We start from the raw sequence: 144,179 nt of genomic DNA on the forward strand, positions 1-144,179 counted from the left end.
GTTGTCAATTCAATTCCAGCTCCTGGTGACCATCTAAAAAGTATTTCTCTGGTAAAATCCTTATATTTGTTTGAGTCATTAGGCCTCTTACTGGCTAAGTAATTATTCTCTTAATTCTGTTCAACTATTTTCTTTCTCTTTAACCTTCAACTCATCCAAGCATACTTGTCTTTTTCAATGAATTGGTTCTTCTCATTTTTGGGGTGGGCTAAACAAAACCTTTACAAAACAATCACAATTATCAGGGTAAACTAAGCAGTTTAAAAAAGATTGTGCAAATGTTTGAAAATAAGAACACATACAGTAGGTTTATGTAACATGAAGGTTACAGGACCTTGAGGATACACAGAATGTTGATGTGAACACAACCAAGTTTTATGGATTTTACTTATTGCTGAAAGTATTATTCAAAATAAGATGCAAGCTAAAAATAGAAAATGAAACCACTAAAATAATAATAAAAAAAATGCTTGTTAATTATTCTGTAGCACAGTAGTCAGTTACATTAAAAATAGAAAAATAGAAAATGAAACCACTAAAATAATAATAAAAAAATGCTTGTTAATTATTCTGTAGCACAGTAGTCAGTTACACTAGCCTACCACTGCTAAAGCTTATACCCAGGTCTCAGGAGTGATGGACTAGTGTGCACCACCCGAGTGCTTAAATGACTGGAATCAAGGATTGAACCCAGGACCTTGGAAACTGGTGAAACTAATAAATATATTTACTTATTTTTCACTCTCAAAAATAGCAGCATACATAACACATACAAGTGTTTAACATAGTTTAGAAATGCGCTTGCTTGAAATGTAGTTCTTAGGACTTATTTGACTAACACTACTTCTGTTTTTGTTGTGTTTTGTTTAGATGTCAAAGAAGAATCACCTAATCTGCAGATAAAATGGATCCCAAGAAAAATAAAGTCTTGGCTAAACTAAAAGAGAAAGCCAAACCCCTGTTTAATGTTAAAAAAGGGAAGAAGGTCAAGAAGACTCCTTTGAAACACAGGAGGAGCATCTCGGTACCGGACCTTCGATGCACAAAGTCTACGTCATCTATAATAGACTCTGCTGTCGACTCCTCAGACAATGACTCTTTGACTGGCCCTGTTTATTCACTTGGCCCTGATGAAGAAAGAAGTGAAACCCACAGTGTGACTTATTCTGACGTTGGCACTGATACACCTTACTCTGCAAAGTCCTACAAACCATTTACTCCCCCAGACACATCAAACTCAGCCCTAGGCAATATTCAGGACAATACTTCATTTTCAGACCCACAATCTGTAAGCATCTTCTCCACATCAGATAGGCCAATGTTTACTGATCCCGTCATCACTAGGGATAGGCCTGATAAACGCATAGCAGAGAGGGATAGAACCACCACATGGTATTTGGAGGACACCGAGTCGACATGTAGCACACCGTTTGAGGAACGCGCCTTCTGGTCTCCTGAGCAGGACCAAACTTTCACGCCAGTTTCCACAGACATGTTCATCATTGGATCAGCTGAGAACATGAATGAAGTCAGTTGGGTTAATACACTTTATAATTATAAGATTTGGCTTTTGCTCATTTAATTTAGCAGGTGACCCTGATTCGTGTTTTTCTTCACAGGGTCCCAATGAGACCAATGACTTTGACACCAGTTCTACAGGAAGGGAGAGTGTAAGTAATGTTAAAAACATAATTGTATTTTGTGTATACACAATGTCTCATTTTAGAGTTTAAGTTCTCCATGGTCAACTGTTCGTATTTGAACTTTTATTCCCCCCCCCCAATTTTCTCCCCTAGTCTAGTCGTATCTGACTGAGGAGCTTCGCAAATGAAACACGCTCCCTCAGGCACGTGTACTGTACCGACTGCATCTTTTCACCTGCAAGGGGCGAGTTCATATGCGGATCAGCTTTGTGCATGGAGAGCCACACCCTCATCACACATTATTCCTTGACTCCTCATAATTGCACCAGTTATGAGAAACCCTGGTCTGGCTTGTCCCACCTGTGAACAACAATCAATCGTTGTTCATGTAGCCGCCCAGCCCAGCCAGATGGCAGAGCCGAGATTCGATACAAAGCTCTGTTGTGCTAGCGTATTTTACCGCTGCACCATCTGAGTGGCCTATAATTACTTTAAAAAAAAAAATTAGTTTAGTCTTTGGACGGCACAATGGTGCAGTGGGTAGGTGTCGCCTCACAGCAAGAAGGGCCTGGGTTTGATTCCCCAGCGTGGCTGCCAGGATCCTTTCTGTGTGTGAGTTTGCATGTTCTCCCAGTATTCGCTTGGGTTTTCTCCAGGTGCAGTCAGAACAATTGAAGCTACTAAAATTGCCCTAGTTGTGAGTGTGTAGCAGTTTTAGCCTAGTGGTACTGGACTAGTAATCAAAAGGTTTCTGGTTCAAGCCCCACCTTTTCCAGGATGCCACTGTTGGGCCCTTGAGCAAGACCCTTAACCCTCAATTGCTTAGACAACATACTGTCACAGTGCTGTAAGTCGCTTTGGATAAAAGCCTCTGCTAAATACCGAAATTGAAAATGTGTGTGTGTCTGCCCTGTGATAAACTGGCAACCTGTCCTGGGTGCTTCCTGCCTTTCGCCCAATAGATCAGACTCTCATAAACCAGACAATGAATGTATGAACATTTTGCCTAAAAAAGATCTACAATTGCATACACTACTTTTTTAACATAATGATATGAGATTGTAGGTGTGGTTTGTAGGAGTGCCCTTTTAAAAGGTAACACAAACAAATACATCGTATCGAATCTCAGCTCTGCCATCCGGCTGGGCTGGGTGCCTACATGAACAACGATTGGCTGTTGTTCAGGGTGGGATGAGCCGGACCAGGGTTCCTCATAACTGATGCAATTACGACCTCTGCTGGCTTATTGATGGCGCCTGCGCAGAGTTGGGGAATAATGCTGATCAGGGTGTGGCTCTCCATGCGCAAGGCTGATCCGCATATGAACTCGCCTCGTGCAGGTGAAAAGAGGCAGTTGGTACTACTCACATGTCGGAGGGGGCGTGTGTCAGTTGCGAAGCTCCTCGGTTAGCAATGGAGGGTTGTATCGGTAGAGGTGAAGTGTAACGCAACCAGGGTAACTGGATACGATATGAAAAATTGGGGGGAAAAATCTGAGAAAAAGAGGGGAAAAAATTGCCCTAACTGTGTGTGGGTGTGTGCCCTGTGATGGACTGGTGACCTGTCCTGGGTGCTTCCTACCTTTCACCCAATGGATTAGAGAACATTTTTGCCTGATACAAACACATTCTGCCTAAAAATACTAACAATTGCATAAACATAACAAAAATTGTCAGGTATTGCACATAATGAGATGAGATTGTAGGTGTAGGTTGTAGAAGTGCCCTTTTCAAAGGTAACACAAAGGTTAAGGCTTTTATCTTTAAAATATCTTTTTTTTGTTATTCAAAAAGAAATTGTTGATATATTTTAAGTCCCCAAATGAAGTAATACATTCATTTTGCTAGTTTAAAAAAACCTAGTGCTAAAATAGTGAAGAGAATAACAAAATTGCTATATTGTAACATAACTTGCTAACATTTATGCTTGTGTGGCCACAATAATAAATAAAGCATAAACAGGCATAAATAGTGTAAATAAAAGGTCACCCTTAAAGACATCCACTGCTTTATAAAAAACACTGAACATCTTACATTTGTAAAAGACCATCTGAATAACCCACAGCTGAACAAAAGTGCAGGTCTTGCAGAAACAGTTTTGCACAAATGCAAGTCAATTTAAAAAGAGGAAGGAAAAATATGCATGTCACACTAACACACTTATTTCAACAGTAAAGCATGGTGTAGGAAGCATCATGGTTTGGGGGTGCTTAGCAGCTGTAGGTCATGAATGGCTTGAAACCACTTAACATTGTATTACATTAAGTTCAATAAAATGTCTGATTACGCAAAAAGACGATGACTAAAACACACTAGTTTATCAAGTATGGTACCTTTAAAAATGTGGTATGGCATGATGGCATTACCTGATGAGAAATGTTCCAGCAGGAAGAAAATGTATGTAAATGCATTTCTTCCTCATAGTTGTGAAGATCTGATTAGCAGCTACCGTAAACTGATCTTAGGCTCTAACAGTTATTAAATATGAATATTCACATCTGTTTTAGTCTAGTAAATACGTTTTTTTTATTTATTTGTTCAATTTATTTTTTGTTAGTATTATTTTGTGAAGATGTGTTTTTTTCTGTTATTGTGATTGGCATAAATCAAATGTCAGACCACATTTGATGTGTAGAAATACAAGTAATACAGGTATTTACAGGTTCAAACGTTTTAAAAAAGGTTTTATTGTAATTATACATAATTACTTTAGCTGCCAAAATGTGATAAATAGAAAAACAATGTCATAGCAAAAAGTTCAATAATGTCTAATCAATCATGAGCCACCAGAACAACTTCAGTGCACCTTTAGGATAAAATAGAATCTAGAATAATCTCTGGAACTGTATTGGAGGGATGGAAAACCATATTTTTAAAGGCATTTTGATGATGATGATGGTGGATTTCTGAATGGGTTGGTTAATTTGGTTATTTTTATTTATTTATTATTTTATATTCATTTTCTTCCCTTTTTCTCCTGATTTTTAACACGTCCAATTTATACCCAATTGCGTTAAACTTCCTCTCTACTGGTGCTAACCCCCGCCACGATTGAGGAGAGCGAACTGACACATCCCCATCCGACACGTGTGCAGTAGCCGACTGCATCTTTTCACCTGCATAAAGCGAGTTCATATGCAGATCAGCTTTGTGTGCAGAGAGCCACATCAATCAGCCAGCAGAGGTCGTAAATTGCATCAGTTATAAGGTCCCTATCCAGCATTTCCCTCTCTGGATAAACAACAGCCAAACGTTGTTCATATAGCCCAACCCAACTCATTAATGTATTTGTTTGTTTGTTTGTTTATTAGGATTTTAACGTCATGTTTTACACTTTTGCTAACATTCATGACAGGAACGGTAGTTTATCTTCACACAAGGTTCATCAGTTCACAAGGTTATATCAAACACAGTCATGGACAATTTAGTATCTCCAATTTACCTCACTTGCATGTTTTTGGACTGTGGGAGGAAACCGGAGCACCCGGAGGAAACCCACGCAGACACGGGGAGAACATGCAAACTTCACACAGAAAGGACCCAGACCGCCCCACCTGGGGATTGAACCCAGGACCTTCTTGCCATTAATTAATTTATTAGGATTTTAACAGCATGTTTTTCACACTTGGTTACATTCATGACAGGATTGGTAGGTACTCGTTACACAAGATTCATCAGTTCAAGTTAAACACAGTCATGGACACTTCACCTCATCTGCATGTCTTTGGACTGTGGGAGGAAACCGGAGCTCCCGGAGGAAACAAACACAGGGAGAACATTTAAACATTCAAACTCCACACAGATAGGACCTAGACCGCTCCACCTGGGAATCGAACACAGGACCTTCATGCTGTGCGGTAACAGTGCTACCCACTGAGCCACTGTATTGTCTGTTAAATCATTTAAAAAATAATATTGTTATTTAAAATATTTTATTAATCTACAGGGTTCAGGAGTGGGTATTGAAGCTCAGGCAGTTCCAGCAGGTCAGAAAGTCCAGTATCTCCTCAACATTACCTTAAAGGAGGGAAGGAATCTGGTCGTCAGAGATCGCAGTGGTAAGTTGGGTTTATAATCACATGCTTTGGTTACAGTTAAAGAATATTCACTGTAAACACTTTTAAAAAATGCGTTTTATTCTGCTTATTTCTGGTTATTTCTGTAAGAGCATGTAATTGCTGTTTAAAGAGTATCACTTTAATTCAACAGCTACCAACATAAACGTAATCTTTTTATTTATTTATTTATTTATTTATTTATATTTTTCTATTGTTCTGTGCAAATTACTTTTCACGAAAGCCTTGGTGTTTCTAGCCGGAATTGTAGACACACCGATCAGCCATAACATCACAGTTTTTCTCAATTGCTAAAACACTAAACCCCATTCTTGGAACACATGTGTCAACTGCCAAAACTTGTCTATTGAATTAATGTTTTCACAAAACCTTAAACAATTTTCTCCTAGTCTGACACCGTTTTCATACCTGATTCAACTTTTTGCAAAACTCATAAACACATTCTCACTGACTAACACACATTTCTCATGGTAGCGCACTTTGATGCAAAATGGCACACACATGTCACAAAGGTTAAACACAACAAATACTATTGTAATCGTTAACACACTACAGGTAAAAACTGTGCACACATGTCATATCAGTAAAAAGGGTTAAAATTAGTAGGTAAACAGGATAAGTCAGTTCAAATGCATGTGACTTTAGCAATGGAGGGCAACGATAGAAGAAGAGGAGGAGAGCGTGTCATAGTGATGGGAATTCCGGCTCTTTTTAGAGAGCCGGTTCTTTTGGCTCGGCTCACTGAAAAGAGCCGGCTCTTTCAGCTCCCAAGTGGCTCCTTAGATTTTTGTTGTTGCTTAAATTAATTTATTACCAAATTACAGGTAAAATGAATGACTAATTACTAATTACTAGACCCATCTCAATTAGACAAAAAGGTCTGATTGTGTATATTATTTGTAAATTTGCATCTAGAGTGAAAGAACACAACATCAACAAAGTATCACTCAACAAAATATAAATGAAAATGTGCAAAAAAAAAAAAAAAAAGCAGCATCCAGGTGACAGTCTTTGTAAGTTTTTAGTGAAGATCCTGTTTCTCCTTTCTGTTTTCATCTGCCTTGTTTTTTGAAAAGATTCTCTCTGAGGGGACATATGTTGCTACATTACAGTCTGTGTCCCATCACATGTATAAGATGTGGGTAGACTAAATACTTGGTCTCCCACCAGCTCAGTGGGTCTGCACTTCTCTGTAAAAGGGGCTCCTCGTGTCCAAACTACCATGTTTCCTCTCACTCATTTTCCTTACCTTTCCAGCATGTAATGTCTGCCTATGTAAAGCGCAATGTAAAACTTCATCAAGTTCTCTCTCTCTCTCTCTCTCTCTCTCTCTCTCTCCCTCCTGTTTGTGTGCACGCTGTCTGTGCACGCCACCACGCATCTTGACCAATCACATGCGGCTTTAACAGAAAAAAACAAAACAGAAAAAAAAAACGAATCGGCTCCCAATCAGGAGCCGGATCCCGTCGTTCACTTTAAAGAGCCGGCTCTTAGAGCCAGATCGTTCACGACCGACCCATCACTAATGTCAGAGGTGGTGACGAGGAGAAAGATGAGGATGACCAAAAACAAGAGCAGTCGTATCACATACTGTATTCTTTGTAAAGCAGCACATGTATACAACGACATGAGGTCTGTCATGATGTGTCACATTTAAACTAAAACCCATAGAGACGCCCCATGAATGTTTATACTATACAAAGCTGGATTTAGTCTCACAAGGAGGTGGAGAAATAGTCTCAACATAACTGGTCAACATGCAATTATAGAAATGCCTGTCCATCGTGGTGGCAATGTGACCATGTAGCCTAGCGGTTAAGGTACTGGACTAGTAAGCAGAAGGTTGCAGGTTCAAACACCACCGCTGCCAGGTTGCCACTGTTGGGCCTTTGAGCAAGACCCTTAACCCTCAGTTTTTTAGACTGTATACTGTAAGTTGCTTTGGATAAAATTTAAAATGTGTGTGCGGCCATCAACAGCAATGGGGTTTTGCATCACCATGGTAGGGCCCTACAACACAAAACATCTAACATTTCTGGATGGTCTACAAGACACTTTACTTGGACTTGAGCGGGGAATCCTGAGCTGAGAGAGCATCCTGTGTATGTTGTCGTTTGGGACAGTGTGAGCTTTCACCGTTGTCAAAACATATGTGAGTGGTTTATCAATAACCTCCGTTTCATAAATCTAAGCCTTCCACCTTACTCTTCCTTTCTAAACCCATGCGAGGAATTCTTCTCAGCATATCCAGGAAAATCTACTCCAGTCAATGGATGCAGCATGTGATGACATTAGAGTGGATTCTTTTCAAGCCTGGATACGGCATGCAAAAGGATTGTTTTTCCCCGTTGTCTTGTTAGGGAGAATATTGCCTGTGATGTAGATGAAGTCCGGTGGCCTGACCCAGCCCAAAGACATGATCATGAGCAGGGGCGGCTCGTTCCTTAGGGCGATCGGGCGATGCACCACCGAAGGGCGAAAGGGAAGACATTTTTCTATCACAGCTGTGACTGTTCTGGACAGTCTGTCTTGCCTCTAATTATCGTAGTCCAATCAGCGTGGAGTTGTGTTCCGTACAGTACCGCCCCTTTTGGGGCGATTTCAGTCTGACTTAAAATCGCCCCAGATTGCTCTCATAGACTCTCATGTTAAGGCTCTTTTTTCGAACTGCAGGCACTGCAATACAATCTGAATGGGTTCCGGGAGGGCACGCACTTACGTGCTTGCATCACATGTAACCTGGTGTAGCGATCTCGTCACCATGACTACCATTACCTCAGTTCGGAGCAACTCCATCGTGTCATTAAGGGAAATGCCATTCATTGCCAGTCGTTGTAGTAATCAGGACAAATTAGCAACTTAAGAATTAGGGCCACCCAGACCAAATTTAAACATCAAGTATCTACAAAGGGGGGAAAATCATATAAGTTACAAGTAAATTACAAGTAAGTAATATAATTTTTAAATTGTAAATTGTGATTGCACTTATTGTATCTCCCCATTTGTTTAATTGTACTTCTTTATTCATTGCACGTCAGCCCCGATGCCAATCTTTATTCTGGATCTGCTGCACCTAAAATAAAATGCTATCTGGTGAAGACTGAATTAAATTGTTAGTGTGAAGGCTTTACTTAATTTTATGATTAATGGTAAAGCTGGTCTCTCTCCATGTTCAAAGTTATTTGTGAGGGCAAACTGACAGATGACTTAAGATGTTAATTATTTAAGCTTTAATTCACCCATTGAACGGGTCACCTTGGCCATCATCGCAATGATGGCCCCCCCCTGAGAGATTTGGCAGGAGCCGCCCTGCTGTAAGCATTTGCATTTTAATAATAATATTTTAATAATATATATTTAATAATAACTATATTTTGTGACTACTGATAATAATAATAGTAGTAATAGCATGTGCATAAAATAAGCCACATAACTAACACCAGTGTGTTTAAACACTTGTTTGTTGAAACATTTAACTTATTACTTAGATTCACGGACTGGAGTAAAGTTGGTTCAGCCAAATCACCTGAGTCAGTGGTGTTTCGGTGAGTCTGCTCACTCGCCTTGTGTACTTAGCGGCAGCCAGTCAGAGGACTCATAGGATCCGGGTTAATTGAGATTTCAGACTCGTGATTCCTGATTCAGTACAAAGATTCGAATCATTAACCCGGGTGATTCAGGAACCACCCAGCTCTAGTTTAGAGGTGCATCAGAGCGATCGAGAGAGAGAGACTGTGAAAATTATGAACTGATTCAGAGTCGAGCGGATAGCCGGAGTGAATCGTTTGATTCGGGTCCGACTCGGTCCTAGTGTACCGACTTTTTTGTTTATTTTTTATTTATTTTTTTCTGTTTGTTTTTCTTTGTATTTCTGAACTGTGAAAAGGCTGATAAAAGCCATATGTATTTTTTGTACAGTTTGTAAATAGTGTAAATAGTTTTTTCACCTTATTGGAGCACTGGATGGGCTAAATAAACACACCTTGCACTTTTGTTCCTTCCCTTGACCCCTATGACCATGCACTTGAACTTGAACAGCAGAGCACTGGTTTGCTTAATAGCAGTGGGGTCACGATTACAGCTCCACTTACCATATAGAAGCACTTTGTAGTTCTACAATTATTGACTGTAGTCCATCTGTTTCTCTACATACTTTGTTAGACCACTTTCATGCTGTTCTTCAATGATCAGGACCCTCCCTGGACCACCACATAGTAGGTATTATTTGGGTGGTGGATCATTCTCAGCACTGCAGTGACACTGACATGGTGGTGGTGGTATGTTAGTGTTTGTTGTGCTGGTATGAGTGGATAAGACACAGCAATGCTGATGGAGTTTTTAAACACCTCACTGTCACTGCTGGACTGAGAATAGTCCGCCAACCAAAAATATATCCAGCCAACAGCACCCTGTGGGCAGCGTCCTTTGACCACTGATGAAGGTCTAGAAGATGACCAACTCAAACAGCAGCAATAGATGAGCGATAGTCTCTGACTTTACATCTACAAGGTGGACCAACTAGGTAGGAGTGTCTAATAGAGTGGACAGTGAGTGGACACAGTATTTAAAAACTCCAGCAGTGCTGCTGTGTCTGATCCACTCATACCAGCACAACACACACTAACACACCACCACCATGTCATTGTCACTGCAGTGCTGAGAATCATCCACCACCCAAATAATACCTGCTCTGTGATGGTCCTGTGGGGGTCTTGACCATTGAAGAACAGGGTGAAAGCAGGCTAAAAAAGTATGTAGAGAAACAGATGGACTACAGTCAGTAATTGTAGAACTACAAAGTGTTTCTATATGGTAAGTGGAGCTGATAAAATGTACACTGAGTGTAGAACAAGGAGGTGGTTTTAATGTTATGGCTGATCAGTGGATATTTTAATCAGTAAAAGAGTAGACAGAGTGGATGCTGCACAGCATTATTATAAGGTCCTAAGCACTGTCTGTGTCTGAGGGGTTTCCCTTGCCTCAAAACCTGAAAAAGATGTATTTCCTGCTCTAAATTGCACATAGTTGTGTCATACTGAGTGAACTTAAGTACCCTGTGACTGATTGGCACCTGTCCAGGATGTGTTTTTGCCTTGTGGCCAATGTTTTTGGGGATGATGTGATTAAACATTAGCAGTCAACATTAGCAGATAAAGTAGGGTTCCATCTTTACGCATTTTGAATGTTTTTGTAAGGTTTTGGTATGTATTGGGTAGAATTTCCGAGCAGATGAATGCAAAATATCTTGCATTGCTACATTCTTTGCATTAACAGTGTGCAGTGTTTTTATGTTGCATGAATTGCTCTCTAAATCCACTGTATGTAGACAGTCCTCCTCATTCAGCTCCCCTCATTGTTAAGTTCACTTGTTTTCATCATGTATATTGCTACCACTATAACATAAATAAGTCCATATAGACATGGTTTAATGCGGAGGAACTCTAGTGGCCTACCCAGTTCAACAACCTTTTGATGAATTAGAGAGTCAGTTGTGAGCCAGGCCTTCTTATATAACTAAGGCCCTAGCTAATTCACAGCCATGAAAAAGCCGTTTGCCATGAAATTTTATAACATTTTATTATATGGGGCGGTCCTAGCAATCATATGGCATCATTATTAAGTTAGTGTAACAGACTTTTATGTGGTGTAGTGTGCTGACAATGTGTGATGTATGTGCTTACATACTGTTTGTTTGTTTATTAGGATTTTAACATCATGTTTTACACCATTTGGTTACATTCATGACAGGACAGGTAGTTACTGGTTACACAAGATTCATCAGTTCAAGTCTTTAATGTCAAACACATGAATTGGAGATACAAAATTGTCCATGATTTGTCAATTGTCTCTCACCTGCATGGACTGTGAGAGGAAACCGGAGCTCCAGGAGGAAACCCACACAAACACAGGGAGAACATGCAAACTCCACACAGAAAGGACCCGGACCGCTCTATATGAGAGTCAAACTCAGGACCTTCTTGCTGTGAGGCAACAGTGCTACCCACTGAGCCACCGTGCCGCCAGTTCACATACTGAGTGTGCTTAAAAGTGAGCTTTTCTACACACGCGATCATCTCTCTTTAGTTTGTGCTCAAAGAACAAGCCAGTAAAGTATTATGCTCCCAATATATATATATATATATATATATATATATATATATATATATATACAGTGTATCACAAAAGTGTTATGATGTGGGAGGAAGGACCCAAGGATGCGGAGGTTTTAACTTAAAAGGGTTTTATTTACAAAATCATAAACGTAATATACAATAAAATAAAGGAATAACAGTAACAAAAAACACTTCGGGGAATCCCAAAGGCAGCCGGTGACGCCAGACTGAAAGGAACAAGGGAAAAAACATAAAAGGGAAAAAGGGAAAGCGCGAGGCGCGAACCCTGGTCGCTCACCTCCAGGCTGGGAGCTTAAGCACGCTGCCACAGCAACGCTGAAAGCAAAACCGCTCCCAGCACTAAAGAGGCGAAGCGACCGGGTTCGCGAGGTGGGAAACCTCGCGCTGTTGGCCGAAGAAGGGGGGATGACACCGCCGGTAGATAAATGGCACGGCGCTCACCAGCAGTTAATGCTGGTCAGCGCCATGCCATCCACCGGGTGTGGTTTACTTGCGGATTTATAAAGTTAAAAGCAAAGGCGCTGTCACCAGCCAGGGTGGCTGGGAAGTGGCCGTTTGCTCCTGCGCTCCAGAGGGCGGGACGTGACGCTGTCACCAGCGATAGCTGGGAGGGGGTCACGTTCCTCTGGGCGCAGTCATGGGGTCTCTAGGTGGCGGCGGCACGGCGGCTCGACGGCTCGGCGGCAGCGGCCCGACAGCGACCTGAGAGCAACCACCAGGCGGCGGCGGCGGCACGACAGCTGCGGCACTCTGGCGGCAGCTTGGCGGCGGCGGCGGCGTGGTGGCGCCCACTAGCGGTGGCCCGGCGGCAGCGGCACGGCGGCGGCGGCACAGTGCGGCGGCACAACCTAAAGATAATAAAAAAAACAATAAACATAAAAGGACACCGCAGTGTCAAACAAACTCAAAGAAAGAAAAAAGAATCAGCCAACATGAGCAGAAGGTGCGACGGCTACAGCTCTGCACCTATCCCTTAAATAAGGGAAGGCACAGGTGTAGCCACTTCGCCCTAACGAGCTGGCCAGGTATTTAAAGGCACAGCTCGTTTCTGCTCTGTAAGGCCTGTGGCATCAGGGAGAGATGGTACATTCCCCTGATGCCACAGAGCCTAACAGTACCCCCTTCTTAAGGAGACCTCTCCTGAGGTCTCCAGCCGGCGGTCCCGTCCCCACCAGTGGCTAAAAGCCACTGGGGGAGTGCCCCCCCAAAAAAATCTTTGGGAGAGGACGGGGTCCTCCGCTGGGTCCAGTAATGGTCGCACCTTACTGTTATGATGTGGGAGGAAGGACCCAAGGATGCGGAGGTTTTAACTTAAAAGGGTTTTATTTACAAAATCATAAACGTAATATACAATAAAATAAAGGAATAACAGTAACAAAAAACACTTCGGGGAATCCCGAAGGCAGCCGGTGACGCCAGACTGAAAGGAACAAGGGAAAAAACATAAAAGGGAAAAAGGGAAAGCGCGAGGCGCGAACCCTGGTCGCTCACCTCCAGGCTGGGAGCTTAAGCACGCTGCCACAGCAACGCTGAAAGCAAAACCGCTCCCAGCACTAAAGAGGCGAAGCGACCGGGTTCGCGAGGTGGGAAACCTCGCGCTGTTGGCCGAAGAAGGGGGGATGACACCGCCGGTAGATAAATGGCACGGCGCTCACCAGCAGTTAATGCTGGTCAGCGCCATGCCATCCACCGGGTGTGGTTTACTTGCGGATTTATAAAGTTAAAAGCAAAGGCGCTGTCACCAGCCAGGGTGGCTGGGAAGTGGCCGTTTGCTCCTGCGCTCCAGAGGGCGGGACGTGACGCTGTCACCAGCGATAGCTGGGAGGGGGTCACGTTCCTCTGGGCGCAGTCATGGGGTCTCTAGGTGGCGGCGGCACGGCGGCTCGACGGCTCGGCGGCAGCGGCCCGACAGCGACCTGAGAGCAACCACCAGGCGGCGGCGGCGGCACGACAGCTGCGGCACTCTGGCGGCAGCTTGGCGGCGGCGGCGGCGTGGTGGCGCCCACTAGCGGTGGCCCGGCGGCAGCGGCACGGCGGCGGCGGCACAGTGCGGCGGCACAACCTAAAGATAATAAAAAAAACAATAAACATAAAAGGACACCGCAGTGTCAAACAAACTCAAAGAAAGAAAAAAGAATCAGCCAACATGAGCAGAAGGTGCGACGGCTACAGCTCTGCACCTATCCCTTAAATAAGGGAAGGCACAGGTGTAGCCACTTCGCCCTAACGAGCTGGCCAGGTATTTAAAGGCACAGCTCGTTTCTGCTCTGTAAGGCCTGTGGCATCAGGGAGAGATGGTACATTCCCCTGATGCCACAGAGCCTAACAAAAAGTGAGTACACCCCTCACATTTCTGCAGATATTTAAGTATATCTTTTCATGGGACAACACTGACAAAATGACACTTTGACACAATGAAAAGTAGTCTGTGTGCAGCTTATATAACAGTGTAAATTTATTCTTCCCTCAAAATAACTCAATGTACAGCCATTAATGTCTAAACCACCGGCAACAAAAGTGAGTACACCCCTAAGAGACTACACCCCTAAATGTCCAAATTGAGCACTGCTTGTCATTTTCCCTCCAAAATGTCATGTGATTTGTTAGTGTTACTAGGTCTCAGGTGTGCATAGGGAGGAGGTGTGTTCAATTTAGTAGTACAGCTCTCACACTCTCTCATACTGGTCACTGAAAGTTCCAACATGGCACCTCATGGCAAAGAACTCTCTGAGGATCTTAAAAGACGAATTGTTGCGCTACATGAAGATGGCCAAGGCTACAAGAAGATTGCCAACACTCTGAAACTGAGCTGCAGCACAGTGGCCAAGATCATCCAGCGTTTTAAAAGAGCAGGGTCCACTCAGAACAGACCTCGCATTGGTCGTCCAAAGAAGCTGAGTGCACGTGCTCAGCGTCACATCCAACTGCTGTCTTTGAAAGATAGGCGCAGGAGTGCTGTCAGCATTGCTGCAGAGATTGAAAAGGTGGGGGGTCAGCCTGTCAGTGCTCAGACCATACGCCGCACACTACATCAAATTGGTCTGCATGGCTGTCACCCCAGAAGGAAGCCTCTTCTGAAGTCTCTACACAAGAAAGCCCACAAACAGTTTGCTGAAGACATGTCAACAAAGGACATGGATTACTGGAACCATGTCCTATGGTCTGATGAGACCAAGATTAATTTGTTTGGTTCAGATGGTCTCAAGCATGTGTGGCGGCAATCAGGTGAGGAGTACAAAGATAAGTGTGTCATGCCTACAGTCAAGCATGGTGGTGGGAATGCCATGGTATGTGGCTGCAAGAGTGCAGCAGGTGTTGGGGAGTTACATTTCATTGAGGGACACATGAACTCCAATATGTACTGTGAAATACTGAGCAGAGCATGATCCCCTACCTCCGGAAACTGGGTCGCAGGGCAGTGTTCCAGCACGATAATGACTCCAAACACACCTCTAAGACGACCACTGCTTTATTGAAGAGGCTGAGGGTAAAGGTGATGGACTGGCCAAGCATGTCTCCAGACCTAAACCCAATAGAACATCTTCGCGCTCCTCCACCTTCCGCTTGAGGATGCCCCAAAGTCTCGAATATCCGCCAGCTCCGTGATGTCGTCATGGAGGAGTGGAAAAGCATTCCAGTGGCAACCTGTGAAGCTCTGGTAAACTCCATGCCCAGGAGAGTTAAGGCAGTTCTGGGAAATAATGGTGGCCACACAAAATATTGACACTTCAGGAACTTTCACTAAGGGGTGTACTCACTTTTGTTGCCGGTGGTTTAGACATTAATGGCTGTATATTGAGTTATTTTGAGGGAAGAATAAATTTACACTGTTATATAAGCTGCACACAGACTACTTTTCATTGTGTCAAAGTGTCATTTTGTCAGTGTTGTCCCATGAAAAGATATACTTAAATATCTGCAGAAATGTGAGGGGTGTACTCACTTTTGTGATACACTGTATATATATATACAGTATTTAAACTCAGCAAACCTCCCAATTGATTCTGTGAACGCAGAGTGGGGTGTGAAAACACGGACGAGAATTTTGGTCTTTGAGAGGGAGCTATCAAGGTAGGCTGTGCTGTGTATTGTAGCTTTCATAGATTCTATCATTCTGTTTGAGTGTTATTTAACAACAGTCGTGAAATATGACACATTTAAAAATCCGTAAAATCTGTGATTTTTGAAAAACGAGGTCCGTAAAATAAAACTTTGTAAGAATGTTAATAATAAAATTTCCCAATGCAAAATTCAATTATTATTATTTATTAATTTTTATTTTTTTTGCATTTTCCCCCTAATTTTCCTCTCAGTGTAGTCTAGTAACCCCCACTCCTGACCAAGGAAAGGACCGTCCCTGCAAACGAGTCTGCCTGCCTGTAGCAGAGCTGAGATTCAAAACGATGAGTTTTAGATGTCAGCTCTGGTGTGCTAGCGTGTTTGCGATTGCAATTTTTTTTTTTTTTACTTTTACCATCTACCATTCATTATATTGTGAAAAATTCTGGGAACCCAGAGAAATCCTAGTCTGTGCAGGGCAAGGCCAAAAACCACTGTTGAATGTGTGTTACCTTTAAGCCCTTCGAGATGGCATAGCATGAACTGTTATGCTACTGTGATAAATATAGTGTTATGGCATTGGAAGTACTTCAGAAAACTGTTGTCACTTAACACATTCCAACACTGCAACAAGAAATACAACACAGAATAAAGGCCATACATCAGTTATATACAGAAACACCTTTGTTTTTGAAGACACGCCACAAGTTATTTGGACCCAAGCTCATCTTAGATAGGCTGAAAGAAAGTGAATCCGTGCTGTGGTCAAATTAATTCATGTTTCATCTTGTTCTGGGAAAAAGTGGGCCAAGGACAAAAAGGACCATCCAGACCATCAATAGGTTTTAAAGCTGTCATAGTAACAGTTTGCATATTTAATAAGAAACCATTAATGCAGAGGCATATATTGGGATTTTAGAGAAACTTGTGTTTCCATCAAGGTAATTTTTTTCCTGGGAAGTTGATAGATATTTTAGTAAGCTTCATTCTGCACACAGTGTGACTTTGTTTATACACTTGACTGACCTGCCTGCCTTCCAGATCTGTCACCTATAGAAAGTGCGTGCTGCTGTATCACGAAAGGAAGAATCAAACAACAGCGGCCATGAAGTGTTGAGCAGATTGTATCAGGCAAGAATGGGCAAAAAGTTTACTTGCCAAAATGTGATTAGTATCCTCAGTTTCCAAAGTTTTTAAAAAATATATTTTTGTTTATGCATTATCTTTCCTTTTTCTCCCTTTTAGCGCGTCCAATTGCCCGATTGCGTCATGCTTCCTCTCCACCAATGCCGATCCCTGCTCTGATTGAAGAGAACAAAGCTAACCCACGCCCCCTCCGACACATGGGCAGCATGCCATATGCATCTTATCACCTGCACTTTGACGAGTGCAGTGCAGCTAAGCATTGTGTACGGAGAGACACACCCTGAGAGCACTCTTTTTTCATCTCTGTGCAGGCGCCATCAATCAGCCAGCAGATGTCGTAATTGCACCAGTCATGGGAGAGAGACCCCACCCGGCTTAGTCCCGCCCATATCTGAACAACAGGCCAATCGTTGTTTATGTGGCGGCTCAGCCTTAGACGGTAGGCAGAGCTGATATTCGATACGATGTATTCGAGATCCCAGCTCTGGTTCCAGCATGTGTTTTTACCGCTGTGCCACCTGAGTGGCCCTAGTTTCCAAAGGTTTAAAAAGTTTAATGAATAGGAAAGGTGATGAAGCACAGTGGTGTAAAAGTCTGTCCCAAATTTTTCAAATGTGTTGCAGGCATCAAATTTTAAAAGCTGGTTGAACAAAATTAAAAACTTTCATACTTCAAGGGTCAAGGGGAATTAACATATTACAGATTGCTATTTTAATGTGCAAAAAGGGGTGGCACAATGGCTTGGTGGGTAGCACTGTCGCCTCACAGCAAGAAGGTCCTGGGTTCGATTTCCAGGTGGAACGGTCTGGGTCCTTTCTGTGTGGAGTTTGCATGTTCTCCCTGTGTCTGCATGGGTTTCCTTCAGGAGCGCCGGTTTCCTCGCACAGTCCAAAGACATGCAAGTCAGGTGAACTGGAGATACAAAATTGTCCATGACTGTTTGACATTAAAGACTTGAACTGATGAATCTTGTGTAACCAGTAACTACCTGTCCTGTCATGAATGTAACCAAAGTGTGTAAAACATGACGTTAAAATCGTAATAAATAAGTATATTCAGCCATAACAAAAGTGTATAATAGTATTTGTCTAAAATGCACATTTTAATGTTGTTTCCTTATTTTATCAAATGGTATTTAAAATGTATTAAGAACAGAAAGATGTGATCTATAGTTGGATATTTGGCCACTTGGCCATCCTCAGTAGGCAAACAGCAATAGAAAAATACTGTATAGCCTCTTGCTCTGTGTGTGTGTGTGTGTGTGTGTGTGTGTTTGTGTGTGTGTTTGTGCATTCGTGTTTGTGGTTAAACAATTAAAAACCTCTCAGGTATCTACTAATTACTTGCTAAGTGAAGTTATGATAATTGAACATAACCACTGTAATTTTCTGTTGTTGAGGATGGTTATATATAGTCAAATTATTTACATAGATGCTAAAACCCTCAATTTAATAAAATGATAAATGTAATGTTTACAGCATGACAATGTTTTTATCTAAAGTTTTGCCCAAAATATAAACTTTTTTTTTAATAGAATCACTAATTTATTTATTTATTAGAATTTTAACGTCATGTTTTACACACTTTGGTTACATTCATGACAGGACAGGTAGTTACTGGTTACACAAGATTCATCAGATCAAGTCTATAATGTCAAACAGTCGTGGACAATTTTGTATCTTCAATTTACCTCACTTAAATGTCTTTGGACTGTGGGAGGAAACCCATGCAGACTCGGGGAGAACATGCAAACTCCACACAGAAAGGACCCGGAGCGCTCCACCTAAATATTGAACCCAGGACCTTCTCGTTGTAAGGCGACAGTGCTACACAATGAGCCACCCAGAAGAATATATCTATATATAATATATACATGTACAGTGATGTAAATGACCATAAATAACCAGCTAAACTAATGCATTTTGTTCATTTTTTTCTTATTCGAAACAAAGTACCCAACATCTGTAGCAAAGTAGCTTTTGCAGCTGTTAAGGCATACACCAATCAGCCATAACATTAAAACCACCTCCTGGTTTCTACACTCACTGTCCATTTTATCAGCTTCACTTACAATATGGAAGCACTTTGTAGTTCTACAATTACTGACTGTAGTCCATCTCTTTCTCTACATACTTTTTAAGCCTGCTTTCACCCTGTTCTTCAATGGTCAGGACCCCCACAGGACCACCACAGAGCAGACATTATTTAGGTGGTGGATGATTCTCAGCACTGCAGTGACACTGACATGGTGGTGGTGTGTTAGTGTGTGTGTTGTGCTGGTATGAGTGGATCAGATACAGCAGCACTGCTGGAGTTTTTAAATACTGTGTCCACTCACTGTCCACTCTATTAGACACACCTACCTAGTTGATCCACCTCGTAGATGTAAAGTCAGAGACGATCGCTCATCTATTGCTGCTGTTTGAGTTGGTCATCTTGTAGACCTTCATCAGTGGTCACAGGATGCTGCCCACGGGGCGCTGTTGGCTGGATATTTTTGGTTGGTGGACTATTCTCAGTCCAGCAGTGACAGTGGCATTTCTGTGTCTGATCCACTCACACCACCACCATGCCAGTGTCACTGCAGTGCTGAGAATGACCCACCACCTAAATAATATGTGGTGGTCCTGTGGGGGTCCTGATGATTGAAGAACAGAGTAAAAGGAGGTTAAAAAAGTGTGTAGAGAAACAGATGGACTACAGTCAGTAATTGTAGGACTACAAAGTGCTTCTATAAATACTAATTTAGTCATGTGCTACAGTCTTATCAGATAGATCAAAAATAGTCATTAGGAACTCTCAGCTGATAATAATTTCAGAACATAATACATTATGTGATTTTTTTTTAAACCTGGTGCAAACAACTATAGGCTCTGTGAAACAGCTCACCAAGGATCTAAAAATAAAGATAATTGATGCCTACAAAGTGAAATTAGGCTTTAAAAATAGTAAAGTGCATTCAGCCATCAATCACCACTTTCTGAAATGTCATTTCAGGTAAGGGGAACTGTAGAAGTCAAATTCTCTGACAGAACTGCTTGTATGGTTGCCAGAAAGGAAAAAATATAAACCCCATATAACAGCAAAGGACATGCTGGAATGTTTAGCTGACACAGAGGTGGTGGTCGAATTAGACATTCAGCAAACTCATGGTCAGGTGTACTTTTGGCTATGACCAGTGTATGGAAAGAAATATACACACTAAATGTTGCTTTTTTTGTGGCTAGGATGGGGTACTGTTATGGTCACATAGTTTGTACCTTTTGTTTATACTTCAATATATACCGATGAGGCATAACATTATGACCACCTCCTTGTTTCTACACTCACTGTCCATTTCATCAGCTGCACTTACCATATAGAAGCACTTTGTAGTTCTACAATTACTGACTGTAGTCCATCTGTTACTCTGCATGCTTTGTTAGCCCCCTTGCATGCTGTTCTTCTATGGTCAGGACCCCTAAAGGACCACCAGAGAGCAGTGACACTGACATGGTGGTGGTGTGTTAGTATGTGTTGTGCTGGTATGAGTGGATCAGACACAGCAGCGCTGCTGGAGTTTTTAAATACCGTGTCCACTCACTGTCCACTCTATTAGACACTCCTACCTAGTTGGTCCACCTTGTAGACGTAAAGTCAGAGACGATCGCTCATCTATTGCTGCTGTTTGAGTTGCTCATCTTTTAGACCCTCATCAGTGGTCACGGGGCGCTATTGGCTGGATATTTTTGGTTGGTGGACTATTCTCAGTCCAGCAGTGACAGTGAGGTGTTAAAAACTCCAGCAGCGCTGCTGTGTCTTATCCACTCATACCAGCACAACACACACTAACACACCACCACCATGTCAGTGTCACTGCAGTGCTGAGAATGATCCACCACCTGACCATTGAAGAACAGGGTGAAAGCAGGCAGCATGCAGAGAAACAGATGGACTACAGTCAGTAATTGGAGAACTAAAAAGTGCTTCTATATGGTAAGTGGAGCTGAGAAAATGGACAGTGATTGTAGAAACAAGGAGGTGGTCATAATGTTATGCCTGATTGGTGTATTTTAACATAGAAAGTACATAACAGTCATCTAGGATAAACTAAGTAAACAGCAATGTTTTACCTTACATTAAAGGAGCTCAAGGTGCAAGCATGTACTTTTTGTACATGGCTGTCATGTGCCTTTTATTAAGGATTGGCTTCCGTCTGGCCACCCTACGATAAAGGCGTGATTTGTGGAGTGCTGCCTGGATGGTTGATCTTCTGATAGGTTCTCCCATCTCCACAAGGATATGCTGGAGCTCTGTCAGAGTGACCCTCGGGTTCCTGCTCACCTCCCTGGCCCAGGCCCGTCTTCCCAGATGGCTCAGTTTGGCCGGGCGGCCAGGTCTAGGAAGATTTTTGGTGGTTACAATCTTCTTCCATTTATGAATGATGGAGGCCACTGTGCTCTTTGGGACGTGTAAAGCTGCAGCGACTTTTCTGTATCCTTCTCCAGATCTATGCCTTGACACAATCCTGTTTCTGAGGTCTGCAGATAATTCCTTTCACCCCATGACTTGGAGTTTACTCTGATATGCACTGTCAACTGTGGGACCTTATATAGGCAGGTGTTGGCAATCCTCAATCATGTCCAATCAATTGAATTTACCACAGGTGGACTCCTATTCAATTGTACTGTAGAAACATCTCATGCAGTATCAGTGAAAACAAAATGCACCTCAGCTCACTTTTGGGTGTCATATCAAAGGCTGTGCAGACTCGTGTACATATGATATTTTACATTTTAATTTTTAATGAATTAGCACAAATGTGTAAAACCTGCTTTTACTATGTCATCGTGGGCTATTTTGTGTAGAATTTTGTGACAAAATTTTTTATTATAGAATGAGTCTGTAATGTAATAAAACATGGAGAAGGTGAAAGGGGTGTGCAGACTTTCTGGCTTGACTGTAAGATGTGACCATAATGGTACCCGGTAAAAATAGGTAATATTTCAGAACTTTCAAGTTTACAACCCTATAGAACAGTGCGGTGACCAAGGTGAAAACAAATGACATCAACCATTAACAGCTCTGTTTTTTTGTTTTTTTTAGCAGTTGCCTTTTAACTACTTCAGGTCTGCAGTAGCGTCTTGTGAGAACAGCAAGGAATGTGGTTAGACCTGAAAGTAGCAATGACTTCAGGCTAATGGTTATAGCGTGAATACAGCATGTGACAAACGTCTTAGCTGTCTGATAGACTGCTATTTTTAGGCTAACAAATAGAACATGTGGTTTTAAGGTGTCACAGGAAGTTTTTTTTGGAGGGGGGAATGCTTGCGTGAAAGATCAAGTGCAGTTGTATTTTTTCTCACAATGCACAATGAATGCAAATGGATCGACCGAGTAAAAAATCAAGCAGAGCTAATACGAGAGCGGACAGGCTGTATAACACGCCACTGGCAGCGGGATTTAGAATCTATTTAGCTGTGTCTCGTCACTTACACTATATTGCCAAAAGTATCACCCATCCAACTCATTGAATTCAGGTGTTCCAATCACTTCCATGGTGACAGGTGTATAAAACCAAGCACCTAGGCATGCACACTGCTTCTGCAAACATTTGTGAAAGAATGGGTCGCTCTCAGGAGCTCAGTGAATTCCAGCATGGTACTGTGATAAGATGCCACCTGTGCAACAAGTCCAGTTGTGAAATTTCCTTGCTACTAAATATTTCACAGTCAACTGTCAGTGGTATTATAACAAAGTGGAAGCGATTGGGAACGACAGCAGCTCAGCCACGAAGTGTTAGGCCACGTAAAATGACAGAGCGGGGTCAGCGGATCCTGAGGTGCATAATGCACAGAGGTCACCAACTTTCTGCAGAGTCAATCGCTACAGACCTCCAAACTTCATGTGGCCTTCAGATTAGCTCAAGAACAGTGTGTAGAGAGCTTCATGGAATGAGTTTCCATGGCCGAGCAGCTGCATCCAAGCCTTACATCACCAAGCGCAATGCAAAGCGTCGGGTGCAGTGGTGTAAAGCACGCCGCCACTTGACTCTAGAGCAGTGAAGACGTGTTCTCTGGAGTGACGAATCACGCTTCTCCGCCTGGCAATCCGATGGACGAGTCTGGGTTTGGCGGTTGCCAGGAGAACGGTACTTGTCTGACTGCATTGTGCCAAGTGTAAAGTTTGGTGGAGGGGGGATTATGGTGTGGGGTTGTTTTTCAGGAGTTGGGCTCGGCCCAAGAAGAAGTAGTTAATGCTTCAGCATACATAAGAGATTTTGGACAATTTCATGCTCCAACCTTGTGAGAACAGTTTGGGGATGCCAGTGCACAAAGCAAGGTCCATAAAGACATGGATGAGCGAGTTTGGTGTGGAAGAACTTGACTGGACTGCACAGAGTCCTGACCTCAACCCGATAGAACACCTTTGGGATGAATTAGAGCAGAGACTGCGAGCCAGACCTTCTCGCCCAACATCAGTGTCTGACCTCACAAATGCGCTTCTGGGAGAATGGTCAAAAATTCCCATAAACGCACTCCTAAACCTTGTGGAAAGCCCTCCCAGAAGAGTTGAAGCTGTTATAGCTGCATAGGGTGGGCCGATGTTCCATTCTTAATCCATAGGGTTTAATATGATGTCACTCAAGTTCATATGCGTGTGAAGGCAGACGAGCGAATACTTTTGGCAATATAGTGTATTTGAGCACACATACTGAGGAATCCTCAAAAGAGCCTTCGGTATGAAATGTGTTTATTTCAGTCTTAGGCACAAATGGAGTGAGTGCAGTTCAATTTGATTTCCTTACATCTGCTGCCAGTTTATGTGGCATGCCTTGCCAAACTGATTGGGCACCCGATTCTCCTGATGAGTGTCACAGGTGTATGCCCAGAGGCTGTTAATTACTATGAACCTCTCATTATTTCTCATAATTGCAAAATTCTCAGCTTTTTTTTTTTTACATGGGCAGTTAAATCTGATAATAATTTGACTCCCAGTATTTGGAAAATGAATAACTGAGTATTATAAATGGAAAACCAGATCATATAATTCAAACTCACCTCAAAAAGATCTTTACGTTTTGTTATTTAGAAATGACATGATGCTGGGTAGTTTTTTGATCCAACACGTAAATGCAATACAGCGCCATCTACTGGTAAAAGCATTAAACAGCAGAGAGTCCCCTTAATTAATTCACACTTCTGGAAGAGCTTTGTGAGAGCATTAATAAGGTCAGGCACTGATGTTGTATGAGGGTCTGACTCTCATTTGATGCTCCCTTTCATCGCAAAAGGGGTTCTAGTGGGGTGGAGGTTATGGTTTTGTGCAGGCCATCAGAGTTTCTCCTCACCAAACTTATTAAACTATCTTTCTGAAATGTCTTTCTGGTATTCACTTTGGGTACATGGACACAAGCATGATGTGACAGGAATAAGCCTTTGATAATATTATTTATTATACAGTGATCAGCCATAACATTAAACTCACTCACTGTCCATTTTATCAGCTCCACTTACCATATGTAGAAGCACTTTGTAGTTCTACGATTACTGACTGTAGTCCATCTATTTAGCCTGCTTTCACCCTGTTCTTCAATGGTCAGGACTCTCCCAGGACCACTACAGAGTAGGTATTATTTAGGTGGTAGATGATTCTCAGCACTGCAGTGACACTGACATGGTGGTGGTGTGTTAGTGTGTGTTGTGCTGGTATGAGTGGATCAGACACAGCAGCGCTGCTGGAGTTTTGAAATACCGTGTCCACTCACTGTCCACTCTATTAGACACTCTTGCCTAGTTGGTCCACCTTGTAGATGTGAAGTCAGAGACGATCACTCATCTATTGCTGTTTGAGTTGGTCATCTTCTAGACCTTCACATGTTTCATTATCCTATAACTGATTCCATCAGCATGTGCACAGTTTAATTAAGGAGGGGTGTCCTCAAAATTTCAACCATACAGGATCATATATGGCCATATATTAAATAATAATATATTAAAATATTGTAATCATATTATAAAAAAAATATATATAAATCTGAATAGACAGTTCAAGCAATTTAGTCATATGGTCTTGGCATGCCTTGCCAAGCTGACTGGGCACCTAATTCTCCTGGTGAGTGTCACAGGTGTATGCCCAGAGGCTTTTAATTACCAGCAACCTCTCATTATTTCTCATAATTGCAATATTATCAGGGTTTTTTACATAGCCAGTTAAATCTGATAATAATTTGACTCTGTTTAGTTTTTCAGACTGCAAGGTAGCATTCTGGTCCAAAGAGTAAATGCAATACAACACCATCTGCTGGTTACAGCAAGGCGTCACAGAGAATCCCCTAAATAACATTTGTCAAATGTTCCTTTGCATATGCAAAGCATTTGACAATAAACAGTACTCATGCGGTACGAAGCTTGAACATGCATTTTCCAGCCTTCACTCCTCTGGCAGAGCATTTAAATGATCGTTAATAAGATCAGGTACTGATGTTGTATGTAGGTCAGGCTCCACTTTATCTCAAAAGAGTTTAGTGGGGTTGAGGTCAGAGTTCTGTGCAGGGCATCGGAGTTCCTCTACGAACAGGGGAACCTTATTTATCCTCAAAGTGATATTCAGGTGTTGCAGTAGCAAACAACACTGACAAGATCTGCTCACATTAAATTCAAGTTTATAATAATAAACGTATTTCTGTACATATATAGTGCCTCTGTGAAATGTTTTGTATGGTTTCTTTCATTCCATTCTTTGGTTCCATTACATTTCTGATTTAATGGCGTGTTGTGTGCATGTGTGTGTGTGTGTGTGTGTGTTGCCCCATGATGTATTAAAGATCAGCCCAGTGTGTATTTCTGCTTTGCAGTCATTGTTTCTGGGTGGTGTTGTGCATGTGTAAAAAAAATAATTATAATAAATAAAATAAAATAAAATAAAATAATAAAATAAAATAAAATAAAATAAAATAAAATAAAATAAAATAAAATAAAATAAAATAAAATAAAATAAAATAAAATAATAAAATAAAATAAAATAAAATAAAATAAAATATAAAAAAAACATAAAATTTTGAACATTCTTTCAAATGTGTGGTAGCAGGTTTGGAAAGGTCATTTTCGGCACGGCACGGCACGGCGGCTCACAGCAAGAAGGTCCTGTGTTTGATCCCCAGGTGGGGCGGTCTGGGTCCTTTCTGTGTGGAGTTTGCATGTTCTCCCTGTGTCTATGTGGATTTCCTCCTGCAACTCCGGTTTCCTCCCACAGTCCAAAGACATGCAAGTGAGGTGAATTGGATACAAAATTGTCCATGACTGTGTGTGACATTAAACTTAAACTGATGAATCGTGTGTAACCAGTAACTACCGTTCTGTCATGAATGTAACCAAAGTGTGTAAAACATGACCTTAAAATCCTAATAAAATAAATAAATTATTAAGATAATTCTGGCATTTTAAAATAAATATTATTAATTTAAAAATATAAGATTAAAATAATTTCTGGTAGAAAAGCAGGACCGTCAGATGCAATGTGGATGCAAATTATGACAGATATTGTGCCTTCTTTACCTTTTACCTAGAAAAGCTAGTAAATATTAATAACCTACAAAAATTCTTCTCATTTATTAAACATGATAAAATTGTAAAATACGTATATCACCATTTACTTTTCAAACTTTGTCAAAGGGAGAAGAATACATCCCAGTACTCAGCGTGGACTTTTCACCTGACAGCTCTCATCAAAATTTCATTTTTGGAATAGCCCGCTCAGTCCCCAAGCTTACACGTCTCCTCGCTAGTTGAGTCCTCACTTTTTCTGACAGGGTGGCAGAATGGCGAGGTAAACCCCTCAACCATGCCTCCATTTGCCTAACAATTAACGCCCGACCCGCTGCCGGCCTGACACCACACACACCGCTGCTGTGTCCTCTTAAAAGCGTCCCCCACGCGCACCTTCCCTCCTTTTTACTGTGACCGTTAATTTTTCCCGTCAGTGTTTTTTTTTTTTTTTTTTTTCAATCCCCCCACAGCTCCTCCTGTCAGGCTGCCTCCTGGAACTGTTCATTTGGAGAGGCGGCGCACTGACAGGCTTGACAGCCCGTCCCCACAGGGCCTTTTGTCATGTGATTCCAGGCTCCCTGCCGCTTTTTCCCTATAGCACCCCCTTTATCTGTCCATATAAACGAAGCCACAGGCTCTTTTTCTGTCCTCTCATATGTTTTTTTTTTCTGTATGCAATACCATGAACAAAAGAACTGTCCACTTGCTTTCTTGGTCCACCTATACAGTGTTTGGAGATTAAACACCAGTTGCTCATGATTGCAGAGGTATTCATGTGCAGAAAGAGTCAGACTGCTAAAAGTTATTTATTTAATTTATTTTTTAAATTAGTTAACCTATTAAAAAGATGTGATGCCCACCTCCCACCGGCTCTGACAAATCTGCCCAAACAATGGCACTGCTGCTTGTGCCAGAAACAGTGTGTGGTCGTATGTGTGTGGTTTTCTGGTTGGGTGGGCCACATCAGTGCTTTTTACACCTCTAGAATTTGATCTGTTTTGTATTGTACTTCATTTGATTTAAAGCTGGCACTATTGCACTCGGACGTACATATAACGTACGTACGTTGCGTACATATAATTTACACTATTTTTTCCATCAAAATTGCCCCATTTTTAAATGTAATACATACCTTTTTGTAAGTATTCATATTTAATTACTATAAATATTAATTAGATCCAAGAGAAAGTTTAATCAGGGAGATACATATACACTTCTGCTAGCTTTAAAAGTGGCATCAAGGACACAAAACCATGGACTAACATTAAGTGTGCTTTGCATTATTTCTCAGCAATATGTTTCAAAATGCTAATACTATTGCAATACATTGAAATGTAAACAATATGCAAGTTACTGAACAAAAAACCCCACTCATGAACACATCGCATTATGGTAATACACACTGGACTGTCCAACTACGAGTATCACTCACTTACTTGCTTACAACTGGGAACAATTTGGAGTAACCAGTCTGCCTACTGTCATGTTTCTGGAAGGAGGAAAAAATCTGACAACCCAGAAAAAAGCTATGCAGACAGGTCAAAACATGCCAAATTGCACACTTACATCAAATCTAGGACCCTTTGAAGTTTTGAGGCACACACACTACATTCTGCAGCAAATATTTATTCATTTATTCATTCATCTTTAGTAACACTGCACGAGCCGGACATTTTGCCTATAGAGGGTTCAATCCATTCAGGGCATTGCATAATTACCCATTCCCTAACACCAAGTAGCCAAGCCAATCCACCTTCTGCATGCTTCGAGTGGTTGATTGTACCAGGAAGGTTTAAAAACACAGACTATCAACTGTTATCCTGTTGTGTGTGCATCCTCACTTTATGGTCAGTGATCCCAGTACAGGCTCTAAATGCACCATGACCCTGACCATGATCTAGAAAAGTATTAAAGATGAAACTGAACACAGTCATCAATGTTAGAAAAAAAAAAATCATAAATTCATGTACAAATTCACAGATGGTCATAAGTCTGTCCTGGAAAGCAGGAATATTGCCTCTCGGTTGCTGGGGATTACACTGATTTACTCACTTTTACTAGCTTGGTTTTGGGACCTGGATAAAACCTACACAGACACTGGAAGTACATGCCAAACTCCACACCGACAGTTACTGGAGAAAGGAATTAAACTCAGGTGCTCGGTGGGTAGCACTGTCACCTCACAGCAAGAAGGTCCTGGGTTTGATTCCCAGGTGGAGCGGTCCAGGTCCTTTTTGTGTGGAGTTTGCATGTTCTCCCTGGGTTTCCTCTGGGAGCTTCTGTTTCCTTCCACAGTCTAAAGACATACAAGTGAGGTGAACTGGAGATACAAAATTGTCCATGACTGTGTTTGATATTAAAGACTTGAACTGATTAATCTTGTGTATAGAGTAACTACCTGTCCTGTCATGAATGTAACCATAAAATTCTAATAAAATAAATGAATTAATTAAACCCAGGTTTTTAGAGTTGTGTAGCATCAGCTCTATCCGTTTCAGAATTGTACTGCCTATAAAAACAAATATCAGAAAACAAAGATGTTACATACAGTGTGTTTTAAGACAAATAATACTTTTGCCATATTGCCAGTAAAGATATAAAGAAATTAACACGTTTATTTATTTGTTCAGCATTTTCTTTTACAGTGGACCTATTCTTAAAGCAACAGATTCTAAGACCAAAAACCCCATATTAAGCAAGCTTCATGTTTCATGAATATGGTTTCAGTGCTTTTTCTAGAATCATGAAGACTGGAGAAATGTCTGTATTTATATAGCACATATGTATTAAGACTGAAGACTGACTTATATAAAGCAGGGGTTCAAACTAAGCATGTTGAAATAAGGTTAAATAACATGATGATTACTTTCATGAGTTAATTAATGAAGTCAGTTCTATTTGAGATTGGACTGAATTGGATTAAAATAATTTAGTGTAATAACATTGCTGTATAAGCCACTATCAGTACTAGTGCTGCCTAATAAGGCAATACAGCGCTTTTAAAGTTGTATTTTTAGCACAGTTGACTTTAATAAGGGCATGTTTATACTCAACAAGGGCATCTTTCCACGCTTTTTAATAAAAATTAGTGGGTCGCCACTGGTACTCCAGTTTCCCTGCTTGTTTTAGGTCGTGTTTGGTCATACTTTGGAGCAAGCCTTTTTAAAAAAAAATGATTTTAATTTTAACTGGTGCAACATTATAATGGCTGTGGAAACATATACGGCAAGTGGTTAGCCTAGTGGTTAAGGTACTGGACTAGTAATCAAAAGATCGTTGGTTCAAACCCCGGATAAAGGCTTTGGATGTAAGTCGCTTTGGATAAAGGCGTCTGCTAAATGCGAAAAATGCCTGTTTGAGCTGTTTAGGCTCTCACTGTGACATAGTAATTCTGGTAGGTTATCAATGAGCTCAGCTGCAGTAGCAGATGTAAAAGCATGCTTAATTTGCTAGCGATGTGGTAGATAAATATTATTAGTTAAACACAGTTTATAGAATTAAAGATAGTGATTCAAGATTAAGACATTTTGTTTTAAAATAACAAGGTTGTCTGTCAAAAACAAGTGTTAACATTAATTCTAGAGTATGTTTACAGTGGTGAGTAGGTCTATACGTTCTGGGTGATATGCATAGATTGTAAAATAGAATTGAATGTAATTTAAAGTGGATCATGCTTTATTTTATATTGAATAATGAAGTCGCCATCATTTTCAGCCTTCATCCAGCCTTGTCAGATGATAGTAATAAAGTGGAAAGAAAATCTGCAAATTCTTGAAGAAACTCAAATTCTTGAAAAGGGACCTGGGGGCCAGTGTATAGTGGAAATACATAGTCGAGTCACATTATTATGACCACTTTCTACTTTCGACAGCGGCAATGCGTATCTAATGAAGGAAGTCATGTTTCGTGAGCTGGCTTGGTGGGTATATAAGGTGTGTGATAGGCTGTCTGCACATATATCCCTCGTTGCTGTCATGGCTAAAAGTACCATGGGAAAAAATATCTTCCCTGGGGCGGATGGGATCTTCCAGCAAGACAATGCGACATGTCACATGGCTAGAAATGTCCAACATTGGTTGGAAGAGCAGGACCAAGACTTCCAAGTACTACCCTGACCCCCTAATTCCCCAGACTTGAACTCAATTGAGCATCTGTGGGACCTTGATTGTCGTGTTTGCTCTGTGGATCCTCCCCCACGTACCCTCCAGCAGCTGTGGGATGCACTGCAGTCAGCATGGCTCCAGATACCTGTGACAACCTACCAGGACATTACTGAGTCACTCCCAGCCCGTGTAGCTGCTGTCCGTCCTGTGCACGGCAGTTACTCTCATAATAATGTTACTCGACTGTGTAATAATAATAACAATAATAATAACAACATTACACTGATCATCAAACTTTTTTTTTTTCAGGATCATTTACATTAATGCTAATGAGGTTATTGAAGCATACTCTTTCAGTACATGAAATGTGTTATTCTGCTTCAACAGGTACCAGTGACCCGTATGTCAAATTCAGAATAGGTGGCAAGACCATCTACAAAAGCAAGGTTGTGTACAAGAACCTCAATCCTGCATGGAACGAGAGTTTCTCCTTTCTGGTCAGGGACCTGGAGCAGAAGGTCTTTGTGAAGGTGGGACAGATATTTGTTTGACTTTTGCATCAGTCGTAACACAAGTTAGTCATTAAAACTGCTTTAATTACTTGTAATCCTTCTGCAGGTTTATGACCGTGACCTAAGATCTCGGGACTTTATGGGCTCGAATGCCATCCACCTAAGTAACCTGGAGCTGGACAAGTATGAAACGTTTACTATGTTTATATTGACTTATGAATAATCAGTTGTAGTGGTGCTAGAACAACTGAACCCAGTGCCATTAAATGAGTGGTTCTTAATTGCTTTGTCGGATAGAAGCTGCGAGCCGTGAATAGCCCAGAGGATGCTGGTTTGAAACCCTTGCATTAGACCTTTAGACCATTCCTTCTTCTTTTCCAGAACAACTGAGATGATTTTAGAATTGGAAGACCCTGGAAGCCTGGAAGATGACATGGGTGTAATTACCTTGGACGCCTGTGTGTCCATCTTTGAGGGACCCACGAAAAAGAATGTATGTACAAAACAAATGAAAATGCAGAAAATATGACCAGCATTATTATAAATTTGTTACTGATGTTAAATATCATTTGTACCTATTTAGTTCTAGTTTATCTTTGTAGTTTGTATGCTTATGCTGTCAATGTTTTTACACATGTAAACTTTTAGTAAATTTATTTGCCTTATTCTGGTCAGGGTTGCGATGGGTTGGTGCAGGTAACTGCTAGGAATACCCTGGACAGGGCACCAATGATTTATTTATTAATTTATTAAATAATTAATTTATTTATTGTATCTGGATTTATTTTAATGTATTTTTAAATTATTTTTCAACTTTTTCATTCAGTTTAGGTTGCAAATTTTCTAAAACTTTTTTTAATGTTAATTTTACAATGTAATTTAAAAATGTAAAACAATGTAATTTTAATTTAATGTTAGGTTTTTTACATAAAGAGTATAAAAAGTTTTTTTATAAGAAGATTTTTTTCTTCTGTTACGTTTTTGTTCTTTTAAAAATAAGGAATGCTTGTAGCAAGAGATTTGTCAAGAGATTAATTAAACTTGCAATAAAAAAATATATAATAAAAACATATAATACAAAAAATATAGATAATTTAGTGTAACAAGTGTAATAATAATAATAATAATAATAATAATAATAATAATAATGATAATAAATCGCCCAGGTGGCGCAGCAGGATATTCCGCTAGCACACCAGCGCCGAGATTCTGAACTTCTCTGAACGAGATTCTGAACTCCTCTGAACGAGATTCTGAACTCCTCTGAACGAGATTCTGAACTCGGCGTTGCCACCGGTCAACTGGGCGCCATCTAGCGGGTATAATTGGCAGTGCCTGCAGGGAAGGATGACTGGAATATGTGGGCGGGATGCCCGGAATATGTGGGTGGGATGACCGAAATATGTGAGCGGAGTCTTCAGACGCTGTGTAAGGACCCTGACTGGTGGATAGAGGTTCCTGTTCAGAGTGCATGGGTGGAAAAGGGTTCCGTTAAGGGCTGCACGTGGGTCGGAGGAGGTGTGAGCAGCAATATACCCACCTCGACTGCAAAAAAAATCTGGGATCCCCAGCAGCGGAAGACAAATTGACTAAGCTAAAGAAAACACATAAATATGTATAAAAAATAAATAAATAATGACCATAAAATAATAATAATAATAATAATAATAATAATAATAATAATAATTATTATTATTATTATATCATTAGTTATTTAATTTTTTATATATATTTTATGCATTTTTCTCCCATTTTCTCCCATTGTTATTGTTGTTATTATTATAATCAGGCACAACAAGTAAATAGTTTTATATGTTTAACATTATTGGGGGACAAACCTGTTCTTTTTTTTATTTCAGAAATGGCAACTGAAGAGAAAAGGAAGCTTCAATAAGGTAAATTATACTGATTAGACATTTTTTCATGTTCTACTTTGACATTTTGGTAGATGTGCTGATAAAATATACACCAGGTTAATTATTGCATAAACATCTAAATCAGTGCTCTTGAACATTCTAGTCAAATTATCCGCTGTTCATTTTAACACTGGTCATGTCTGGTGCAGTACAGATCATCTTCATGAACATAAAGCAGGGCTGTGGTGGCGACAGTGGGGCTTGTACCCTTCTGGTCAATAGCTAAGATGCCACTTTTGGGACCATATGCAAGGCCCTTTACCTTTACAGGACGAGAGATAAGTGCTGTGCGTTGTGTGATTCTGGTTCTATCAGTCACCACTGGAGGGCAGTAAAACATTGTACTATATCTCATCAGAAAACTTTCCATCTCAGCTTGCAGTTAGTAAATCCCCATATGTCTGCTTTTAGCATGATGAGCATTTTAACACAGGTTTCTGGGAAACTGCAGCTGGGCTGAATGTGTTGCAGTGGTCTGAATGTGTCATGTTGTCTTATTTGCATTTTGATGGAGCTGAAAAGCACTACAGCACTTAGCAATAAACAACAGCTTTTATTTGCCTCAGCAGAGAAGAGACTTTGAAGCATGTCTGGGTACAGAATTTACTATTTTTTATTATTGCAGTCTGGTGGTATGTGAGAACTTCATGTTTAAACAACACATCTGCTTATTTTATCTCACTACTGCCTGCTTCTTGGTGCTACTGAAAAGATACAGTTCACAGTTCAAACGGTAGTACACTGTTATTCATCTTCAGTAACTGTGTTATGCTTAAAAGGGTCACGGTGGGCCACGGTAAAAAATGTATAGGGTGCCAATCCAAAAAAGGACATTGTTTATTTAGCCATTTACTTTTATGTAGAAACAAATTAGTGTTACCACTGAAATTCCACATTTTAAAATTCCCTCACATACAGCAATCAAAGGTAAGGTTTAAACCCAGGTCCAAGACCCTTGGTGCTTTAAGGCACCCACAATATATGGGTAGGTTGTTTTCTTTGTGGTCGCTCACCTTTAAAATGTTGACTTTGCAGAAGAAGAGTCTGTGGATCTCCGGGATCAAATTGTGATAAAGCACAGTTCAGAGCAAGGGTATAAAACAATATCTGATGTTTTGAGTGGCCTCAGTATTTTAATAGAAGACGATACATTCGGTATACCGTCTTTGATTCCTCATACCGTATCGATTTTTTATATACTGCCATACCGTATCATAGTTAATACAACAGCTGTAAGCTTCAGTAGGCAGCAAATCATATAATATTCCTCTATAGACAGTCGAGAAAGAAGCTTTCAGAGCAATAATTAGAACAGTGGATTCCAGGTATGTCTTATGGGCGAAAATACTTCAGGTCAGTTGCCAAACCAACGTTATAAGCGAACTGGAAGCGGAGATGTATAAAGTTGTCCACTTTTCTACAACAGACCAGTGAAGTTTGCAAATGTTGTTTTGTTTATTAAAGGGCGAGCTAAAGGTAATAGTTCAATACTTAAATATTAAATAAACAATAAAAAATTTATTTATTGTTTCATGAGTACTGATTCCATCATATATTGTGTCATTTTGTGGGGCCAAGCAAAGCTAATACGTAGAACTCAAAACCTTCATTATATACATGGTGGAATAAAAACTTTTTATATTCTATACACAGACATAAAAAGTCCCAGTCATACAAAAAAATAAAACATACCGTGATATATTGTGAAATCGTCAAAATCTTAAAAAAATACTGTGATACAAATTTTTGGTAATACCGCCCAGCCCTACAATACAGTAATGTAATACAGTACAGTAAAGTTGAGTAATTTTTTTAATTCAAAAGTCCAAAACTGGGAGGTGTCAGCTGATGTACTTTGGTTTTATGTCTCTCACCTTTACAATTTTGACTTTGTTTTTTTTTTAATGGGGGCACATCTGACAACAACAACAAAAAAAAACCATTTAACTTGATTATAATATTTAAAAGGGACTGGCTCAGTCTCTACAGTGGATTCAAAAGCCATTCAAACTTGGCTTTTTTGTCAGTTAAATAAAATTTCTGTATAACTAACAAACCACAGATTTTAGTTTTTATTGAATTTAAAAAAATATCCCAACTTCTCCTAAAATAGAGTTTGGACTGAAGATTGATGGTTAAAATGGCAATATCATCATTAATAATAAAATCCACAACACAATAAAGGGTCCAAAAAAGTTATGAGGTCTGAATAGTTTCTAATCCACTGTATATGTACAGTTTTGGTGCAGTTGAACATCTGGATTTACATTTACAATTTCGGCTTTTATGCAATTATGACTGAACATGATTTTGAGCAATTGAGGGTTAAGGGTTTTGCTCAGGGGCTCAACCGGCAACCTTCTGATTACTAGTACCTTAACCACTGAGCTATTACTGCCCATATAGTGGTGCAGTGACGTTGGTAGTCCTTTGACAGGTATTGGAGTATTTGTCATTTTTGAGTTAGTTTTGGCTGGTATGGTTTACCACGTCCTATATTAAAAATAAATGTATAAATAAATCAAACTGGATAAATTGACAGTGGGATACAGGTGGCGCAGTGGGATATTCCGCCAGCACACCCCTCGGTTCGAAACTCGGCGTTGCCACCGGTCGGCTGGGCGCCATCTAGCGGAGCATGATTGGCAGTGCCTGCAGCAGACACGTCTCTGCTAGGGCGGGAAGATCGGACTATGTGGGCGGGGTGTTCAAACGCTGTGTAAGGACCCTGATTGGCAGATAAAGAGGCACCTGTGCAGAGTGCATGGGTGAAAAAGGATTCCGCAAAGGGCTGTGCGAGGGTCGGACGAGGCGTGAGCAGCAATATACCCACCTCGACTGCAATCAGGGATCCCCCAGCAGCGGAAGACAAATTGACTACGCTAAATTGGGAGAAAATAAAATAGAAAGAAAAAAATGGACTTACTAATTTCTTCAACACTATTTAAAGCTTTGAGATCAAGTTGATTAGACAGGCAATACATTAAAAATATAAATTGTGTATTTTAGGAATAATAAAGTGTAGCGTGTATTACCTGTAAAGTCTTTCTGTGTTGAAAGTCCAGTTAAAGTACCTACAAGCAACTTGAATTAAAAGTGGTGATGCTAAAACCTCATCTACACAAACTTACCCTTCCTCTTAACACTGAGCATGAGGCTTTATTGTTTACAGAGTTTGAAGGTGACTATTTTTTTTTATTCTGTTCATTTCACATGAACGGTTCATCTGAATCACATGTCTGTGGTGGCACAGCTGAGGCCTGGCTCTATTTGACACCTATTGGGGAGAGGCGGATGCCAGTCCTCTCATCTGCTCTCCTCTCTCACGCACCCGCTATCACAGCCACACTGACACACCGCCTCTGAGATGGAGGCTGGCAACTTCACTAACACACAGCATGTGGTGCTGCTTCTCTCTGACAGGGGCGCGTGAGCTCGACTCTGTGTATGTAGAAGTGTGTGTGTTACCGTTTTCGGAGGCACTTTGCCAGTGTGGGATGCTGTAGCCCAGGCTGCAGCCCATTCCCAGCCATAACCCAGATGTTAAGATGTAATATCCCAGCTGTGAGCGGATGGGAAGCCAAATGGGTCGGACCCCTTCGTCCCCATGCTGTCCCACCATATGGAATCAATCCCCCTGACCCTTTTAGCACCAGGAATAGCCTCTCTTAGGCCCCACTTACAGTTAAGTGGAATTGTTTTACTGGCCATGCCAATCGTGTGCCTCGTCCAAAATAAACACTTGGGATGACTTGGCTCGGATGAATACTCAAACTCTCCCTCCTCCCGCTTATGTCTTTTTAAAGAGCCTTGTTTATGGAGACATGGCCATCACATAGAGCTTTAATGCAGAAGTGTGTGTGTGTGTGGGGGGGGAAGGGGGGGGGGGGGGGGGGCTGTTAATAGGGAATAAGCTCACCCCCCTCCCTCCCACACCAGTCTCGCTGCCCTAACAGCTCTGCTCTTTGATTACTGGCAAACCTGGCCAGCTTCTCTTATACGCCGTTGTTTTTAAAGTGCACAGCTATCAAGCCATCCCTTCACCACAATGGCATCCATCTGCACTGTCTGTAATGGACTTGCATATCGATACTATGCCAATTTAGAGCAGTAAACTGAAAAGCTGTGGATGCAACCATCGTCCTGACATACAAGAGGCCTGTCCGTCAGATTTTATGCTTGTTTTACTGTCTTTAGTAGCTTAATTGTTTTTGTAATCACTAACTTTTTATGGCTGAAAAATTCCCTTGTTAACATCGATGTTTTGCTGTGCGTGTTGGCATGCGTGGTTGGTTGCAGGGTCAGCTCCGGGCAGCCGCCGTGCAGAAGAGCCAAGTGTGGAATGGATTGTATACTGTGGTGCTCGTGGAGGGGCGCGAAATGCCCGAGGGCGGCCAGGGCGATATCTTTGTCCGCTTCAGACTGGGCGAGCAGAGGTTCCGAAGCAAGGTGAGAGGGCATTTTCTCTTACATTATGTGTGTAGTTACATTCACCTGCAACACATTGCATTGATTTGTACTTTATTTCTTCCTATTTTTCTGCTTTCCCCAGTCTTGTACACAGGGTCACCCTTCATTCATTCAATAACATTAAAACCACCTCCTTGTTTCTATACTCACTGTCCATTTTATCAGCTCCACTTACCATATAGAAGCACTTTGTAGTTCTACAATTACTGACTGTAGTCTATCTGTTTCTCTGCATGCTTTGTTAGCCCCCTTTCACTCTGTTCTTCAAAAGTCAGGACTCTCCCAGGACCACCACAGAGCAGGCATTATTTGGGTGGTGGATCATTCTCAGCACTGCAGTGACACTGACATGGTGGTGGTGTGTTAGTGTGTGTTGTGCTGGTACGAGTGGATAAGACACAGCAATGCTGATGGAGTTTTTAAACACCTCACTGTCACTGCTGGACTGAGAATAGTCCACCAACCAAAAATATATCCGGCCAACAGCGCCCCGTGGGCAGTGTCCTATGACCACTGATGACGGTCTAGAAGATGACCAACTCAAACAGCAGCAATAGATGAGCGATTGTCTCTGACTTTACATCTACAAGGTGGACCAACAAGGTAGGCGTGTCTAATAGAGTGGACAGTGAGTGGACACGGTATTTAAAAACTCCAGCAGCGCTGCTGTGTCTGATCCACACACTAACACACCACCACCATGTCAGTGTCACTGCAGTGCTGAGAATCATCCACCACCTAAACAATACCTGCTCTGTGGTGGTCCTGTGGGGGCACCCCTGTTAGCGGGCCCCACACATAATTCCATTTTGGGTGTAAGCTGCGTCAGTTAGCTGATTCAAACCCTAGTGTAATAGGAGGCTAATAGACTGCCCTGAGTGGCAAATTAAAAGCTATATAGCTAAAACAAAATAAAAATTGGGTGCTACAGCTGGTACAGTTGGTGATGCACACCAACATGGTTCCTAGGTTCAGTCTCACTTTTGCTTGTTCTCACTATGATTGATGAGAGATTAATTGGTAAGTCTAAATTTTCTCTATGCATAAGTAATTGAGTTTGTAAATGTGTAAGTTTGTCTCCCTATGTTGCAATGTGACCCATTCCTGGGTGGGCTTCCACCCAGTGTTTCACTAGAAACCTTACTAAGATTAAGTGGTTAGCAAAGCTAACCAACCAACCAATCTATCTATCCTCCTTATCTCCCAATCGATCCATCCATCCATCACCTACCTACCTACCTACCTACCTACCTACCTACCTACCTACCTACCTAGCTACTCCATCTAACCAGCCACCTACCTAACCAGCCATCCATCTAACCAGCCCACCTACCTAACCAGCCATCCATTTAACCATGCATCCATCTAACCAGCCACCTACCTAACCAGCCATCCATCTAACCAGCCCACCTACCTAACCAGCCATCCATCTAACCAGCCCACCTACCTAACCATTCATCCATCTATCTATCTCTACTTACTTTAGAGGAATTTAGAGTTGGGGCTGCAGGATACCCATGCTGACGTGGTTAACTCTTTAAAGACAGTGACAGGTGGCATAGATTGAACCCAGGTCCCCAGGACCCATTCCTGTTTGACACCCACTCAACCATCTGTGTCACTGTACCTCCCACTTTCACGCATACTGTGAATTAAATTTTTATACATATGCTTCTCTATGGTGTCAATGCTGATAAAGCGGGAGAAGCATAGCAACATGGGCCCTGGGGACCTGGGTTTGGTCCTGGCCTCCGGTCACGTTCCACTTGTGTTCCTGTCCACATGTGGCTTTCCTTCAATCAGGTACTCCACCAAACGTGATAGCTGACGTTTCGGCCAACCTGATGCTTGTGTCGTTGCACTTTTCCAGACTCATTTGCATACCCAGCATGCCTTGCTCATCTGCCTATAGCTCAGAGCGTTAGCCTCCCCCAATGAATTTACCCAGTGCTAGCCTCATGTTCTCATGTCATTGTTTTTTAACAGCTTTAGTTCTGTTTGGGCTTGCTCGATTGTTGAACAAAGCTGACTCTAATCGGCTGGTGTCAAGATTTGTAATCCCACTGTGGAATCGAAGTGTGTTCTCTAAAAAAAATGTGCCCCCTCCTCTCCCTAACTGCCCCGTCTTAGCCTGAATGACTGTAACATGCCGTGTTAGCTACGCTATGATTGCATTGCTTTAACCTTTCTTAATTCTTACTTCTTTCTATGACTCAGAATCTGTGCATTAAGGCTAATCCACAGTGGAGGGAGAAGTTCGAGTTCAACCGTTTCGAGGATGGCCAGCCAGATATGCTGGTGTTTGAGGTGCTATGCAAGAAAGGCCGAAAGTGTGAGGAGTGCTGGGGAATGTGAGTTCAAAACACTTTGGTTTTACTTTGCTTAAATGTGTTCAAGATATTATTACACACCAAACTTATTAGATACACATATTGGGTATGTACATTAATTATTTTATAAGCAACTCCTACCATACAGATAGACTTTGTGGGTATAAAATGACTAACTGTAGCTGATCTGTTTTTCTGGGACCTATATAGGACCCCCTTGGACTACATAATGTTGGGGTAGTGGGCAATTCTCAGCACTGCAATGACACTAACATAGTAATAACATGGAAGTGTTTGCTGCATCTGCTAAATTTAAGCCAGAACAACAGTGTTGTTGGGATTTTACATACTGTTTAACCATACAGCCTTCTTTATTAGGAACACAGACCCTCTTAGCACTGGTTGTAGTAGTGCGGTGACTATTTATTAAGAATTTCAAAAACAAATTACATCACTTTTCTACATAGAGTTAAAAAGTGCATCTTCTTTTTGAAGAACCCTCTTTCTCTTAATGCTCATGCGCTCCAGGTGCATAGGTTTTTAATGAATATCACAACTTCTTCCTGTCTTCTTTGTCAGTGCACTGGCTGACACAGCTAGCTGTGCAGCAAAAGTCCCGTTTCCTTGGGTGAGACACGTCCTTTAATTGACTTGGTGTGCAGAGGAAGCATGAGTAGCATGGTCGGTGCAGAGAACTTTCAGAGAACTTGGTTTGTCATGGGCAGCCTGTAATATTAAGACATCCGGTTCTTAATTTGCACTATCCCCTTTATTTATTTATTAGGATTTAAATGTCATGTTTTACACACTGGTTACATTTATGACAGGACAAGTAATAACTGGTTACACAAGATTCAGTTTAATATCAAACACAGTCATGGACAATTTTGTATCTCCAATTCACCTCACTTGCACGTCTTTGGACTGTGGGAGGAAACCGGAGTTCCAGAGGAAACCCACGCAGACATAGGGAGAACATGCAAACTCCACACCGAAAGGACCCTGCCAACTCCACCTGGGGATCAAACCCAGGACCTACTTGCTGTGAGACGACAGCGTTACACACTGAACCACCGTGCCGCTCAGTTCATGAGTGTGAAAACGGCTTAAAGCAAATGCTATGGCATTTACACTCAGTAGCTCTCAGAAACACAATCTAAGGAACTTTTTGAATGGGGTTGTTATACCCCTCCATTGTTCTGAAGACTAGCATCTATGGTCATACAACTGTTTTGGGGCCTTATTTAAGTTTTTTCTTTAATTTGTCAAATGTCCTTAGACTTGTTATTGTTGATTTATAACAGTGGTTTTTATTTTTAGGCATGAAGTTGACATTTCTCAGCTGCCAGCAAACCAAACACATTCGTACAGCTTTGCTACAGTAAAGGGTCAGGTGATGTTTCTGGTCACACCAACTCTCTGCTCTGGCGTCTCTGTCTTGGACCTGAGCGCTGCTCCGTTAGACAATTCTTCCGACTATGAAAACATCCTGGAACAATATGTTAGTACCTGCTTACTCTTTATTCCTTCAAAGAAATAAAATGTTTGCATTTATGTTTATACTCAATGTCAGTTAAATCATTTGCATCTAAATTGCAAATACTTGTTGGTTAATGATGATGAAATGGTGCTGGCTTTTTTATATGCAGAGTCTGAGGAACACACTGAAGAATCTACAGGAGGTCGGGTATCTCCAGGTCAAGGTTTTCAAAGCTACAGACCTTTCATCAACAGATTTAAATGGTACTGCCTAATGATGTCAGTGATTTACTAATAAAGTGTTTGAACAACACTACTGAGTAAGAGTTTAGAGCAGAGCTGAGACTGCTAGTGTGGGTATAGCATAAGATCAATTTAAGTGCATGCTCAATAACGTCAGTATTAGTGTGGCTAGTCTTTGCAGTTGTTGCCTTTAAACTGATCTGTAAACAAGGGCAGAAACACCTACAGCCTTTCTAAAACCTGAACTTAATCTGAACTTTATATATACACCGCCGAGGCATAACATTATGACCACTGACAGGCGAAGTGAATAACACTGATTATCTCTTCATCACGGCACCTGTTAGTAGGTGGGATATATTAGGCAGCAGTTGAACATTTTATCCTCAAAGTTGATGTGTTAGAAGCTGGAAAAATGGGCGAGCGTAAGGATTTGAGCGAGTTGGACAAGGGCCAAATTGTGATGGCTAGATGACTGGGTCAGAGCATCTCCAAAACTGCAGCTCTTGTGGGGTGTTCCCAGTCTGCAGTTGTCAGTATCTATCAAAAGTGGGTCATGGGCGTCCAAGGCTCATTGATGCATGATCCAACAGACGAGCTACTGTAGCTCAAATTGCTGAAGATGTTATTGCTGGTTCTGATAGAAAGATGTCAGAATACACAGTGCATCACAGTTTGTTGCATATGGGGCAGCAAAAGGGGGGCCACCACAATATTAGGAAGGTGGCCATAATGTTATGCCTGATCGGTGTATATTTTAAATAGGCTTACCATTTGATTTAGTTCTGTTCTGTTTTTCATCTGGTTTTATCAGACAGCTACAGCTCCACTGCACATTGTTCAACTATATGCTTCAAATTCTTTTTAGCATACAGTGCCTTGCAAAAGTATTCAGCCCCCTTGAACTTTTCAACCTTTTGCCACATTTCAGGCTTCAAACATAACGATATGAAATTGTAATTTTTTGTGAAGAATCAACAACAAGTGGGACACAATCGTGAAGTAGAACGAAATTTATTGGATATTTTAAACTTTTTTTAGAAATAAAAAACTAAAAAGTGGGGCGTGCAATATTATTCAGCCCCTTTACTTTCAGTGCAGCAAACTCACTCCAGAAGTTCAGTGAGGATCTCTGAATGATCCAATGTTGACCTAAATGACTGATGGTGATAAATAGAATCCACCTGTGTGTAATCAAGTCTCCGTATAAATGCACCTGCTCTGTGACAGTCTCAGAGTTCTGTTTAAAGCGCAGAGAGCATCATGAAGACCAAGGAACACACCAGGCAGGTCCGAGATACTGTTGTGGAGAAGTTTAAAGCCGGATTTGGATACAAAAAGATTTCCCAAGCTTTAAACATCTCAAGGAGCACTGTGCAAGCGATCATATTGAAATGGAAGGAGTATCAGACCACTGCAAATCTACCAAGACCCGGCCGTCCCTCTAAACTTTCAGCTCAAACAAGGAGAAGACTGATCAGGGATGCAGCCAAGAGGCCCATGATCACTCTGAATGAACTGCAGAGATCTACAGCTGAGGTGGGAGACTCTGTCCATAGGACACAATCAGTCGTACACTGCACAAATCTGGCCTTTATAGAAGAGTGGCAAGAAGAAAGCCATTTCTCAAAGATATCTATAAAAAGTCACCTGGGAGACACACCAAACATGTGGAAGAAGGTGCTCTGGTCAGATGAAACCAAAATCGAACTTTTTGGCCACAATGCAAAACGTTATGTTTGGCGTAAAAGCAACACAGCTCATCACCCTGAACACACCATCCCCACTGTCAAACATGGTGGTGGCAGCATCATGGTTTGGGCCTGCTTTTCTTCAGCAGGGACAGGGAAGATGGTTAAAATTGATGGGAAGATGGATGGAGCCAAATACAGGACCATTCTGGAAGAAAACCTGTTGCAGTCTGCAAAAGACCTGAGACTGGGACGGAGATTTATCTTCCAACAAGACAATGATCCAAAACATAAAGCAAAATCTACAATGGAATGGTTCACAAATAAACGTATCCAGGTGTTAGAATGGCCAAGTCAAAGTCCAGACCTGAATCCCATCGAGAATCTGTGGAAAGAGCTGAAAACTGCTGTTCACAAACGCTCTCCATCCAATCTCACTGAGCTCGAGCTGTTTTGCAAGGAAGAATGGGCAAAAATTTCTGTCTCTCGATGTGCAAAACTGATAGAGACATACCCCAAGCGACTTGCAGCTGTAATCGCAGCAAAAGGTGGCGCTACAAAGTATTAACGCAAGGGGGCTGAATAATATTGCACGCCCCACTTTTCAGTTTTTTATTTCTAAAAAAAGTTTAAAATATCCAATAAATTTCGTTCCACTTCACGATTGTGTCCTACTTGTTGTTGATTCTTCACAAAAAATTACAATTTCATATCGTTATGTTTGAAGCCTGAAATGTGGCAAAAGGTTGAAAAGTTCAAGGGGGCTGAATACTTTTGCAAGGCACTGTATATTCACTCTACAGTACATTGCGTTGTCTCTGTGGTTTACAATGCAGTCAGAGTTATTTATTGTAATGCTAACAGACTGCATGGTACATTGACTTCTCCACAAATATACTGGTATTTTGACATGTATTTTGGAATTAAAACCAATGTATTGTTTTTATTTACCATCAAGACAATAACTGTAAGCTTGTATACTTAGCTGATGTTCTTTGTTAGATAATACTTAAGGATACAGCCTTTTTTGTTTTATGATTTATAAGGTGCTATTAGCTAGATTTCTTTTTTTACTTTACATTTTCATGAACTGTGTTATCCTGGCCAGGATTATATAGCTGTAATAAAACACTGGGGGCAAAACAGGGATACCCTGGACAGGGTGCCAATCCATTTCTGAATATCTGCCGTCTCCCTCAGACATAGCCTATTTCATCTGTGTAGATGCCAGGCCGGCTGGTAGCATCGCTGATATTATAACGCAGATTCCAGTGGAGGTTGGCTAGATAGCATAGCTGAAATTCAAACCAGGATCTCAGCTGTGGTGGTCAAGCGTAGTAAATCGCAGTGCCGACCAAGCCCCTGATACAAAATTTTTGTTTCTTTAAAATCTGCATTCTGATTACCAAACGAGTGCTTTTTATGACATGTAACATGTGATGAATGTAACGAAGCTATATCTCTCCCATGTCTGCAACCTTTTTGCTTCATTTATTAATGTTCAGGCGGAAATGAAGCAGTATGCTTTATGTTAATGACTCCAATTAGAAATGGTTGATTATTGGGTTTTATTATTATTTAATAATGTGAATAATGTCATGACATTTCAGTATTGATAAACCAGTTGCAATCGTGCTTTTTTTTTTTCAGGTAAAAGTGATCCTTTCTGTGTGCTGGAGCTTGGCAACAGCAAACTACAAACCCACACCATCTACAAGACCATTCACCCAGAGTGGAAGGCAACATTTACACTGTAAGAGGGGTATTGATCTACTGTTGCATTACATGCAAAACCCCAAACATGGTACAGTTAAGCCTAGCTTTTGCTTCCTACCAAACAGGCTGCCGAAGCTTTTAAATCACACAGGTGTTTTTAAATACGACTGGTAAATAGAATTTTAAATTTTACTCTTTAAAGCAGAAATAGGCTTACCCTGTACTTACCCTTCTTAAATATAAACCAATAAAGATGTGTGAAGAGTGAGAGTAAAAGCTTGGAGTCCTGTGCTGCTTTGAATAGATGAGTGCTTTCCAACCTGTTATACAATTTCTCAAACCACAGTGTGAAGTAATGTATGAAATACACCCATGAGCACTTTATACACCTAGATATACCTACTAGGTATGTACAATATTTTATAAGCAACACCTGTTTCGCTGGGTGCACATTATGACCCCTCTGACCAGATAATTTTGGGTAGTGGGCAATTCTCAGCACTGCAGTGACACTAACGTGGTAATGACATGGTAGTGTGTGTTGTTGTGGTTTGAATGTAGCAGGTGCTGCAGTGTTGGGATTTTTTAATACTGCATAAATGTACTGTCTTCTTCATTAGGAACACAGACCCTCTTAACACTGGTTGTAGGGGTAAAGTTAGAGATTACAGCTATTTTCGGTTTTCATGATGTACAGGAGGTGACAAAGTGCACAGAATAACAGATGGGCTACAGTCAGTAATTGTATACCCACAAAGTTGATCTGTTTGGTAGGTGGAGTTCTTTAAATTATTGTGGAATGTAAGTACCAGATAGTTGTACCTAATAAACTGCTCTAGTATTACTATTTGAAATACTATTATGTATAACGTTGCAGTGCTCAGGTGGCACACTAGTCTAAAGTGTTATCTTAGCACTGCTTAGGTCAGAGTTTGAATCTCAGCTGTGTTATCGACCGGATGTGTGCCTACACAGATATGATCGGTTGTGTCTATAGGGAACAACAGTGGTCAGGTGTTGTTTATTGCTGCTGTGATTATGGCCTCTGTTGGCTGCTCAAGGTGCCTGATTACATATGGCAGTGTGTAGCTCTCAGTGTAGAACATCATGAAGCATAAGTACATTTTTATGGTAGTAAGGTGGTAGCAATTTGCCATTTGGTATTATTAGATTATTATTATTATTATTATTAGTTTTTTTAATTCTTAAAAGTTGAATGTATTTAACAGAGTGTAATTTATAGTGGTGTAATGTCTTTGGTTCTCCTGCAGCCCAATTAAGGACATCCATGATGTCTTGTTGGTGAGTGTTTTTGGAGAAGATGGAGACAAAGCACCAGACTTTCTAGGAAAAGTTGCTTTACCTTTGCTGACAGTAAGTCATAAAGTATAAATAGTTCTGTTTTGCCTTTATGAACGTCTCATTAATCATTTTACAAACTATACTTTCTTGATAATATTGACATTTATCTTTAATTGTGTAGGTTTGCAATGGGCAGCAAGTAACCAGTGCTCTAAAGAAACGTGATTTAGCTGGGCCGGCTAAAGGAAGCATCACACTGGAAATGAACATTTTATACAACACGGTAAGAATACCAAAAAAAAATACATTGGCCCTTCAAACTGTATCTGTATTAAGCAGGGTTAGAACTCAACTATATTTGTAAAGTGTCTGCTAGTTTATGCCACTATATTTATTCTTGGCAGCTATTTCTGCATTTTTTGGACATGTATTTGGTCCAGTTTTCTTCTTACTTCAGCTCACAAATGGTTTGGGTGTTTAGTTTGTATGAATTACTTTTAATCAGGATACTTGAATCACCTGAACATGCAACCATAACTAGTAGCACAAAGCAGCATGTGTCTTGTGAACCTAGCTTTGATTACAGCCTCTGGTTACTCTGGTTAAAAGGATTGGCTGCTTCAAATTGCCCCAGTTGTAAGTTAGTGAGTGACTATCTGTGATGCCATGTTATACTGTCACCTTGTCCCTGGTGTAATTACACTTTGTGCCCAGTGTTTTCCAGTGGCTCCAGACCCCCTGTGATACTGACTGGAATTAATACAAATAAATGAATGTTTTATGAATAAATCAAAGTAAAAAATAATGCACTTACCAATTAAAATGCAGATTGATTTTTTTTTATTAAAATACAGTTTTAGGGTCTGTCTGAAAACCTACTGATCATTTACATCATCCTACACATGATCCTGAGAAGAATGTTGTCTAAATTCTTAGGTACCTTGAAATGCTGCCTACTGAGGTGCCTTATTTCAAAGCTATAAACTGACTGAATAACGGGGGAGCATCCGATGCTTCCTTAATGATGAAGGCAATCCCAGCATTCAGTGCGGCACAACTTTTCTCACGAAAAATGACAAATATGGCAGACGAATGTGGAGGTGTGGAGGTGTGCAAATGTCATTTATTTGCAAATTTGGGCTTGTCAATGACAGTTTAACCATTTTTGGTGCACGGAGGGATGTTAGCTGGCATGCTAGCGGGTTGTGCCAGCTCAGCCAGTTTGTTTGAATGACCTGAGGCTAACTGTGTTAGCTTAGTAAGCAAAAACTGCGGTGACATAATCACCCTAATTGCTAAGTAGTGTGTCTGAATAACCTGCCTTATGAGTTTGATGTCTTATTAGAATCCTCTCCACTTAGGCAGCTGCTCGGGTAGGCAGTAGGCAGCAAGGCAGCTCACTAGGTTTTCAGACAGACTCTTAGTAACATCTCACTTTTTCAGTGGGTAGCACTGTTGTCTTACAGCAAGAAGGTCCTGGGTTCAAATCCCAGGTGGAGCGGTCCTCCTCCTCCATTTTTCTACCACAGCCACAGACATCCTATCAGGCTAATTGTAGATATTAAAGTTCCCCTAGATGTGTGTGTGTGTGTGTGGGTGTGTGCGTGTGTTTGCCCTGTGATAGACTGGTGACCTGTCCAGGGTGTTTCCTGTCTTTTGTCCAGTGAATCAGACCCACTGCGACCCTGAATAGGATATCGCAATGGTAAAACAGACAATGAATGAATTTTTAATTGCTGTGTATGTAATTTTTCTACTCTTTTGTGATTAGGTTAGAGCTGCTGTTAAAACCTTCCATCCCACAGAAACAAAGCCTGAAGAGGACAACCCTAAATTTAATAAAAAGGTGAGTATGTTGATCCCTACTACATCTGTCAATGGTAGCATAACAATATATAATCTGGACACATTAGTATTTATCACCACCTGAGCCTCTCTTATAAAAGCCCCAGTGCATCTCACTTAACAAGGCCTTGTGAATATTACTTCCCCACACGCATTTTGCTAACTACTGGTTTGTTCCCCATTAGCTGTTAGCACGCAACATTTACCGTGTGAAGAGGCTCAGCATGGCCATTCTGTATACTCTGCAGTACATTAAGAGCTGCTTCCAGTGGGAGAACACTCAGAGGAGCATCATTGCTTTTCTGGTAAGTCCTCCAGCTGACTGACAAAGTAATCACTCATCTATGATTAGGCACATCAATCTCCTTACTGTTAGAGAGTCAATCATTTTAAGTCAGCACACTGTATAACACAACTTCATTCTTGCAGTGTTGAACAGCAGCTTATGGAACATGGTGCTCCACTGCAGATTAGTTGTATTTTAAACATTTACGTTTTTTTTCAGGGGTTTATGTGCACTTTGGGGTGATTCATACAAAAGGGATTAATGTACAGTGGCATAAAAAAGTACTTGCTCCCCTTTATTTTATTTGTTTTTGGTAGTTGTGGGGTGGTTGGTGGTTGCATTTTTGTCACAATTATTGGCTTCAGATCCTTCAGTCCCAGAACCAACTGACATTGAGTCTCAAAGGCGTTGAGTTTCAAGGTAATTTTTCTCCATAAGGATGTATGGAAAACCTGTTAATGTGTTCATATTTTAGTCTAATGTAAAATGGGGTTGTTTTTGACACTTATACACTGAAAATAACACAAATATAATATAAAAACACTGAAATAAAAAGCTGATTCTTACAATTTCTCAGAACCCTGAGCTGTAACACAAGTTTAAAAGTGAAACAGTAAGCAAAATTCAGCTAAACACAGATTTCAGAGAGAATTTGACTGTTATTCCACACAAATGCAGATTCGTCTCATATGTGCACTTTGATAACGTATTACAGCACCGCTCAAGCCAAGCACTGAACAAAGCGACTGTTCATTGTTAATTTGAAATTAAATAAATGAATTTTTAAAAAACAAACCGAACATGTTGACTTTAAGGGAAATGTTGAGTTTAAGGGTACAAATTTCTCAACGAAGGGTGTTGAGTTTCAAAGATTTTGAGTTTAGAGGACGTTGAGTTACAAGGTACCACTGTATTAGACAAGTGGAAAATAAGAAAACAAGAGGAAATACCCTGTTTTTAAATTAAACATATACAGTATATATATATATATATATATATGTATATATATATATATATATACTGTATATATAATATGGGTAATTCAACATGTATTGTCGATTGTATTGATGGTTAAATTACAATCTTAGGTTACATATCTTGGAACTGTGTAAAGTGTTTTTAATTGACTACTTATTGTTGCACCACTATTATGTAACTATTTCAAAATGAATTCCTAAATTTAACCCAAAGAAAAACAAAAACAAACTACATATTAAAATTAGGGCACACCTGATCATTACAGTATAACACCAACTTCAGAGATCAATCTGTCCAGGTAGGACAGAAATTGTGAATCAAATTTATCTTTGGTGGAAATAGAAATGACAACAGGTGCACTGGAGTAGCAACAGCAAGACAACCTCTAAAAGGGGATAATTTTGCTATCCTCAATGACTGATCCCTCCTTGTCACTATTGGTAGCATGAGGTGGTACCTGCAGCCCAGTCAGGTTACACAGGTAGTCCAGCTCCATCCAGATGTGCTGTTGCGGGTAGATTAGCCGTGTCTCCCAGCACAGTCTCAAGGGCATGGAGTAGATACCAGGACACGGGCTGGTACACGAGAAGAGCTGGACAGGGCATCAACCCAACATCAAGACCACTATCTGCCTGACGTCCTCTTGTGGGAACTGTGCTCTTAGCCCAGCACAGTGCAGCTTGATTTGCATTCACCAGAGAACACCAGAACTGGCAGGTCTGCCACTGGCGCCCCATTCTTTTCACAGATGAGAGCAGGTTCACACTGAGCACTTGTGACCAATGTAAAAGCATGTGAAGAGGCTGTGATAAATGTTATGCTGCTTACAACATCATCCAGCATGCCCGGCTTTGGCGGTGGGTCAGTACTGAAGGGTTGCACAAACGTACACATGATAGTCATTGGTACCCTGGCAGCTGTTAGGTACCTGGATGAAATCCTCAAAACAGTGGTCAGACCTTACATTGGTGCAGTGGACGCTGGGCTATGACTAGCATCATGTGGCCAGAGTGTGTAGGCAGTTTCTGGATGATAAAGGCATTTAAACTCTGGGATGTTATGAATCAGTGCATCTGATGCTGCTAAGTAACACCACAGACTGTTCAGGAGCTCACTTTTACCCCGATCCACGTCTGGGAGGAAATCTCACAAGACACCATCCTCCTCCGTCTTATCAAGAGCATGCCCAGACATTGTCGGAAGGGCACGTAGGCACATGGGGGCCGTACACAGTACTGCGACACATTATGAGTTGTCATTATGAAATTCACACAAATTGTGACACACACAGCCTGTGATCTAATTTTTTCCTTGATTTTGGGTGTGAATTTGAATCCAGGCCTCAGTGGGTTGATGATTTACAACATTTTGTTCTTAACAATAACAATTTATATCAGTAAAGATTTTCAAACTGGTATGAATAGCTTTATCAATCGCTTCATTCTGGTCAGGGTTGTGGTGGGTCTAGTTTTACCACATGGCAGGAATACCCTGGACGGGAGGCAGTCCATCTTAAGGCTTTGGGCACCAACACACTCCCCCCCAACCACTAGCCTTAATACAATCGTGTCTGTGTAGATACCCAGCAGGTTGATAGCACTATTAAGATTTGAACCTGGCATAATAGACCACTGCGCCACCCAAGCGCTAGAAAAAGCACCATCAAAACTTAATGCTGTTATTACATTAACAAAATACCTTATTATTAATCGTTTTTATTAGGGGGCATCATGGTGGCTCGGTGGATAGTACACTTGCCTCACAGCAAGAAGATCCTGGGTTCAATTCCCATGTTGAACGGTCCGGGTCCTTTCTGTGTGGAGTTTGCACACTGTCCCAGTGTGTGGGTGAACTGGAGATAGAAACTTGCCCATGATGGTATTTGACATTGAACTTGAACTTGTTGAACTTGATCATGTGTAACCTGTAACTACCTGTTCTGTCATGATGTAACCAAAATGTAAAACATGGCATCTTAAAGTTATGCCTCCGCTAGTATGTCACTCTGGGCCAACTGCCTTTCTAATCTTCATTCTCTTTATAGCTGCCCTCAATCACTCCCTATATTACTATCTCTTTATCCAACCTTCTCTCATTTATCAGCTCTTAAGTAATCTTTTTACCTTCTCAGTACAGTCTGCTCATTTGTCATCACATTCCTACAGAGTTTGTTTAGTGCCAAAAATAGAATCGTATTGAAATTACTGCTTTTTGATTTTAAAATCTTTCAACCCCAAATCAGAAAAAAAGTTGGAACAGCATGGAAAATGCCAATAATAAGGCCTGAAACACATTCCAAAAAAGTTGGGACAGTAAAGCATTTACCACTTTGTAATGTTGGCATTCCTTTTCACCACACTTACATCACAGAGCACACGGCATCCATTTTTTTCCTAAAAAGACCTGGGATGCTGATTCATCTGACCACAATACATGTTTCCACTGTGTGATGGTCCATCCAAGATACCTCTGAGCCCAGAGAAGTCGACACTGCTTCTGGACATGGTTAACATAAGGCTTCTTTTTTGCACAGTAAAGTTTTAAGTGGCATTTGTGCATGTAACTCTGTATTATAGAGCTTAACAAAGGTTTGCCAAAGTAATCCCTCACCCATGTGGTTATATCAGCTATTGTTGAGTGGCTGTTCTTGATGCAGTGCCGTCTGAGGAATCGAAGATCACGGGTGTTCAGCTTAAGCTTGCGTCCTTGGCCTTTACGCACTGAAATTCCTCCCGATTCCTTGAATGGTTTAATGATATTATGCACTGTAGAGGGAGAAATATGCAAATCCATTCCAATCTTTCTTTGAGGTTTTTTATTGACAAAGTGGAGATCCTCTGTCCACCTTTGCTCATCAAAGACTCAGCCTTTCCTGGATGCTGCTTTTGTACCAAACCATGATTACAATCACCTGTTGACATCACGTGTTCGGAATCACATCATTATTTAGTTTTTTTTCACCTCATTACTAGCCCTAAATTGCCCCTGTCCCAACTTTTTCTGATTTGGGGTTGTATTAATTTAATAATAAATATAATTATTTATTATTTGGACACTTGGTAATCACATTAAGTGACAACATACCGTAGATCCCTCATGTCAGCCCATATGCTTACAATTTTGCAGGTCCTTTCCATGACTTTGCCCCTGTGCACAAAGTAAGGTCTATAAGAACATTGAGAAAACTTAGTTTAAAGAAACTCCAGAGGCCTGCGCAGATCCCTGACCTCAGCTTTGAAATGAACTGGAACATCAGTTGAGGCTTTTTTGACCAACATCAGTGCCCAGCCATAGAGTACTCTTCTGACTGAATGGACATACTTCAAAGTCTTGTGAGAAGACTTCTCAGAAGTGTAGCAGTTGTTATAGCTATAAAGATCACATAGAGGTCACTCTGTTTTAATGCCATTTATTATAAACAAGCTCATGGCCGGGTGTCCAAATACTTTTGGTCATATAGCATATGTAAGAATTCTTAAACAGTGTCAAGCCAGGTTAATAAATCCCTCTTTGTCTATTTTTACATTCCCTCTCTGTATCTCTTGTTCTTTTTTGGTCTATGTATATCTTTAGTATGTAAGCAAATAACATAAGTGACTCTGATAGCTCTGGCCAGATGGTCTCTGCCCGCCTCTCAGGTCTGCATAATTAGACCAGACTGCAGTTTTTGCACTGCACCCTGTGATCCAGGCTACATCACATGTGAGCCTGGTTTTAATATACATCACAATGCATTATTTATCGAGCAGACTGAATTCACAGTTCTCTGGGTTTTGCACTTATAATGCATTCACTATGCTGTGGTTTGTCTGTCCACCGCTATAGGCTCTGGCAGCCATGCACAAAGCTGTTGGAAATCCCAGAGTCCACTCTGCTGACCCCTTTATATTGTAGAGCTTATATAAGCTCCCTCTCGCTCCCCGGGTTTTCATCCACGGCCAGAACTTGTGTATGTCTCTTTGAATGGATCTTTATGTGAACGTTTATGTGCTACAAGCTGAAGCACTGCTTTTAAAATGTTGAATGTAAAGTGTGGCTTCAAAGCATATAGCAACATTTGAACTTTAGAAAAAAAATGGAAAAATGGCTTTACATACAGAAAATAATAATAAAAAAAAAAAGTGTTGCATTAAGTATCAAAAGTTCAGGTCCATGCTCTTTTCACTGAATGGTTCATCAAAGTCCAACAGACTCTTTCCTATATTTTGTGGGGGCTGTTTAAGTCACAGATTCATATAAATGCCATAGTTTAAAGCATAGTATCATAGTATGTAGCTCATGGTCCGATGTCTACATACTTCTGGCTGTATAGTGTATGAATTTAAATAGGCAATCTAGATTGATCATATAGTATACCTCATAATTGACACCCAGCTTTTAGTAGTTAGTGCTGTTATTATGTTTTTTTTTCCTATAATGCCTAATAATGTGACAATCCAGAACAAATAATCTAAGAGCACCCTTTAAAACATAATCTCTCCAGATGTTTAATGAATGCTGGTCATTAAACAATTCTGTGTGGATTATAATGTTTGATTTGAATCTTTTGAATCATTGTTCTGATAGAGAAATCAGCTACACTGCAGTTTTTAAAAGTCAATCTGGCAGAAGCAGAAGCTGAAAACTGGGGTGAGGGGTATCATTAAGGTAACTTTGGGTGTGGAGTGTGCTGTGTGCAAATATGAGCCATCCCTGAGGTCAGAATTAAAGTAATGTGATTGCTTGGACATGTCACTGCATGGAAGAAATAATAATAATAATAATAATAATAATAATAATAATAATAATAATAATAATAATAATAATAATAATAATAATAATTATTAAATTATTATTATTATTACTACTAATAATAATTATTACTATTATTTTTTGTATTACTTTTAATTAAATATTTACATTTTCAGCATTTAGCAGACGCTATACTGTGACAGTATACAGTCTAAGCAAGTGAGGGTTGAGGGTTGCTAGTCCAGCACCTTTTGCCTAGTTCACACTACACGACTTTTGCCCTGATTTTCACTCGCCGACTGGTCGGCGCTAGATTTGCCAGCTCGGGAGCAACTCGGTGTTCGCTCTGCGATCTAAACTCGGCTCTCAATTGCTATGTGTGATCTACTCAACAACCGAGCCGCGACCGAAGTGAGATTTCTAGCATGTCAGATATCTGAATCTGAGTTTCCCGACTGGCAATGAGTGCGGTGTCGAACAGCCAATGAGAACGTAAGAACGGGTGAGGGAAAACGCAGGGGTAGGAGTGTAAAAAGGTGGGACAGGGGCATAATATAGTTTATATCAGAATACATCGGCATACACACGAGAATTATACAGTATTTCTGACCTTATCATTCTCTACAAAACATAACACCAACGTTGTATTGCAAAAATATTTATTAACCTCCAACTCACTATAGAACAATCCATGCTGGTCGCGTAGCCAAATCCACTCAGATTCATTTATTTTTTTCTCATTGATTTTACGCTGCACATCAGCGCACAAACTTTTATCGCTCGCTACTTGTCGACGTGCATTTTTGGTATCGTTAAACTCCTCTTCACTTCTCGTGTTTGTTTTCGTGCGATTCCAGTTGGTGATAGATGGTGTAGTGTGAAACCCCCTGTCGCCGATCAGTCGTGTAGTGTGAAATACACAACGACTTGAAAGACTCCCGATTACAAGAGATCCAGTCGTGTAGTGTGAACTGTACAGCGACCTGACGACTTGGAAAGTCGTGTAGTGTGAACTTGGCATTAATCACTAGGCTACAACTGCCCCTGTTGTTAAATATGTAACCTAAATAGTTAATCAATGGCATGCAAACGTAAAGAAGCATTAATTCAATATGCAATGTATAGATTAAATTACCAATAATAAGACTAATATATCTATTATTTGCTAGCCCATCATTACTCTCGAGATCTCGAGCTCTTTTGTTTGAATCTCATGTGCTATCGACCAGATTCCTACACAGGCGTAATTGGCTGAGCCTAAAGTGCACCCTTTAACACAGAATCTCTCCAGATGTTTAATGAACGCTGGTCGTCAAACTACTTTGTAGATAAATATGTATTATTGTTCTGATAGAGAAATCAGCTACAACACTGTTTTTAAAAGTCAATCTGGCAAAAGCAGAAGCTGAAAACTGGGGTGTGGGGTATCATTAAAGTAACCTTAAGTGTGGATTGTGCTGTGTGCAAATATGATCCATCCAAGAGAGCCCAGAATTAAAGTAATGTGATTGCTCGGACATGTCAATGCTTTTTGTTTTAAGATTCACAATAGCAGAATATGAGAAGCTACAAGAAAATATATATAATATTTATTTAGCCTCTCATTAAACAGATTTTTAATTAAAAAAGGAAGAAATTGAACTCAAGTAACTCATGTAATTTATTATTATTCATTTTATTAATAATAATTATAATTTATTTATATGTAAGCTTTGAATAACAATGTCACCTAAATATGTATAAATAAAATTAACAATAATAATAAATATGTATAATTAAAATTAACAATAAGACTAATATATCTATTATTTGCTAGCCCATCATTACTCTTGAGATCTCAAGCTCTTTTGTTTGAATCTCATGTGCTATCGACCAGATTCCTACACAGGCATAATTGGCTGAGCCTAAAGAGCACCCTTTAACACAGAATGTTTAGATGTTCTAGAGGCCAGAATTCAAGTAAAGTAATGTGATTGCTCGGACATGTCTGTGCTTTTTGTTTTAAGATTTGCAATAGCGGAATATGAGAGGCTACAACAAAATATTTCTAATATTTATTTGGCATTCTATAAAACAGATTTTTGATAAAAAAGGAAGAAATTTAACTGAAGTAACCGTACCCACTAGGCTACAACTGCCCTATTATTATTTTGTCTTATTATTATAATTGTTATTATTACTTTAATGTAAGCTTTGGATTAAATGTGTCACATAAATAGTTAATCAATGGCATGCAAATGTAAGATGCAATCATTAAATATGCAATGTACAGATAAAATTAACAATAATAAGATTATTATACTTGCCCTTTTGCTAGCTCACCATTATTGAGATCTCAAGCTCTTTCTAGTTTGAATCTCAGGTGTCCTATCAATCAGCTGGGTGCCTACATGGGCACAATTGGCTGTGCCTGAGGGGGGAGTGGTGGAACATTTTTTTCTATTTATTTATGCATTTTCTCCCATTTTCTCCCAATTTAGCATAGTCAATTTGTCTTACACTGCTGGGGGATCCCTGATTGCAGTAGAGGTGGGTATATTGCTGCTCACACCTCCTCTGACCCACATGCAGCCCTTAGCGGAACCCTTTTTCACCTATGCACTCTGCACAGATGCCTCTCTGCTAATCAGGGTCCTCACACAGCGTTTGAAGACCCCACCCACATAGTCCGGTTATCCCGCCCTAGCAGAAACATGTCTGCTGCAGGCTATGCCTGCTAGATGGCACCCAGGCTGACCGGTGGCATCGCCGAGTATTTATTTACCCTTCCATAAAACAGATTTTTGATAAAAAAAAGGAAGAAATTTAACTCAAGTAACTCATGCAATTTATTATTATTATTATTATTATTGTCATTATTAATAATTTCTTTTTTAATATAAGCTTTGGATTAAATGTTACCTAAACAGTTCATCAATGGCATGCAAACTGTTAATTCAATATGCAATGTATAGATTAAATTAACAAAAATATTATACATATTATTATACCTATTATACATATTACATATTATACATATTACCAGATAGACACATACACAGGCATTATTGGCTGCATCTCTCTCCAGATGTTTAATGAACACTGGTCATCAAACTATTCTGTATGGATTATGATGTTTATTTTAAACCATTTAAATCATTGTCCTGATAGAGAAATCAGCTACAGTACAGTTTTTGCTTGTTGGCAGAAGCAGCCTAATTTCTCTGGTACTTAAAACCATGTCATGCATTCCAAGTAGGAACGTGCTTCAGTTTCATTTTAATAAGAAGAATGTCCGAGGTTGCCAATAATTTGAATGCCTATGTTTATGTTGTTAAAAAAAACAAATTTGTGACAAGAAGGGTGTTTGTTTTTTATTAAACAACTTTAATTAAAACTTTAATATTTTGAGTAAGATTGAGCTAATTGGGCACAAAGACATTTAATGCCCTTTTAAACATCCTTTTAAATAGTGCCTACAAATCTGGATATGTTTGTATTAGTAGTAGTATGATATCCCCCGGTCACTAAGCTTCAGACAACCAGCTATAGAAAGATATTCCAAGTATTACACTCACGTTTGATTATGAACTTTTCCAGAGCTGGTGGGCTTCAGTACAATGCTAGTAAAATCTCTATTCTTACTCCACATGTGGCTTTTAAAGTTCTCTTTCATATCAGACCCAAGAGACTTTTTAAATGACACCATATTGTAATCCTAGGTCAGCGCTTTGTGTGAATTTAAAGTCTGGAAAGGCTGCACAGTCCTGTGTCCAGTTTCTAAAAGAGAATCTTGAAAGTTTATTCCTTGCTTATGTTTCAGTAATGAGTCCAGAACTTCACTTAACAAAGTTTGACAAATGCAGTCCTTTTGTGTGCGTGAGTAAAAAACTGGGGAGAAGGGGGTAGTAGGAGACAGGGAATAACTGAGTGATGGTGTTAGTAAGAGAGATTGAGTGTGACAGCTCAAATCTTCGTACAATGTCAGTTTTTTTCCACCAAATATGTCTCTTTCTCAGAAAGACAGGGCGATGTGTCATGCAGAAGCAGACTGCAGGGGGTCAGTCAGAGTTCTTTCCTGCATTACCCTCTTCAACCTGCAGATGGCGGTATTGCACTACCAAACAACGCTGGCTCTGGGTCTTATAGTAAACTGACAGCTTGCATTCAAGCTCTAAGGGTTTTCACACTTGCACTTTTGTTTCTGACCATAGTGAGTTTAAACCCAGAGTTTGGTACGTTAGGGCAAGTGTGAAAGCAGTTTTTAAGCCCAGTGTGACAGAGCACCAATCTTTGGTAGTACTAAAAACTGTGGTGGGGGGCTTTATTGAGGTAACCTTGGGTGTGGAGTGTGCTTTGTGCAAATATGATCCATCCCAGAGGCCTAAATTAAAGTACAGTAGACCCTTGACTTACGAATTTAATTGGTTCCGAAGGGCTGTTCTTAAGTCAAAATGTTCGTTAGTTAAACCTATTTTTCCCATAAGAAATAATGTAAATTGAATTAATCGGTGCCAGACCTCCCAAACCACCCCCTTACCTAACCTTTCTAATGTCTTAAATGCTCTTTTTTGTTATAAATACAAGTATATTTTCCCTTATATTATAGAATAGACATTACTGTAACAAACAATAATAAACAACAATTCACAGTAGTACTGTACATAAAAACACAAATCACATTTCAGTACAGTACGTGTGCTGTACTATACACCATAATACATTTCCTTCTTTTTTTATAAAATGTATCTACCAGAAACAACAACAATAACTCTCATATTTCTCTATTATTTCCTTCTATATGTCAATAGTGTTGTATTTTGTAGGTGTAATTGCACGAAAGAAAGAATACTTTACTGAGCCGAATTCCTTCTTCCCTCTCACTCACTGTCCCCTCTGCCTGATACACAGTGACAGCTACTGGCAGGAGTAATTATACAACAACAAATAACACTAGATTCATTGTTTGAGGCCATTTTAATATAGAATTTTACAAAATATAAAGATTTGAAAAAAACAGAAAAAACACCATCCGCTCACTGCATATATATATACAGTATATATATACAGTGTATCACAAAAGTGAGTACACCCCTCACATTTCTGCAGACATTTAAGTACATCTTTTCATGGGACAACACTGACAAAATGACACTTTGACACAATGAAAAGTAGTCTGTGTGCAGCTTATATAACAGTGTAAATTTATTCTTCCCTCAAAATAACTCAATATACAGCCATTAATGTCTAAACCACCGGCAACAAAAGTGAGTACACCCCTTAGTGAAAGTTCCTGAAGTGTCAATATTTTGTGTGGCCACCATTATTTCCCAGAACTGCCTTAACTCTCCTGGGCATGGAGTTTACCAGAGCTTCACAGTTTGCCACTGGAATGCTTTTCCACTCCTCCATGACGACATCACGGAGCTGGCGGATATTCGAGACTTTGCGCTCCTCCACCTTCCGCTTGAGGATGCCCCAAAGATGTTCTATTGGGTTTAGGTCTGCAGACATGCTTGGCCAGTCCATCACCTTTACCCTCAGCCTCTTCAATAAAGCAGTGGTCGTCTTAGAGGTGTGTTTGGGGTCATTATCATGCTGGAACACTGCCCTGCGACCCAGTTTCCGGAGGGAGGGGATCATGCTCTGCTTCAGTATTTCACAGTACATATTGGAGTTCATGTGTCCCTCAATGAAATGTAACTCCCCAACACCTGCTGCACTCATGCAGCCCCAGACCATGGCATTCCCACCACCATGCTTGACTGTAGGCATGACACACTTATCTTTGTACTCCTCACCTGATTGCCGCCACACATGCTTGAGACCGTCTGAACCTGAATAGGACATGGTTCCAGTAATCCATGTCCTTTGTTGACATGTCTTCAGCAAACTGTTTGCGGGCTTTCTTGTGTAGAGACTTCAGAAGAGGCTTCCTTCTGGGGTGACAGCCATGCAGACCAATTTGATGTAGTGTGCGGCGTATGGTCTGAGCACTGACAGGCTGACCCCCCACCTTTTCAATCTCTGCAGCAATGCTGACAGCACTCCTGCGCCTATCTTTCAAAGACAGCAGTTGGATGTGACGCTGAGCACGTGCACTCAGCTTCTTTGGACGACCAACGCGAGGTCTGTTCTGAGTGGACCCTGCTCTTTTAAAACGCTGGATGATCTTGGCCACTGTGCTGCAGCTCAGTTTCAGGGTGTTGGCAATCTTCTTGTAGCCTTGGCCATCTTCATGTAGCGCAACAATTCGTCTTTTAAGATCCTCAGAGAGTTCTTTGTCATGAGGTGCCATGTTGGAACTTTCAGTGACCAGTATGAGAGAGTGTGAGAGCTGTACTACTTAATTGAACACACCTGCTCCCTATGCACACCTGAGACCTAGTAACACTAACAAATCACATGACATTTTGGAGGGAAAATGACAAGCAGTGCTCAATTTGGACATTTAGGGGTGTAGTCTCTTAGGGGTGTACTCACTTTTGTTGCCGGTGGTTTAGACATTAATGGCTGTATATTGAGTTATTTTGAGGGAAGAATAAATTTACACTGTTATATAAGCTGCACACAGACTACTTTTCATTGTGTCAAAGTGTCATTTTGTCAGTGTTGTCCCATGAAAAGATATACTTAAATATCTGCAGAAATGTGAGGGGTGTACTCACTTTTGTGATACACTGTATATATATACTGTATATATATATATATATATATATATATATATATATATATATATAGAGAGAGAGAGAGAGAGAGAGAGAGAGAGAGAGCGAGAGAGAGAGAGAGAGAGAGAGAGAGACGGTCGGAGTCAACTTGTTCGTGACGTCACGTGTTTCGCGAATTTCGGTTTGTAATCCGAAATTTGTTCATACGTCAAGTTGAAAAAGATCGTTTGTAACCCGAAATGTTTGTATGGTAAACCGTTCGTAACTCAAGGGTCTACTGTAATGTGATTGCTTGGACTTGTCACTGCTTTCTGTTTTAAGATTTATAACAATGGAATATGAGAGGCTACAAGAAAATATTCCTAATATTTATTCGGCCTCTCATAAAACAGATTTTCAATAGAAAGTATGAAATAAATTATTATTATTATTATTACATTTACATTTTTGGCATTTAGCAGATGCTTTTATCCAAAGTGACTTACAGTATTTTTGAGTTTCGTCTAAGCAATTGAAGGTTAAGGGCCTTGCTCAAGGGCCCAAAAGTGGCAATGTTGCAGAGCTGGGGCTTGAATCAGTGATCTTTTGATTACTAGTCCAGGACCTTACCCACTAGGCTACAACTGCCCTATTATTATTTTGTCTTATTATTATTATTATTATTATTATTTATATTATTACTTTAATGTTAGCTTTGGATTAACTGTGTCACATACATAGTTAATCAATGGCATGCAAATGTAAGATGCATGAATAAAATATGCAATGTATAGATTAAATTAACAATAATAAGATTAATATACATGCCATTCTGGTAGCTTACCATTATTGAGATCTCGAGCTCTCTAGTTTGAATCTCAGGTGTCCTATTGATCAGCTGGGTGTCTACACAGGCACAGTTGGCTGTGCCTGAGGCGGGAGTGATGGAAAAATTTTTGTCGATTTTATTTATGCATTTTCTCCCATTTTCTCCCAATTTAGCATAGTCAATTTGTCTTCCGCTGCTGGGGGATCCCTGATTGCAGTCGAGGTGTGTATATTGCTGCTCACGCCTCCTCTGACCCACACGCAGCCCTTAGCGGAACGCTTGTTCACCTATGCACTCTGTACAGACGCCTCTCTATCTGCCAATCAGGGTCCTTACACAGCATTTGAAGACCCCACCAACATAGTCCGGTCATTTCGCCCTAGCAAGAAACGTGTCTCCTGCAGGCTATGCCCGCTAGATAGCACCCAGCTGACCGGTGGCAACGCAGAGTTTCGAACCGAGGAGTTTAGAATCTCGGCGCTGGTGTGCTAGCTGAATATCTTGCTGTGCCACCTGGGTGCTGGAACCTTTTTTTAATGCTGCGGCAATTGCAGCCTTGACTGGCTGGTCGAGGAGTCTGCACAAGAAATGTTGAGTCTGTATGCGATACAACTGTTTGTGTGACCCCGTTTCTAGCAGGTGACAAGAAGCGGTCAGCAATTGTGCGTGTGTCAAAGGGGGCACGGTGTAGTCTGCAGCTATGCTCAGTCAGCTGTGGAGGAAGTGAACACAACTACTTTATGAGAAAGAACAGAGTTACATAATCAAGCTGTGGTTTGGAGGGTTTACACTGTGTAAACACAACCCTGCCATGTACGCCCCCTTCAACACTAGCCCAGAATCAATCTTGCAGACCCAAGTTTTCAGAGAAAATGTGAAAATTATCTTATTTTCTGTCCTATTAAAATGAAATGTTTGTTTTAAACTCTACTTAAACAGATTACAAAGTCTTAGGACCCTACCAATTCCTAAAACTTGTAATATTTACACATTATCATTGCTGTCATTAGAGAGCTTTAAGTATTTAAGCAGAATTAATATTTAAACACGGGACAGCTTTGGCTGTCAGTATCCCTGGCCAAAAAGAAAGCTGGTGTGTGTGTGTGTGTGTATGAGAGAGTAAGTGAGAGAGAGAGAGAGAGAGAGAGAGAGAGAGAGAGAGAGAGAGAGAGAGAGAGAAAGTGTAAGGGTGTTTGCGCCTTTTTTCTTTCTGACACTGCCAGGTAGCAAGCGGTTTAGACTTCATTTGACAGGCTGTGAAATGCTGATTGCTTCACATCACAGACTGTAAAGATGGCATCTGATGAATGTTTGATGCCGTGCAGCTGAAAACACACTTGGCATCCATGATGGAGGCTTTTTCTCCTGTCCTCTACCTCCTTCCGGGCTGACAGGATGGCCGCTGACTGAACGAGACCCTCGGAGGGTCAGACTCGGTGCTAAAGCGCGGCATCAGCCTGAGCCTTCAACTGCCTTACTCCGACTGCCATAATCAAATTGATTAACACTAATGCCACCATTATTCTGCTTTGGTCCACATGATGACAGCTTTGAAGGTGCGAAAGTACTGCTCTGCTTTTTTCTTTTTTTCTTTTTTAAACGGCATGCCTCTAAAAACAAAACAAAAAACATCAAGCTACCATTTCTATTATGTATTGGAAAGATTATCATACCAAAACACACAATATTCATCCCAGTAATAATCTTATGAAAACGAAACATAACATTAAAACCATTTCCTTGTTTCTACATTCACTGTCCATTTTATCAGCTCCACTTACCACATAGAAGCACTTTGTAGTTCTACAATTACTGACTGTAGTCCATCTGTTTCTCCACATGCTTTGTTAGCCCCCTTTCATGATGTCCTTCAATGGTCAGAACTTTCCCAGGACCACCACAGAGCAGGTATTATTTAGGTGGTGGCTCATTCTCAGTGTTAGTGTGTGTTGTGCTGGTATGAGTGGACCAGACACAGCAGCGCTGCTGGAGTTTTTAAACACCTCACTGTCACTGCTGGACTGAGAATAGTCCACCAACCAAAAATATCTAGCCAACAGCACCGTGTGGGCAGCGTCCTGTGACCACTAATGAAGGTCTAGAAGACAGCAATAGATGAGCGATCATTTCTGACTTTACATCTACAAGGTGGACCAACTAGATAGGAGTGTCTAATAGAGTGGACAGTGAGTGGACACGGTATTTAAAAACTCCAGCAGTGCTGCTGTGTCAGATTCACTCATACCAGCATAACACACACTAACACACCACCACCATGTCAGTGTCACTGCAGTGCTTAGAATGATCCACCACCTAAATAATACCTGCTTTGTGGTGGTCCTGTGGGGGTCCTGACCATTGAAGAACAGGGTGAAAGCAGGCTAAAATAGATGGACTACAGTCAATAATTGTAGAACTTCTAGTGCTTCTATATGGTAAGTGGAGCTGATAAAATGGACAGTGTGTAGAAACCAGGACGTGGTTTTGATGTTATGGCTGATTGGTGTATATACCACAGTTTTGTCCTGATCAGGGTCGTGGTATACCCACTTTTCCCAGAATCATTTGTCACTTGATTGCAGTGTTAGTGGGCTAGTGTAATTTACCTCAGCGCCACCCATAAGCCTAATCCAGTTGTGTAATTACTGAAACTCAAATCTATGCAGTATGAACCAATATCAACACCATGAAGTTTAATAATGTTTATATAATTGTATATAATTCCACATGACTCATGAACCAACTCTTTTTTACATGTACAATACTTTTTTTTTGGCTTAGCCCAGACAGTGTGTGTGTTTGTGTGCACCACATCCCCCTGCTTCAGACTTGGTGCTTCACAAGGCTGTCATTGACTTTTTTCCACTGTGGATATGCCAGATAGATGACTCTTCCCTGCCTTATGTAGTTTGTGTGAGCAGGGTTCTTTTTTCAAACTCATCTTCTGATCGATTAATAATGAAGAAGACACCGCAGCAGTGCTAAGCATGGGGCGACGGTGTGACGGCCACCAGCCTGACAGTTATTGAGAGCGCTCTCGAGACACGGATGCTCAACGTCATCTCGGCTTCATGCTGACCTCATGGACCCGCTTTCATCATGCATGCTGACAGGCTTTGCACTGGCCAATCATGCCGTCACAGTTGCAAAAACGAACTCAGAGTCCCTTATTCGCAAAAACACTCCCCAGCACAGCACTATCTATGTTCAATGTGTGATTCTATAGGTATACAATAAAACATTTAATGTAAGCAATAATACTTTTAGGTGGGTGGTTAGAGGAATTAGAGGAAAAAAATTCTAGCTGTAAGGAAGAAACACAATTTTTTTAAGGATAATACCTTATTTAATGTTTTGATGTTGGAGTGCACTATTGGTATACAATCTCCACCCCCTGTGTAAGCAGGTCCTTTATTCCAGCAGCTTTATCAGGGCTTACAATATTATGTAATATGCAGTATTACTCATATCTACATTTACATGTTCTGTAGTTCAATACATAAAGTGCAATATGTTATATATTATTCACATCTTATACACCGATGGGGCATAACATTATGACCACCATGTCCTAATATTGTGTTGGTCCCCCTTTTGCTGTCCCATACGCAACAAACTGCGATGCACTGTGTATTCTGACACCTTTCTATCAGAACAGCATTAACTTCTTCAGCAATTTGAGCTACAGTAGCTCATCTGTTGGATCGGGCATCAATGAGCCTTTGGCTGCCCATGACCCTGTCGTCAGTTTACCACTGTTCCCGGTCTGCAGTGGTCAGTATCTATCAAAAAAGGTCCAAGGAAGGAACACCCCACAAGAGCTGCAGTTTTGGAGATGCTCTGACCCAGTCGTTTAGCCATCACAATTCGGCCCTTGTCGCTCAAACTCACTCAAATCCTTACACTTGCCCATCTTTCATGCTTCTAACACACCAGCTTTGAGGATAAAATGTTCACTTGCTGCCTAATATATCCCACCCACTAACAGGTGCCGGGATGACGAGATAATCAGTGTTATTCACTTCACCTGTCAGTTGTCATAATGTTATGCCTGGTTGGTGTATGTATTTAATTGGGTTGAGCTCACAAGGCAGTCAAGGCTGTATCATTTGCATTATTTGTATACTAATTTTTCTGTTGAGTTAGACTGTGGATATATTGCTAGTCGGCCATTGGAACCCTTGTATGGGTAGGCCATTCCGGTTTATACTTTAACACTTGGGCATCAGTACCGGTCTTGTCAGGTTTGTATTTTCACTGAAACATGTCATGATATTGACATGTGGTTTTTCTGCATTGATGTTACACCAACGATAGGCAAAGGTGTTGTATCTGCTTTTAATCATCAGTATTTAATACATTTATAGAATGCCTATATTTGTCATGTATACATACACACGTGTACAGTATAGTGCAATTCTTTATCTGCATATCCCAGTTTGTTTGGAAGCTGGGGTCAGAGCGAAGGGTCAGCCAATGTACGGCGCCCCTGGAGCCAAGAGGGTTAAGGGCCTTGCTTGAAGATCCAACAGTGGCTGCATGGCAGAGCTGGGATTTGAACTCTCAACCTTTCAGTTGATAGACCGAAGCCCTACCCACTAGGCTACCACTGTCTATAATGACTATATTAGGTACTTAAAATGTGGTTAATTGTAATGTAGATTTGTGTGTGTGTGTGAGTGTGTTTGTGTTGTGTGCTCTATTATCATACTACCAGTGTACCAGTGCTAACAAACTCTCTCGTCACCCCAACAGAGAGGACAGTTCTCGCCAGGCACCAGCGCCCATGGCACTTTTTGGCCTCTGTTTGGCCCCGCTGGCTGTGATGTGTGTGAGCAAAGCCTTTATGTGTGTGTGTGTGAGCAAAGCCTTTATGTGTATGTGTCCGTGTGTGTGTGTGTGTGTGAGAGCAGATCTGACACATGGGCCTCAGTGGCTTCAGGGGAAGCAGGCTCACATGGTGGATCTGTCAGCCAGGAGGTGGCTGAGTGTTAATGCCTCCGACACGGATTAAACACTGGTGGCCAGTGCGGTGGAGGTGGGGTCAGCATGCCAGCCACTGACAGCCACGCTCTACCCTTCCAATTCACCCTTTCCCCCTCGTTCTTCCCTTCCTTGCCCTCTATCACACACACATCAGAACATCCCACTGGCCACTGCAGGGCCATCGACTGTCAGGCTCAGTGGGAGTAATGAAGAACTGTGTGGCCTGTGCAAACAAGTTCAGCGGCAAATCGGTTTGAATCTCTTTGAAGGATTTTTTTTAGACCGATCACTAGAAACAGCTTTATAGCATGTTGCCATGTTTCGTGAATACACATTTTAACAGGCTTCTCTATGCAAAACACCCCCCATTATTAAATCAGATGTTTAATTTACTAACCAGCAATGCTCACTCGATTTCTTTTAATTGGTTATGTTTTAATGTTTCAGATCGTCTAACATTAAGATCTTTAAACATAATGATTTATAACCTACAACTCCAAATCAGAAAAAGTTGTCTGCTCAACTTCATTTCATTTATTAATAAACATCCATTCCTGCATTTCAGGCCTGCAACACATTCCAAAAAAGTTGGGACGGTAAAGCATTTATCACTTTGTACTGTTGCCATTCCTTTTCACCACACTTAAAAGATGTTTTTGCACCGAGGATACCAAGTGATTTAGTGTTTCAGTTTTTATTTTGTCTCATTCGTCCTGCAAACACGTCTTAAGATGTGCAACAGTACGGGGTCGTGGTTGTCACATTTTCCGTTTCAAAATTCTCCACACATTCTCTATTGGGGACAGATCAGGACTGCAGGCAGGCCAGTCCAGTAGCCGTACCCTCTTCTTCCACAGCCATGCCTTTGTAATGTGTGCAGTATGTGGTTTTGCATCGTCATGTTGAAAAATGCATGAACGTCCCTGGAAAAAATTACGCCTTGAAGGCAGCATATGTTGCTGTAAGATCTCAATGTACTTTTCTGCATTAATGCTGCCATCACAGAAGTGTAAATGACCTTTGCCAGGGTCACTGACACGACCTCATACCATGACCAACCCTGGCTGTTGGACTTGTTGCTGATAACTTGTCTGGATGGTCCATAAAAGACCTGGAATGCTGATTCAACTAACCACAATACATGTTTCCACTGTGTGATGGTCCATCCTAGATGCCTCCAAGCCCAGAGAAGTCGACGCCACTTCTGGACATGGTTAACATAAGGCTTCTTTTTTTGCACAGTAAAGTTGAGATCAAACTGGAGATCATCTGATCATCTTTGCTCATCAGAGACTCAGCCTTTCCTGGATGCTGCTTTTGTACCAAATAGCGCCAGGTAGGACTGAACATCACTCATTCTTCAATGAATGAAATCATTATTAAATAAAAGCCTTGTGTTTTTAATCGAGTTATCTTTGTCTAATATTATAAGTAGTTTCATGATCAAGTGTGTCAAAGATATGTGGACAACTTACAATGAGCTTATTGGACATCCTCCCTCCTTAGTGCTTATAGCAGCCTCCACTCCTCTGCAAAGGCTTTTCACAAGATTGTGGAAATGTGTGCCCATTCAGTCAAAAAAGCATTTGTGAGGTTATCCACTGATGCTGGACAAGAAAGCCTGGACTACAGTTGACAACTGGGGTCAGGGCTCTGTGCAGGCCATTGGAGTTCCACACCTAACACCTAAAACCATTAATGTGCTTGTGCACCGGTCACAGCCATGTCTGTATGACTTGACCACATGGTGTACTAGAATGTTTCAACAGAGCTGTTCTTTTTCGAGTTTTAGGAAGCTTTGCTGGAAGCATAACCATAAATACATTCTAAATAGAGTCATTTTAGAGAAATGATAAACTGTAGAGTTTAATTGATGAATACCTTTAGGTCTTAGTAATTGAGCTAAATGCTCAAAAAACAACATTTTTTTCTCTCTTTTTTATTATTTTCAGTATTAGTGACGAGACAACTACACCTTTTAGTCCCAGGGATGTCATAGCCATCAGGGTGCTTTATAACGTGTGATGTAAGATGTGTAAGGTGATAGTGTGTAAGCTGTGATGTAGGATGTGTAAGGTGATAGTGTGTAAGATGTGTCTGGAAGAGTGTTCTCCTCCAAGCAAAATGATCTGCCCTGTGACTGCATGACCTGCAATTCATGAAGGACACATATGCTAGCCCTTACAGATTATTGCTTGCCATGTGATAGGGCTGATTCGGTTAATGGATGGGAAATAGCATTAACATGTGACATTTTCTGACTTCCGCAACAACTGAGTTTATAATTCGATTAAACATAATTTAAGTAAACAATTAAGTACAGGAAACTGTGTAAGAAGATGCTGGTTAAAAAAGGATTAGGCTGCTCAGGTGGAGCAGTGGTAAAATCCGCTAGCACATCAGAACTGGGATTTTGTATCGCATACATCGTATCGAATCTCAGCTCTGACATCCGGCTGGGCTGGGTGGCTACATGAAGAATGATTGGCTGTTGTTCACAGGGTGGGATGAGCCGGACCAGGGTTCCTCATAACTGGTGCAATTTCGACCTCTGCTGGCTGATTGATGGCGAGTGCGCAGAGTTGGGGAATAATGCTGATCAGGGTGTGGCTCTCCATGCACAAGGGTGGTCCGCATATAAACTCGCCTTGTGCAGGTGAAAAGATGCAATCGGGACTGCACGTGTGTCGAAGGGGGCGTGTGTCAGTTGCAAAGCTCCTCAGTCAGCAGTGGAGGTTGTATCCGAAGAGGTTAAGTGTAACGCAATCAGGGTAATTGGATAAGATTAGATTAGGGGAGAAAATTGTGGGGAAAAAATTGGAGAGAAAGAAAAATAAATTAAATAAAAAGGATTGTTGTATGATATGTTAGAATGGTTTATATATTTTATTTTTATAATGAGCATTTTACACCTATTTGTTACCTACTCACTCTCACTTTCTTAACCGCTTATCCAATTAGGGTCGCGGGGGGTGCTGGAGACTATCCCAGATTTTCAATGGGCGCAAGGCACACAGCAACACCCTGGACGGGGCGCCAGTCCATCGCAGGGCATACATAAATACACACACCCATTCACCTATAGGGCAATTCAGTGTCTCCAATTAACCTGCATGTTTTTTGGACTGTGGGAGGAAACCCACACAGACACGAGGAGAACATGCAAACTCCGCACAGAAAGGACCTGGACCGCCCCACCTGGGGATCAAACCCAGGACCTTCTTGCTGTGAGGCGACAGTGCTACCCACTGAGCCACCGTGCCACCCTTGTTACATTCACAGTTACACCTACCAAACAGATGAACTTTGTGAGTATACAGTTTATTTTCCAAGTGGTGGGCCCCACATTTGGACCCATGCTGTCCGCAAATGGCACCAGTTGGTAGGGTGGGATGCCACTTCTGTTCTGGGTATCTTTTCTCTTTTTAAGAGAAATTGGTTGTCGTAGGCGATCTGTGCAGCTTGCTATATTGTAAAGAGTTTTTATTTCTGCTCTATCCCTTTTTTATCCACTCTTTTCATTGCAGGCTGCAGATGTTTTAGTGGGTTTTCTTTTGCATTTTTCTCCATTCCATCTCCAAAACCTCCTAGTACTTTGCTGTGTTGTTGATGTTTTTTTACATAAGTAATTTTTACATATAACCTCATGGCTAGTGTTAGCTCATGGTCTTCTTTCTGCCCTCTTCTCGGTCTTTAATTGACAAAGCAAGGCAGATTCGTCCAGTTGCCCTCTGATTCACCTAGAAAAAATAACTTAAATGTTTGAATTTTACTCTCTCCCTCTCCTTTACACACACATGGCCTCATTTAGCCTTGTTAAAATTCAGAGTTGATTATATAATTTGGCATCGTTTCACGGCCCTTGTGCTGACCCTCGCAGTGCTGCCTGGAAGTAACATTTTGTCAGCAACTGCATATATAGAGAATAGACACAAAGTGTTGAAATGGACGGTTTAATGATTTAATAGGTTTATTAGAGAAGGACATCAGACAAAAGAATAGTAAAAAGGAACAGTAAAGCATTTACTACTTTGTAATGTCATTCCTTCTCACAATACTTAAAAGAAATTTCATCACCGAAGGTACCAACTGATGAAGTGTTTTAGATGTTATTTTGTCCCAATTGTTCTGCAAGTACCTCTTAAAATGTGCAACAGTACAGGGTTGTTACTGTCACATTTTGTATTTCAAAATTCTCCACACATTCTCTATTGAGGACAGATCAGTGCTGCAGGCAGGCCAGTCTAGTATCCGTACTCTTTTCTTCTGTTGAACAATGTATGGACGTCTCTGAAAAAGATTTTGTCTGCTGATAACAGTCTGGATGATCCTTTTCGTCTTTGGTCCAGAGCGTGCGGCATCCATTTCTTCCAAAGAAAGAACTGGAACACTAATTCGTCTGACCAAAATATTTTGGTCAAACATCACTGGTGTTCAGCTTATGCTTGTGCCCTTGTCCTTTATGCACTGAAATTCCTTAAATTGTTTCATAATATTATGCACTGTAGAGAGTGAGCTATGCAAATTCCCTCCGATTTTTTTAAGAAACATTGTTTTTAAACATTTAAATAATTTGCTCATGCCCATCTTTGTTTCTTGAAATGCAGGAGTGGAGGAATATTAACAAATGAAATAAAACTGACCAGACAAAACATTGAATTTCAAAGGTTCAAACTTAGAAAAAGTTGAGACAGTATAAAAACTGCAAATAAAAAAATTCAGTTTTTTTTTTTTTTAATTAGGGCTGTTAATACATGTATTTAGGATACCTTCAAGAAATTGGGAGAAACGGGGAGTGCTTCTTTTTACCTTTAAGAGAAGAAGTCTCACAGAGAGCCGTAGAGTCTCGCTATGCCTACTCGTGAGTTTTCCACTTTTGTTCCAAACCTCCTGGGTTATTTAGAATAAGAATTTCATTGTACTGTACATGTGTATATGTATAGAACACAAAGGCAATCTTCTTCTTCTATTAAAAAAAAAAAGTGGGAAAACAGGTGGGAAAAAAGCACTCCAAAAGTGGTAGTAAAAAAAAAAGGCGGGAACGGCAAACAAGGGAGATGCTGAAAATGGCGTACTCGAAGGGAGACAATAGTAAACAGATAAAGTCCAACACAAAACTAACCTCAGCCTTGGGACTGAAAACTCTCCTTTAACTAAAATGTTTGTGTTCTCAAGAGTTACTAAACTTAAAGACAGACAGTGAGCTGAGCCCTTCAAGTTCAGCTCACACTTTTCACCCAGAGTTTTCTTTGATATTATTTTTTTCTCTCTGTTTCAGCTTTCTGTTCTTTTTCTCTCTTTTACTTGTTTGTTGTAGTTTTCTTTTCTTTTCACCTTTTTGCTAGTTACCCCTCTACAAAGGTGCAGCACTGAGCCATGGTTTTGGTGAGCTTTTTATGCAGAGCCCAGCAGGTGTGTCTGATCAGCCCTGATCAGCAGTAATTAGTGCTGGGGCTTCTGGGAAATGGAGTTCTGAGAGCTGCTTTCAGCTGCTCTCCTACTGCACCGCCCAGGCCCTCTGCTGGTGACCGGCGGCATGGACCAACCCCTTACATAATCAGCATTAATTGTTGTGTTTTTAATATGTATTTAGAAAGCTTGTATGTGATTTGGTGTTCTGATTTGGCTCCAGTCTCTAATGCTCTACTCTGAATGGACCCAACTAACCCCACTAGTGTCTTTATGACTCATTTTATTTTCATCAACCGCTTTTTCATGGTCAGTGTTGTAGCAGGTCTGGTTTTGAAACACTGGGCTCAAGGCAGGAATACACTGGGCTCAAGGCAGGAATACCCTGGACAGGGCACCAATTCATTGTAAGGTTTTAGCCAATTCCCACTTCCCAGACCTAGTCAATCATGTCTTTGAGGCCCATCCGGCTGATAGCAATGCAGCAATTCAAACCCGGACCTCAGTAGTGGTAAGCTACACTATATTGCCAAAAGTATTTGCGCGTCTACCTTCACACTTGAGTGACATTCCATTCTTAATCCATAGGGTTTAATATGATGTCGGCCCACCCTTTGCAGCTATAACAGCTTCAACTTTTCTGGAAAGGCTTTCCACAAGGTTTAGGAGTGTGTTTATGGGAATTTTTGACCATTCTTCCAGAAGCGCATTTGTGAGGTCAGACACTGATGTTAGACGAGAGAAGGCCTGGCTCGCAGTCTCTGCTCCAATTCATCTCAAAGGTCTTCTATCGGGTCGAGGTCAGGACTCTGTGCAGGTCAAGTTCTTCCACACCAAACTCGCTCATCCATGTCTTTATGGACCTTGCTTTTGTTGGAGCAGGAAGGGGCCATCCCCAAACTGTTCTCACAAAGTTGGAAGCATGAAATTGTCCAAAATCTCTTGGTATGCTGAAGCATTAAGAGTTCCTTTCACTGGAACTAAGGGGCCGAGCCCAACTCCTGAAAAACAACCCCACACCATAATCCCCCCTCCACCAAACTTTACACTTGGCACAATGTAGTCAGAAAAGTACCGTTCTCCTGGCAACCGCCAAACCCAGACTCGTCCATCGGATTGCCAGACGGAGAATCGTGATTCGTCACTCCAGAGAACACGTCTTCACTGCTCTAGAGTCCAGTGGCGGCGTGCTTTACACCACTGCATCCGACGCTTTGCATTGCGCTTGGTGATGTAAGGCTTGGATGCAGCTGCTCGGCCATGGAAACTCATTCCATGAAGCTCTCTACACACTGTTCTTCAGCTAATCTGAAGGCCACTTGAAGTTTGGAGGTCTGTAGCGATTGACTCTGCAGAAAGTTGGTGACCTCTGTGCACTATGCACCTCAGGATCCACTGACCCCGCTCTGTCATTTTACGTGGCCTAACACTTCGTGGCCGAGTTGCTGTCGTTCCCAATCGCTTCCACTTTGTTACAATACCACTGACTGTTGACTGTGGAATATTTAGTAGCGAGGAAATTTCACGACTGGACTTGTTGCACAGGTGGCATCTTATCACAGTACCATGCTGGAATTCACTGAGCTCCTGAGAGCGACCCATTCTTTCAGAAATGTTTGTAGAAGCAGTGTGCATGCCTAGGTGCTTGGTTTTATACACCTGTGGCCATGGAAGTGATTGGAACACCTGAATTCAATGATTTGGATGGGTAAGTAAATATGTTTGGCAATATAGTGTAGCATAATAGACTGCTGCACCACTTTTCATTCAACACAGTTTTCTCTGTTTGTATAATGATTTACCCTGTCTGTCTGCAAAATGCACAGGCATTAGATTTGAGCAGAATAAAGCTGTTGTATACTCAGTATGGTAAATGTTTACATGTAGCACTGACTGTGAGGAACAGTTTTGCTTTTCCCTTGCTACTGCTTCTGTTTACTGCATCAGTAAGCAGTGCGGTTTAGATTCCTCTCTTTCCACCCGCTACTTCCTATTAAATTAATTTGCGAGACTGTATGAATTCTTAGCGAGGGCGTCTTTATCCTTTTGTTTCTACCGGGGCTTCCCCTTTTCCCCTCCGGGGACAGCGTGGGTGGCCGCTGCCAGCTCTCGTTCTGGCTCCTGGAGTTTTTTAATTCACACTTTTAATCACTGAGTGGATGTTTATTAGGCACGGAAATCGAGCCCAATCAAAGGCATGAGCATGTGGAACCACAGAGATGTTTTATGTGAAAGGCAGACTGTGATGTTGCTAACCTGGTAGGCATAGAGGCAGGGCCGTGGTCTCTAAACTTCAGGGTGTCAGGTATACCAAAACCATTTTTACGATTAGTAAATTCCAGACCATAAATGTCAGTGTTGGTTTATTGGGAAATTATTTCAGTAAATCATAGTAGCAATTCTGAAATGCACCAGAGCTGCCAAGCTGCAGATTGTCGTCTACCTTCCTTAATCAATGACGCTCACTGCTAATAAAACACAAAGTGCTTAGAGGTGAATTAGTTCCGCTGTAACGGTGGAGTATTTCAAAAGATGGGGGAAGGCAGACCAATGTCTCTCCTGATTAGTCAGACTCCACTTGACAAGTTGGACCCTGTCTCTGTGCTCGAGTGATGGAATTGGAACAGCTTTTCCATTCGCTTGCTGGGACATTTTTATTAGCATTTTAAAAAGTCATGTAAATTCAGTCCACTTGGGCTGATGCCTAAGCGCGCACACACACACACACACACACACACACACACACACACGTGGTGAGAGGAAAGCTAGATTTTTTTTTTTTTGCACCAAGGTCTGGTTAATCCTCTCATTTAGGCACTGCATTCAGACATGAGGCAATTAACTGTTCTGAGCTTTTTATCTTGTCCAGAAACCATGTGTGCTGCTGAGAAAGAATTTGCATTAGTGTGCTATTATAAATACCTGCGACAGACTTCCAGTCCTGGCTTCCCGTGCGGAAATGAATGAGAATCATTCCACTGCTTGCGTGGGAAGATACAGACTGGGCAATTCCACTGTAGTGGTTATTGTAGTAGCATTTGCAGTGAGGGCAAAGGAATCTAGATTTCATGCTGGGATAGTGTCAGTTTTAAAGATTTGCTTCCTTTGATTTGCCTCACCTTTTCTGTCTACTTGAGGCAGACTACCTGTCACACAAGGGAGCAGACGATGCAGGTTACCACCAATTGGTACACACATATACACTGCGTGTCTGCATGTCTACAACAGTTTTTAGTCCTGTAGCTTTTTTCTCTAATATGCAGTAATAATAAGCCTTAAAGCCTAGTGCACACTACACAATTTATAATTTACTTAGGATCATTGTACAGTGCACACTACGTGACTTGGCCGCTTGCACGTGTGATTTTGTGATCACAGGGGAGCGCATGCTACGTGATCAGTCACGGATGAGGGGTTTTACACCATGTGATTTATCAGTCACACAGCATTTACTCACAAATCCACACTGTCACTCGAAAGGAAATGCCAGGACTCTATGCATAAGCTCTAAAGTAGTGCGAAAACAAAGAGTATTCATACAAAACACAGATAAAATATGGACCTGGAAGCTGACAAGTTGTTGGATCTAGAAAACGATCAAAATCTAAAAAAGTATGTTTAAAAAGGTACAGGGGCTGTTTTTCAGTGAACATGTTTAATTTTAGTGACATACACTGATCAGCCATAACATTAAAACCCTACACACATTGTCCATTGTATCAGCTCCACTTACCATATAGAAGCACTTTGTAGTTCTACAATTACTGACTGTAGTCCATCTGTTCCTCTACATGCTTTGTTATCCCCTTTTCCCGGGACCACTACAGAGCAGGTATTATTTGGGTGGTGGATCATTCTCAGCACTGCAGTGACACTGACATGGTGGTGGTGTGTTAGTGTGTGCTGTGCTGGTATGAGTGGATAAGACACAGCAATGCTGATGGAGTTTTTAAACACCTTAATGTCACTGCTGGACTTAGAATAGTCCACCAGCCAAAATATATCCAGCCAACAGCGCCCCGTAGGCAACGTCCTGTGACCACTGATGAAGGTCTAGAAGATGACCAACTCAAACAGCAGCAACAGATGAGCGATCGTCTCTGACTTTACATCTACAAGGTGGACCAACTAGGTAGGAGTGTCTAATAGAGTGAACAGTTAGTGGACACTGGATCAGACACAGCAGTGCTGCTGGAGTTTTTAAATACTCTCATACCAGCACAACACACACTAACACACCACCACCATGTCAGTGTCACTGCAGTGCTGAGAATGATCCACCACCCAAATAATACCTGTTCTGTGGTGGTCCTGTGGGGATCCTGACCATATGCAGAGTAACAGATGGACTACAGTCAGTAATTGTAGAATTACAAAGTGCTTCTATATGGTAAGTGGAGCTGATAAAATGGACAGTGAGTGTAGATTTTATTTAACTATTGTTATTTATTTATTTATTTAGTCTTTTAGCACAATTTGCCTCACAGATTAGGTAACACCAGTACAAGTGTTTGCATTACTGTTGTTGTTACAATATTGGTTACAATTGTTACAAATGACAAAGGACGTTCAGCATGTTGCTTTAGGGGCTGTGTAGCTAGAATATTCTGTGCATTAGCCATGGGTCACATACAGTATTCCTAGTAGCATTTTGTGTCTGGCCGGACGGTACTTAAGTGTGATGGCAGGTAGACTGACCCCAGAGCATGGCACGGTGTCTAATGCAGTGCCTGCTGATGTGACATGAATATGCTGCTGTTTTAACACAGCTAAACTTGAGGCCTGAAGCTCTTGTCTTTGCTGATCTGTCTTTGTTTGAAGTAAACATACTGTTTCTAACAAGGATCTACATTGCTAGCCAAACACCAACCTATTTCCTGTGGACTGTAGAAAACTAGGCTTGTGAGGGTGGGTAAAATATTAAGAATATGGGTGTATATGATAAACATGATAGAATCAAGGTGTGATTACTAAAGATTACAACATTATCAACATTAGTATGTTGTTGGTCTCCCTTTACTGCTTTAACAGGCTTTATTTTTTTGTGAACATGACTCTTAAGCGAGGCTGGGTGCTGATTTGGCTGGCGAGGTCTGCTTTCAATCTGTTTTCTAATCTCAAAAGGTGTTGGATAGGGTTAAGGTCAGGGCTCTGTCTTGGCCAATCAAGTTTCTGCATTACAAACCCAGAAAACCAATCACGTAAGGACCTCATTTGTGTACAATCACAGTCATGCTAAAACAGGAAAAGGGTTTTCAAAACTGTTTTCACAATTATTTCAAATTTCATGGTATGTTATAGTATTCGGATTTCCTACAGAGCTCAGGCAAAATCTTTAAAATCAACATGTAGAGTTGCACTATGTGTTGGGTTGAATTAGGTTAGGTATTTACCAAACCCAGATTTGTGCCATGAAAATATTCTACCACCGGAGGATGCTTGCCTATTTCCCTTGCTATTTTTTAATGATAATTCTTCAGTTTACAGTTAGTTTCGGTTTATGAATGACAAATAGGGCAAAATTCATGCACCAATGAGGCATAACATTATGACCACCTTCCTGATATTGTGTTGGTCTCCCTTTTGCTGCCAAACCAGCCCTGACCCGTCGAGGCATGGACCTTTCTATCAGAACCAGCATTAACTTCTTCAGCAGTTTGAGCTACAGTAGCTCTTCTGTTGGTTCAGACCACACCGGCCAGCCTTCGTTCCCCATGTACATCAGTGAGCCTTGGCCGCCCATGAACCTGTCGCCGGTTTACCACTGTTCCTTCCTTGGAGCACTTTTGATAGATACTGACCACTGCAGACCGGGAACACCCCACAAGAGCTGCAGTTTTGGAGATGCTCTGACCCAGTCGTCTAGCCATCACAATTTGGCGCATGTTGGCAAACTCACTCAAATTCTCATGCTTGCCCATTTTTCCTGCTTCTAACATATCAACTCTGAGGATAAAATGTTCACTTGCTGCCTAATATATCCCACCCACTAACAGGCTGTGATGAAGAGATAGTCAGTGTTATTCACTTCACCTGTCGGTGGTCATAATGTTATGTCTGGTCAGTGTATGTTTTTATAATCTTATCCAATGCAGTTTATTTCTATTGTATGTATAAGCTTTTTTTCACATGTTCTTAATATTGTATAACTATATTATACTATAAAATATGGTCATTTCCATACTCCTATGACTGATGTTTTATAGTACGTACAACTCTTATTTCTAAAAAAGTTGGGGCACTGTGTAAAATACAGTAAAAGAAGAATCACTGATTTGTTCATTCTCTTGAATTCTCTTACTTAACTAAGAAAAGTACAAAGAAAAGATGTCCAGTGTTTTCACTGATCAACTTCATTATACTGTATATTGTAAATAGAAACACATTTAGAATTTCATGCCTGCAACACACTCAAAAGATGAGACAGGGGTGTGCTAACCCATGTGTTCCATCACCTTTCCTATTAATAAGACTTTTTAATTGTTTGGGAACTGGGGACACCAATCGTTGCAGTTTATTATGTAATTTTTGTCCGAATTTGCTTGCTCAACAGTCAGTTTCACTATTGTCTGATTTTTCTCTTCATGCTACGCCATACAAGTCAAGCACACACATTTTGTGTCTATATGAAGCTATGCTGTTGTAGCATGCACATAATAAGGCCTTTCTGTACATGACTTTTGAGCTCTCAGTCTGCATTGCATGAGAGTTGTCATGCTACTGTGATACATACATTATGACCACTGACAGGTGAAGTGTATAACACTGATTATCTCTTCATCATCGCACCTGTTAGTGGGTGGGATATATTAGGCAGCAAGTGAACATTTTATTTGACAAGGGCCAAATTGTGATTGCTAGACGACTGGGTCAGAGCATCTCCAAAACTGCAGCTCTTGTGGGGTGTTCCCAGTCTGCAGTGGTCAGTATCTATCAAAAGTGGTTCAAGGAAGGAACAGTGGTAAACCGGCGACAGGGTCATGGGCGGTCAAGGCCCATTGATGCACGTGGAGAGAGAAGGCTGGCCCGTGTGGTCCGATGCAACAGACGAGCTACTGTAGCTCAAATAGCTAAAGAAGTTAATGCTGGTTCTGATAGAAAGGTGTCAAAGGACCAACACAATGTTAGGAAGGTGGTCACAATGTTATGCCTGATCATTGTATGGCCACATGGGCTCTGGAGTACTTCAGAAAGTTATTGTTACTAAGAAATGCAAGATGACACCATTACAAAGAAAGACAATTCTCTGCAGAAACGACTTTGTAAACACAGTTTACCTTTTTTTTGGGACAACAGACGTTGAGTTCTTTGTGGCAAAGATAAATACGACCATACAGACTATTATCAGTGATAAAGTGCAAAAGCCAACATCTGTCATGGTTTGGGAGTGCGTCAGTTTGCATGTTATGGGTGACTTGCATATGTGTGAAGGTACCATTGACGTGGCAGCATATATTGGGATTTAAGAACATGAGCTTACATTAACCGTAATTTTATTGTAGACAGGATGAATCCAAGTTATTTCTGTTAAGTCTGTCTGGTCAGCTTCATTTCATTTGTTAATATACCTACATTCCTGCATTTCAGGCCTGCAACACATTCCAAAAACGTTGGGACAGTAAAGTATTTATCACTTTATATTGTTAATGTTACTATATTGTTATATTACTATATATATTATTATATTACTATATTTATATTGTTACTAATATATTGTTTATATTGTTATTGAAGAAATTTCCTGAAAAGGATCAATAAATAGTCTGTCTGTCTGTCTGTCTGTCTGTCTGTCTGTCTGTCTGTTTACCTACCTACCTACCTACCTACCTACCTACCTACCTACCTACCTACCTATCTATCTATCTATCTATCTACTATTCCTTCTTGCAACACTTACCAGATGTTTTTGCACCAAGGATAACAAGCGATGAAGTGTTTCAGGTGTTATTTTGTCCCCATTCTTCTTGCACACACATCTTAAGGGTAGTCGTTGTCACATTTGTATTTTGCCATTGTAATTCTCCACACATCGTCTATTGGGGAGAGATCAGGACTGCAGGCAGGCCAGTTCAGTACCTGTACTCTCTTTTTTTTGTAATGTGTGTAGATTGTGGTTTTACATTGTCATGCATGGGCATATGAAAGAATTCATCTCAATGTACAGCCCCATACCATGACAGCATGACAGACCCTGGCTTTTGGACTTGTCTGAATCGCCTTTTTTATCTTTGGTCCAGAGCACATGGCGTCCATTTTATCCAAAACATGCCTGGAATACTCATTGGTCAGACCATAATACATGATTCCAGTGTGTGATGGTCCATCTTAGATTCCTTAGAGCCCAGAGAACTCGACACATGGATCACAGGTGTTCAGCTTAGACCTGCAGCCTGTGTTCCTCCAGATTTATTAAATTGTTTAATGATATTATGCACTGTAGAGGAGAAATATGCAAATCCCTTCCAATTTTTCTTTGAGGAACATTATTGATAGACATTTCAATAATTTTTTGCCTCATTTTTTAAACCTCTTAACTAGTCCTAATTTTGCCTCTATCCCAACTTCTTAGAATGTGTTGCAGGCCTGAAATGTAGGAATGGGTAGGAATGTATTTGTAACAAACAGGCCAAGACGTGACAAGAGTGGCGAACACACACTCAGAGGTAGAATAATATTTAATAATCACAAAAGACAAGACAAAGGGTACACAAGACAAGACCAGACACAAACACGACCTAAGCTAAATGCTAATGCTAATGCTAATCTAAACACATGAACAATGCTAAAGCTAAACTATGCTACACTAACAGCCAACGCTAATCTAAACACACAAGAAACCTGACTAAACTATACTAGACTCTAAACTAAGGCTAAACATGATCTTAGATTAACACAAGACATGAAGACATGAACAAGACTAACACTAAGCAAACCGCTCAGGTGGCGCAGCGGTAAAGTACGCTAGCTTACCAGAGTTGGGGTTCCAGATACATCGTATCGAAACTCAGCTCTACCTTTCCGACTGGGCTGGGTGGCAGCATGAACAACGTTTGGCTGTTGTTCAGGGTTAGGGGTAGGAAGTTGGAGCATAGGTCCTCATAACTGCTGCAACTGTGGCCCCTGCTGGCTGACTGACGGCGCCTGCACAGGGCTGAGGAATAACATTGAGGGGGGTGTGACCCTCCGTGCACAGTGTCCCTTAGTGTATGAACTCGGCTCTGACAAAGCCAAGGCTACATGGGCAAGAAATCCCAAAAAAGTCTCTGTTATTGGATCCACAGCTTCTTGCTTAAATGCTCTTAGCATTACCTACAACAAGGTGTAGCTGTGGATTCATTAGCAGGAGACCAATCAAAGTAAGGAGGTGTAAACAAACAAACAAAAGCCTCCTTAACGATGTTCTCCCGGAGAGAGGGTCGTGGCACATAAACACAAAATAAAACATGTAATAGCTTGTATTCATATTGTAAATGTTTTATTTGTACTTTTCATACTGTCTCAGTGTTTTCTGATTCAGGGTTGTACATACATTGTAACACATTTCTTTTTTAATTATATTTGATCAAACTACATAGCTAAAAGGCAAGATGTAAATGTAGCCTTTTCTCTGTTATGACGAACATCGTAAATCACTGAATTAATTTCTTGGAATTGTTTCCTTCTTTATAGTTTGACTGGCAGATAGATACTCTGATAGTTTCACAGACACAGACTCATTATGCCAGCGCTAAACCTGGTTAAGCGTGTCTATCCAATTAGTACTCGGCTGGGCTGTGGGGTGTAAAGTGTTTCCCACGTCTCTCTTTCTCCATATATATATACTAAGCTATAACATTAAAACCACCTTCTTGTTTCTACAATCACTGTCCATTTTAGCAGTTCCACTTCTACAATTACTGACTGTAGTCCATCTGTTTTTCTACATGCTTTTTGACCCCAAATTACCACTACAGAGCAGGTTTTACTTAGGTGGTGGATCATTCTCAGCACTGCAGTGACAATGACATGGTGGTGGTGGTGTGTTAGTGTGTGTTGTGCTGGTATGAGTGGATCAAACACAGCAGTGCCAATGGAGTTTTTAAATACTGTGTCCACTCACTGTCCACTCTATTAGACACTCCTACCTAGTTGGTCCACCTTGTAGATGTAAAGTCAGAGACGATCGCTCATCTATTGCTGCTGTTTGAGTTGGTCATCTTCTAGACCTTCATCAGTGGTCACAGGACGCTGCCCGCGGGGCGCTGTTGGCTGGATGTTTTTGGTTGGTGGACTATTCTCAGTCCAGCAGGGACAGTGAGGTGTTTAAAAACTCCATTAGTGCTGCTGTGTTTTATCCACTCATACCAGCACAACACACACTAACACACCACCACCATGTCAGTGTCACTGCAGTGCTGAGAATGATCCACCACCCACATAATGCCTGCTCTGTGGTGGTCCTGTGGGGGTCCTGACTTTTGAAGAACAGGGTGAAAGCAGGTTAAAAAAGTATGCAGAGAAACAGATGGACTACAGTCAGTAATTGTAGAACTTCAAAGTGCTTCTATTTGGTAAGTGGAGCTGATAAAATGGACAGTGAGTGTAGAAACAAGGAGGTGGTTTTAATGTTATGCCTGATCGGTGTATATATATAAATAATAGAACTTTATGTATTATGTATACTTACCCTGTACCCTTGTACTGCTGTTGTGGATTTACACCGTTCCAACATAGTGTTAATCAATGTGAATGGAATTTTGAAATATTAAAATCTCTTCTGTGCTGGTAACATGTGTTCACACACACTCACACACTTACATGGACTGACAGAGCTTGTGAGACTGTGATTCTCATGAGAGATGGAATCTTGCATGGCAGCCTGCTTGGGTTATTTCTGTAGGCTGGGGGGACTTATGACACATTTGTTTGGTTTTGAGGAGGTGGTTTCTGAGCTCTGCATGTCTCACCGTGGATCTGAGTAGGCTTATGTTGAATATTGTTGCCCACTGTAAGGTTCGTCAGTCTGACCCCCTGTCTGCCCTCTTCTCATCCCTCTTCTTTTCTCTCTTGTTTTATGAATTTCAGACCTTCATGGTGACGGTGTGGCACTTTGAGGCATTCATGCTGCCTCTTTTCCTCCTGCTGCTCATCGGCTGGAACTACTTCCACATCACGCCAGGCGTGGGCAGCCACAGTCAGGACATGGTGAGTGCAGTGACCTCACACACACAGCAGTGGAGCAATCCTTGTCAGTCAGCCCACATGCTTTTTCAGGTGGAGGAAAGATCAGCAGTGTGCACTGGACTGGATTATTTGAAAGACCTGATCAAAATAAGTTTAGATTTACTGAGAGACTGACTGTATTTGTAATTGATGATTGGAAACACTGAAGGTGGAGGAGGACCTGGTCAGTGTAGTAAACTCACACAGTGTAGGGTAGCAGTACTGATAAGACAGCCTACACAAAGCTTTACTACTAAGAAAAGATTAGCACAAAGACATACACTCAATGCAAGCTAACTGTTATAACTAGGGCCCTTCTAAATTCACAGGAGGGCGGCACGGTGGCTAAGTGGGTAGCACTGTCGCCTCACAGCAAGAAGGTCCTGGGTTCGATCCCCAGGTGGGGTGGCCCAGGTCCTTTCTGTGTGGAGTTTGCATGTTCTCCCCATGTCCGCATGGGTTTCCTCCCACAGTCCAAAGACATGCAAGTGAGGTGAATTGGGGACACTAAATTGTCCATGACTGTGTTCGATATAACCTTGTGCACTGATGAACCTTGTGTAATGAGTAACTACCGTTTATGTCATGAATGTAACCAAAAGTGTAAAACATGACGTCAAAATCCTAATAAACAAACAAACAAACAAATTCACAGGAATATGTGCTTAATTTGATGTTCAAAAATCACAGATTTCACAGACTGTTAAACAAAAGTGATTCATTGTGATTCACAAGTGAGTCATTAAATAACATTTATAAATTGAATAATAGAACCAATGGAAGCTACTTCGACATCTTGGACATTTTGTCTAATTGCTAATGTAACCGAGCGTCTTTACAGTTTGTTTATAAAGAAAGAAAGAAACTGTACATAGACAAACTATCAGAAGCATAATACTTTACTGGCTTGTTCTTTTGAGCACAGACTTTAGAGAGATGATCACTTGTGTAGAAAAGCACACTGTTCCATTGACTATGGAATCCCCAAAGGGACAAAATGCTCTCAATATGTAAACACATACACCAAACACTCTACATTACAGAAAAGTCTGTTACACTAACATAATTATGGTATGATTGCCAGGACCGCTAATTGCAACATTTCCCAGGAAATGGCTTATTTCATGGTCAGTGACGGGATTTAGTAGAGCTTTAGTTATAACTGTAACTTGCAAATCTAACAACAATTAATGTACTGCCTGACTAAAATAAGTACTACACCGATTAGGCATAACATTATGACCACCTTCCTAATATTGTATTGGTCCTGCTTTTGCTGCCCCACACGCAACAAACTGTGATGCACTGTGTATCCTGACACCTTTCTATCAGAACCAGCATTAACTTCTTCAGCTATTTGAGCTACAGTAGCTCGTCTGTTGGATCGAGCCAGCCTTCGCTCTCCACGTGCATTAATGAGCCGTGGTCACCCATGACCCTGTCGCCGGTTTACCACTGTTCCTTCCTTGGACCACTTTTGATAGATACTGACCACTGCAGACCGGGAACACCCCACAAAAGCTGCAGTTTTGGAGATGCTCTGACCCAGTCGTCTAGCCATCACAATTTGGCCCTTGTCTAACTCGCTCAAATCCTTACGCTTGTCCATTTTTCCAGCTTCTAACACATCAAGTTTGAGGATAAAATGTTCACTTGCTGCCTAATATATCCCACCCACTAACATGTGCCGTGATGAAGAGATAATCAGTGTTATTCACTTCACCTGTCAGGGGTCATAATGTTATGCCTGGTCGGTGTATATGGTTACTGGCTGCTTCTTTTCACCTGGCCACTGTGGAATTCACACAGGGAGCTTTAACCTTAACATTTAACAGAAAAAAACACACTGTGCTCCCTGTGTTCCTGTCCTGCTTGATCAGCACATCAGTCGGTCGGTACCGTTATTGCAGTAACAGGGAGAATACTCCACATATAGCGTTCCTTTTCTCAGACGCGGCTAATTGTGTCTGTTGAGTATTCGACCAGGCCGGTGGCACTTCTGAGACACAAACCCAGGTCCCTTCAGTATTGGGCTAACACACTGGACTGCTGCATGCCCCAGTGTTCTTACACAACTAAATTGTTTATATATTTGGGTCATTCTAGAAAAAAAGAGGTTTTGTTTTGTACTCCAGAACTAACATTAAACTTATACTTTAACAAACATTTGTAAAGGACATGTATTCCTGTTTTATGTCAGGGCTTTAAATGAGGTCTGCAACTGTTATTATTTGACATAAAGAAATGTTGGCCAACTGTTATTTGGAGGTTCAGGTCCCTAGAAAACCTTTTCCCAACTGATATATTTTAAAAACCTAATTTCTTATGTCTACTAGAAATTACCCTGTGTGTGTGTGTGTGTGTGTGTGTGTGTGTGTGTATAAGTGTGTGTGTGTGTGTGTGTGTGTGTGTGTGTATATATATATATAAGTGTGTGTGTACTACTACTACTACTACTACTACCACCACTAATAATAATAATAATATTTTTTTTACAATTGCTTTATCTTGCTCAGGGTCACAGTGGGTCTGGCTTCCTCGAAATCACTGGGCAATGCAGTAACACCCTGGATGGGTCCTTGGTGGCCCCCTTCCCGCCAATCTTGTCTACATATACAGTAGATGCGCCGCTGGAGATCTGAATCCTGGATCCCAGCTGTAGTGGATTAGCGTAATTTACTGCAGCACCCCCCAAAACAATAATAATAGTAATAACAAAAACAAAAAAAGAATGCATCATATTGGTCAAGTGATCCGTCTAAGTAAACAGCAAAATGCCCCATGTAGTATCTGTTCTTTTGCCTGTTTGTTTCTGTTCATGATAATAAAACTAATAAAAGTGCAATTACTGACCACCCAAAAGGTCCAGCAGTCTAATACAGCGGTCCCCAACCTTTTTTGCACCAAGGACCGGTTTCATATAAGATATATTTTCACGGACCGGCGGGGGCGGGAAAATTTAAAATAAAATTATACGATAAGCATAATAACAAAAACACAGAGTGCATAACAATACTACTCAACAATGGTGGAAAATCAGTGGGAACCCTGAGCTTTTTTTCGCTGCAACGAGACTCTCCCACCTAGGGGTGATAGGAGACAATAATACTCGAAGTGTGTTCCTTATGGCAGGAAAGTGCACTCTGGCTGATGTTAAAGTCAGGTGCAGCACTGTCACTGAGTCCTGACCCCTTGACACTGGCAGAATCAGAACACCAGTGTCACATCCCATACACAGAAAGCGATGACTTGATGTAAAGTTTTTCAAGCACAAGCAGCCCAAATGTATTTTTCCCTCTTTTTTTTTCATGAGTGGGTGTGTATACAGTGTATGCATGTGTGTGCTGGTGTGTGTTTGTGTTTATGTTGTGAAGAAATGAGATTGCTCGGTGGTGACATGGCTCTTGTAAGGAAGGCCCTATCACAGTCACCTTTCCTTTTTGTCTGAGGTCACCCCATGATGTAGTTACCAAGGCAACGGACCTCTCCCAATAGGGGTGGACGTACAAGAGAAGGTTTTCATTATGAGGTGTTTGTTAGAAAAAAAATGCTCCAGTGCCTCCATGTCCCCACCTTTCAGGCTCTTCTAACTCTGCTCTCCTTCTCTTCTAGGAGAACATGTCCACAGCTGAGGACGAAGACGAGGATGAAAAGGTACTTTTTGTATCACGTCTTGGCTTTTTTATTTATTTTTTGATTAACCAGAGTTCACAGAGGTGTGGGGCTGACCTTGCAGTGCTGTACCGTGACGGGCTGTCTGTCCGGTCTCTGTGTTTAACTTGCAACATCCGAAGTGAACGCGCTTGAAATGAGGACAGGCAGCATTACCGTTTCAGCAAAGCCCATTTTTCCTCTAGTTTCCATGTGGTCTCCGGGGAGCGTTCCCTCCGACGGCAAATGGATTTGGTTGCTTTGCTGCGCTCCTTTGAAACGCAAAAATAAGCACAGAACGGAATCATTAATTGAAGCCCGCCTTCCGCTGGGGAATAGATACATTATGAAAAAGTTCACAGCAGACGCATCTAAATAGGGAGGCTGGTCTTTAGTTTGAACTCAGGCTAGATAAATAAATTGCAGCTTGTTCTTTTTATTTATACATAGACCAGCAAGCATTTATACAGCTTAGGCAAACACTGATTTATAGTAATCATAAATCAGCTATAAATACACACAGAAAACACAGTGCTCATTGCTAATGGGTTTTCATTTAGCATGTGGTTCAGTTTGTTTTGTAGCAGTGGTCTGAGACTGCTAACTGGTATCCATTAAAGCGCCCTGTTCATTAAATGTGTATAGTCATGTCTATAGACCCGGCTTATCACCACATTATCCCTTGATGTCTGGTCAGAAAAGGATCGGGTTTATAGCCGGATGATGTGTTATTGCTTTCTGACGTGGATATGTGGAAGTGTAGAGCCCTGAGCCTCTGAGCGCTGACCCCAGCGTCGTGTGGCTGCAGGCTTTCAGATTCATATCCATAATGTGCTAAAAATATTCGCCTGCCATGGCGTGAGCTTCATCCACACAGTGCTAAAAACAGTTATCTCTTCCAAATACTATGCCGAGCTGCTAATTCAGGAATGAAACACATTATGTGTGTGTACAAGCACATTTACTGATGCCCAGCAGCTAAGCAACTGTGATGAATACTAAAGATTAAAAAACAGGCCCATGAAAATTGCAATGAAGGTGCCAATTAGATGTAGCACATGAGCACTGCATGGAAACGTCTGTATGTGTTTAATGTGTTAACTTGAAAATGAGTTTCATTTGTCATCCAGTTTACTCTGGTCTCGGTCGAGGTGGGTCCAGCGGCACCCGAATACAGTGGGCGTAAGACAGAAATACACTGTGGAAAAAGCAGCAATCCATCAAAGCCAACACAAACTCACTTATTCACTCTTACACCTAGGGACAAGTGAAGTGAAGGGGGGGGTGTGAAAAGGCAGATATGATACTCTTAAGGTATATGTGTTATTAGTTTGGGTACTTCATGGCTTGGCACGATATATATATATATATATATATATATATATATATATATATACAGTATATATATATATATATATATATATATGTATATATATATACGTATATATATATTAATTCATAAATATATATTACTTATAATACTATTTATAATAATAATAATAATCTACACATTCAGGCTTTAGGGAAATGTAAATGTGTGCATCTCTATCAAAAATAATAATAATACAGTTGTACTCTTTACTCGACATCCCCTAAACTCAAATTATTTGAAACTCGATGCCCTTCTTTGAGAAATTTGTACCCTTAAACTCAACATTTACCTTAAACTCAACGTGTGCGACTTTCGTTTTGTTCAGCGCTCAGCTCTCCACTTCTGATTGAGGAGAGTGAGACTGACACACGCCCCCTCCGACACGTGTGCAGTAGCGGACTGCATCTTTTCATATGTTTATATGTTTCTTTCGAGTTTATATGCAGATCAGCTTTGTGTATGGAGAGCCACAACCTGATCAACGCATTATTCCTCAACTCTGTGCAGGTGCCATCAACCAGCCAGCCACATTCAACCCTATCCGGCTCCCCACCCTGTATGAACAACAGCCAATCGTTGTTTATGCAGCCTCCCAGCCCAGCCGGATGGCAGAGCTGAGTTTCGAACCAACAAGTTTGAAATGTCAGCGCTGGTGTGCTAGCGACTCGAGGCCTTTTAAACTCGATGCCACTTCCAGAACCAATTGACGTTTCAAGCAGTGGCGGCTGCTGGTCTTTCAAAGAGGGGAAGCTCATTGTCGGCTTACATCATAAAATTTGTCAATTTATTTACACATAAATTCTGCCCTCTGTTCCTTTTCAAGAAAATGGCCTGAAATGGGTTGCAGTTTGTCTTTCGACTTCACTCGCTAAATCCGCGATGGGACTGAAGCGCCCAGTGATTAAGTGAAGGTGTAGATCTCAAAATAGCTGTCAATCAAAACGGGATTCAGCCTTTCGACTGATCCTCCAATCATCTTGCAGAAGCTCAGCGTCCAGACCCGCCCACAACTCCATTCACCCCCAGAGACGCTCAGCGTCCGGGGGCGGGACAAAATTGTGGCATTTATCCAATGACCGGCGAGTTTCGAAGCAATGAAAAAAAACGTCCCATTGAAGTGAATAGACGCTCAGCTTCTGCGGGCAAATGCATTGACGCTACGGGAATGTATGAGAAGTTCGAGTCAGTTGATTTGTGATAAGTAGCTGATTCTGAACGAACTCGTCTTCGAGATGAACGTGTTCGAACGCATTTGTAGTCAATGAAATGTTAACACAACTGTACATATTTCACCATTTAATTTTTGACATTTTACGGGAAGCTGAGCTTTCTTTGCAGTCTTAGAGAAATTGCCACTGGTTTCAAGGTACCACTGTATATTCTGAGGCCTGAAGCTGGTTACACCCAAAAGTTGGCACTGAGAGTACAATTTTAAACTTATGAGATGGCACCAGCAATTTAAAAGGTTTCTGTGTACTATTACATCCTTAAATTACTTTTTCACAGTCTGATAAAATAGGCTTTAAATTTGTTACCATATTTTGAAGTTAAAAACATGCAAGTACAACAGTGAAAGAATACGATCTGTAAACATCCTGATATTTGGTATGGCTGTATAGTAGGGTGACCATATTATTATATTTTTTTTTTAAAGACCACTTGGCAGAATAGCAGCATGGGCCAGATGTGAGGTGGATGAGTTGGATTGGTAATTTCATGTAATTGCTGGCACAATGTGTGATAGGTAGGGGGTTAAATATTTGACAAATGCATCAATAGCCATGCAACTATTTGAAAATGTTCATGCTGTTTCAGAACCAGGGAAAGACTTTTTTACAAGGCGGACGTGCAGTCCATTGATCTGTAGCTGCTGTAATGTGTTGTGGTGTGAAATGCTTTCCAGGTCATGCATTCGGCTTTCCAAGGATCCCGACCAAGACAAAAACACTGATTTTTTTCTGTAATTCATCTGTGAATTTTCATTTGCGCCTGGGCATTTTAAAGAGAAGTGTGAGAAAGCGGGATCTAAAGAGACACAGACTACAAAAGTCGAATCCTGGACATTAGTGGTGATTTAGAAATCCTAGCTGGATGAATTGTTTAGGTCCGAAAAAGGACATGTCCGAAAAACAGTATGATCACCCTACTGTAAAAAAATAAGGCTAATAAAGGTATTAAAATATAACAACCCAACATGTTTACACTTTAAGCACACATCTTCCCTGAGGGAAAGAGAATAATCCTGTACAATCATGTGTCCAGTCAGACTTCCCTTTGGCCTTAGGTACCAGTCAGACTGTGCACATCCACACTGGTTTAATCACATCAGAGAAAGAGACAAAAAGAAAAACAACCCCCCGGTTCTGGGTCCCACAAGACTGCAAGAAAATATAGCCTGGTTTCAGAGGCCCTGCCGTGCCAAGCCAGAAAGTAAGCTGACCCCAACTTATAACACACAGACCTACACCACCTACACCCCAGGACGCCAACTGAGTGTACCATATCTGCCCTTTCACCCCCCTCTTCACTCACTCCCAATGAATCACCTTCAAGATGTAGCACAAGGACGGAATGCTGATGTCATATTCACTTAAGTGCACTCCAGTGTGTACAAGCATGAGACATGATTAAGCCTCTGTGAATCTTGCATCTACTTTTCTTTTTTGTACTCATTTGTATTCTGTTTGTAATAAAATGTGATTATTTGGGACAGCTTTAGATGAATATTAACAATTTACATCAACTACTGAAATTGTATGTACAACCCCAGTTCCATAGAAGTTGTTACTGTAAAAATGGCATTAAAATGTACAGCAATGATTCGCAAATGCTTTTTGATGTGGAAGTGTAGAGTCCTGAGCCTCTGAGCGCTGACCTCGGCTTTGTGTGGCTTCATTTCATTTGTTATTAATTACCTTTGCCAAGGGCACTGACACAGCCCCATGCCATGACAGACCCTGGCTTTTGGACTTGTTGCTGATAACAGTCTGGATGGTCCTTTTCATCTTTGGAAGACCTGGAATGCTGATTTGTCTGACCACAATAAGATAATCCTTTATTAGTCCCACAGTGGGGAAATTCACAATACACGTTTCCAAAGTGGTATTTGTGCAAGTAACTCTGTATTATAGAGCTTGACAAAGGTTTGCCAAAGTAATCCCTCACCCATGTGGTTATATCAGCTATTGTTGAGTGGCGGTTCTTGATGCAGTGCCGTCTGAGGAATCTAAGATCATGGGCGTTTAGCTTAAGCTTGCACCCTTGGCCTTTACGCACTGAAATTCCTCCCGATTCCTTAAACTGTTTAATGATATTATGCACTGGTAGAGGGAGAAATATGCAAATCCCTTCCAATCTTTCTTTGAGGTTCATTGTTTTTAAACATTTCAATAATTTTCTCACACATTTGATGACAAACTGGAGATCATCTGGCCATCTTTGCTCATCAAAGACTCAGCCTTTCCTGGATGCTGCTTTTGTACCAAATCATGATTACAATCACCTGTTGACATCACCTGTTTGGAATCACATCATTTAAGTATTTTCACCTTATTACCAGCCCCAAATTGCCCCTGTCCCAACTTTTTTTGGAAAGTGTTGCAGGCCTGAAATGCAGGATTGGAGGTATATTAACACATGAAATGAAGTTAAGCAGACAAAACATCAAATATCTTGGGTTATATACTGTATATACTGTATATATACTGTATATATATATATATTTATAAATATAAAAGGTTCTTGTCATCCGTCTATCCAGTTTAAAATCTATAAAAGTGGTGTAGAGCATTGCATTTTTTCTTGGGAAACGGCACCGTCTCAGTGTGTGGTAGACAGCATAAAAGTGTGGGAATGTTTCCTCTGGTTTCCTGTGTTTGACTGAGGCGATGAAGATTGGTAGTGAGTCGCATCCTTTCTCTCCCAGGGGCCGATAAAGTCTTTAAGTGCTCTGTCTGGAGGAAGAGGAGGCTTTTAAACACATACATAGACACCCCACATCCTCCCCTCAATCACACGCCTCTCGTTCTCTCATGCCTCTCTCTTTGACTCTCGCTGGCTCTCTCTCGATGTCATTATTCCTGTCATTATTTGCTGCTTTTGATGTGGGGCTTCTTGGCTTTCTTTAGCTTGCATTACTCCTGTTATCCCCAGCTTGCTCTGTTCCCCCCTCCTTCGTCCCCTTTTCCCCTCAGGAGAGCCACACCAGGGCTGAAGGAATCTCTGATGTGATCATTCTTTGGACTTCAGATTATACTGGCAATCTTCCCTAAGTAAAATGGGCCCCCCGTCTCAAAGTCCATTTGGTTTTGTGAATTTGAATTACATCGCAACCCGATACTCCATCATGCATGGAGTACAAAACGGCAATGGGATTTCCCAGCTCTCTCATATTCAGTAAAAACATCACTCTGTATTATGAGATTAGATACACTGCTATAGATTCACTCACATTAGATCACAGACTGTAATAGATTTATCTGTTGAGTCGGATGCAGCACTCAATCTTGCTGTTAGCCCTCGCGCTGAGAAGTGTGATACCTGCTGGTGTGCACTCCACAAAAACAAGCCTCCACTCGCCCGTCGCCGAGTTGTGGATTGGAAACCCTAACAAGAGTCCTTGCGTTTCTATTCCCTCGCTTCATATCCATCTCCCCCTTTTTTCCGTCTCTGCCTCCTGATTGCTGATGGGCATTTTTACATCTACTTCTTTCTCCACTTAATCTCTGATTGTGGTGCACTTCCATTGTTTAAATCAGACAAAAGCTGAAATTCTTGCTCCAACTATGCCACCAAGGAATTTGCCTCATTTTCAAAAGCACCCCGACACTAAAGAAATGTGAAGTTGCGGTAGCTCATTACAGGCCATTGAGTAGATGAATTACACCTAATGGCATGCTGGACATAAACTGTTCTTCATCCATTGTTTCCCAGTGATTGACAGCTTTCGTCATTTTTTCCTCTTTAGGAAGCAGAGAAAAGAGGACTGATGGAGAAAATCCATATGGTTCAAGAAATTGTGCTCACCGTCCAGACCTATCTAGATGAAGCAGCGTGTATCGGAGAAAGAATTAAGAAGTAAGAACTTCTTCGTGATTTAGTTATGCACTGTTTTCACATGTCTGTAAAGTGATGAGCCTTAAAAAATTCCAGCAAATTTATGTTTAAGTAGTTTTTTTTTTCCCCACACCAACATATCAACTTTAATTGTCACATTGCCGTCAGTATAATACGTTTTATATATGCATGTTTATAAACAGTTATCGCAGTTCTCAAGTCAAGGTTTAGGTGGTGAATTTTGTAATGTTGAAGCAATTTGTAATAATTAAGCCTTAAAAGATGGCGTTATACACCGATCAGCCATAATTTTAAAACCACCTCCTTGTTTCTACACACATTGTCCAGTTTATCGGCTTCACTTGCCATATAGATGCACTTACTTGACTGTAGTCCATCTCTTTCTCTGCATGCTTTGTTATCCCCCTTTCATGCTGTTCTTCAATGGTCAGGACCCCCACAGGACCACTACAGAGCAGGTATTATTTGTGTGGTGGGTCATTCTCAGTACTGCAGTGACACTGACATGGTGGTGGTGTGTTAGTGTTTGTTGTGCTGGTATGAGTGTGTAAGACACAGCAGCGCTGATGGAGTTTTTAAACACCTCACTGTCCCTGCTGGACTGAGAATAGTCCACCAACCAAAAATATATCCAGCCAACAGCACCCCTTAGACAGTGTCCTGTGACCACTGATGAAGGTCTAGAAGATGACCAACTCAAACAGCAGCATCTGCAGAGAAACAGATGGACTACAGTCAGTAATTGTAGGACTACAAAGTGCTTCTTTATGGTAAGTGGAGCTGATAAAATGGACAGTGAGTGTAGAAACAAGGAGGTGGTTTTAATGTTATGGCTGATCAGTGTATACTGGGAATATATATTAAAATCTTCTTATTAATTATTCGTGCATTTGTGAGTAATGAAAAACACTGTATTAAAAAAAATTAAAATATTTTATTTATTTATTTATTTATTTTTATTTTATTTATTTTTTTACAGCACATTCAACTGGTCAATTCCATTCTTGTCCATCCTGGCCTGTGTGGTTCTGTTCACCGCTGCTCTTGCACTCTACTTCATCCCCTTGCGTTACTTTGTCTTGCTGTGGGGTAAGTTAGCAATTTTTCACTTTCAGTAGTGTGTCAAGCAGATCAGCAGTGTTATTCCATCAACATTTTAGGAAATATTAACACATCACAGTTGCTTATGATTGGAGCTGACAGCTTACAGACGGCTGACTGAAGGCATTTGAAAAGTCATCCATTCTCACCGCGCTGCCTTGGAGAGCGGATCAGAATTGAGAATTTGATCTACTGTTGGTTAGTCTGTCGGATGGGGAATACAAATGCCCTTAAGGTACACTGCAAGCTAGTGTTACACACCTATGATGAGAGTTCTGGTGGAACACATGCTGAGAAAGAAGAAGACTCAATAAAAAAATACATCAAATAATTTTGAGTAGTCTGCTTCATGTTGATACAAGAATGTAATCATTTCCCTGCTATGCCTACTACTAATTTAAGCATATTGTTGATAGAATATTTGGTTTTACACTTGCTCAAAAGAAAACAAACTGTCCAATATTAAAATGAATGTAGGGAAATAAGCCTCGAGTTTTAAATGTGACAAATAATTACATTTTATTGTGCCATCCAAATGCTGGAAATGTTGCACATTCAGTGGCTTATTTTCTTCCTTTTTATAGGTGTTAACAAATTCACAAAGAAGCTTCGCAACCCACACGCCATCGACAGTAATGAGTTACTGAATTTTCTTAAAAGAGTGCCTTCTGATGTTCAAAAGGTAAGATTTCCTATCTGTCAGACAACGAGCAGAATGGTCAAAATATTCATTTGCCCTAATTGGCTGACTGGCGACTCACTAATCAATTCAGTATTATTATGATTATGATTATTATTATTATTATTATTATTATTATTATTATTATTATTAATTATTATTATTATTATTATTATTATTATTATTATTATTATTATTATTATTATTATTATTATTATTAATTATTATTATTAATTTTCCTTTTGGCTGTTCTAGTACTGTAGGGATCATGGCACAGTTTTACACTAAATGCCCCCCTTTTTTATCAAAGCTTGGGACCAGCACTAAGAGTGCACTGATAGGTGCACCTCTCAATGCCTTGGCTGTTTAGCTCCCCTACCCCCTTTCCTACAGACATTAGCCAATCATGTCTCTGCAGATCGGTAGCCTGCTGGCGTCTTATACTGTTGTGCCAACCCAAATGGCAATTTTTTGAACAATGTTTAATGAAAAATATTGATTAATGAGGTTGTTTTTTTCCTTCCATACAACATTGTATGTTAAAGCACCATCAAGTCAAAATGCGGAATAAATTGACACGTTTACTGTATTAACACCTAGTACAATTACAGGGGGAAAACAGGGGCTGGGCGGCTACATGAACAACGATCGGCTTGTTGTTCATACAGGGTGGGAGCCTGTTAGGGACCTCATAACTGGTGCAGTTACGACCTCTGCTGGCTGATTGAGTCGAGGAATAATGTGGACAGGGTGTGGCTCTCCGTGCACAAAGCTGATCCACATATGAACTCGCCTCGTGCAGGTGAAAAAAATGCAGTCGAGTACTGCACACGTGTCGGAGGGAGCGTGTGTCAGTCTCGCTCTCCTCAATCAGCAGTGGGGATCAGCATCAGTAGAGAAGAAGCATAATGCAATCGGGTAACTGGGTATGACTAGATTGGGAGGACAATTAGAAAAAAACAAACCCATGTGTTTCCACTCCTGCATTAAGTGCTTTGTACAAGCCCCATTCGCCAACATAAAACACTAATCATGCCATCTAGAGCTCTCGTCAAGAAAGACGCTCTCCAGATCCTTCAGGCTGCTGTTTCTCCTTCAGATCACCCCACAGCTTTTCAATAGGGTTTAGGTCAGGAACTGTGATGATACTGATGATACTTAATTCTGTGGTCATCAAACTTTGGATTGTTGTCCAACCTCTGGTTCCACCATAACCCAAAGTTTTGGCAGAGGCAGCTAGCTCCTACAGTCACTTTGTGGGTTTCTCCAGGTACTCTGGATTTATCCCACCTCTCAAAAACATAATATATAAATAGTAATTGGTTGCTCTAAATTACCCGTAGGTGTAAGTAAGTGAGTGGGTGTGTATGTGCTGCCCTGCGACTAACTGACACCCTGCCCAGGGTATATTCCTGCCTCCCTGCCCACTGTTTCTGGGTGGAAGCAGCTATTTAAAATAAATGATGATTAAATGACATAGCTTTTATCACGGCCAAATGCAAATCACATGCAAATGGACTAGAACCCATTTGCCATTTACACACCTGTGTCCCAGAAACAATGTGTGCCTCCAAAATAAGAAGACAGATTGACTCCTTTCTGAATATTTTTTGTCAATGGTTTAGCAATTAGTGACTTTGCGGTTCTTCAAACGCACAGCCTTTAAATCTGGACTTCATACGGCAGCTCCTCTGTCCTAAAACGAGAAGCATCTGCCAGTTCTGAGGAGGGTTTCATGTTCCTCAGCAGCCACTGGTGTCTTTGTACCTTCTGTCTCTATCGTTTTGTTCCCATAATCGGTCCTGGTAATTAGTGTGCACTCAATTACGCTACAGATTCACCACCAGGTTATTGGTTTTGGAAGAGACAAACAAACACTTTTGCAAATATATGTATATATTTATATATAAATAAATATAAATGGGCAAAAGTATATGGACATGAACATGACATCAGGCATAACATTATGACCACCTTCCTAACATTGTATTGGTCCCCCTTTTGCTGTCAAAACATCCCTGCAACTGTGATGCACTGTGTATTCCGACACCTTTCTATCAGAACCAGCATTAACTTCAACAATTTGAGCTACAGTAGCTCGTCTGTTGGATCGGACCACACGGGCCGGCCGTCGCTCCCCACGTGTATCAATGAGCCATGGCCGCTCATGACCCTGTTGCCGGTTTACCACTGTTTCTTCCTTGGACCACGTTTGATAGATGCTGACCACTGCAGACCATGAACACCCCACAATAGCTGCAGTTTTGGAGATGCTCTGACCCAGTCGCCTAGCCATCACAATTTGGCCTTTGTCAAACTCGCTCAAATACTTACGCTCGCCCATTTTTCTGCTTCTAACATCAACTTTGAGGATAAAATGTTCACTTGCTGCCTAATATATCCCACCCACTAACAGGTGCCGTGATGATGAAATAATCAGTGTTATTCACTTCACCTGTCAGTGGTCATAATGCTATGCCTGATCAGTGTACACAAAATCTGCAAAAATATATGGACACACATCTCCTTCCAAAAACTGTGGGAATTAATTGCTTATGGTCAGGTCCACATACTACACCCATGTATACATTTTGTAAAAAAAAAAAACTTTTTGGCTTATTATTGTAATGGTGCTCACCCAGTGGGAGATTTGAGCACCGAACCCCTGTGTACCACACAGGTGTCTTAACTGGGTGAGCTACCAGACTAGTTAGGAGGAGGACCCAAATGCTTAGTAGTCTGATCGTAGAACAGATAATTGACCTTTAAAATAAAAGACTCTCTGAGTGGGACTCAAACTCGGGCCGCTGCATTACTGTCCAAGCACTCTACCACTCACCTAATCAAGCACTATAGTAAGAACCCAAATAAACTCAAAGAGATACAAATGAGAAATACAAAAAACACCCGTTTTGGGGAAATGTTTGAGTGGGGAAAAAACTGAACAAAGGACTGCCAGGGGAAACACTGTTCACCTCAAGATACACGAGGAAAAGAGGAAATTATTACAAACAGCTTTCCCAACAGAAGAGTAGAACTACAACAGATGAACTGAGAGAATGAAGAACTAATATTAACTATTATTTATTTATTTTTTGCAAGAGAGAGGTATTTGAGACAAGAGAGAAATGAGGGTGAGAGTGAAAGCTCTCAGTCCTCTACCCAGAGTACCGGCTGTTTGTGTTTGCTCAACATGAGACAAAGACCCAGCAAGTACTGCCTGCTTCTCTCCCCTCTTTATAGACCTGTGCACAGGTGTTGTGCTTTAGGCCTGATTGCCGGCTAGCTGTTGACCTCTAGTTGCCGGAGTCTGTCTAGCCCCAGAACCACCCCTTACAATTATGGAGCTAATTTTTAAGGTTGGCCATGATTTGGTGCATGTAATTATTAAAATGAATGAAATCAACTAAAGTGAATCTTTGGAACTGTACATTGATCTTAGGCTTATGTGTAGCTCCTTAACCATGTAAACCTAATTTATGGTGCTCTTGATGAGAAGTTCTTGTGCTGACAATCAACTATTTAAAAATCTTTATCCCATGAGCTTGCATGACCTATTATTACTTAGCAGCTGAGCTGTTGTTGTTCCTAAATATTTAAACTTAACAATAACAGGACTTTTTGTTTACCAGGGTAGTAAATTAGAAAAAATCACTTTAGTATGAACTGTTTTACATGCAGTGTTTAGGAAGATTACATGGCTTTATCTCTTACAACCCCAAATCAGAAAAAGTTGGGACAGCATGGAAAATGCAAATAACAAAACAACACAGAGTTTCTTACCTTAACTTTGACTTTTATTTGATTGCAGACATAATTAACCTGAGATATTTCATGTTTTATTTCAACTTCATTTCATTTATTAATAAACATCCATTCCTGCATTTCAGGCCTGCAAAACATTTAAAAAAAAAGTTGGGACAGTAAAGCATTTACCACTTTGAAATGTTACCATTCCTTTTCACCACACTCAAAAGACGTTTTGGCACAGAGGATACCAAGTGATTTAGTGTTTCAGCTTTTATTTTGTCCCATTCTTCCTGCAAACACGTCTTAAGATGTGCAACAGTACGGGGTCGTAGTTTTCATTTCAAAATTCTACACACATTCTCCATTAGGGATAGGTCAGGTCTGGTTGAAAAATGCATGAACGTCCCTGGAAAAGATGACGTCTTGAAGGCAGCACATGTTGCTCTAAGATCTCGATGTACTTTTCTGCATTAATGCTGCCATCACAGAAGTGTAAATGACCTTTGATAAGGGCACTGACACGACCCCATACCATGACAGACCCTGGCTTTTGGACTTGTTGCTGATAACAGTCTGGATGGTCCTTTTTGTCTTTGGTCTGAAGCACCCAGCATCCATTATTTCCAAAAAGACCTGGAATGCTGATTCATCTGACCACAATACATGTTTCCACTGTGCGATGGTCCATCCTAGATGCCTCAGAGCCCAGAGAAGTCGACGCCGCTTCTGGACATGGTTACCATAAGGCTTCTTTTTTGCACAGTAAAGTTTTAAGTGGCATTTGTGCATGGAACTAGTAGTGCTTGACAAAGGTTTGCCGAAGTAATCCCTCACCCATGTGGTTATATCAGCTATTGTTGAGTGGCGGTTCTTGATGCAGTGCCACCTGAGGGATCGAAGATCACAGGCGTTCAGCTTAAGCTTGAGTCCTTGGCCTTTACGCACTAAAATTCCTCCCGGTTCCTTGAATGGTTTAATGATATTATGCACTGTAGAGGGAGAAATATGCAAATCCCTTCCAATCTTTCTTTGAGGTTCATTGTTTTTAAACATTTCAATCATTTTCACATATTTAGTTTTTTCACCTTACTGGCCCTAAATTTCCCCTGTCCCAACTTTTTTTGGAATGTGTTGCAGGCCTGAAATGCAGAAATGGATGTTTATTAATAAATGAAATTAAGTTGAGCAGAGGGGGGGAAGTTGAGCAGACAAAACATGAAATATCTCAGGTTCATCCTGTCTGCAATCAAATAAAAGTCAAAGTAAATGTAAGGAACACTGCATTTTTATTTGCATTTTCCATACTGTCCTGACTTTTTCTGAATTGGGGGTTGTACAATCAGCAGTTAAACATCACATAAGCAGTGTTTCATTTTTAACTTTGGTTATATTAAGTATTAAATCTCGCACACATTTATTATTTAAAGTAAACAGTAAGTAACTTTATGTGGGTATGTAGCCAAAAACCTATGGCGAGAGTTTCAGATTCTCACCATGTTCCAATAGTTATAAGAGGCGGGGGAGCAGAGGTTAGAGTTCAGGGTGCCTGTAATAAAAAGGAAAAATAAGCGGTATCTTTGGAAAGACCAGCAAAAGCGCTCAATCAAGAGAAGCGCAGCCGAGACACAGACTCCTGCCTACGAGTGGCTATAATTAGCCCTGCGCGAAAAGTTTCCTTGGAAGGGCACAACCCACAACTTGCCAGCTTCCATAGACCTGGGAGAGAAGAGCTGCTCAAGCGCTACACATCTGCATCTGATACAAGTTAGTCTGCAGTATTAAGAATGGGGGTTTGTAGATCGCTGAGGAACCCGTACACTTTTTTTCTTCAAATCCTGGTGATTGTGATTAATCCCCTCTGCTCCTGTGTTTTAAAAAATGATTCATTACAGGCATGCCCACTTTGCTTTCCCACTGCAAGCGGCTTCTCTCAGGGGAGCCATTAATGTGCGGCAGCCTAAGCTCAGATTACCTGCCTTCCACCAAAGTGCTATTTGTTTTTACAGGTGCAGTATAGTGAGCTGAAAGCAACTGGCAACCAGAGCGGGCAGAAGAAGAAGCGTTAGTATTAGTGTAAGTTGTTCTGGATGAAAGGGCCAGACTGTGGTCAGAAGTGGTTTACCCCTCCCTATGTGTGTGAGTGTGTGTGTGTACAGTATGTTTCTTTTGATATGGGATTGTGCTTGCAGGTGACTTGCAGGTCAGCGTGTGGGGCATAAATAGAGCATGTACATGGGACCATGCATGTAGTTCTGCTAAAAACAAGCAATTCGTTCATCAATTATTAATAAAATACATTAATTACAGTAAATAACATAAATACTTTACCTCGAAAGCAGTTCACCTGATTTTATGCATAGAATACAAAATTCTTTATACATATTTTCTAGTGTATCCCATCTCTTGCTCTATACATTTTGTCACCTTCCTACACCCCTTCCATTAATGAAAAGTACCTTTTTTTACTGCAGTAACACTGACATAGTGATGGAATTGCAGTGTGTTGTACAAGTATCAGTGTAAAGTTTTATACATAACAGGTATACAGTTAAAGACTGTGGCTATTTAATTTTTTGAGGTTTTATTTTATTAAGGGCCATTCATTTATTTATTGTCTGTTTTACCACCGCTTGATCTTATTAAGGATAGTGGAGGGTCCGATTCACTGGACGAAAGGCAGGAAACACCCAGAAAGGTCATCACAGGGCAAATACCCATACACTCATACCTAGGCAGACTTTTAGTATCTCCAATCAACCTGACTGCATGTTTTTGGACTGTGGGAGGAAACCGGAGCACCTGGAGGAAATCCTCATTGACATGGGGAGAACATGCAAACTCCCCACCAAAAGGACCAGGACTTCTCCACCTGGGAATCGAACCCAGGACCTTCTTGCTGTGAGGCGACAGTGCTACCTACCTCGACAGCCATATCAAGGGACTGTTTCTGATTATAGGACACAGCTTAATGCATAATTGTTTAGAGAATAATCCTCCTCCCAGCACTGACAGTCAAGTGTTTCAAAACCCCAACAAGCACTGCTGCACTGGTGTACCTAATACACTCATACCAGTACAACTGACTTAATATGTTATTAATATGTTGCTACAATTTCTTTAACATGCTCAGGTTAGGACTTTCCAAAAGCTTCATTTAAGTCTGAGTGAGTCTGATTTAATTGTGTCGTTTGTTTTGAGTTATTGACCTGGGACACCTAATTGTGTCCATGATATAGAAATTTTATATCTGTCTGCAGTGATGTGTATTGATCCTTGTGTAATAGCTTTTACAACTGTATTATATTACAATTACAGATAATCAGTCACCATATAATCATTTAGCTTTATATATACTATACTCACTCACTTTCTAAGCCGCTTACTCTAATCGGGGTCCTGGGGGGTGCTGGAGCCTGTTCATCGCAGGGCAGACATACACTTAAACACATGTACACCTTAACACACACACACACACACACACACACATATATATATATACAGTGTATCACATAAGTGAGTACACCCCTCACATTTCTGCAGATATTTAAGTATATCTTTTCATGGGACAACACTGACAAAATGACACTTTGACACAATGAAAAGTAGTCTGTGTGCAGCTTATATAACAGTGTAAATTTATTCTTCCCTCAAAATAACTCAATATACAGCCATTAATGTCTAAACCACCGGCAACAAAAGTGAGTACACCCCTTAGTGAAAGTTCCTGAAGTGTCAATATTTTGTGTGGCCACCATTATTTCCCAGAACTGCCTTAACTCTCCTGGGCATGGAGTTTACCAGAGCTTCACAGGTTGCCACTGGAATGCTTTTCCACTCCTCCATGACGACATCACGGAGCTGGCGGATATTCGAGACTTTGCGCTCCTCCACCTTCCGCTTGAGGATGCCCCAAAGATGTTCTATTGGGTTTAGGTCTGGAGACATGCTTGGCCAGTCCATCACCTTTACCCTCAGCCTCTTCAATAAAGCAGTGGTCGTCTTAGAGGTGTGTTTGGGGTCATTATCATGCTGGAACACTGCCCTGCGACCCAGTTTCCGGAGGGAGGGGATCATGCTCTGCTTCAGTATTTCACAGTACATATTGGAGTTCATGTGTCCCTCAATGAAATGTAACTCCCCAACACCTGCTGCACTCATGCAGCCCCAGACCATGGCATTCCCACCACCATGCTTGACTGTAGGCATGACACACTTATCTTTGTACTCCTCACCTGATTGCCGCCACACATGCTTGAGACCATCTGAACCGAACTAATTAATCTTGGTCTCATCAGACCATAGGACATGGTTCCAGTAATCCATGTCCTTTGTTGACATGTCTTCAGCAAACTGTTTGTGGGCTTTCTTGTGTAGAGACTTCAGAAGAGGCTTCCTTCTGGGGTGACAGCCATGCAGACCAATTTGATGTAGTGTGCGGCGTATGGTCTGAGCACTGACAGGCTGACCCCCCACCTTTTCAATCTCTGCAGCAATGCTGACAGCACTCCTGCGCCTATCTTTCAAAGACAGCAGTTGGATGTGACGCTGAGCACGTGCACTCAGCTTCTTTGGACGACCAACGCGAGGTCTGTTCTGAGTGGACCCTGTTCTTTTAAAACACTGGATGATCTTGGCCACTGTGCTGCAGCTCAGTTTCAGGGTGTTGGCAATCTTCTTGTAGCCTTGGCCATCTTCATGTAGCGCAACAATTCGTCTTTTAAGATCCTCAGAGAGTTCTTTGCCATGAGGTTCCATGTTGGAACTTTCAGTGACCAGTATGAGAGAGTGTGAGAGCTGTACTACTAATTTGAACACATCTGCTCCCTATGCACACCTGAGACCTAGTAACACTAACAAGTCACATGACATTTTGGAGGGAAAATGACAAGCAGTGCTCAATTTGGACATTTAGGGGTGTAGTCTCTTAGGGGTGTACTCACTTTTGTTGCCGGTGGTTTAGACATTAATGGCTGTATATTGAGTTATTTTGAGGGAAGAATAAATTTACACTGTTATATAAGCTGCACACAGACTACTTTTCATTGTGTCAAAGTGTCATTTTGTCAGTGTTGTCCCATGAAAAGATATACTTAAATATTTGCAGAAATGTGAGGGGTGTACTCACTTTTGTGATACACTGTATATATATATGGTGGTACCTTGTAACTCGACCCCAAACTCGAAATCTTTGAAACTCGACACCCTTCACCGAGAAATTTGTACCCCCACACGTTTTCCTTAAACTCGATGTGTGTGCGACTGCCACTTTGTTCAGCGCTTGGCTTGAGCGGTGCGGTAAAACGTCATCAAAGTGTGAATATGATACAAATCTGCATTAGTGTGGAATAACCATCAGATTCACTCTGAAAGCTCCACATATATCTGTGTTTAGATGGATTTTTTTCCTGTTTCACTTTTAAACTTGTGTTATAGCTCGAGGTTCTAAGAAATTGTAAGAATCTGTTTTTCCGAAAGAGTCAAAAATACTTATTGTTAAAAAAAAAGCTTAACGTGACTTAATGTATTAAAGGAACGACATATGAACACTTAACCTCTCTTAATTATTACTGCTTATAAGTTCTCATGACTAATGAAATTCCTTGCTTGTTGTTTTAGTACATAAAGTCACGTTAAGCTTTGTGCACCGCCACACTCCATAAAAAATAGCGGCACAGCCAGTGCGAAAGCGGTTCTGCCACTTCTCATGTCAATGCGCCCTTACTGAACTCGCTAAAGAGTACGGTATTCCAAGATCAAGCATCTCCACGATTAAGAAGCCTAAGGAAACAATAAAGAAGTAAAGGTAAAGTGCAGGTTTTATAATTATTTGTTAATTTTAGTGTTTTTATATTATATTTGTGTTATTTTCAGTGTGTAAGTGTCAAAAACAACCCCATTATTTTACATTAGCCTCAAATATATGCAGTTACATGGGACCATGAAACACATTAACAGGTTTCCCATACATTCTTATGTGTAAAAATACTTTGAAACTCAACGCCTTTTAAACTAAATGCCACTCCCAGAACCAATTGACATAGAGTTTTAAGGTACCACTGTATATAAACATATATAAACATGTATATGCATATCACACACACACACACACACACACACACATATATATATATATATATATATATATATATATATATATATATACGTATATATATATATATATATATATATATATATATACCAAAGTATTGTATATTTACACAATTTGTACATCAAAGGAAACCAAATGCTTTGAATAAATATACACTGTATAATATTTTATTTTAAAAAGTGCTTAAAAATACAGTCAAATACTTCCTAACTAAAGTACAGTATATATAGCAACATACACTGTATTGATGAAATATATTATTTGCAATTTGGTGCAAATATCAGTTATATTTATTGGGGGTCCGTAATGTAAATATATTCTTTTCGAGACAAAAAAAATCATTGTACTTATTAAGATTTGTTTTTATTTTTATTCACACTGTATTCTTTGTATCCATATTTTCTACTCTTTGTATTTTGCGAGTTCATTCTTATAAAAAAAAAACTCAGAGCTGACTTCTCGAGTGTGTGTTTTTATTGCTCACGTCCTCAGTGCTACCTTTGGCTGCGGAGGATCTTTTCTGTGTATAAACACAGCGGCGTGCAGTGAGGGCTTGTGATTACCCAGTGTACCCCTGCTTTAGTGGAGGACTCTGACCATAACTGCACTGTGCTCACATGAACACATCAAAGACCCGCATGAGTCCAGAGCAGCAGGCTAATGCACTGCTTTTGTTGTTCTATCACAATAACAAGGTCCAGATGAGAGAGCTCATCACACTCACACAGATTTACAACGATCAACGAGACAGAGAGAGAGACTCAGAGACACAGAGAGTCTGAGCGAATGCTCTCCATTGCTGCACTTAGTCTCTCCCATTTTCATTAAAATCACCCCTAGTGCCTAATGGCTCTCCAACAGCACCATCACTCTGTAGTGTTGTTCTCACTGATGGTGCCCCAAGTACAGTAAATGGAGCTGCTCTCTCATCAACTTATTTATTCATATTATATACACATTCCCAGTCTCTTTTCCATTTGAGGGTTTTTAGAATAAAAAAAAGCTACATTTTCAGCACTGCAGCTTAAATCAGGCTACAAAATGCATTTGGGTGCAATTATATTTTATTAAATGATGATCAGTGGTATTAATCATTATTGTATTAAGTGTTTGGATCTCATAGGAGGTTAATTAAAATTACGGCTCAGATTCAGATTCGAAATTTCAGGCATCGTTTCACATTATGCAGTAAATGAAAGTGGGAATGGTTTAATTTTATTACAGGCAAACTGTTCCACTAAGAATGCTGCATTAAATATATTTAATATTACTGTGTAAATCATTTTCCATAATTGCAAAACATACAGTTAAAAGTCAAATGTATTTACACATTTTTCCCCCCAATTTTCTCCCCTAATTTAGTCATATCCAATTACCCTGATTGCGTTACGCTTTACCTCTACCGATACAACCCTCCACTGCTGACTGAGGAGCTTCACAACTGACACACGCCCCCTCCGATATGTGTGCAGTACCGACTGCATTTTTTCACCCGCACAAGGCGAGTTCATGTTCGGATCAGCCTTGTGCATGGAGAGCCACACCCTGATCAGCGCCATCAATCAGCCAGCAGAGGTCATAATTGCACCAGTTATGAGGAACCCTGGTCCGGCTCATCCCACCCTATGAACACCAGCCAATCGTTGTTCATGTGGCCGCCCAGCCCAGTCGGATAGCAGAGCTGAGATTCAATACGATATATTCAAAATTCCAGCTCTAGTGTGCTAGCGTGTTTTACCGCTGCGTCACCTGGGCGGCATATTTACACACTTTTAAAAGACATGCATGTCATGGTAGTCTTTGAAATTTGTGACTAGAATATTGAAACACATTTGTTGAAGAAATAAAAAATGTAAGTTACTTATATTGCAATTTGATTGGTCAAAAATATACACTATACTGACACTATGAACAAAAGTATGTGCATACCAGACCATAAGATTGTTGCTTGCCATCAACATTATGGCCATTAATATAAAGTTTGCCCACCCTCTCCAGCTATGGCAGTCTGAACTTTTCTGAAAGAGCTTGCCACAAATATATGAATGCGTTAGTGGGGTTTCATGCCTATGGCTCCAAAAGACTATACAATTCCTCCAAAAAGCTGTGATCTGTGCAGGACAGATTCTCAACACCAAACTCACCAAACCATGTCTTTATAGACCTTGATTCTTGATTTGTGTGCAGTCATGCTGGAACAGGAAAGGAACTTCACTGTACTATTAAACCAGAAAGTTAGAAGCATATAATTTATTTCATATAATTATAATTATATGTTTTATATATATTTTTATATATATATATATATATATATATATATATTTCAAGAATTTCAAAAACAAATTACATAACTTTTCTACATAGTCACCTTCTGATGCATATTTCCCAGCGACTTTTTAATGCCATCAGCAAAAAATGTTTTTGGTTGAGTGTGTAGCCACTGATGCACCGCTGCTTTCACATCATCATGTCAAACTCAAGGCCCGCGGGTCAAATCCGGCCCGCCACACCATTTTATGTGGCCCGCGAGAGCTTAAAAGATATATGATTGTCTTAATATACACTGTAAAATCTTACATAAACTGTATCTCCCACAATGCATGCCAATTTAGGGTGTGTTTGAAAAGCTAGTGAGCTCTCTACATAGGCAGCATTTTACGTCATACGCGCGCTCCCGAGAATGAGGCTGTTCGAAATCCTAGATGCCTTAATAAGCTGTCTAGTTAGGCATCTTAAAATTTCAATGGTATTTTCGCTCAAGACCTAGTGAGCATCGGAAGCGTCCTTAGCGATCAAGGCAATCCCAGCATTCAGTGCGGCAGCTCTTCTCTCACAGAAAAAAAAAACTAAACATGGTGGACAGTGCGGAGAAACGAATGAAGTTATTTTCAAATGTAAATAAATTATTATTATTTTTAATTTGTATAAACTTGTGATAAAAAGTGTATTTATTTGCAAGTTCGGGCTTGTCAGTAAATGCAACCGTTTTCGGTACACGAAGGGAGATGTTAGTTGACATGCTAGCACGCTGTGCCATCCCATCCCATTGGTTTGAATGGCAAGATGCTAACTGTTAGCTTAGTAAGCGAAACCCGATGGAATCGCTGTCTAAGTAGCGCGTTTGAATAACCTGCCTTATAAGTCATTGACTTATTAGAATCCTCTCTACTGAGGCAGCTGCCTATGTAGGCAGTAAGACAGCAAGGCAGCTCCCTAGGTTTTCGAACACACCCTTAGTGACCCTCAAAGTGACCGCATCCCGCCACTAGATGGCAGTGTTTCCACATCAGCGTTTAACTGAGGTGGCTTTCCAACAACTGATGTTGAGAAATATTTACAAATAATCCTAAAATGTACAAGAAGAGAAAATTGAAGCAGAAGGAGGGTAATTTAATGAAAGATGGGAAGCAAATACGTTTGTGCTTCAAGAAGAAAAAACTTTACGTCTCTTGTGTTATGAGGCCGTGTCTGTGGTAAAGTAGTACAATATAAATCTAGATATACATAATAAATATACAGTATAAATTTGGCATTTTGACACAAAACACAGAATTTAGCCTCCAAAAAAACAACAAAATGTCCAAGACTAGGCAAAATCACAGCAGGGTATGTTACAATCGGCCCTTTGAGGGCCGCCATAATGCAGATGTGGTCCTCGGTGAAAATGAGTTTGACACCCCTGTCTTAAAGTTTGTTTGAGCGGCCCAAAAAGGTGGAAATCAGATGGCGATAAATCCAGACTATAAGCTCTCTCTCTCTCTCTCTCTCTCTCTCTCAGTCTTTCAGACACGACCAATTACTACTTCTCCCACTCTCACCGTTTCCAGGCAAAATATAAAAGTGCAGAAACTTTTTGAAGATCCCTCGTATTTTATATAATTAATTACAGATGCTCGGGGCAGCAGTCTATTGAACCAGCCCACCATCGCTGAGATTTGGGTTCAAATCTTAGCTGGTGTTGTCAGCTCGACGAGTGCCGACACAGACATGACTGGCTATGTCTGGGGTGGAGAGGAAGGTGTTACCGCCCACTGTGTTTTCCTGCCTTGCACCCACTGTTTATGTGGAATTCAGACCCATCATGACCCTAATCAGAATAAAGCAGTGGTAAAGATGAAAATTAAATAAAATAATTGTAAAAAGATGTTAACAATGAGTGTGACTGATACACCTAAAAGCAATTATTAGGATACTGTATGTGTTCAGTGTATACACAGCACACCTAATTTTTAGTTATGGGCTTCTTAGTGGCGTAACAGTCCTCCACACTTGGCTCACAAACACAAAAGGAGCATGGCGTAATATGAACCTATAGGCATTGAGGGAAATGCATCACAGTGCACTCACCATGCCAGTCCAAGACCTGGATAAATAGGATGGTTGCATCAGGAAGGGATTCCTCACAGAATAACTATGGCTGTGTCCAAAATTGCATACTTCCATACTGAACAGTACGCAAAAGCAGTATGCGAGAGCGGGTAGCGTGTCCGAATAATTGAACAACGTTATGATTAACTTTGTGGAGAACAACAGAATTAATTTTGTCTGATTTAAAAATTGTTATAACTGTGGCAATGTGACGTCATGCATCACGTGACGTTGGTAAGATGGCGGACATAGTATATCCGAGGTTGGGTGCATACTGCACACTTGTGTACTGACAGAACGTACTGCCTTACCCGCCGAGCAGTGCGCACTGCCTCCAATTTAGTACGTACCAAGTATGCGATTTCGGACGCAGCCTATGTTTTGTTGCCATGCATTTTGGAGCAGACCCATCTGGCCTTTTTGTGTCTTGTTTGTAAAAGATGAAACCACTTTGGTCTTGTACCTACAGTTCATCCTGATGCCATTTCTGCCAAGGGTAAACAATGCACATGTACATGCCATCTATAATATCATGGAGAAAACAGGACATTTTCACTGGCTTATGCAAGTATGCAGCCCCATACACAGGAGGGTTGGATGCACTGTGTGTTGTGACACATTTACCTCATAACCAGTATTAAAAGATCTGCTGTATGATCCAGTTTGGTCCACTTATGTTGGTCTATAGCCTCTGGTATCAATGACTCTTAGTCACCCACTGTAAGTAAAAAAGTATATCACTGGTTGTGTTAGGGGCGGCACAGTGGCTCGGTGGGTAGCACTGTCGCCTCACAGCAAGAGAGTCCGGGGTTCGATCTCCAGGCGGGGCGGTCCGGGTCCTTTCTGTGTGGAGTTTGCATGTTCTCCCCGTGTCTGCGTGGGTTTCCTCCGGGAGCTCCGGTTTCCTCCCACAGTCCAAAAACATGCAGTCAGGTTAATTGGAGAAACTGAATTGCCCTATAGGTGAATGGGTATGAGTGTGTGTGTATGTGTGTCTGCCCTGCGACCAGTCCAGGGTGTTACTGTGTGCCTTGTGTCCATTGAAAAGCTGGGATAGGCTCCAGCACCCTTTGAGACCCTAATTGGATAAGCGGTTAAGACAGTGAGTGAGTGAGTTGTGTTAGTCTGCAATAAACTAGCACCCTGGGCAGGGCATATTCTCACCTTGTGCTTATTTTTTTTTCTGTGTGGCGCCGAACCACTTAGACCCTGATCAATATGAAATGTTTTTTATGTTGTATTCATGTATTTTTTTACACACACAAAAGTCCCAACTGTAACCCTCAAGTCTTCATTAATAAAATCAATGAACGTGGGTCAAAATGGAAAACATTCTAATTTTACATTTTTAGGATAGCGTCCCTAGATAACCTAGAAAATAAGCCTGCCAGCCAACCTCTGGTGCCAACAAGCCCCGCTATGCCAACCCACCCTGCTCTTTATATCACGGTTTGTCTCAGAGAGAAAAAAAGGATCAAAATGTCTTCTTTTTTTTAATATAGCTGTGTAAGTAAGTCAGCAGTCTGCTTTTATAAAAATAGCACACACATAGAAAAGTCAGTTCTAAATTCAGTGCTGAACCCCCTCCTTACCTCCCCACCCCAGTCTGTGCTCTGCTGCTGCAGTTTGGTAGCCGGTGAAAGAGCAGGACTCGGTGCAGCATGAAGAGTTTGATTGGGCCCGGGGGAACGGTGCAGCCCGGGGCTATCTCCCACTCTTTGTTTCTGACAGTCTGATAGAGACATCACGCCACTCTCACAGGAGTTACCACCAGGGGTGCGTTTCGGAGAGGGGGGAGCCGAGGTGAGCTGAGAGGAGTCACTCTGTTACACATGAACACACACACACCAAGTCCACCACAGAGTCGGTGCAGAAACAACTGGATGGCAATCGACATTCCAAATCATCCTAAAGGTGTTTAATAGGGTTGAGGTCAAGGATCTGTGCAGGTTACTGGAGTTGCTTCACAGCAAACCTGTCATGGATCTCGAACGTGTTGCCACAAAGTTGAAAGCAGATCATTGATATTATATAATCATAGTCAATAATGAAGTCAATAATGAGAAGAGGTGTCTTGCAGGGCCAGATCTTTAAATAGATCTTTAAATGATGGGAAACGAGTGTTGCTAATGCCTAGTTCACACGACACGATTTTTGCCCTGAATTTCGCTCGCCGACTGTTGAACTGTTCAACAACTCGATCTGAGCGGCTCGACTGAAGAAAAATATCTAGCATGCTAGATATCTGGATCAGTCGGCCGACTGGCAGTGAGTGCGGTATCGAACCACAGCCAATGATAATGCAAGATACAGGGTTTGGAAACATGGGGGAGGAGTGTAAAAACGCGAGACAGGGGCATGATATACAGTAGTTTCTATCAGAATACATCAACATAAGGCTGCTTAGGTGGCGCAGCAGTAAAAACACACGCTGGAACCAGAACTGGGATCTTGAATACATCGTATCGAATCTCAGCTCTGCCTACCGGCTAAGGCTTAGCGGCTACATGAACAACGATTGGCCTGTTGTTCAGATATGGGCGTGACTTAGCCGGATGAGGTCTTTCTCCATGACTGGTGTAATTACGACCTCTGCTGGCTGATTGATGGCGCCTGAAGAGAGATGAGAAAAGAGTGCTCTCATGGTGTGTCCTCTCCGTACACAACGCTAAACTGCATTTTACTCGTCAAAGTGGAGGTGATAAAATGTATACAGCATGCTGCCCATGTGTCAGAGGGGGTGTGATTTAGCTTCGTTCTTCTCAATCAGAGCAGATCGGCATTATTGGAGAGGAAGCATGATGCAATCGGGCAATTGGACGCACCAAAAAGGGAGATAAAGGGGAGAAAATGCATAAATAACATACAGTATATATAAAAAAAGAATACATCGACATACACTCAAGTTTTAAAGTATTTGTACCATAATACGTTTTACAGTATTTCAAACCATAATATCAATGATGCATTGCAAAAAAAATTTTTTATAAACCTCCAACTCACTACAGAACACAATCCCTGCTGGTCGTGTTGCCAAATCCACTCAGATTCATTTATTTTTCTTCTTTTCTTTTACACTACACATCAGCGCACAAACAACTGATCTCTCGCTTCTTGTTGACGTGCATTTTTTGACTGGGTTTCATTAAACCCCTCATCACTTCTCGTGTTTGTTTTCGTGACAAAGCGTAGTTTGGGAGACCAGACCCACTCATCCTGGTGATATATCGTGTAGTTTGAAGCCCCCTATCACCGATCAGTCATGTAGTGTGAAAACCACAACGACTTAAAAGACTCCCGAGTGCAAGAGATCCAGTTGTGTGGTGTGAATTGTATAGCAACTCTGAAGGTCGTGTAGTGTGAACTTGGCATAAGGTGGGACATCAGTTTGAATGTGATAGTATTTGCTACCTAAAGGTTGAGGATGGAATAAAATAGTTGACAAATTGTTGAATGTTTACTTGTGATCTGTACCATAATAAGTTGTAGTTTGGGAGACCAGACCGACTCATCCTGGTGATATATCGTGTAGTGTGTGACCCCCTATCGTGAAAACCACAATGACTTAAAAGACTCCCGAGTGCAAGAGATCCATGTTTACATGTTTACATGTTGTGCATTTGGCAGACGCCTTTATCCAAATCGACTCACAGTACTGTGACAGTATACAGTCTAAGCAATTGAGGGTTAAGGGCCTTGCTCAAGGGTCCAACAGTGGCAACCTGACAGTGGTGGGGCTTGAACCAGTGACCTTCTGCTTACTAATCCAGTACCTTGACCACTAGGCTACAACTGCCCTAGTCCAGTTGTGTAGTGTGAACTGTATAGCGACCCGGCAACTCTGAAAGTCGTGTAGTGTAAACTTGGCATAAGGTGGGACATCAGTTTGAATGTGCTAGTAATTGCTACCTAAAGGTTGAGGATGGAATAAAATAGTTGACAAATTGTTGAATGTTTATTTGTGATCTAGGGTGGCACAGTGGCTCGTGGTCTTGAAGATGGTCAGGGTATGTGTGGAGTTTGTATGTTTTCCCTGTGTCTGGGTGGGTTTCCTCCAGGAGCTCCGGTTTTCTCCCACAGTCCAAAGACACGCAAGTGAAATGAATTGGAGATACAAAATTGTCCATGACTACCTGTCCAGTAACTACCTGTCCTGTCATTAATGTAACCAAAGTGTGTAAAACATTAAACATTAAAATCCTAATAAAATAAATAAATAAGTACTTGTGATCTACAGTAAAATAAATCAAGAAAATCAGACCAAACTTAACAAGAATGTTAAAAGCCTTATGTTGTATTATCATGATCATGTTCTTAGGTACTAAATACCAATTTAATCATCTGTGTCACTTCTAATTTTCTCTTAGGCAGTTGAAGCTGTCATCAGTGCAGATGTCAGTAGAGAAATATCCTCAACACTGCCAAAACTTCTTCCTTAGCTGTCAACTTAGCCTGCGCCTGTCATACATACATTGTTTCCTCCAAACACTCAGTGACAGCAGACAATAGATCTGATGGAGCGCTCTCACGGCAGCACCCACTCTATACTCATAATCATATTGCAAATATTATTTATCAATTTACTCTCCCTCCCCTGGGATCCGGAACCCAGATTTCTCCACACGACTAAGCAGGCAATCTGGTCCCTGAAAGCATTTTAAGTCCTTGGATGTTTCGCAAGCTTGCTAATGAACATTTCAGCCGCACAGCAGTTAACATTGCTTGTATCGTCTCTCTCGTCTTCATTGTCGTCGTGCTCTGCGTGCTACTGATGTCTTCATCAGGCTGTCAGAAAGGATGCGCCCGCAGCTGTGGTATGTCCCTCAAGAGCCTGTCGTTTCCATGGTAGTCCTTCAGGCAGCACCACGGGCAGGCTGTGTGCGAAGACCCCTACAACCTGTTTTCTTCCTCTTTTTTTTTTTCTTTTTGAGCCGTCATTCCTCTGATTTGTAGCCCTGGAGCGGGAATCAAACTACCATGCACCAGACAGAGGGAGAGAGAAAAGAAAACTGCTGCAAAACATCCTTTGCAGGTGTGCTGCTTTGTTTTTGTTCCAGGACCGATGCCAGATTGATGCCAGGCCCATTTTAATAAGCGCACCTCCGTTTGGCATCTTTTCCTCGGTTATTGTTGTACGAGCGCTTTTGATAAGGCCACAGACCCCCGATCTTGACAAAGTAGCAAGAGGCAAATGCTTTTTCCTGACTTACCGGTGTCACATAATTTTGGGTTTCATCTGTTTTACTACGGTAACTAGTGAAAATAAACACAGATTACGGCACAGAGTGGCTCGGGTTAGGGCAGAGACAGCTGTGGCACACCAATCAAGTCACTAATAGCGTCCAAATAACAGTCCCGATTGATTTTGGTACACTCAGGGATTGTAGCGGCAGCATTGCCGGCATCACCTGAGGACCCAAAGCTTACACGCTGAGATTAGAGCTAATAACACCAGCCAATAAATGCTTTTCCTTCCCTGTGCAGTCGCTGATCATATGAGGCCTGTGAAATACCAGTGCCAAGTCTGGAAATAAACAACTCCATTCTTTTTCATCTAGCACAGCATGCAGATGAGGATTTAAATACAAACCCCAGAAAAGTTGGGAGAATGCAATAACTGACTAAATAACTGACAAAAAATACACAGTTACTGTCAAAACTACCTGTTTAGACTTTAATACCTGCAAAACACTTTAAAAAGTTGTGACAGATACATGTTTAGCACTAGTACATCACCTTCTCTGATTAAATACACTTTTTAATAGTTTGGGAATTTAAAATACTAAATATTGCAGTTTTGCAACTGGAATTTTTTGCCCATTTCTTCTTAATACAAGACTTCAGCTGCTCAACAGTCTGTCATTGCTGTGGTCTTATTTATCACTATACATTTTGAACAGGAGACAATTATAGACTGCTGGCAAGCCAAACACGTGTCATTTTAAGTCCATGAAGCTACAGTTTGTTTGTTTATTAGGATTTTAACATCATGTTTTACACTTTGGTTACATTCATGACAGGAACGGTAGTTACTCATTACACAAGGTTCATCAGTTCACAAGGTTATATCAAACACAGTCTTGGACAATTTAGTGTCTCCAATTCACGTTACTTGCATTACTTGCATATCTTTAAACTGTGGAAGGAAACCAGAGCACCCGGAGGAAACCCACGCGGACATGGAGATAACTTGCAAACTCCACACAGAAAGGACCGGGACCACCCCCTGGGGATAGAACCCAGGACCTTCTTGCTGTGAGACTACAGTGCTACCCACTGAGCCACCGTGCCGCCCCCATTAAGCTACAGTGTTGTACCGTGTACAGAATGAGGCCTGAGGATTTTTTCTTCAGTCTTGGGCTTCCTGAAAGAAGACATTGCCCTGATGGCAGCATCTCCCTCTCTAACATCCTAGTATCCTGGTATGTAGTACATATATATACACGAGGGATCTTCAAAAAGTTTCTGCACTTTTATATTTTGGTTGGAAACAGTAAGGGCGGGAGGAGTAGTAATTGGTCGTGTCTGAGATAGAGCTTATAGTCCGGATTTAGCATTTAGCACCATCTGATTTCCACCTTTTTGGACCACTCAAAGAAGCTTTAAGGGGAAAAAGGATTTCATGTGATGATGAGGTGAAAGCAGCAGTCCATTAGTGGCTACATGCTCAACCAAAAACATTTTTGCTGATGGCATTAAAAAGCTGGTATGACGCTGGGAAAAATGCATTGGAAGGTCACCAGTACACCTGTCATTCTGACACAGCTCCTCATTTTAACATTAACAAACACATTATCTCACATTAGTAAAAGATAAAGTTGAATTTGATGTCAATATTCTTTATTTCTAATATTTGTTTAGTATTAGTTTATTTAATAGTAACCCAATATACCATAATATAACATAATATCCACAATATATTTATGTAATATTACCACATAACTAACAGACCGGCTAAGTAACAGCTAAACGCAATACAAAGTTTTCAGCTTCTTGTCATTTAATGATTTAAATATTGTTAATTTTTATACCAAAAAGTGTTTCCAAAGCAAAAAATACAGTTGATACAAACACAACATTGAAAAAAAGAAAAAGCACAACTAAAATACTATCCTTGTAACATTTTATTTTTTAATTCTGGGTGCTCTATTTTTAACTACCTCCTAAAACATTCAGGAGGACTGGACGCTTACATTTCTAAATGTAAGTGAGTGACTATGGGTGTGTTTCTGTGAGTTTCTGAAAAGTTGTGCCACACTGAATGCTGAGATTGTCTTCACCGTTAAGGCAGCATCGGATGCTCCCTCGTTATTCTGTCAAAATTCTATTCAGATTTAAGGTGACTTAGTAGGCAGCATTTTAAGGCATCTAGGAATTCGAACAGCCTCCTTCTCGGGAGTGCGTGTAGGATGACGGGCATCTGGCGTAAAATTGTGCCAAATCCCGCCGGCGAAAGCCGGAAATGCCGACCCCGTAACCGAAAAACGGGACAAAGGATGAGGAACAAGAAGAGAAGTGAACAGCTGACATGTATGTATCAAGGGCATAATGCTTAATTCTGCCTGTGTATTAGGGATGGACAGGTCATGTGGGGGAAATCCTGAGGCTGAGAGGTCGTGGCTGCTTGATTAGTAAGGCCAGTATGACATGGAAGAGCAGAGCAACTTATCGCTATAGAAACAATGCCATCACTTCCAAACAGCCGTGCCAAACAAGCTCAACTCTCTGATAAGAAATTGAATAGGAATTAAAATTTTTTCTCTCCTATTTTATCAATCTAGGAAACTCTCTCATGTTAACAAATGTTAATAGGAAAGGACAGTCCTCCAGTGACAAAGAAAACCAATAATCAGGAAGAAATGTCACTTGATAAACGTGGGAACTGCTCTTTTTCCTTGGCATACCTACAGCTAAATTGCTGTGTGTACCTTTGAGGAAGCACCTTGAGAATCTTTGAGAAGCCCCAGCATTAAGATGAAGATAGAAACACGGCAGGGAAAAAAAGAGCGCAAAACCTTTGTTATCTATCAATTGTTTCCTCAAATGGTCGGCGTTTAGCATGCACGCACTCTGTCAGGCAACAATACACAGTATAATTTAAAAGCATATTTCATTTTAATTAACAGTGATATAACGCAGTGCGACTCGCAGCCTCCTGAGGCCAGAGCACAATATTCGGTTTGATGAATCTGCCAGAGCCGCACTCAGTCCCTGCTCTCACCCCTGGGATTCAGGTATCATTAGAGACGCAGACTGATCTGCTTTTTGTCTCGCTGAATGAAGAGATAAAAAAAGGAATTTGCCATGGTGAGTGGGTGACTGGAGAAGTGTTCAATATTAATGGCCTTTCATCAAGGACACAATTAGGACACCATTTTCTGACACATTCCATAGCAGGCGGATGAATATGTATAGCCTTGTGGAATAAGCAACAGCCATGAGAGGACAATAAGGAGCTCATATAGTTTCAAAGAAAAGCTCCATCATAAGCACACTTCATATTAAACAGCCTAGGGCAAGTAGCATGCAAACATGAATTAACATATGCATATGCTGTTGTAAATTCCCTCAGTCTGTTTTCTAGAAGAAATAAGCACACAGAGGAAATATGTGAAGCTTCTGAAGCAATAATGGATTATAAAAAAGAAGACAATGCTTGGAACTAACACTGGTGACAAAGTGGTCTATTACACTAGCCCAGACTTTAAAACAGGTCTTATTTTTGCCAATGGCCTGGTCAGTAGCTCTACTGACACAATTAGACGTGTCTGAGGGAGGGCAGGTCGGATTGGGTATTAACTTGTTGCTGCAGCAACTATAAGAACTATAAAGAACAGCCCAGTAGCTTCACATTTGTCAGGGTTGATTTGTACTAGTCTGTGGTCCTTCACTGACAATGCAATGTCTAAGAAATACCTGGGGGAAGGGGGGGAAGGGGTGAGTGAGAAAATCTGCGGTAAAAATGCCCACCCCAGTGCCCCCATAGTACCGGCCCTGCTTGTGTTACTTTAGTTTCGCCCTAAGCCGGATTCGAACCTAGGGCGGAAAAATATGTGCACTGCACTCTGCCCACTACACTACACAAACAGCAGAGTAATAAACAGGTTGTTATGCTGATATGCCTCCGCACACACGACGTTACTAAGACTAAAAGTGAATACTACTTAAAATAATAACCAAACGCTTTCTAATTCCCATGGTAGCGCCAGAAGCCGCTCACCCTGTTACAGGTTCAGAGATCGTTTTTAAAAAATAGCCTTTGCTTGCTTTGCGCTTGGGGGCGCAGTGAAATTCACAACCCCCCCCACACCTGATACTAAAACAACACAGTCTACCATGTCATTACCATGTTAGTGTCATTACAGTATTGAGAATGGTCCAACTCCCAAACATCAGTGGTCAGTGGAGTCAATCGTATTTGAATAATAAATTGGGTACGGGGATGATAAAGTTTACAGAGTGACAGACGGGCTACGGTCAGTAATTGTATACCAACAAAGTTCATCTATATGGTAAGAGTACATTTAAAATAATCAACAAATATACGCATACAACATTCGCATAATACCCTGCTCACTGGCATAGCCAGTATTATCTTGAATTAGGTTTCCGATGTTTATAGGCTATTGCCTAGATTTGACGCTTTAAAAGGTTCTAATCGATGATCAAAGCTGATTTCTCTTGATATAGTGTTGTAAAGGAACAGCTCTGCACTCAATTCTTCTTTGGGAAATCTATAGCGTCGACCAACAAATGCCAGAGCCACTTTAAGAATGTTGTTCAGAGCAATTAGGCTTTCCACATCATTTCGATGAAACCAATCATGGACTTTTTAAACATATTTTTACAGTATACCAAAATACAATTTCTTGTATTAATCCATAGCTGAGACAAAATCTAATCCTGTAACCTCCTTCATGGAGTTGACAAAAATTGCACAAATGCCCCCCAAATGTTGCACATGAATATACAGTGGAATATATTTGAAACTTGATGTCCTTCATAGAGAAATGTGTACCCCTAATTTTGATGTTTACTTAAACTTAACATGTTCAGCTTTTTTTTTTTTAGCTTATTTATTTAATTTAAAATGAACAATAAACAGTGCTTGGCTTGAATGGTGCGGTAAAACGTCATCAAAGTGCGAAAATGAGACGAATTTGCATTTGTGTGGAATAACCATCAAATTCACTCTAAAAGCTCCACATGTATCTGTGTTCAGCTGGATTTTCCTCCTGTTTCACTTTTAAACTTGTGTTATAGCTCGAGGTTCTGAGAAATTGTAAGAATTAGTTTTTCCGAAAAAAATGCTTATCATTAAAAAAGCTTTATGTGACTTAATGTATTAAAAGAATGAGATAGAAACACTAAACTTCTCTTAATTATGATTGCTCATAAGTTCTCTCCACTAATGAAATTCCTCGCTTGTTTTAGTAAAATAAGACGCGTTAAGCTTTGTGCACCGCCACACTCCATAGGAAATAACGACACAGCCAGCGCAAAAGCTATTGTGCTGCTTCTCATGTGAATGCGCCCTTACTGAACGGAATTCCGAGTTTGAGCATCTCCACGATTAAGAAGCCTAAGAAAACAATAAAGAAGTAAAGCTAAAGAGCAGGTTTTATTGTACTTTTTATTTTATTTTTAACTGTTTTAATTGTATTACCGTGTTTTATATTGTATTTGTGTTATTTTTTAGTGTATAAGTTTCAAAAACAATCCCATTATTTTACATTAGCCTAAAATATATGCAGTTCCACAGGACCATGAAACGCATTAACAGGTTTCCCCATATATCCTTATGGGGAAAAATACCTTGAAACTCAATGCCTTTAAACTCAACGTTACTCCCAGAATCAACTGATGTCGAGTTTCAAGGTACCACTGTACATACTAGATACGTATACCTAATAAAGTACTTGGTGAATGTGTGCATCAGTGAGCTCGACATTTTATAATGTATCTTGTTGTTAATAAATGATTTTGGCTTTGTTTTGCTTTCTAGTAAATATCTATTTTTCAGATACAGTCTCCAGGTACACAAACAATATGCATGCGAGTGCTGCTCAAATTGAATCTGTATGCACGAATGCACATATCATCATGCGGCATGTAAACTCCTGGCTCATATATTATATGCAGGCATCAGTTTTTAGGATTATTTACACCTTTAATATGGATGTTTTATCATTACAGCAAGGGAATGTCATTACATAAGGTTTGCCACTCCAGTATTTGACACTCAGTCGGAAGATCAGAGCTGTCATAATTTGTTGCCACTAATAACACAGGCCTGCTCAGGGCCCAGTTAGCCTCCATCACTCTCATTAACAAGGCCTGCTAATTATGGCCTGTGTGAACTCTCCTTAAGATCCAAAGCGTGCCACTGCGCACGTCCTAAATGAACATACCAGAGAAATGCGCCGAGCGGTAATTGCATAAAAAAGCTCCAGTCTCAGATTAATTAGATATGGTCATGCAGTGTAACCACTTTGCTCTATGATCACGGCTTAAGGCGCCCGGTGGCGGCGATGCTAAAGCACTGTTTGTTTTACTTGTGAGTCTGCGATGTCAGCCACCAGGGCCCAATTAGCCGCTGACTGAAGCCTGCATTAGATCGTCCTCTTTAGCTCTGACAGCTATGAAAACACCCGTGTGGTCTCCCTTCTGACCGCTCTGCTGCAAACTCAACACACTCAGATTCAATATGTAAACTTGTTTAGGATGATGCCAGCCGGAGCAAGTTGTTCACAGTTTGTTTGTGTGTTTGAATTCAAAATAAACCCAAACAAACACAATGCACCAGTTTATGAGATAAAATTATGATATCTTTTTACTGCACTTATCACAATATCAATAACACATCCATCCATCAAAAATCCAGTTTGTCTTCAGCTGATGGAGACCCCGATCACATCCGAGATGTGTATATTTGCCTGACACATGCTTCCTCTGACATGTGCGCAGTCTACCGACCCCCTCTTATTCACCCATACTTGGGTGAATTCATGTGTGAGGCCAGTCTTGCGCATGGAGAGTCACGCTCTGATCTCAGCGTTCCTCCATTTCTGTACAGACGGCTCAGGCTACTAACCATGGATCTTGCAAAGCTTCGAAGACCCTGCCCGCTTTTTTGAAGGTCCAGTCTTGAGCATGGAGAGTCACGCACTGATCTCCACATCCTTCCACGTTTGTACAGGTGGCTCAGGCTACTAACCAGGGTCCTTGCATAGCTTTGAAGACCCCACCCTCTTTTTTATAGTCCAGTCTTGCGCATGGAGAGTTACGCACTAATCTCCACGTTCCTCCACCTCTGAACAGGCGGTTTAGGCTACTAAGCTTTGAAGACCCTGCCCGCTTTTTTATAGGCCAGTCTTGCGCATGGAGAGTCACACACTGATCTCCACATTCTTACACTTCTGTACAGGCGGCTCAGGCTACTAACCAGGGATCTTGCAAAGCTTTGAAGAGCCTGCCCCCTTTTTTATAGTCCAGTCTTGCGCATGAAGAGTCACACACTGATCTCCACATTCTTACACTTCTGTACAGGCGGCTTGAGCTACTAACCAGGGATCTTACAAAGCTTCGAAGACCCTGCTTGCTTTTTTATAGGCCAGTCTTGCGCATGGAGAGTCAGGCACTGATCTCCACGTTCCTCCACTTCTGTACAGGCGGCTTGAGCTACTAACCAGGGATCTTGCAAAGCTTCGAAGACCCTGCCCGCTTTTTTGAAGGTCCAGTCTTGAGCAAGGAGAGTCACGCACTGATCTCCACATTCTTACACTTCTGTACAAGCTTCGAAGATCCCGTCCACTTTTATGAAGGTCTAGTCTTGCACATGGAGAGTCACACACTGATCTCCGTGTTCCCTTACTTCTGTACAGGCAGCTCGGCCTCCTAACCAGGGTCCTTGCACAACGTCGAAAACCCTGCCCCCTTTTAAAAGTCCGGTCATGCGCATGCTAGTGGGTTATGCCGCATCTGCCAACTTGTTGAATGGCCTGAGGCTAACTGTGTTAGCTTAGTAAGCAAAACTGTAGTTATGTAATTGCTGTAATCACTGTCTAAGTGTCCAAATAATCTGCCTTATGAGTTTGATGTCTTATTAGAATCCTCTCTACTTAAGAAGCTCTCTACGTAGGCAGTAGGCAGCAAGGCAGCTCACTAGGTTTTCAAACAGACCCCATGTCTGTGTTTTTGGGTTACTTTTCTCACACTGCTCAAAAAACATACTAATTGGTGGACTGGCAACCCTGAATTACTCCTAGTTGTGAGTAAATGATGTAAAGGATTGGTGACCTGCAAAGACCATAGCCAGTCCACTCACTCCTAAGGGCAGATTCATGCAGCCAAGTGACCTTTTGCATGTTCTTGTGAGGTAGGTTGAACCAGTTTGCTTAAATGGAACTCACGCTGACACAGAAAGAAGTAAAGATCAATCCCAGGACCTGTGTTGCTTTGCCACACCCACTCCGCTCCACCACGCATCCAGAACTCCACAACGTCAAGTTAAGATGTACCACCACACATTACTGTGCCAAACAAGGCTAGTGGAATGTCCATGGGTCTTTAGGCAGGCAGCAAGAGACCAATTAGCAAGTACTTTGAGTGTGAAGGAGAGGTGTGTGTGCAGAGAAGGTGTGGGGGTGTGTATATGTGTGTGTGTGTGTGTGTCGGGGAAGGGGGGTTGCATGATGATGAAGATGGCAGAACGAGGAGGAGGAGGATTCTAGGTGTCAGACAGACAGAGAAACAAAGGCATCATCTCTCCATGCATGCCCTCGTCTCCCCTCTCCTGCACTGCACCAATTACTGTCTGTTCAGCTCGGCCATCAGTATGCAGACGGCCTCGCTCTCCCCAGATCTCGCCTCAGGCCATTGAATACGTTTCCTCCGCTACGGGGCCAGGGGCTCCGGGGCAGTGCGCCCCCTAACCCCCTGGATAATTTCAGGATTTCAGTCTCCTACCTAAGAGAGAGAGGATGTGAAAATGAAGAAATAAAAGCTACAGAGAGAGCCGCTGATTTATTGATTTGTTCCGGCTTTCATTTGATGTTATTTGTAAATTGATGTTGAGCTTCATGCGGTCCTTCTCGGATCCTGCTTTTGACTAACGCGGCTAATATGGCTGGACGCTTAAAAAAAACAAAAACTTAAAAGTATACTCTGTGGACTATCAAGGGAAAATCTGCTTCTTTAAAAGTGGAGAGTAACTGAATGTAAAAGAGGAGAGGCTGATTTAAGCATGCAGCAATGTCATGAGGACATTTAGATGCCTATGTGCATGACTGTAATTATACACCGATTAGGCATAACATTATGACCACCTTCCTAATATTGTGTTGGTCCTCCTTTTGCTGCCAAAACAGCCCTGCAACTGTGATGCACTGTGTATTCTGACACTTTTCTATCAAAACCAGCATTAACCTCTTCAGCAATTTGAGCTCTTCTGTTGGATCGGACCACACGGGCCAGCCTTAACTCCCCATGTGCATTAATAAGCCTTGGTCGCCCAGGACCCTGTCGCCGGTTTACCACTGTTCCTTCCCTGGACCACTTTTGATAGATACTGACCACTGCAGACAAGATGCAGTTTTAAAGAAGCTCTGACCCAGTCGTATAGCCATCACAATTTGGCCCTTGTCTAACTCGCTCAAATCCTTACACTATTTTTCTGCTTCTTACACATCAACTTTGAGGATAAAATGTTCACTTGCTGCCTAATACATCCCACCCACTAATAGGTGACGTGATGAAGAGGTAATCAGTGTTATTCACTTTACCTGGCAGTGGTCATAATGTTATGCCTCGTCGGTGTATTCTGCAAAGAATAAAGCTGGTTTAAGAGCAAATATGTTAATTAGGTTAAAATACTGTAAATTAAATTACAGTTACTCAGGTAAAAGTGATGCATCCAGTGTCCTGAAGATTCTGCAATTCATGCTTCTGGTCAGTCTGTAAAGAGTTTGTCATGTTATCACTTACTTTAGGAGGAAGCTGTGTCAGGCAGATATACCGTCCTCTGATGTGATCGGGTCCCCAGCAGAAAGTGGATTGGCTATCACACAGGATTCTCTTTAAACACACATGCTCAATCCCAAATAATATTATTTTTACTACCTACTGTATGCTCTCCAAAAAAGAAGATAATATAATTCGATTGTAGTCCCTATATGGGACACTACTTTTTAAAGTAGTAGTTTTTTTTTCTATTGGCTGCTCCCATTTTCATTGGTCACTGAATACCAAACCAGACTTGGGATTGCCACCTATAGCGCACTGACAAGTGCACCTCCCGATGCCTAGGCTGTTTCGCCTCCCCTCCCAGGACATTAGCCAATCATGTCCTTTCATATGCCCGTCCAGCAAATAGAAGCACTGGGTTTTGAACCCTGGATCATCGGATCTCAGTGGTAACGAGATAGCATACTTGCTGTTCTTCCCTGGTTAGGTTCATTGCAATTGGGTTCATTTTTGTTACATCGCAGGTGCAGGGCTACATCTCTCTTATACCCCATTACAACCTCTGGATCGGAGCAAGGGTAAAAGAGCCCCAACAATGCCATAGTATTCAGTTTTCAGAAGTCCTAAAGATAATGAATCATTATTCCTTGGGTGAGGTTTACAGCATTCCAATCACAAACACAGAGCTCATTTGTAAGGAAGGATGCTGTTAGGATCAACTCCAAGCATGTTGATTTGCCCTATTGCTTTGCATGAGAAGCATACAGTAGATGAGACGGTGCTTGCATTTATGTATTCCTGAGGAAACACCTAATAACCCTCACTCTGATCCTCTATTTTTATTCCCCTATCTAGTTTTTGTTCTCCATATCTAGTCATTACTAATTCACTATTGCACAGGTGAGCACCTGTTCCCTTCAACAGATGTGTTTGCTGGCTGCTTGTTTACACCAGGCTTTACTTTTAGAGAGTCACACTATGCACTGTATGAATCCTCCACCACTTATACCAGGAATTTTAGTGGCTGTAAACAGAATCTCTTTCTGACCTTTTTCCCTAATTGTGTTTTATGGGGACTAGGGCTAAGCTTGAAGCACCGAAGCACCACTGGGAACAACGGTGTCACCACATCACACCTCCCAAGGCAGACTCTGATTATTTCCTGACTGGCATTTAGAACATTAGATGCAAGAAGATGCAATACCAACGTTTATGAGTCTAACCCTACTAACACATTGTCCACTGAATATGTCCAACAATTTTGGTGAGAGTGAAAGAGAAGTAGGAAACACACTTGTAAGTATTTCAGTATGAAAGCAGTCACCCAGAAAAGCAGAGCAGGAAGAAATGACATGCATGATTTGATGACTAAGTTTGAATCCAGAACTGTTATTTATGAGCCGTTGACATTAATTCTTGTTTAATATGCCTCTGTTTTTTTTAACCCAAAACAGTTAGAGTAACGGATTGTTATAGTACTTAATGTAGCGGTAAATCAATTATTCAAAGTGTCAGTCTTTGCTTAATAAAAAAAAAATACTGACTGAAGAATCTGAGAACTACATGCTCACTTTAGATATTCCATTCTATGTACTTACTAACTAACGCTCTTTTTCATTTCTTTATAATAAAAAATAAAAAACACTTTGGTTCTAACAGGGTTTCAGCAGATTTGTGTTCTTGGACTGTTGTCTACTTAAACTAGAGTAATGAAATGTTTATTATGGAAGCACTTCTGTAAGTCGCTCTGGATAAGAGCGTCTGCTAAATGCCAGAATGTAAATGTATAAGGCCAAAACTGGCCCCCCTTTTCAATTATTGAATTTAGGTTATTATAAATGATATGCTTTCAAATTTGTGACAATGGTTTCCTTTGCACAAACCCAAAGTCCATCAAACTACAACTTTGACGCACTTGGTGTGCAAAGCTTCCAGTGATTAGCAATTTAATTCCATTCTAACACCTTTAAGATGAGTTAAAGCATCTTTTTTTTGTCCAATTTCCAACAAGATATTAGTCAGCTGTTCACATACATTTGATCATACAGTGTTTGTCCCTGCAAATCTCTATAAATTTTTTTTAATATAGATATACAGTAAGACGTGATGCCTAATTTTTAGCACAAACCAAACAGAAAAGCCAGTAATATAGTTCATTCACCATTATTAATTAAATTCATTGGAAAATTCACTGACAAACATTTGCAGTAAATGCTATTTCTTATACAACCCAGAATCAGAAAAAGTTGGGACAGTATGGACAATGCATATAAAATAAAAATGCAGTGTTCCTTACATTTACTTTGACTTTTATTTGATGGCAGACAGTTTGAACCTGAGATATTTCATGTTTTGTTTGCTCAACTTCATTTAATTTATTAATAATCATCCATTCCTGCATTTCAGACCTGCAACACATTCCAAAAAAAAGTTGGGACGGGGCAATTTATAGCTAGTAATAAGGTAAAAAAGCTAAATAATGATGTGATTCTAAACAGGTGATGTCAACAGGTGATTGTAATCATGGTTTGGTACAAAAGCAACATCCAGGAAAGGCTGAGTCTCTGATGAGCAAAGATGGCCAGAGGATCTCCAGTTTGTCATCAAATGCGTGAGAAAATGTACCTCAAAGAAAGATTGGAAGGGATTTGCATATTTCTCCTCTACAGCACATAATATCATTAAACGATTCAGGGAATTGGGAGGAATTCCAGTGTGTAAAGGCCAAGGACGCAAGCTTAAGCTGAATGCCTGTGATCTTCTATCCCTCAGACGGGCCTGCATCAAGAAACGCCACTCAACAATAGCTGATATAACCACATGGGTGAGGGATTACTTTGGCAAACCTTTGTCAAGCACTACAATACAGAGTTACACACACAAATGCCACTTAAAACTTTACTGTGCAAAAAAGAAACCTTATGTTAACCATGTCCAGAAGTGGCGTCGACTTCTCTGGGCTCGGAGGCATCTATGATGGACCATCACACAGTGGAAACATGTATTGTGGTTAGTTGAATCAGCATTCCAGGTCTTTTATGGGAATAATGGCCGCTGTGTGCTCCGGACCAAAGACGAAAAGGACCATCCAGACAAGTTATCAGCAACAAGTCCAAAAGTCAGGGTCTGTCATGGTATGAGGCTGTGTCAGTGCCCTTGGCAAAGGTCATTTACACTTCTGTGATGGCACCAATAATGCAGAAAAGTACATTGAGATCTTAGAGCAACATGTGCTGCCTTCAAGACGTCATCTTTTCCAGGGACGTTCATGCATTTTTCAACAAGACAATGCAAAACCACATGCTGCACACATTACAAAGACATGGCTGCGGATGAAGAGGGTACGGGTACTGGACTGGCCTGCCTGCAGTCCTGACCTGTCCCCAATAGAGAATGTGTGGAGAATTTTGAAACAAAAAAGGCCCTGTGCTATTGCACATCTTAAGACGTGTTTGCAGGAAGAATGGGACAAAATAAAAGCTGAAACACTAAATCACTTGGTATCCTCAGTGCCAAAACATCTTTTAAGTGTGGTGAAAAGGAATAGCAACATTACAAAGTGGTAAATGCTTTACTGTCCCAACTTTTTTTGGAATGTGTTGCAGACCCGAAATGCTGGAATGGATGTTTATTAATAAATGAAATGAAGTTGAGCAGATAAAACATGAAATATCTCAGGTCCGTCCTGTCTGCAATCAAATAAAAGTCAAAGTAAATGTAAGAAACTCTGTGTTTTTTATTATTATTTGCATTTTCCATGCTTAATAAAATAAATAAATAAATAAAAATACATGTATTTATATAAAAAATGGAAGTGCAGTTGTGTAGCACATTGTGTGATAATTACAACAAAAATAAACTGGGGGGATTTTAATTAAGCTTCTGATTAATTTTGCATATATACTTACTAAAATCAAAGGACATCTAATATTGGGCTTTCCTAAAATTCCCTCTCTCAGAGTTAATTGATTAAATAAGGTAAGATGATGTAATCTGCATTGAAAGATTCACTATCTGACGTGATGTGATTCAGGGTGTCACACCCTGCATAAAATAAAAATAAAAAGTTTAAAATTAGCTCACCGGTATGGAAATGTCATAGCTGTATCTGCTCAAATGTAATAATAGATGCCAGAGAAGTGGCGTCCAATAATAATCTTTAAATGCAAAATTCTTACTAGGGAACAGTTACTTTATTTTACAGTCCTGCAGCAACTGCTTTTGGAAGCAATCACCATCCACAAAATTTTCCGCATGTGCAGTTTTAAAGTTTGAGTCCTGCCAAATCTCTTACAGCCTAGTCACTCCAAATTATGGCAAATTTGTCCAATATGTAGGCCTACTAGGGAATAAAAAGTATATAACAAAATAATGACACACACTTTAAGCTGAAGCACAATTCTGCTTACCGATGTGGTTCCGACATATTACATCTGAATCACTCTGAGAGCTCTGCACTCTTATTATCATAATTTTCTTGCATCTTTCTAACAATATCACAAAATAATATGGTTTTCAGACATGCAAGCAGGGTCGTCCATGGTTTGTGTGGAGATTTGATGTGTGTGTGTGTGTGTGTGTGTGTGTGTGTGTGGTGGGAGGTGGTATTTCTCCTCAGAGGGGCACCTGCTTTTCAAAACTCAGTTCTTAATCACTTTCATCTGTGGTCCCCTGCTGCTTGTCTAACCTGGACTTAGTTTAGAAAGCAGATCTGTCTGTCACATCCTCTCACACTGCTTTCTAATTCAGCCCAGATGTGACGTTCCAGTGTTTTCCCTCTCTCTCTTTCTCTGTATACCTCCCCACCTCCCCCTCCACCCCACCTGCTCGGTGACCTGCGGACCTCGCGCCCGGGATCTCATTTGATTCGCCTTCTTGTGAGTGAAAGGGCCGTTTCTTTAGCTCGCTGCGCTCCTTCTTTCCTGCTTGGCGCTGCCTGTAGGGCCTGTGTTGAAAGTGCTCGCACAAAAAGCGCCGGCTCGGTCGCCGGCTTTTGTTGCACCGTCAACGTCTCAATCAGAAGCTCTGAGCCCGTGGCCTCTGAATACGCCACCTCCCATGTAGATGGACGAGGACCAGGGATTCATGCGAGTATGGCCTGAAGACTGTCTCTGTCTGTGGTCCTTACATTCAGGCACTCACGCTCTCGGATCACACACGCTGCCGTGCCCACCAGCAATGTGGTTTGGGGCATATTTTAAACTAAAAGAATGACTGGTAAAATGACTGGTTATGTGAATAATGAAATATTTTATTCAGTAAACCCCCATTTGCATTCATTTTACAACCTAGAATTTGTATTAAATTTATTCAGAAAATTAATAATATATAATATATACATCAGCCATAACATTAAAATCACCTCCTTGTTTTTATACTCTGTCCATTTTATCAGCTCCACTTACCATATAGAAGCACTTTGTAATTCTACAATTAATGACTGTAGTCCATCTGTTTCTCTGCATGCTTTGTTAGCCCCCTTTCATGCTGTTCTTCAATGGTCAGGACTCTCCAGGACCACCACAGAGCAGCTATTATTTGGGTGGTGGATCATTCTCAGTACTGCAGTGACACTGACATGGTGGTGGTGTGTTAGTGTGTGTTGTGCTCTTGTGAGTGGATAAGACACAGCAATGCAGATTGAGTTTTTAAACACCTCACTGCCACTGCTGGACTGAGAATAGTCCACCAACCAAAAGTGGGCAGCGTCCTGTGACCACTGATAAAGGTCTAGAAGATGACCAACTTAAACGGCAGCAGTCTACAAGGTGGACCAACTACGTAGGAGTGTCTAATAGAGTGGACAGTGAGTGGACACAGTATTTAAAAACTCCAGCGGCGCTGCTGTGTCTGATCCACTCATACCAGCACAACACACACTAACACACCACCACCATGTCAGTGTCACTGCAGTGCTGAGAATGATCCACCACCTAAATAATACCTGCTCTGTAGTGGTCCTGTAGGGGTCCTGACCATTGAAGAACAGGGTTAAAGCAGGCTAAAAAGCATGTAGAGAAACAGATGGACTACAGTCAGTTATTGGAGAACTACAAAGTGCTTCTATATGGTAAGTGGAGCTGATAGAATGGACTGTGAGTGTAGAAACAAGAAGGTGGTTTTAATATCATGGCTCCATCGGTGTATATAATGCGGCAAAAGCCCAGTTTTTAGTTCCCTGTCTATATATAAAGTGTTGGCCTGATATGTGCAGTGTGGCTGTAATTTCTTTTTAAAAATTTTTTAAAATTGTATTTCAATTAAATAAGCTGAACTTAATGTATTTTAATATTAAAATTATTAAATAATTTTGCCTTTTGGACTTACAACTGTACAATTTGTGAACATTGAGGACTGTAATGTACACTGACAATTAAAAAAATAATAATAATTAAAAATGTACATTAAAAATAAAACAAAAATTTTTCTGCTGTCATCATGTGCATCAGTGCACCAGTCCTCAGTAAATAATCTCTCCCTGCTGAAATTCAGTGTTAATTGTTTCAATTCTTCCCTCCTCCTCCTCTGTCTAATTACGGCTACGCACTCCGCCAGGGCCCAAGCAGGTGCCTCTTACCCACAGAGCTGTGCCGACAAGAGCTGTCAGTCAAAGCTAAAAAGCTCTCGCCACTTTCCTTCGCGTGGCCGCTGCGATATTCCCTTCCGACGGTTCAGAACCGCACACAATTTGAGAAAGATAGGGCTGAAGCATGCACGCCGGCAGTCCCAGACTGTCAAAAGAAATTAAAAGCGTGTGTACGTGGCCTGCCTCGCTATCTCCGGCGTGCTCTCGGGAAGCACGCTTGCTCTTTGCGTACGATAAAGGATTCTATTTTGCTGCCCGCTGTGGTTAAGTCCCCGGCTGATAGGGGCTGGCCGCGGCTATTGCAATTATCACCCAAATTACCAGCGTCATTATGGTCGCGGGCTGATTCTTCTTCGGAAAAAAAGGGGTCAGGAAGACCTTAAGGATGGGAAAAATGTTCTACAGCCTAAAACACTACATGCATGCATCTCTCACAAAAATGAATAATTAAGGCATGATGGTGCTCCTTTCAAGCTTCTGTAAACCACTTATCCCTCTCATCAACCCAGCTTTTGTTTGCCACTTCACCAAACAAATGCCGGTCAGACAGAAGCAAGCAATAGAATTAATTCCGTCTATACTGTTCACACGCTCTCCTCTATATGTTCCGCACAGGCCATTTAGATGAGCGGAATTATGCATGCTAATGGAACAGTCGTGGCCCAGGCTCACAGAGAGAGACGCCCTCGTTGTTATTCTTACACCTGACCTAGAGGGCATTGTCAAGCGGTGCAGAAACAGCTGGCCTTAAAAAGGAGTGCATAATCAATGAAAACAATCAAAGACAGCCAAGCCTGTGTGGCCGGGCAGGTCCCTGATCAGAATGGTAGAGCTGCTGTCATGCCTGTGAGAATGCAAGAATTTGAGAGAAAAAGCCGTTCAGGGTTTTTACACTCCGCTGTGCTATGAAGTGCCACCGGCGGGAGAGGACCAAACACCGCTCGGGAGAAAAATCTTTAGCTGAAAACACATTGCGTATTTTTTACTAGTTCTTGACATATTAAAAGAAAACAGTGTATTTTCAGGATTTGATTTATTTAAAGGTGCATTTTAATAGAAATGTTACAATTACCTTATTAATACATATACAGTTAATGAAGCAGTTTTCTTATTTAATATAATCACAAAAATAACAAATGAAGAAAATAATAAAATAATAATAATAATAATAATAATAATAATAAAAGTAATAAAATTTCTCCGGACCTGGGTTTTAACGGTGTTAGGAGTTTACCATACTTCTTAATTTTCCATGTAAACCCATGTAAAACTGTACTATAATACTTTGGAGTACTCTTACAATGTGGTCAATTAAAATTAAATATATTTTAATGGAACTAATAACACATTATATTATATATATATTATATTATATTATATTATTTAATTTTATTTATATTATGTATTAAGTACTTCTAGTTTACATACGCTCAGAAAAAAAAAGTTTAAATACATATTCTGATCTAGGGCTAAATAAATTAAAGGTACAATGTTGTACTCCTATTTTGGAAAGTGTAATAATAATAATAATAATAATAATAATAATAATATAAAACAACAACAAAACAACAATAATAATAATGGTAATAAATAAAAATAATATTTAATAAAAATAATATTATTATTATTATTATTATTGTTATTATTATTATTTTGAATACAAAAATCCCAAAAAGCATAACATTTAAAATATTGAATATATTCGTATAGTATACTAGTACTATATCGTATAAATATACAATTATTTATATTTAATAAAACCCTTAATGTATTGTGTATTATTATTTAATAAATGAGAAACTGCTACAATCCTCAGTTGTACATTTAATGCAGTTGTACACCAAGCATGCAGCTTCCCGGATGAAGTAGTAAACTACTGCGTATTTCAACAGGGGCCATAATGGCCAGCAACACTTGCAACAGTTCTATCTAAAGGTTATAGCATGTTATAGCATGTAAGTGTTTCTCAGATTTATGTAGGGCCAGATAATGTACAGCTTAATAAATGTAACACTGGGATCAAATTTTTTAACCAAAGATTCTGGTTTGTCATTCAGCTTTAATGTAAACTCAGCAACCCTTTCATTGACCAGATTGGTACCCAACATAGTTATATTTGTTTGATTCAAATGTATATGAAAAGCTGTGTCTAACACATGCATTCAGCAGAGATTTCATACTTTTTTTTTACTATTAATGGCATCACATTCACAGGATATGCACAGGCACTTTGGGGGAATTTAATTGACTTATTGTCCTCAGAGTAAGACTGAACCACTTAGCCATTTGAGGTTACTTCACGGTGTTAAAATGCATTGCAGCTCACCGCTGTGACATAAAACAGAAGTGCCTCTTCAGATTATTATATATTATACTCGCTGAATAATAATAAGTTGGAATATATATACATACAAAAAACTTCACAGTCCTTTCAAAGTTACTTTCAATGTCTAATAAATATTCAGATACATACAGTAAAGATGTAGATTAAAATGGTTAGAGGCACAGAAGGCTAGATAGATAAAGCTATCAAAAGCTGGACAGTTGCTTTGATAGCCAGACAGCTGGATAGGAGCCGCAGGGAAATGGGTTGGGGGGTCTAAAATAGATGAGTAAATAAATACAAGAGGGATGATGAAACAGTAGTGAGGATGAAAAGATGTGCGTAGGTGGCCTGGCCGAGGCATCCTTACAGCCACTGCTCGGGCCGTGGGAGGAAAAGGATCTGGAAACGTACTCTGGCTTTTCCCCCTCGAGTTCTCTACGTCTTGTGTCCTCTAGCTACAGCGGCGTGCTGGAGTCGCTTTGAAAATGCACCCCCGTCCTGATGAGCTGACCACATCCTCGGATGACTACGCTAGATAAATAACTTGATCCTCCACAGTCCTGACTCTTCTGCAGCTGTTCTGCTCTTTTATTATTATATTTATATTCACTCTAAATTTAGAGCCTAATAAAAATTTCCTTAAAAACAAAACATACAAAGCAGAACAGTTGGGGCACATCTGATAAAACTTGTGTTATGTTTTCCTTTTTATTAATTCATTTGCTCACTCACTCGCTTATTCACTCATACACTCATTTACTTTACATAGGGGCAAATCAGAGTCTCTGATTCACTACCTTTATCACCACGTTTTACTCAATGTTTCCTGGATAGGCTCCAGACCCACCACAATACTTACCAGGACAGATTAAAGTTTTTTTATTAATCCTTTTCTTTCAAGCCACTTTATCCTGTTCAGTGGGTCAGGGACCACCAGGTAGGAATACGGGCTGCACAGGATACCAGATCTTTGCAGAAAAACACACTTTCATGCATTTGTCGGCTTACATTGACCTAGTGGCAATTTAGACCCACCATTTACACCAACCCAAACTCCCCCATACACACACACACACACACACACACACACACACACACACACACACACACACACTCACACACACCATTTGAATAGTTTTTGGATATGAGAGGAAGTACCCAGAAACACATAATATAAGCATTAATGCATTAATATATAGTCTTATATAGTCTGTTCTTATAATACTTGGCATTGCATTGAAACATATCATGGGCTTGTGGGCAGGGTGCCAGTCTATATTGCAGGGCACCATTCATGGTTACTCATTTATTAGCATTCAGACTGTTTATTATTTTAGAAGATGATGAAACCTCTAGTACCAGCTAAACCACTGTATTAATTATTATTATTATTATTATTATTATTATATGTATGCAGCACAGTAACACAGCTGAACGTCTTGTTGATGCCCACCTCCAGAAAACTGGGTTTGATCCAGTTATTTAGCTCAGTATAATACTTGGCATCTGCACACAAATGGTATATCACCAACCCATATCTCATAAAAAAAAACTGAAACCCATTAACAGCAGATTTTTATATATTTACCCATTTTAATGTCGAACATCTGGCTGACCCCTGAACAACCTGCAATATCGGAGCTGTAGGAATTCTGTTAGAGGTCTTTCCAACCAATAGGTGGCAGTGTGGCATCACAAAAGCGGGCAGCACATGCAGCACTTGGCAGAGGCAGGTAGGAGCCTCCTCCTCACATTTAATTAGACAGAACCAGACACTTTCATGTTCGCTCTTCAGCTGCTATCTCTTTACTTTTCTTTCTTTCTTTCTTTCCTTTTTTGTCACTTCTGGCAACTTTTAACGCAGCCGATGAAGATGAAGTTGTGCTGTGCGTTCAGCGTGGCGAGTCACGGGCCAAGATGGCATTTCAGCCCTCTGCTAAATAATCAGAATAATTAGAACATTGGAAAGTAAGAGGTGAATATGTGAAATTAAAATATTCCAATATATAGGTCAACTTCAATATTTTTGCAATATAAAAGATTACATTAGTGGCAGCAAGATGTTAGTGGCAGCAAGAGTGTTTCCTCCTAAGGTCCAGTTAAGGTCTGTTTTTAATGTGTCCATTTATGTTTCCTTCAGATTTTGTACCACACTACCTCCCAATGATAAACTTATTTCATAGTTTATCATTTTATTTCTTTATTCTGGTGAGGCAGTGGCCAAGTTGGCATTTCAACCTTCTGTTAAATAATCAGAATAATTAAACATAAGAAAGTAAACGGTGAATTCATGATTGAAATATTCAAATACATAGGTCAATATACTGTAGGTATTTTCTAACATTTTTGCAATAAAAAAGATAACATTAGGGTCATGGTGGTGCAGCAAGAAGTGTTTATGCCTTACAGGTCCAGTTAATTTCTGTGTTTAATGTGTCTTTATGTTTCCTTTAGATTTTGTACTACACTACCTCCCAATAACACACTAGTCTGTACACCTTAAGAGACACAAATGCTATAGCAGTCAGGAGATTGCACACCCTTTATAAATTTAAATTCTCATAGATTATTTCATAGTTGTCATTTTATTTCTTTATTCTGGTGAGCCAGGGCATTTCAGCCCTCTGCTAAATAATCAGAATAATTAGAACATTGGAAAGTAAAATTAAATAATCAAATATATGGCAACTTTTTAGATAGATAGATAGATAGATAGATAGATAGATAGATAGATAGATAGATAGATAGATAGATAGATAGATAGATAGATAGATAGATAGATAGATAGAAAGAAAAAAATGAGTAAAGGCTCATTAGTACTAGGTCAAATTTTTTGCAGTAAAAAGATAACATTAGGGCCACAGTGGTGCAGCAAGAAGTATGGATGCCTTACAGCTTCAGAAACCAGGATTTCATCTTAAGGACCAGTTAATTTCTGTTTTTAATGTGTCTATTTATGTTTCCTTTAGATTTTGTACCACACTACCTTCCAATAACACACTAGTCTGTACACTTTAGAGGACATGAATTCTACAGCTAGCTGCCAGAATGTAACAGCTTTTTAATCTTCATTTACATTTTTGGCATTTAGCAGACATCTTTATCTAAAACGACTTACAGTACTGTTACAGTATACAGTCTGAGCAATTAAGGGTTAAGGAACTTGCTCAAGGGCCCAACAGCTGCAACCTAGCAGTGGTGGGGCTTTAACCAGCGACCTTCTGATTACTAGTCCAGTACCTTAACCGCTAGGCTACAACTGCAAATCTTTAAAAATAGCCCTCAAAGTCCAGAAGTAAATAAAGTAGGATTATGAGACAATTTATTACTCATAAATCCAATGCAGTGACTGGTCAAAATTTCTAGACAGGACAGGCTGCAATTAATTAATAAATTATGACCTATATTCATTTTAATTTTTATTAATTCATTTCAACCAATCCCTTCATCTTGGTCATGGTCACAGTGGTTCTGATGCCATTTAAAAGCATTGCAAAAGACAGGAATGCTCTACATGAAATTTGAAGTAGCCAATCCAACTTCTACATGTTTTGGAAAGGTGAATGGAATCCCAAGACCTGTGTTCCTGTGCGGCACCTACTGTGCCCATCTACTAATTGACTCAGGGTGAATCTGCAGATGTATAAAACAGTGGTCCCCAGCCACCGGGCCAAGGGTCATTTATTACCGAGACGCACAGAAAGAACAAATAGTTTATTTTTTCTGTTTTATTGACAATCACACTTGGAAAGATGTTTTATTTTGAAAAAACTGATTCTCTTTTAATGACATCCATCTGTCCCTCTTGACGTGTTTGACACGTACCTATTTCAGTCATGTGATACCGAATAATTAAGCCCACAAGCTAGCAAAAATGAGCAAAAAAAAGCTCAGGGTTCCCACTGATTTTCCATCATTGGTGAGTAGTATTGTTATGCACTTTATATTTTTTTATTATGCTCATCATATCATTTTATTTTAAATGCTCCCTTCCCCACCAGTCTGTGAAATTGTATCTTATATGAAACCAGTCCATGGTGCAAAAAAAGGTTGGGGACCGCTGGTATAGAACACTTAATTCATCACTTTTAACAACTTTTTAATAATACATTTGTACATGATATATAAATGGTTTGAGTCTGGATCATGTCTAGGTCCCTGTCTTTATGTTGACTTAACCCCCTTTTAGACTTGATCTTGGTTGTCTTGGACATATGTGGTCTTAACAACAACCCTAATCACCCCCTACATTCAACAACAGGACACAACCTTGGTAAGAACATGTCAAACTCCACAGAAAGAAAGCGATAAAACGATAAAAGCCAGCGATAAAACCTTGATTTATTAGACCAGTATCCACTAAAATAAAATGATCATTCCTATCTAGGTAAGAATGTCTATCGACAGGTTAAAATGAGCAATTGTGGCACAATTCAGAATTCTATACCGCTGTCTCTCACACGAGCTGGCACGGCAAAAGGAAACAGCTGGCATGCTGTGCTATGCCGAAGCAAACAGAACAATCTCATAGTGCCATTTTCACATGGTGCATGTGGGCTAAACATCGCACTGCGGATATGAGAGAGAAACAGAGAGAGAAAAACCCAGCGAATGTGTGACTTGCAAGCTTGGTGTTACATTAACCCACGCAGTTCTTATTAAAGGCACTGCATGCAAATTAAAAACTAACCTGCAAAGGCCTCGCTAAAGAACCCAGGCAATCAACAGCACACGTATACAAATACATTTAACAACACCCTGCTGATGATCCACAGCAGAGACTTTTTTTTCCGTGCGTGGCTTTTATTTTATCAGACGGACAGAGACGATGAGTCGACTGGACTGGGACGCGGCCTTTTCTTTCCACATTAATTACAGAATGGATCAATTAACAGCACTGAAACCCATGGCGGCATACTGACTAGATGATAGTCCAATCAAGCCTTGAAATGCAGAGCAGTTGGCGTGTTTGGCGTTCCTCTCTCTCTCTCTTTCTTTTTTTATCTCTCGGAACTTAATTGCAATTTTTCAGACAAGAATGACACAACGGAAACGACTGGACTGCATTAGCATCATATGAATAACTATTTACATGCTATTGGCAAAACACTTGTGTTCATTTATTTGTGATCTGGGCATGTGAGTGTGTCCGTCACTGCTTTTGGTCCAGGTGAAAGAAAATATTATGCAAAATGAACTGGCCTCTTCATTTCTCCAGCTATTCTTCCTCTGCCTTTTACATCTTTATGCACTCCTTTATCATGGAAATTTGTTACACAGGCTATTAAAGCGGTAGCTTTTGCTGAGTCGCCCAACTTCTGGGCCAAGGACGATATGTGCCTCGCTGACCAATTTCAAACTGAACAATATGGAGAATATATTTGCATGATATGACTGCATATTCGCAGCCGTTATTAAAAAAAAAAGGTCCTTTACAGTATTAGAAATATGGAACATCATTAAAAGTAGATTAGAGGTGCTAAACTGATGCAGTGGTGAGTTTTCAAGACGTAAACGAACAGTGCATGCATAAAAAGCTGTGATTTGTAATATAATAAGTGCATTATAATTCATATGCTGCCAGCTAGAGCTGAACAATATAAACAGTGTTTACAATCCACGTTCTGTCACATCACAAAATATGCAACACTCAAGTTTAGCTTCTATGCATGGTAAATTTTTTTCACCTCTTTATTAACTTCTACATGCTTATATACATAATTATTATTCACTGTCTACAGTTAAGCAAGCTTTAAATCTGGTTTTAGATGCAACTATGGAAAAGATAAGCCTCCAGCTCCTGCCTTTTTTGTACTACAGGATCAACCACAGACTTCAGTTTCATATTTCAGCAGCCTTTAATTTATGGCAGACCAGTAATTCTTGGATTACATTTGACCATATATTTACACACCGACAAGGCATAACATTATGACCACTGACAGGTAAAGTGAATAACACTGATTATCTCTTCATTATGGCACCTGCTAGTGGGTGGGATATATTAGGCAGCAAGTGAACATTTTATCCTTAAAGTTGATGTGTTAGAAGCAGGAAAAATGGGCAATTGTAAGGATTTCAGCGAGTTGGACAAGGGCCAAATTGTGATGGCTAGACGACTCGGTCGGAGCATCTTCAAAACTGCAGCTCTTGTGGGGTGTTCCCGGTCTGCAGTGGTCAGTATCTATCAAAAGTGGTCCAGGGAAGGAACAGTGGTAAACCGGCGACAGGGTCATGGGTGACCACGGCTCACTGATGCACATGGGGAGCAAAGGCTGGCTCCTGTGGTCCGATCCAACAGACGAGCTAATGCTGGTTCTGATAGAAATGTGTCAGAATACACAGTGCATCGCAGTTTGTTGCGTGTGGGACTGCATAGCCGCAGGGTGCCCGTGCTCACCCCTGTCCACCGCCGACAGTGGCAACAATGGGCACATGAGCATTAAGGTGTTGACTTGCCCTCCAAGTTCCCAGATCTCAATCCAATCAAGCATCTGTGGGATGTGCTGGACAAACAAGTCCGATCCATTGAGGCCCCACCTCGCAACTTACAGGAGTTAAAGAGTTAAAGGATCTGCTGCTAACATCTTGGTGCCAGATAGCACAGCACAAATTCAGGGGTCTAGTGGAGCCCATGCCTCGATGGGTCTGGGATGTTTTGGCAGCAAAAGGGGGACCAACACAATATTAGGAAGATGTTCCTAATATTGCCTGATTGGTGTATATCTCAGAAGGACTGTTATTAAAAACAAAAACAAGATCAGCATTCAATGTTTGAATAAATAGGCAGAGAGAGATTCTGTTCAGTAAAGAAACTACACCAAAGATGGGCATGGTAATTATTTGTACTTTATATAAGCTGTTTTTTTATCATATCATTCTTGCTTTTACTTTATTTAAATGTAATGTGTTATTTAGTATGATTTTGTAATATTTTTGTTCTTGGTATACTCAAAACCTTTCTCATAAAAATTAAAGGCAATTGCTTTTCCACTTTATGCCATTTCAGCTCACTTTTAAGGCATTTAGTAGACATTTTTATCCAGTGCTTGAAGCGGGGGGAAAAGTGCCGGCAAGTGTATCATCTGGAATTAGCACATCTGTATTTCTACAGTTGATAAAAGTTATTAGACATTACTGATGTTCACAGCATACTTCTATTTACAATGACACACACAACTAAGACAGAGATAGAGGAGGGAGTGAGCCAGAAAGAAAATGTAATAGTTGTTAGCTATGCATGTAGTAGTGAATTCAGTCATGAAATATACTGCTGTGTTACATTAATCTAACTGGCTGTTTTGAAGACAAAGAATACAATTGAACAATTGATTGTAGCATATATTCTGCAAGCACTAAACATTTTGGGAGTTCAAACAAAACTGTTATTTCACTTTGAATAAGATGGGTAATGCAGTTCATATACTGTCCAAAACCTGAGATAAAGAGGGTAAAAAAGTCAATACACCAAAGAGTAACATGTAGAAGTACTGGTACTGCATACCAGTGAGTACTGGCCCACCTGAGCACAAGGGCCTAACAGTAGCAACCTGGCAGTATTGGGGTTTGAACCAGCAACCTTACTACTGTTACTACTACTACTACTACTACTACTACTACTACTACTACTACTACTACTAATAATAATAATAATAATAATAATAATAATAATAATGTTGAAGTATGACCTGTAATCACACTGTAATTTGCCACTGTTGAGCCCCTGGGCAATACAAATCTATGTAATTGTCACAATATTTCCTCAGAAAGCCTAAAATATTGAAATGATTGTGGTTTCCCCACTGATCAAATTTTGTTCCAATTACTGAAATTGATATCAATGTCTTTACTGTAATATGACTTTTGGCCAACATGGCACTGTAGAATACACCCTGTCCTTTAAATAGCATTTATGTGTTGGCCAGATTCACTGGAGGAGATCAGAAGCATTTACTGGTGTGGTCTGCAAAACATGCAGTCATATTTGCTTGTTTTTAATAATTCATCCAGTTATTATAACAATATTAGCAAAGATTAAACACAGCAGCGTGGCCCATTACTTTGGGAACACAGCCCGGCAAAAGCTCATTTCCTGTGGAGGGAAACTGACTAACCCCTGATTGACCTTCTGATATTCTTATTACCGTGGCCTCATGTTTAAGGCAAACTTGAGCAGTGAGGTAGCTTAGCAGCCATGAACGCAAATAATTTACAGTGCTAACATTTTAAATGAGGTTTTTTCCTTTTACATTCCGGAACCAAGCATAGTTGTTGGTAAATACAAGATTAATAGTTTTTGGTAAATACAATGCAGTTTTCTATGGATTTTTTTTTCTTTTTTTTCTATTTTTTATTTCTATTTCTACAGTTCTATTATTTTTGGTTTTACATATGCATATTATGTAACTGCATAATAACTTTCAGGTCTCGTAGTTATGTGTTTAGACCTGTCACTTTAGTGCCAAGGTGTGACCTGCCCTGTTAAAGACACCTAGATGGCATGAATAACCATGCCACAGTAAAAATCACCCAAATACCATACCGACATTATGATGTTTGATGTAAAGATACTGTCAGTCAAAGCTCTTTACCAGTACCTGTATGCTTTAAAGTATTGCACTGTCGTCACATGACTGGCTGAATAGAAAAAGGATTTAGAAAGTATTCTGACCTCTTGACTTTTTGCGCACTTTAGTGTGTTGTGGTGTCTGATTTAAACAAGATTTTAGTGCTTTTTTCCCTGTCAATTTGCACCTAATTATCCATAATAATGAAGTCAAAATGTTAAAAATGTTTTTTGAGGATTTATTAAAATTCTGAAACTTTTTTTTTTTTCACTAACACTAGCCCACCAGTCCTGAGATTTCAAATATCAGCCTTGCTAGTGGTCGGCCAGGCGCCTACATGCAGACATGATTGGCTAATGTCTGCCAAAGAGATTCCTCATCACATGATGCCTGCACAGTGATGGGAGATAATGGAGATCAGTGCATGACCCCCTGTATACAGGTGAAAATGAGCAATTTGCTACTGCACACTGCACATTGGCTACTGCACATGATGGGGCATTGTTTGGTACAGCCAACCTTGGCCAAGAAAGGGGTCTGCAGTGGTGGAGTATGAATACTGGATGCTCCAGAATGTTACCACATTGTGGTTTAAGCTTGTTTTAGTGGTAGATGTTGGACACTAAAAAGCATTTGTTGCGTTTTAGCTGGTTATACTTATTGTTGGTCATTGACCAGCATTTGTTGTGTTTTTAAGCTGATTATACTAGTTGTTAGTCACTGACCAGTTAAAATAGATTAAAAAAAAATGCAAATGAATTATATTCTGTTCAGAAACATTCTATGTAAGACTTGGTAAAATAATCTATATGGAATTTTCGTGGCATGTCAAGATTAAACACACTTGGCAATTATAACAGGCTACTAAATTAAAAAATATAAACCAATAAGGTTTTTGATAAATTATAATTGGCCTTCTCATAATTTACTTTGCGAAACTGATATCAAATGTTATATTTTGTAATTAGATTCTGTTTAACATAAATACTGTACTTATAGGTACTTTAATAACTTTTGACATATTTTAATAATTATTAGTTTTAAACCGAAGTACTGGATGTCATGGTGATGGAGTAGTAGTTCTTCACAGCAACTTCTCAGCTCCTAACCTGCGACCTGTGGGCCATTTGCTGCCCATACTTCTGTAACTGCTTTCCTTCACTGATTTAGAACCACTAGTCTAGATTAACGGATATGTGGAACTAAATACTGTCTGTGCCAAATCTGGAACATATCAAGTTATTTGTTTTAAAATGGTAACATAATGCAATAATGTTAGGGAACACTTGTTTTGATTGGGGAAAGGGATACTCACTAAAGCCGCAGCCACACTATGTGAGAACATAATACCGGTGAATCTACTGGTGCTAACAGAATTTCGGTTTCAGATATCAGATTAGCTGGCCAGACATCCAATTTGTGTTTTTTTGTTTAGTTAAATACAGAAGCGTTTGTGAAGACAGATGTGGCAGGTTGGCAGGGGGGTAAGTAAACTAAACTCTTTACACCACTTAAGCTGTAATACACATGTCAAATTCTGGCCTGCAGGGAGACACGAGTAAACACTGTGAGAACATGGGAGTGCTGCAGACGCCGACTTACTTAAATGCAAGATTCATTTGTACTATCAATTCTCATTTAGTAAAGTAATCAACATTGATAGAACCTGCAAGCGAATGTGGTTTGCTGTGAGAACAGACAGATTAAGGTGAGTGCAGTTTCTTAACAGCTAAATCATATCAAATGGACTATCGACAGTGGCCTGTCAATGTCAGTGCCCTCGGAGGATTAGCTATTGCACATTGACTGATTGACTGTTTTTTAATGGACACATAATTGGTGACAAAGACCTTCTAGTGGAGTGTCAATAGCAAGAACATTTGTAATAATTTACAGCCTGTCCAAGTACGAGGCTATAGGCTTGGACATATACAGAGGAATTTGATAGCTCAACCTGGTTCAGATATTGTATATACACTCACCTCTCAACTCTTCTTCCCACAAGCTCTGTTTCCCACAGGCCATCAACCAAAATAGCAAACAGGATATCTATCTATCTATCTATCTATCTATCTATCTATCTATCTATCTATCTATCTATCTATCTATCTATCTATCTATCTATCTATCTATCTATCTATCTATCTATCTATCTATCTATCTATCTATCTATCAGGCGTAACATTATTACCACCTTCCTAATATTGTGTTGGTCCCCCTTTTGCTGCCAAAACAGCCCTGATCCGTCGAGGCATGGACTCCACTAGACCCCTGAAGGTGTGCTGTGGTATCCGGCACCAAGGTGTTAGCAACAGATCCTTTAACTCCTGTAAGTTGCGAGGTGGGGCCTCAATGGATCGGACTTGTTTGTCCAGCACATCCCACAGATGCT

General features: G+C 40.7%; 1 protein-coding gene across 1 annotated transcript; it reads left to right on the forward strand.

Annotated features, from left to right (window-relative positions):
- Positions 1-904: 904 nt before the first annotated feature.
- On the forward strand, positions 905-100,933 carry mctp2a (multiple C2 domains, transmembrane 2a). Its single transcript, XM_063004543.1, has 22 exons — positions 905-1,528; positions 1,620-1,668; positions 5,611-5,700; positions 31,075-31,217; positions 31,306-31,382; positions 31,581-31,692; positions 33,059-33,094; positions 37,415-37,564; positions 39,803-39,936; positions 41,236-41,416; positions 41,565-41,658; positions 44,979-45,081; positions 46,316-46,418; positions 46,528-46,629; positions 48,118-48,192; positions 48,377-48,496; positions 83,101-83,220; positions 86,851-86,892; positions 93,228-93,337; positions 94,317-94,426; positions 95,023-95,120; positions 100,874-100,933. Exons 1-22 carry the CDS (start codon positions 905-907, stop codon positions 100,931-100,933), a joined length of 2,733 nt encoding a protein of 910 aa, XP_062860613.1.
- The last annotated feature ends 43,246 nt before the right edge of the window (positions 100,934-144,179 follow it).

Source organism: Trichomycterus rosablanca, chromosome 11 (genome assembly GCF_030014385.1).
Source record: "Trichomycterus rosablanca isolate fTriRos1 chromosome 11, fTriRos1.hap1, whole genome shotgun sequence".
NCBI classification, from domain to species: Eukaryota; Metazoa; Chordata; class Actinopteri; order Siluriformes; family Trichomycteridae; genus Trichomycterus; species Trichomycterus rosablanca.

Bases quoted from the DNA above. Each gene is read 5' to 3' on its own strand.
- mctp2a (XM_063004543.1), top strand. From the start codon at position 905: ATGGATCCCAAGAAAAATAAAGTCTTGGCTAAACTAAAAGAGAAAGCC. The intron at 37,565-39,802 runs GTGAGAGGGCAT...TCTATGACTCAG, and splicing joins AGCAGAGGTTCCGAAGCAAG to AATCTGTGCATTAAGGCTAA. The intron at 46,630-48,117 runs GTAAGAATACCA...TTTTGTGATTAG, and splicing joins TGAACATTTTATACAACACG to GTTAGAGCTGCTGTTAAAAC.